Here is a 110,489-nt window from a genome sequence, read left to right on the forward strand (position 1 = left end):
TTTTGTATTATCACTAGCTCATAGCCTGTACAAGGGAAGATAACAGATATTCTCTTCAGGTTGGTCTTTTCCTCAGTTGTCCGAGATGGAACATTTAGATTGTAGATACTTTCTAGATATCATGAGTACTAAACGTAAAATACGTCTGTGAAAACTGTTCCAATCACTTGAAGGAATTGCCAAGGAATACTAAAAAGTATATAAATCAACATAAAGGTAAGTTATTTTAATGAATGCAAGCAATAATGCAAGAAATGGTGAATACAATCGCGAGTCGTATCGATTTGAGGTTTCGTTTTACATTTCCCGCATCTGTACAGAGTAGCGTCCCTTTGTGTTTTGTTGACGTCTCTTGAACGTTTGACGGCAAGCGATGAAATTTTTACCTTTGATGACAAACATAAAGACTCCCAAAGTACAAGTTGTTCCATATGTTATTATAACGGGATGTCTATATCATTTTATTCGGAATTTTTTTCTGCTTTTAAAAATTGCTACTCGCATTTTAAGAGATTACGATTAATGTACAAAATTGGTCTTTTTTTCACGCATTTTAACAACAACGGACCTATTTACAGAAAACATTTTTTATTTTAAACAATACTTGAGGTAGCCGGGTCTGCGAGTATTATTTTTTCTAAAGTGTGTCAATTTCTGAAGAGATGTGTAAAAAGAAATCCCAATTTAATGGTGAGGAACAACTTGTGCTTTTCCGATTTGTAAATGTCACTAGACATACCACAGAAATCACGTGATACGAAATTACAGGTGTGCGTAAACATGAGCCCGTGTTCTCAATTTTTTTATTACATCAGTATGAACATTTTTCATTATAATTGAGGTAACGAAATATGGCAAGATGAAATACAAAAATCTGATTAAATGATTATGGCCGATTTAATGGAAAAAACACCCATAAGTGCCTTAATCTACCTGCGTGGTCGGATTTTTTTTTCAAATGGTACCAGGTTTTGTTTCGCATGAATATGTTGCAAAATATAAACAAACATACTTAACACAAGACATGTTCAAAATCTCTTTTTTCTTACTATGCTTAAAGCTAGATGATGCCAACTGAGGTGTGCTCTACAGGGGCATTATATATAGTTACAAGAATTAAAAACAATATTTATAATTATTTGTTTCAATAATTCGCTTTAAGCTGCAAGTTTGATTCAATTTTGTCAAAATAAACTTCAGAAATATCGCTGATGAAGTATGCACTTGTAAGTCAATAATCGACCTCATTCAATCCGTAGTCATGTGACATTCAATTAAACCCCTTAACTAGAGATTGGTTTTGCACAAACTAGCTATTAAAAGGAAAACGCGGGTAGAAACGATGATTTACATAATGTTTAACCTATAATATGAAATCGAGCAGACCTAGAAAATCCATTTGTACGTGTTCACTATCTTTTTATATTTATGTTATATGCGGGGGTCAATTTAATGGTTAAGAAGACGTTGTCTAGACTAAAATTCACATGACATGCTGATTCATATTATCGAGTACATGCACGCATAACAGCTAATGCCTTTTTCCACTGCATAGTTCAAATGTACTCTTACCTATAGGGTGGATCTGGGACTTTTCAAGAGGTGTGTATAATTCCATAAAAATGAACAATACCGCCGAGTTTTACGATTTTATGCTAAAATAATATATAATTTTAAATCAAATGGGAACGATTTAAAATAAGTTTACTACACGTATTGAATAAAACTGATACAATTGCGAAATAAATAAAAGTAAATGAATTTAATCGATTATAATCATTCTACTGCACAATTAAAACCCGGTCTACTCTTGAAATGAACCAATCCCACCCGACACTCTACCTACCTTGTTTGTGTACATCAACTGGTTTTTTATTTCGTTTTGAAAATTATGTTTTTATTGCATATAGGCATGACAATAAATAGATTACTCTAATAAGGAAAATAAAACTGTAAGGTTCATTCGACGACAAAAATAGTATTATACAGGGCCGTAAATTGCATGGAGGCATGTAGGCAGTTGCCTCCTATTGCGGTCTGACAAAAGAAAGAAAAACTAAAGAAAGAAAAAAAAAGAAAATAAAGAAATTGGTTAAAATCATGCATTATTTTAATCATGTTAATAGCACTGGTTTTTAGTTCAATATTTTTCAGGCGCTTATTTATTGAAATGTAACAAAAATCTTAACAAATGGTGGATTCTGGGGAAGTACATTGCATACAGGAAAATTGTCCGAAAAAAATAACATTTTCTGCATAAAATGGGTCCCAAAAAATTATGTTGCTGAACTTTATTTGTTCAGTGTATACATATATAAAAAAAGAAGATGTGGTTTGATTGAAAAAATCCCGTTTTGCTATTTTAACTTTTTTAAACATTCTAAGATTTTCGAGTGGGGTATTTCGGAAATCTTGCACTGCAAAATTAAGAAAATATTTAAACAGCACAAAAATAAACACAACTAGAAAAGTGGAACAAGATAAATGTATATATGCATTCTCTATTGCTTTTTTAGTCAGGTTTTAATTTTGTTAATTACAGTAATATTACATTGACATTTACATTTATTATCTCAATACATCCCCCCCCCCCCAAAAAAAAAAAAACATCCGTCCCCTTTCTTGTTCCAAATTTTATAGATTGAACGATGAACAAGGCCGTCGTCCCTTATTTGATAGATGGCGTTACACTCGTCCTTCTTTGCGACGTGTAACGTTACTTTTGACAACGTCTGAGATTTTCGGGAGATTATATATTGAGCGAAGACTTGATACACGAACAAGAAAATTTAAAGATGCGGTTTTCATTCATTTTTGTGTGTTTTCTCCTGCAAGCGACAACCGTCCATAAAGACCCATTGATAAGGTATGTAGACACATTTTCTTTTTTATATTTTAATCGAATTTTTTATGGATAAATTCTTAAGAAGGAAATGCATATTTTCAATACTACCTACTGCAATATTGCAGCGATTAAAGTTGAAAATATAAAAACAAAAAACAAAACAATCAAACTGGAGTTCTTGAAATTTTATTTCAGTTATTTTGTATTTGTTTGTTTAATTTATGTAAAAGTACAACAAGTCAAAGACGGCTTCACCCACTAGAGGTCAAAGAGACCACGGAGCCAACTCGAAATCATTTAACAACTTGTTTATATGAATCGTTGGGTTTCAATCTTAAAAATATGTTTTATCTTGAGTCGATTGAAAATATTTATTATTCCGTTTTCACAGTTTAGTTAAACCGAATGATGTTCTTTTCGTGGTATTATTCTACCGCTTGTTGTAAGATAAAAAAAAATATGTTCTGAACTTTTTTTATTCCTGTTGCAGATTTTTGTTTATAGGGAACGACCATTAAACTTCAAGGTTTCTTTTTCTAGTTTTGTTTGTGTCCAAAAATGTTTCACATTAAAGGTATGGGGAAATCTGGATTCAGACCCATTCCCCCTCCCCCTGCAGTTGAATGGTTGTTCCCTTATATATATATATATATATTTAAAAAAAAAAAGACGGTTTTATAATTATTATTCTTTTTTTCAGATCGAAATTCCTGGAAATCGATGGATTGCTAAGTACTGGTAATGATGTCATTAGAAATATTGAGGTAAGTATATGATGATTGATTGATAACTGCTTGCTTAACGTCTAGTGGAAACTTCGAAAACATGTGTTAGCTTCAGATATCTAAAAGTATAGAAAAAAAAAGAAAATAATTTAAAGCAATCGTCAAAACCAAAAGCAACGGAACAATAGTTAATTGCTGTTCCTCATCTCAAAGTCTTATTAAGGCCTTCAACACTAAGCAAAAGATCACAGATCATTTCAAGACGAAGTTTCATAAAGACAAACATTTCATAATTATCTTTTAGATATTGCTGTTTTCAAGAACGTTTAAACAAAAATAATTTACCTCATCAAAAGACAGTAATTGTATATTATTGTACAATGATGTACAACTACTTACAACTGAATCCAAGGCTAGAGACCTTGTCGTGCATATGCATCAAACAAAAATAAAGCAAACAATGTAAAAACACAAAGTTAAAGGTTAATTTAAATGAAAATATAAATCTAAAAGCACATGTTTACAGCCCTCCCTATTGACCTTCAGTCTTGATTTAAACTTCATGTTAATGCTGCTTTATTTTTATCCTGTAGATGTCGCTTTGATCTTTATTTGTTTTATGATAGCCTTTCTTGTCCGCAAACGTCGTCAATTGAAATAGAAGACTAATAAAAGGTAAGTTATATTACCATTCAGCATTTAATATAAAAAAGAAGATGTGGTATGAATGCCAATGAGACAACTGTCCACAAAATGACACAGAAATTAACAACTATAGGCCTTACCAATGAGCAAAGCCCATACCGCATAGTCAGCAATAAAAGGACGCGATGTGACAATGTAAAACCATTCAAACGAGAAAACTAACGGCCTTATTTATATAAAAAAAAATGCTTTAGGAAGTAATATTCTAGTATACTTATTCGTGAATATTCCGACCAAAGTAGGGTGATTTTTTCTTATTTCATTTATTATTGAAATACTTATTTATCTGCTGTAACGGAAAACACACACAAACCTTTTTAATGATCATTTCACCATGTTATACTGCCTGGGATTTAGCAGTACTTGGCGTGTTAAAATGAAGAGAGTGCGGCTAAAAAAAACTAGAAGTGAAGCATCGCTACGCCTTCGTTCAGCATGAACAAGAGTCTGAATAGAGAATGATGAACAAATAGTGCTGAACAAAGGGTTAAAACAGTATAGAATAGAGAAAATGTTCTAAAGAAATTAAATTAGTAATAAAAATTTACCCCCCCCCCACACACACACAAACAAAATAAAAAAAAAACAACCAAACCCTTCTATACCAAGGCGAAGAGACAGGCGTCAATGTGACAGAAAGTCAACAACAAAAGTATGTTAGAATAAAAGTAACACTATAAGTTATAAATGTACAGATCTAAAATGTTAAAAGCCGTTTGTCACTAAAAATGAGTTCAATTTATTAATTGTTTGCAGAACTGGCAATTATAAAAGTAACATCTATTCAAAATGAGAAAGTATTTATCTGCTGTAACGAAAAACACACACAAACCTTTTTAATGATCATTTCACCATGCAATTTCTGGATTACAACCATATCTTGAAGGTAAGACTACATTCAAAAATAGTCTTTCTTTTTAAAGATCGGCGTAGTATGATTTTTTTCTATAAAACCGATAAAATACTACAAGCTTGAAAACACCGTTTAAAGTCCGTTACACAGCTACCTAATTTAAGATCAGGTGATTTTTTGGCTTGTCGTCTTGATCTCTGAAAGAAACTTCTGATACTGATATTCGATTAATTGATTGATAGGTGATAGTTATACAGCTTATAGATATAGGAAGATGTGGTGTGAGTGCCAATGAGACAACTCTCCATACAAATAACAATTTAAAAAGTAAACCATTATAGGTTAAAGTACGGCCTTCAACACGGAGCCTTAGCTCACACCGAACAACAAGCTATAAAGGGCCCCAAAATTACTAGTGTAAAACCATTCAAACGGGAAAACCAACGGTCTAATCTATATAAACAAAACGAGAAACGAGAAACACTTATATATTACATAAACAAACAACAACTACTGTACATCAGATTCCTGACTTAGGACAGGTGCAAACATTTGCAGCGGGATTAAACGTTTTAATGGATCCAAACCTTCTCCCTTTTTCTGAAACAATAGCATAACATCACAACAAAGAAAAACATACTATAAAATATCAATTGGCAGACTTAACTCAATCAAAAAACGTATGATTAAACAATGAACGAATAAATTTGATCTGCGATATCTGAATACAAATGCACAGTTAATTAAATATTAGAGACAAACATTCATGACCAAAAAGCTAACAAACAAATTCAAAAACAGGACATGACTGAGAAATATTTAACCAATCAATGTTCACTTTAGAAAAAAACCGTTTTTTTTATAATCTTGAAGTTTATACAAATGTTGTAAGAATAAGTGAAGATATTACAAATAATCAAAGCTGGTGTACAGACAAGATCCGTATAAATAAAAAATGACAAAAAAAGCATTATAAACAGTATCAACAGGTCGAATTAACAAGAAAATACGATTTGAGAGTACTCGCAGTTACTGACAGCTAGTTAAAAGCCAAAACCAATTAATAATAAAAAATCATGCATCAGAGACTAAAATCGACTAAAACACATCACAGGGATTTAGTATTTTAACGTCATTAATAGTCAAAGAAGACATGACTTGTGCAATGCCAAAAATAAATGTATCGACAGGTAGTAGTATAGTGAAGAGCGACTTCTATAGAAATAAAAGTTAACGTGTCTGTGTCTCTATACATCTCGCCTCAAAAGATGATGAAATTTAGTTATGTTTTAATTTGCTAATGACAATATCAATATTAGTGCCAATGTGAACTATATTCAGAGATCTTATTACAATATCGGTACGATAACCCTTACTTATAAGTTTGTTTAAAGGTTCGATGAGTTTACAAGGATCACATAGTGATTTCCTCGCTTTAAGTACAATATTACCATAAAATTTAGGATGTGAAATACCATTTTTAATAAGCTTTCTACAGGTATAGCCAAATTTACTAATCAAATCTTTGTATCTATGAAAGAATTTAGTAAAAGTTTTAAGTAATTTATGGTATCGAAATCCCTGACACAACAATTTACCAGTGATGCATTGATTACGTTCGTTAAAATCTATGACATCAGAACACACACGGGCAAACCGAACGAGTTGCGATATATAAACACCGTATGATGGAGCCAAAGGCACATCGCCGTCTAAAAAAGGAAAATTAACAATAGGAAATGAAAAATCGTCTCTTTTGTCGTAAATTTTAGTGTGAAGTTTCCCGTTTGAAATTGAAATGTCTAAATCTAGAAAAGGACAACTGCTGCTGTTTATGTTAGATTTAGTTAAAGTAAGTTCGTTTGGGTAAATTTCTGAAGTATATTTAGAGAACTCTGGATTATTCAACGAAAAAATATCATCCAGATAACGGTAGGTATTTTTGAATGTATCAACCAAATGTAACAATGATGGGTCTTTACTGATTTTGGTCATAAACTGAGATTCATAGCAATATAGAAATAAATCTGCTATTAAAGGGGCACAGTTGGTTCCCATAGGAATACCTACTACCTGACGATACACTTTATCGCCGAAACGTACATAAATGTTATCAAGCAGAAAGTTTAAAGCTTCAATCATATCCTCACATTTCCAGTAAGTGTATCTAGCATACTTTCCCTTTTCGTTACAGAAAAAGGCCTTAAACGAGTTACAGCAAATAAAATTACAATGAGATTTTTCGAAAGACCATTTTATCAAATACAAAAACTTTTTCTTTATAAGATTGTGTGGAAGTGTAGTGTACAGAGTAGAAAAATCATAACTGTCAACAGAATTGTAAGGACCATTGAAAGCATGTATTTTATCTAAAACCTCTAAAGAATTTTTAACACTCCAAAAATAATTAATACCATTATTTTCATAAGCTTTATTACAAAAGTTAATAACCAGTTCTTTGATAGTAGTAAGGGAGGTGGTTAGAAGCACTGATAGATTAGTAGTAGAACACTTACTGGAAGCGGAGATGAAACGGAATTTAAATGGTTTTTTGTGTAATTTCGGTAACCAGTACATGGTAGGGACTTTCAAATGTTCGGAAGATGCTTTAAGCTGGGCAGTGGCAGTGGTATGCTTGTTAACGATTTGACTCTCTGTGGTGCGCACTGACCTGAATGTAGAGGAATTGATAATTTCGTTTTGAAGAACTTTCGTGTAGTATATGCGTCACACCACCACTACATTATTTGCTGCCTTGTCTGCCGGTACGAACACAAACCGCTCTGCGAGTACCTTGAGTTTGTTTTTTATTCTAGAAATGGGTATATCATGGTTCCTATTATTAATTTCAGAATTGTTTTCTAAATGAGATATTCGAATATCAACCGTATTCATAATTTTATTCAAATAACTGTCTAAAGATTTTTTATCGGATTTTTCACGTTTGCACCAATTTTTACAATAGGCGGACAGAGCGTCTTTAATGACCTGACGACACTGTTTCCAATCTATTGTAGATGGAGGACGGTATTTCGGTCCTTTCTTTAGAAAAGTTATGACTTCACGGTCATCGACGATGTTTTCTAAATGAGATAATATAATATTTGTATTTTGGGCGGCAACTTTCCTGATATGGAACTTGCGCACTCAGCTTAGTACATCTGTTGTTTCTCTATTTTATACCAAATATAGTTGTAAAACGTTTTCATAATCATTGAAGGATTGAATGATTGATGGATGATGAAAATCAGGCTTGAGACATCTGTCGATAGTTTATATGTTTTATACATGAAAAAGGGTGTCAGATGAAAAGCGTACAAACACATAATTCGTTTTTTGGAAACACTTCCAATGGTATTTTAAGACACAGAGTAAATGAAAACGAACAACTAAGGACATGGTTTTTTTTTTATGTAATATTGATTTTTAGATTCTCGGAGATTATTTTTTGTTTTATTGAGATGCCTCTATGAAGGCTAGACAGATCTTGTGAAAAACCTCCGTAATCTTAAAACATTTCCAAAAGTATTTTTAAATACAGAGAAAATATAAACTAGACCACTTTCGAGTTCATCCGTCACCGGAAAAAACTCGTCAATTAGGCGCGCCTTAGTGACGTCATTTACCAGATAGTGGGGATCGCCTGTATCCCTGCACTATTAACGTTCATCAAGCGTCTTAGTGATCGTCATTGTGCAGGATAAACTAGAAATAATTTTTGTTTTGTAATTACTTAATCACAATTTCCTAATGTCAGCAATGCTTGATTTTCAATTATGAGAATTTAGTTTACCGAATAAATCGTGCAATATAGTATTATAATTTGCCAACCACTCGCTCAACATCGAAGCGGAAATGACGATGCCACTAAACGCACGAATGATGTTCACTAAAACCAGAGTTTTTGACGGAAATGCATCGAACTCGAAAGTTGTCTAATAGATGCATGTTTTTAAAGTAATATTTATATATTTATGTATCTAGATGCTAGAAGTAAAAACTCAACACTTGAGATTCCGTTACGGAAGCTATCAAGATCATGAAAAAAAACTTCATCAAGACATGGATCAAAAGATGGCAGAAATTAAGGGGCTGTCTTCCCAATTTTCTTGTTTCAAGAATAATTGGAATAATGAGGCAGCCCCTTATTATAAAACTCCTTTGTCCACGAAGTTAAGTCATGTTGAAGAGGCAAAAATCCACGCTGAACTAAACAGACTTAAAATGTTTATTTATAGTAAGAATTTATTATTTTGAATAAAACCATTAGTGAGTGTTACTTAAATGATTTACAGATAAACAATCTGAATGTGATGAATGATTGAAGAAACCAAGCAAGAATTGATTGATTGGTTGATTGATTGATTGATTGATTGATTGATTGATTGATTGATCTATGGGTTACAATTTAAGTTTGATTCATCCTGAAATCTTCTGTAAACAACCTGTTTTGCATTTAAAGTGTTCCTATGATGTGCAGTACTGTCCCAGACTGGGGACCATCTGTTTGATGCCTTCAATACATATTGAACCCTGTCCTATTATGTATTTTAGTGCGTATTCTTGGTCGCTCTCTACCAAATTGTGTTTTCGTTGTTTTATTTTTGTTGTGTACATAAATCATGCAGCTTTTTTTTTTTGTCATTTTCGTTTTATCATTTTGTCCTTTCGGAACTGCTTTTCATTATCTGATTTGTTCCTTGTTGAGGGCTTGGCAAGTTGACTTGTATTTGCTGACATCCACGTCATTTTGTTTGTAGTAGATAGTTGTTTTTATACGTTATGAAATTTTCCTATTTTTTTCCCCATACAAATGAGTATAATTTTCAAAACAAATTTTATTTACCAGAAAGTGAGCTAAACTCAGTCAAGTCTGTGATGGAGTATAATAGATATTTGTTAAATCAAGCTGAAGATGATGTATACAGATGGCTCATTGTTGAAGGTAATTATACTCGACTCAACAGACGCTAAATAAGGAATCGTTATGGAAAAATATTTGAAAATTTGTATTTGACGCAACGTTAAATATTGCTATTACCACGAAAAATAGCGATAAGTAAATACTTGATAAGGAAATTTTCTTATAAATGCTGAAATGAATATTTCAAATTATATATGACAATAAAGATTGCTTCTTAAATTTTCACATCATGATAGAGAAAGAATAAAAATATAATATTTATAGGCTTCGGGAGACACAGATTATCAGAAAAAACGTTCATTTGGCGTTGTCCCATGTAACAAACTCGAAACATTAAACTCGAACAATCTGCAAAATGTTCACGCAACTCTTTGAAATTTTGCATGAATGTTCAATGACGTGATATAGTTCAGTACTGGTTTACATGGCCGTCTCAATATAAAATTAGCATAGATATTTTGAAAAGAATATGTATAAATGACTGTCCCAGGGGAAATTTAGTTTGGAATCTTGAAACATTTCAGTTAAAAATATAAAATTTTGACTATAATTTATTAAATTGTAAGCACGATCGTTTTGTACTAAGTATAAGTTCCAAAAGTTCAAATTAATGAATGAACTGAGCTACATATTCAATCCAAAACAATAGGTTTGCAATGTCTTGCGGTAATGTCCGAGTTAAACTGTTTTGCCTTCACAAAACTTTTACTGCCAAAAAACAGAGATTTGATTTCATGAAGATTATGTTTCGGCTTTGATTACTATACCAATAAAAAGTACTTTAAAAGTTGAAATTGTTACACCAAATTGTATTAAGATTACAGGGTTACCTATAAAATTTGAGGATTAATGAAAATGTCTTGCAAGGTTGTCCATTAACATTATTTGACGTCGCCACAAGCGTAATATCAGACGGCATGAACTGCGTTCGAGGGTTCCTTCTTCCTTTTAATGTAAATGACATACTTTCAGCAAAAAGAAATGATGCATATATTACATAAATACACATCTATAAGACGATCAAAAAGTTAAGAAAACTACAGTGGCATAACTATAAGCCATTTAATTGTCTCTTGTTCCACTGCTTGAATAAAATCATATTCGGGTTGTTTATATAATGCAGCAATATCCCCCCGAAAACACATTATTACTAGAAGTAAAATTAAATATCCTATGTAAATTATAAAATCATATTGGATTGGAATCTCTCGGCATTTCTACTTGCGTGTTATACTTTGCATTTACCCAACAAGGAAAGCAGGAAAAACTTGATAGTGCACGTTTCTAATTTAACGTTGCGTCATATGCAAACATATATATTTTCCAATATAAGGGCGATGTATCATGTACATACGCATTCTTAGTTAGTATGCTTTACATTGGCAAATCCAATGGTTGGGGCTACGGGGGAAGCGTTCCCCTCCCCTTTTTCGATTGAAAATAAAATAAAATATGTAAACATTTCATGGTTGTCTCGGGGTTGGAACCCCTCCCCTTTTTCAAAACGGCCAGTTTCATTATTAGTAAAAAGTCATTTCAAATTTAAATTCTTTATTAACTAGAAACAATTATGCTCATAAAATACAATATATACATATGGCATATAATATACATATAAACAATACATATATAAATATCAATAGGTGATGTCAGAAGCTTTGTCAGAAGTTACAAAACATCTTATATAACATTTTAAACTATCTCTTGATTTAAAAGATTAATGTATATATGAAAGTTTTAAATCATATCTTTCTTATTTCAGGTCTGAAAGACGAAGTTAGTTTTCTTATGAGCATAAGAAGTTGTAGTCATGTTACCCGTGGATGTAGTGTGGAAAGAGAAAATGAAGAAACCATATTTTTTTCACCGTTTTTTATTTCTATTTTTTTTTCTTGTTTGAATAAATTATGACCTTTTGTTGTAAAATGATTTATCAATTTTAGCCAATATGAGGACAGCAAAGTGATATATAAATATTTCAAATATGATTTACATTCGTGCAAAAATTTGTAAATTTTCTAAAAGAGTATAGTGAAAACGATTTTATGCATAATTTAAAGAATTTTCAAATAGAATCTGTATGCATGTGTATTCAGTAGTCCTTTGATCATCTGTCTTTTGTAGTGGCATCCATCTTGAATTTCATACTGCATTAAAAATCTTGTATTTTATTTTAGGGTCAATTTTGATTTTGGGAGTTGCAACTTTAACTTTATATAAAATAAGAAGATCTGATATGTTTGCCAATGAGACAACTATTAAGCCACGATCAAATTATATGTTAGCAAGCATAAATCGCCGTATGACGTTCAACAATAAGCAAGTAGGCCCAGAAATTACAAATTGGAAACAAACAAAAAAAAATTACCAGATTTTTTAACACAATAAATCGAGAAACAAATATGATGGACAGCGACAAACAACAATAATAAATCCAGCTTCTAACCTGCATCTATATACAGAAAATGGCGGGGTTGAACATGCATATATGAATGCGGACGTCCGATCCTGCCTTTTTACATATGACAATGATATACTAGTAACAGCAGAACTATACAAATCAGTTGAAAAGGGCTTTACTCATCAGATCGATATAAACAAATACAATAACTACCAAAAGCACTGAAGACACATAGTACTGATCTGAGAGTGTTTACAGTTACTAAAAGTACATGTCAAGCCGATAACAACTACTATTATATATATATATATAGTAAAATTATGTATCCAAGACAGAATACCCAACAGTACACAGGCAATTCATGATTACATTATTTCACGATTCGGAAACCTAATCACAATGCGGTACGTACGAGACCGACCCATCGATAACTCCAGCGGGGCTCTAGCGAGTCTCTACCGCGGGTTGGTACGTCACAATAATTAATTATTGTGTGTATATTTGTCATTCTTCATTTGGTCTTGAGGTTGTTTTTTTTTTGTACGACATCGGTGGTTATACATCTGGAAACATGTCATTTGGTAACTACAAAGATCATTAAAGAAGACGGCTACTCTGAACAATGCCCCCAAAAATATAATTTTAATGGCTACTAGTCAAATATTAAAATGTGACATTTACACAATACACTATTACTCATAACGTAAGTATTCTTCTCAATAACAGTTTACAATGTCTTCTCGTTTATCGTTCAATATGAAAATATACAAGCCTCGTTTAATAATGTAACCATGATAGTTTTCGCATTAGCATTTGCAATCATACCACATCTTTCTATTGCTATGCCAACGGTAAACATAAAAACAACTATAAAAAACTCATCTGTAATAAATGTATGAAATCGTTCCTTCTTTCACTCTTGATCTGAGTTATCTCCCCTTATTTTGCAAAATTGAAAAAAATCTAATCAAACAAAAACAAGGAGTTTTTTTGAGAAATTACATTTATTAATTTATAATAAAACACACAATTTTCTATATTTATATAAAAAGTTGTTTTTTTATATAAATTACATACAACTCTCAAAATTTGCACATTTCATCAAATATCTAGACCAAAGTTATCGGCTTCTTCAAAATCCAAGATGGAAGAAGACACCCGAGCCACCTGAATTGTTTGTACGTAACAACGTGTAAGGGATCCTTCAGGTTTTGTATTGAATTGCATTGGTTTTGCCTTTAAAATTCAATACCGTGTTGTCGGGTTTTTTTAAAACAAACTATTCACTAGGTCACCAACCTTTCACAAGTTTATACAATAACAAGAATGTGTCCTCAGTACACGAATGCCCCACTCGCAATATCATTTTCTATGTTCAGTGAACCGTGAAATTCGGGTAAAATCTCTAATTTGGCATTAAAATTAGAAAGACCATCCATATCATAGGGAACATGTGTACCAAGTTTGGAGTCAATTGGACTTCAACTTCATCAAAAACTACCTTGACCAAAAACTTTACCCTGAAGCGGGACAGACGGGCGGACGAACGGACGGACGAACGGACGCACAGACCAAAAATCATAATACCCCTCTACTATCGTAGGTGGGGCATAAAAATAGTCAGACTTTATAATGGTGCTTTTACAAAAATGACAACAAAATGTCTGTTGGGTAGATACTTGAAATAAGGGTCGAATGGGGGGAAAGACATCGCTAGTGTTAGGGATTTCTATTTGTTGTTGGTTTGTTTGTTTGTTTGGGTTTTTTTGGGGTTTTTTTTTTGGGAGGGGTCCTCTCTGTCTTAATGATGTATACCTTATATCCTTTTTCTAATATAACGAACAATATGTAAAATAAACCTTTGAAAAAGCAACAATTATAATCCAACAGAGAAAGATTGGAAGAAAAGTTTGAATTATTTCATATTAAGTTATCGTGGGAACAAAAGAACATTAATATAATAAAACACTATTGCTGGAAATTATACTAACAGCAGGTCTAGAAGGAAAAGTGTTTTCCAATATGAAGATAAAAAGAGCTCAAATTAAATAATATGGGTTTCTTAATTTGCACAATTTTAAAATCAGAATAAAATTGCCCTCACTGATGAAGCATGGGGACGTTTGATAATGATTAGTGTCCAGTGGCAAATATAACATACATTACCGGATGAAACCATGTTAATGTGATGTAGATATGAACCCTGATGTGTACTAGACCGACACACTAGTTCATAATTAACTGTCCACGGAAAAAAAACATGGAAAACAATATGCACAAGAGTATAAAGCGACTACCATTGCTAAAGGGGTGGGGGATATTTTGTTAGACACATTTTAACATTTGCTGTTTATGACAAGATCTACAATTAACAAACATTCACAAGTACGTTTTATTTAGTTAGTACAAAACTTCATATTCTTCTACAGACTTGTCTCCACAAACAAACAAAACCTTGCCGGACTTATCAAAGCAAAGATCGCGTGGTTCTTTGATTTTGTCAAACTTATCTAACAGAGTTTTCCTTTGCTTTCCATCTTCTGATATCACATGCAATTTACCAGATTGATCACATGCTACTATACATCCTTGATTATTAACGGCAACGGAAACTATAAAATTCATATGCTCGTCCTTGTAGCAAAATATTTCGGAGCCATCAGTTCTTGTTGCTACTACTTCGCCCTTGGCAGACGTATACAGCAAACGTTTGTTTTTTCCATCAGTCGCAAGTCCTTTGGAGGTACTATAGCTCTTTGTTTTTATGTCAAAACACTTCTGTAAACCGCTGACTTGGTTATCAATCTTCATCTTTTTCAGTTCTTCATTTACAATAATATACACGAACCCATCAAAGATACATAGTCCACCATTGTACTGACCGCCGATTTTAATTTCTTTGAATGATTTGAATTCAAGTTCATGTAACCTGCACATATGTATGTGCACATCATAACATGAAGCAAAAATAGAAAGGGTTTCGGTATCGTAAGCCAGTCTTTTTATCCCTTTTTGTGAAGTAATTTTCGCTATGCATGTGCCAGTATCACAATTAACAGCACTTAACTTCCCAAACTCAGCACCGCCACCCAATAAGATAATTTTGTCCATCATACAAATAGCACAAACATTAAACTCAAAAGACATTGTTTTTTTGTGTCTCAATTTTAGTTTAATTTTTGTTAAACAGCTACCCAATTGATTCATGAATTCATTCAAATAAATTGGCATATTTAAAGCAAACTCGATTATCCCGAAACCGTCTGCTTTTTCTACTTGATGCAATTTATTATTGATAGCAAATCCTGCTCCATCAACTGATTTTACATTTAAAGTTGATCTTGTTTCCTCAATTCTAGATTTTAACTCATTTTCAGACCTTTTGAGGTGTATTAGGATGAGGTTCAATGTGCCATACTCTCGAACAGACTTTGTAGTCTTCATCAATGAAATGACGTAGCCTAGCAGATTACCGCCTGCTTTTAATTTATCGTCGAAAACAATTCTTTGTTCATCGCGTGCTATATTTAGCTCCTTCAAAAATGATGACAGTAGAATATCGACTCGGTCTTTTATTGACGTGGCGGATGTTTTAGCGGCTAACTCGATATCTTTGAAAGAACCGCTAAGCTGTTCATACTTGCTTTTCTTTTCTTCAATCAATTCTTCAGCTTTAGCTTTTAATTTTTTCAATATAGATTCAAAAAATTCGATTCCATCCGTATTAAGATTTGTCATTTCTTCAAAAGCTTGGACATTATCACATTTTCTGTGCTGCGCTGTTACACAGAGCAAACAACAAAGTTCTTGATGGTCAAAACAGAAAGCTACCAAGATTTTTGAGGTATGAACTGAACATTTATCAGAAATCAAACTAAATTCAGGCTCGCCTCCGCTGTCACACACTCTGATTTCTTCGATTTTCACAACCTTATGATTTACAGAAATCTTCATACGGTTGTGAATTCGTAAGCAGTCGTCACAAAACGCTTCACTGCAATCCCGACACCAATGTGTTGCTTTATTTTGAATGCTTTCTGTTTTGCATAGATGACACTCTTGTTTCGAAGATTCTGAATGGTCCATTCGTGCTGATATTGTAACATTTTGGGGTAATGCCGATGTCCACTGTGATATCTCATCCTCTGGGTTGGTAGGCGTGACATCAGATCTACAAACTGGGCAAGGGTAACTCGAAAGTTTGTGTCCCGTCCGACGTTCTGTCGATAAAATAAACTCACCGATACATACTTCACAAAAGCTGTGAGAACATGGTAAACTTTTAGGAGATTTAAGTTTCTCTAAACATATCGGGCAAGTGAAAATGTCAAATTCTTGTTCACCTGTTGCAGCCGTTGCCATATCTAACACAGGTAAACAACTTCCTTGTTTTGAATAAACTAAACTCCCCGTATTAATCAACTTAAATGTATCACGGTAGGTATATTGATAAGCTCGGAAAATGTTTTTATCGAGGTAATTAATCGGATCGTGTCTTTCAGAGTGGGACCAGGTTTTTTTTCGCGTAAATATATTGCAAAATATAAACAAACATACTTAACACAAGACATAGGCACCATTTCGTATTTCTTATTGTGCTATAAACTAGATAATGCACAGCTGATGTGTACGTGCTCTATTAAGGGGGCATTAGCGACGAGAAATTAAGAAAATATTTATATGATTTTTGTTTCAATAATAAATGAAAATCAAGTAGTGAAATGATAATTAGCTTTTAGGCCAAATTAAGTATAATAGATACGTTTCCTATTTCCCTTAGATACGTTTCCTATTTCCCTACCTACCTGATAACTAAAGCTTAGAAATAGCTTACCTTAAAGGTTTTTTTTGTCATTTTTTAATAAGCACTGTTTAAGTCAGAATGTTTCTCCGGCCCATAGACTCAATGTAAAAAATGATTGTAAAATAAAAACTATTCCCTATCAACCTAACCTCATTTTTTCAAAGATGTAGAAGGAAACACAATTTTATTTTACGTGGCCTTAGTTTAAGTTTTAGGTACAGGTTTGGTTCAATTTTGTCAAAATAATCTTTAAAAAATACATCGCTGGTGAATTATGCACTTTAATAAATATAAATTGGTAGAGTTTGAAAATATCCCGTTTTGCTATTTTATATTTTTTTACGTTCAAAGATTTCCGAGTGGGGTATTTCGGCAATCTTCCACTGCAAAATGTAGAAAAAAAAATAAACAGCACAAACATAAACACAAATAGAAAAGTGGAATATTAAGATAAAAGTACAGTCATGTTTTAATCATGTTGAATACATTGACATTGACATTTGTTATCTTACTGAAACCCCGCCCTCCCCCTGGCCATAAAAAAAAACCCCACCCCGTCCCCCTTCTTGTTCCAAATAAATTTTAAGATATTACGATGAACAAGGCAGTCAGTTTGTTAGATGGCGTTACATTCGTCTGTCTTTGTGACGTGTGACGTTACTTTTGACAACGTCTGAGATTTTCGGGAGATTATATATTGACTGAGGACGACTAGAGACGTAAAATATACAATCGAGAAAGTTAGAGATGCATTATTCCCTTATCTTTCTATGTTTTCTGCTCCAAGCGACAACCGTTCGTAAAGAGTCATTGCTTAGGTATGTAGAAACATTTTCTTTTTATACTTTTATCGAATTCTTGGTGTATAGATCTTTAAAAGGAATATTGCATTTTTTCGAAACTACCTACTTCAATATTGCAGCGATTATAATTGAAAAATATAACAACAACAAAAAAAACAATCATACTGTAGTTCTTGAAATTTTTATTTCATGTATTTATATAAAGTAAGTAAATTATATTATCATTATTATCATTATTGATCTTATATTTATTATCATTATTATTATTTTTATTATGTAATTTCATGTAAAAGTTCAACAATTCAAAGGATAAAGACCTACGACCTTTCCCATAAGAGGTTAACACTTTACCACGAGACCATGCACCAACTATGCTCAATATCTTAAAGAGAAATATGTTTTGCATTCTGACTTACATCTCCATTCAAATACAAGTAGAATACATCTACCATTGAAAGTTATTCATCTTATTACGGATCACAAATAATATCTCAACCGTTGGGTTTCTATTTTTTTTTTAAACATATGATTTATCTTGTCAATGATTTTTTGTATGAACCAGAAGTTTTTTGACACTATGAGGTGTGTAGAAGATTTGGATTCAGACCCCCTGAAGTTAAATCATTTAATGGTTGTTCCCTTATAAAACGGACGGTTTTAAAATTATTTTTTTTTATTAATTTCGTTTTCTTTATTTTCAGATCGAAATTTCTGGAAATCGATGGATTGCTAAGTACTGGTAATGATGTCATTAGACATATTGAGGTAAGTATATGATTGATTGATTGTTTATTGCTTGCTTAATATCTGGTGGTAATTACGAAGAAATGTATTAACTTCAGATACCTAATAATATGGAAGAAAACGAATAAAACAACTTAAAGCAATTGTCAAAACAAAAGCAAAGAAACGATAGTTAATTGCTGTTCTTCATCTCAAAGTCACACGGAGGCCTTCAACACTAAGCAAAAGTGACACATCATTTCAAGACGAGTTTTGTTGAGGACAGACATTTCATACGCATTTATAATTTCAAATCAATTCATGCGTACATATACATCATATAGATTGAAAGATAACGATATAAAAACACAAAATTAAATTAATAAGATTAAAGAAACTAATTCGAAAGCACATGTTAACAGTCCTCCCTATTGACCTTCAGTCTTGCTTTAAACTTCATGTTTATGCTGCTCTTATTATTTTATAGGATACTATTGATCCTGTAGATGTCGCTTTGGTTTTTATATGTTTTATGATAGCTTATCTTGTCCGCAAACGCCGTCAACTGAATAGAAGGCTAATAAAAGGTTAGTTATATAAACATTCAGCATTTAAATGATTTAAGAAATAATATTTTAGTATACTTATTCATGTACACTGTCCATGAAGTAAGTCGGATAATTTTTCTATTTAAAGTAACGGGAAACCACGGCTTTTTTTAATCACCATTCTGTTGAATTTTTGATAGTTTTGCGAAGCACCATCACCACTGTTTCCGATTTTTTGATTATTAACGATACTTGTAATTTGACGGAGTTTGGGATAAAACGGTACTTGACGAAGTTTGGAATTAAACAATACTTGATTGAGTTAAGGATTAAACGGTACTTTGTTATATAGATTAGACCGTTGGTTTTCCCGTTAGAATAGTTTTACACTAGTATTTTTGGGTCCCTTTATAGCTCTCTGTTCAGTGTGAGCCAAACCTCCGTGTTGAAGACCATACATTGACCTATAATGGTTTACTTTTATAAATTGGAACTTGGATGGATAGTTGTCTTCTTGGCACTCATACCACATCTTTCTATATCTATTTGACGGAGTTTGGGATTAAACGGTATTTGACGGAGTTTGGGATAAAATGGTACTTTAGGATTGAAAGGTTTTTGACGAAGTTTGGGATTTTAAACGTTATTTGACGGAGTTTGGGATTTAACAGTACTTGACGGAGTTTGGGACTAAACAGTATTTGACGGAGTTTGGGATTAAATGGTATTTGGCGAGTTTGGGATTGAACTGTATGTGACGGGATTTGGGATTAAACGGTGTTTGATTGAGTTTGGGATTAAACGGTACCTGACATGTTAAGGAGGGTTAAACACTAGAGCAAGTGAATCATCGCTACTCATCTTTGTCTCAAAGGCATTGTAAATTGTAAGGTATAATTTTGATGTTACCCAACATCAAACCACATCTCGTAATTGTTTATTTTTTAAAAGCGCAAACAACAAAACTGACACTAACTTTCCTGTTGAGATAACTATTGTATTCGTCGATTAGGAAACAATTATGCAAAACAATGGTTCAAAATAATAAAACATAGCGAAAATTAGACCGAAATACAAAGAAAATGGTCTAAAACATTTAAGAAAAGAGAATTGAACGCCCTCTTCCAGACACTGGTTCATTTAACTTCACAGGGGGGATTATGGTGTTGTGTCTGTCGTGAGTCAGAAATGTTTTAGCGCGAAATTATTTTTTTCAGTTTTTCAACGCTATCAATCTACTTTTTTTTAATATTAAGCACTGTATAAGGTATGGGGGTCATCTGATTGGCCAGATTAATAGTATATTTTCCCATCAAATTGGGGATAAAAATATTTCTATTATTAGAGACCCCCCCCTTTTTTTTTGTTAAAGTTGAAGGGTTGTTCACTTAAAGAAAATACACTACATGAATTAAATTGTACAGATCTTAAATGTTTAAAACTCGTTGGTCTCTGAGAAACGTATTTTATGTGTTCATCTTAATTTTTTTTGTAGAACTGGCATTTATGAAAATTACATTTATTCAAAACGATAAAGTTATATCTGGATTACAACCATATCTTGAAGGTAATACTACATTTTAACATATAGTCTTTTGTAAAAGACCGGTTGAGACAGATTTTTTTCTATTAAAAACCGATAAGATACATCAAGCTTAAAAACACCGTTTAAATTCCGTTACACCGCTTCCTGATTTAAGATCAGCGTCTTAATTGCCTGTTTGAAATAAATTTCTGATACTTGACTGAAAGGTGATAGAAATACAGCTTAATGCATCTATAATTTCTCTATTTTATACCAGAATATAGTCTTTAAATTTTATGTCATAACTTGATTAAATGATTGATAGGTGATGAAAAAAAGGCTTAGACAACTGTCGATACTTTATGTATTTTATTCCAGAAAATAGGTACATGTAAGGTATAGAGCGTACAAACACACAATACGTTATCTGAATACACTTGCAATTGTATTTTTAAGCACAGAGTAAATACAAACGAACAACTGGGGACATGTTTTAAAGTAATATGTATTTTAAAAGAGGGACGAAAGATACCAGAGGGACAGTCAAACTCATAAATCGAAAATAAACTGACAACGCCATGGCTAAAAATGAAAAAGACAAACAGACAAACATTAGTACACATGACACAACATAGAAAACTAAAGAATAAGCAACACGAACCCCACCAAAAACTAGAGGTGATCTCGGGTTCTCCGGAAGGGTAAGCAGATCCTGCTCCACATGTGACAGCCGTCGTTTTGCTCATGTTATTAAGATTCTCGGTGATTATTATTTTTTTATTGAGATGCCACTATGAAGGTTTGCTAGATCTGGTGAAAAACCTCCGTAATCTTAAAACACTTTCAAAAGTATTTTTAAATACAGAGGGGAAAAAACGAACAACTGGCATGTTTTTGAAGTAATATTTAATATATATTTATATATCTAGATGCTAGAAGTAAAAACTCAACCCTTGAGATGCCGTTACGGAGGCTAGCAAGATCCTGCAGCAAACTTGATCAAGACGTGGATCAAAAGATGGCAGAAATTGAGGGGCTGTCTGTCCAATTTTCCCGTTTTAAGAAAAATTGGAATAATCAGGCAGCCCCTTATTATGAGACTCCACTGATCACAATGCTTGCTCATGTCGAAGAGGCAAACGTTCACGCTGAACTAAGCAGACTTAAAAAATTTATTGGTAAGAATTTATAATTTTGAATAAAACAATGATTGAGTATTATTTAATTGATTCAAAAATTGACAATTTGAATGTGATTGATAGTTGACGAAACCAAGCAAGAATTGATTGATTGATTGATTGATTGTTTCTTTGTTTGCATGTTAAATTGATTGATCGATTGGTTGATTGATTGATTGATTGATTGATTGATCGATGAATTGATTGATTGGTTGATTCATTGTTTCTTTGTTTGCATGTTGAATTGATTGATAGATTGATTGGTTGATTGATTGATTGATTGATTGATCGATCGATCTAATGGTCACCTTTAAAGGGGAAAAAAGTTGTGGTATGATTGCCAATGAGACAACTCTCCACAAGAGACCAAATGACACAGAAATTAACAACTAGAAGTCACCATACGGACTTCGACAATGAGCAATGTTCATACCGCAAAGTCAGCTATAAAGACCCCGAATGACAATGTAAAACAATTCAAACGAGAAAAACTAACGGCCTAATTTGTGTACAAAAAATGTATTAAAAACAAATATGTAACATATCAACAAACGACAACCACTGAATTACAGGCTCAAGCCATGACTTGGTACAGGATCCCAACCCTCCCATAACCTGGGATGGTGGTTTAAAGGTACAAAATAAGAACGAACAATACAATTCAGTCGAAAAAGGTTTAACTCATCAGATAAACCCTGCTTCATCGTGGAGTGGATGTCGTTGAATACTTTTTATCATATTTGGTTTTCTTTTGATTTATTTTTCTGTACATAAATCACTTTGCTTTTTTGGGGTTTATCTTCTATTGGGGGGGGGGGGAGAGAGGGGGAATGTTTTTGTCATGTCTTGGTGGCTATACATTATAAGATTAGCTCCTTGTTGTCGTGCAAGGTGAACTGTATTTGCTTACATCCACGTCTTTTGGTCTATAGTAGATAGTTAACTCATTAGCTATCATTTCACATAAATATATCCATATTTTATTTACAGCTATACCGTGAATGTTAGTAGATTATTGTGCGTTATGAAATTTGCATGATTTTCCATACAATTAAAATGAATATAATTTTCAGAACTTGTAAAATTTTATTTAACAGAGAGTGAGTTGAAGTCATTGAAATCAGTAAATGAATATAATAGGTACTTATTAGACCAAGCGGAAGATGATGTAGACAGATTACTCATTGTTGAAGGTAATATTACTTGGTTCAATGGAAGCTCAATAAAAAAATCTTATTATTGAGATTTTTGCGCCAACTCTGAATGTCAGACCCAGGACGTATGAAAGGGCGTATTTCAACAAAAGGGAATACAATTTTGGGAGGATCGAATGGGAAAGTGCTTGAACAAGTTTATATTTGAAATGATATATTTTCCAATTGAAAGGGTGTACGTTCGCCTTCCCATCTCTTATTGCAGTGTTTTTGTATTGCTGCACATTGGTTGATCTAGGGAGGTGGATCCGAGGGTAGATTTTGCTTAAATTTTTTTTAATAATTATGTTTACATTTTATGGTGAGCCAGGGTTGAAACCTCTCCCCTTTTACAAAATGACTGAATCTGCTGGTTTCATTACCGATTATGATAAAAAAAAATCATTTCTAATTTAAATTCTTTATTAACTAGAAACTATAGTTCATCAAATACAATATATACATTATGGCATATAATTTACAATATATAAAACAATACATATACAAATAACAAAAGGTGACATCAGAAGTTATATAATTATAAAGTGAAACATCTTAAATTTACAAGAAAACGGTCTTTATTTATAAGAGAAATACATATTATATGAATGCTTTAGTGCAAACTTTTCTCATTTCAGGTCTGTAAGAAGAAGGTACTATTTATAAAAGCGTAGGAAGGTGAAGCCATGTGATCTCAGGCTGTAGTATGGAGAGAGAAGAAGATAAAATTATTTTTCAAAGTTTTTTATTTCATTTTTTTTTTGGTGGAAATTTTGTTTAATTTTGTTTAATGTTTTTTTTTGTTTTGTTTAATAAAATATGATTTTTGTTCTCACATGACTTTTCAATATTTTGCCAATATGACCAGATGATTGACAGTACTGTAGTTAGTCTAGCCAACTGATTTTTATAATTGTTTCAATTCATCTTGGAACATTTGTGCTTAGTTTTGATAAATTTTCTAAGATGTTTCAGTTATGACAGTTATCAAGGTTTTTGCATCAAATGAGTTTTTATGGGAAAGTTTTATGCAGTTACTTTCTGTAGTCCTTTGTATATCTGTCTTGTATAGTGGCAGCTAGCCATCTTGAATTTCAGACCACAAAAAAAAACAAAAACATACTTTTCACAATGTGATCCTTCATACATTATAAATAGCATGAATCAATATAATTTGATTTATGGAAGTTTTTCCTAGACATGTCTCTTTGTTGAAATCTTTAAATTTAATAAATTTAATATAAGTTAGAATACCCATGCTTGTTGGTTGATTGGATGGTTTGGAAACAATGTTGTCCCTTTTGAAGTAAATCTCTTTGGATAGTCATAGATTGATCAGTGTTTAACACCATTTTCATTTTCTGCTATTTCCTGGCGGTAAGTTTTAATTGGTAGAGGAAGCCAGAGTGCCTGAATAGAACCATCAACTTTCAATAGGAAAACCGATAATTCTAGTCAGTCAATTAAGATTGTAGTCCAGTGCACCCATAATAAAAGTTGTTCGATCTACATAGAACAGTTTACCCCTTTTGGTTGGTCTTAGAAAAGTTTTTCCAATCTGAATCATAGGTTTTAGAGAAGACGTTTTTAATGATTCCTTTTGGACAACAAATATTAGAAAACAGATGGTGAAAGAAGCTCCATTTGGTCTTTGGTGTTTGCAGTTGAGATGTATATCAGGAGTCAATCTAACTAAAATATATATAGAACTCTGATATTGTTTTGCCATGTTGACTTACTTGAAGATCTTTTTGCTTTTTCAAATTTCTACTTAAGTTTTTAACCAAAATTTCAATTGACAATTACCACCGTGCTGAGTATATTTACTATTTATAGAGTACAACAAAGGAAGGCTAAGTGATGGCAAAATCTGACATTGCCCTATGATCAAGATATTGGCTTTATTTCGGACAACCTAACCTAAAAAAATAAATGGGGAATGTGTCCCATGGACACAGATGATGCCCCCACTTGCACATCATATAAAGTTATAAAGGGACAAAACTGGATAACATTAATCCAATTCCTTGTAAGCACCGAAGGGTCTGTGTTTTGTTGTTATAAGCATTTTGTATAAGTTTCATAACATTTGGTTGAAGCAAACTAAAGAAAGAGAACAGACACAAAAAAATCAGCACTTTTATAATTTGTGAAGGGCATAACTCTAGAACAGTTAAAATGAAACCACAAAAATTCAAACTTGGTCTGTATTTTGTGGTAATAAACATTGTGTATATTTAAGTTTCATAACATTTGGTTGAAGCACACTAAAGTTAGAGACGCAAGTATAGACATACATAGACGGACAAGGGTAAAACTTAAGGTCCCCTTCACTACGGCAGGGGCAAAATAATAATTGACCTGAAGCTCTGAGGAAACAATTTAACCAATGATAAGTTCTAGTAAAAATAATTTAGGTCAGTAAAAGTGACAAACAGCTGATATGGATGAACTCTGGAGGATGATATCAGAACAGCGGGTGACGGGGTGTGTCAATAATTAAAGTAAACAAACGCATTAATCATTTTTATATCCTTTTATTGCCTCCTTTGAAGGATAAGATTGTAAAAAATATATCAACATTCAGACATACTAACTTTTCATTCACAGCATATATATTCAATCTTTCATTCATCACAACAATAAAATAACTGACACTTTCGAACTCATCATTTAAAACAACAATTTACCTTTAATACCTTGTTTTTATCTTTTAACTGATGAAAACTTACGTTTTATCTTTATAATGAATAAATCTTAAAATCCATAAAGAAATTATCCACAAGAATTTTCATGTTATATAAAAAAAAATGTTTATAGATTATTTTAATCAATCATAATTTTAGTGTTGAAAATGGTGAATCGAGTCAATTATCTACTATTTGTTTAAATTCATTTTTCCAGTGAAAAAGCGTTAAAAAATAGCACCAGAAAATAAATAGAACTCAAAACCAGATTTATACTGGTTCGTAAATATAAATATAAATTTCCTCTGTCAATAAATAGGAGATTTTCCAAACAAATATCTTTGTAATTTTTCAACCATCCAAATACAATTGCCGATTTTAAGAATTCAGTTTAAAACAAAAACAATAAGTATCTAAAAATAATTCATATTCATCCTACATTCATACAATGGAAAAAAAATACATGAAAAAATAAACTCTGAATTTGTGAAAAATAATGGAATTATTGTGACAATTGCTAATGTCTGATTAAAATGAGTTTTCAACTGCAAGTATATGTATAAAAATAAAGTAAAAAATCAACTCATCAAATAACTACGTCCATACTTACATTATTGCACTTTGTGATAATAAACACTTTTAAATGTAAGTCTACTAATTCACACAAAACAATGCTAATTCTGCCTCAACGCAAATTTTATTTTTAATAATCAAATGTTATTTTATGACATAAATTATCAACAATAGCATTTTTTTTTCTTTGTTAGAAATGCTTTGTTAACTTTACCTTTTCTTGAATTTATCAATTTATGAATAGTTTACTAGGAATTTCTTCCCAAATACCCTTTATAAATAATGCACTCTGCAATGCAAATTTTTTCAAATGAATGATTTTATTATTTATAATGAATGATGTCATATTGAACTTGAAAAATGAAGAATTTTTTCTATAAATGAAAGTTTTAAAATTTTCAACTGTTTTCAAACAAACTCAATTTAACATGCATAACAATTATAGCAAAACTGTTTTCAACAAATAAGCCTGATCACAAGAATTTTAATAACCATACCAACATTTATTTGACATGTACTGTAAGTGTTGCAACAATGCATAATGTCCAAAAATAACCCAACATAGTTAAGTATCAGGTAAGAATGCCCCATTCATACACTTATTTTTAGGCCCCAAAAAGTTGTTTTTTTCACAAATAGAAGCAATATAAATTCTGTATCTAGAAACAACAATTCAAAATCAAGACAAATACTTTGTACATTTTTGGGTGAATTTTTCCTCGAAGTAAATTTGCTCCAGGAATATTTCTGAAATATTATCTGCTTGAACAATAATAATTTACAAATCAAAACTTTATACAAATAAATTAATTCATAGCACTTTATATTTCGGAATGATAATGAGAAAATGATAATGAGAAATGAATGTAAATGTGTATATCCTTTTTTCCTGTGTTCCTTACACCATTTTTCAAATCACTTCTGTCATTCTTGTGACCCTTGCCATTATGTGCAACTTCATATGCCATTTTTATGCATTTACTTTTCATTATAAAGGACAATTTTATCACATATCAGGAAAACAACTTCAAAACCACAAAATATACTGGATTTTTAACATGTATAGAAAATGATCATGCAAATGGTGCAATGAAAAGTATGTATTTGAATTGACAAAAAAATCAAATAGCCAATAACATCCCACCTTCATAATATACCTTTCTTTCATATTTTTACAATTTTTTTTTTGTCACAATAAACCTCTCAAATAACCATTTACATGAATAACCAGTAATTTTATAAATTTGTAATAACAAGTTTGTGACACAAATTTAACAAATAATCATTGTTTACAAAATCAAAAGAAACTGATCATAAAAAGAAACGTGTTAACAGTCGATGCTTTCAAAACAAAAATTTCCAATTAACAAAATGAAAAATATCATGTACTATAATACAATATTTTGAGCTGAGACAGTAGAACATCATACTATGACTATTACACTGAAATTTGACCAATATCAAGGCCAGCTGTCATCACTTTAATAGTTTATACTGAAAGGTATGGCTCAGACCACTATACACCTTCAATTCTTTGCTCTAGAGCTAAACGGAACCAGTTTAAAACTGTATCCCTGGTGTCCAAACTGTCTTCCACAGATAACAACCTGATCCATTCAAAGAACCAGCTAGAAAGTCATGTGATCTTCCATGACCTTTAATTGCATTGTAGTTCCTGTTTCCAAGGTCACAAACAAATTTTACTTCCTGCACAATTCATAGAATGCACTAAGAAATCATATAAATTGCCTAGCAATGAAATTTCATCAATCAAATCTTTGAAAGCATTTCAAATCCTTCTCTCTCCAGCAACTCTTTTTCAACATTTTCACAATATCTATAAAAGAGTACACACAAAATCACAGATAAGGAATGACTAGTTTTGTTTTTACAACTCGGGTCATGACGGAGCCATCTCCTCTTTGGTGGTAGTGTCACCTTCCGGTTCAGGTGGTGTATCAGGATTAATATCTTTGGGCGTATGGTCGTGTTGTGAGACCGAGATCACGTTAGCTGCGGGGAATGAGACAACAGTGTCGGCAGGAATCATTCCAAGTTCCTTCTGTATTTGTAACATCATGGGATTGGCGCCAGGATCTTCTTTGGGAGTAGAATTCTGAAAAGAGCAAGAATTGTTAAATAACTTTTATAACATCTTATTTAAAAATTTAAGCCAAGCTGTTATATTTATAACTGCTTTAATTCTTAGCCTACACAACAGCTCATGTTAATTTTGTCTTTCTCTTCTGTATCTCATGGGTGAGCCACTTTCTTTTGTACAAGGTTCAATTTCTATGATGGAAAAGAAATTGCCAAACTTAAGGATCAATGAGGATAGGCACAGGCAACTTTCAAGAAGATTTGAACTCACTGTGCCCACAAAATCTGTATTTATACCTTTTGAAACAAGTGATGTTCTTAAATATATTTGTGATAACCTAAATATTAATATTGTATTAATATTTCTGAGGTACACGAAAATAACTTTGCTTAGAATCGTCAGAGTGCCAACAATATTCAACACAAGAAAGTAAACTGAATTTTTATGAACTTTTGGAAATTTCTTTTCAATGTCGAGACATTTCTCTATCCAAAAATCTACATGTTGTTTTTTTATTTATGTTTTTTTTTTTGTTTTATGTGCTACATGTACCGGCATTGTGTTTTTTATACTGTATCAGCTAGTGCCCAAAAAAAAATGCGAATGAAACTGCCTGTAGAAGCCTTATATATTTCAACTACATAAAATAAATCAAGTATTTTTATTGTATTACTTACTTCTTGAGCATCTTCATAACACACAGGGTGGTAGGTCTGAAATAAGTAAAAAAATATAAATTTAAAATCATTTTTCAAAAACTGTGCAAATAATAAAATAGTGCTGTTCCTTATCTAAAATAAAACAATTAATAGACATTTTTTGCTGACTGTTGTTCAAGTCTACAACATTTTCCTACATGATCTGTTAAAGATTTTTTTTCTAAAATAAAATTACTTCATACAACAGATAATCTTGTTTTGCCTAATACATGTAACTAAATGTATTTTCATATGATACTGATAGACATTCAAATAAACAATGTCATCAAAAAATCTAAATTTAACTTTTTCTCATGATAACAAGTTTTCTCTAAATAACTCTCCAATATCCTCATAAATATTTCTATAAATATATCTTAGTTTCTTTTAACTATTCTATTTGAATTACCTTGCCAGCAGACCGTAATGCATTCTTTAAATGCCATTCTTCAGATTCCTCATCAAAGAACTGTTCAAAAACATCCCCACACACAACACACACCTAAAATATAAAATATGTTTTTATAAAAAATAAATTAAAGAGAAATGAACTTTAATTTATTAATCCAATCAAAACACTTCAAGAAATAATACTGATATATATATGTTTTCAATTTTGGAGCTTATAGACAACATAAAAACTTTATTTTTTGTAATACAATTTACTCTTGTAAAAGATAACCCTTCATTTTTTTAAACAAAAAAAAGAGTTCACTGTAAGAATAATATAAACTTACTCAAAACTCATACCAGTTTAAAATTGGGGTTGACTTATTTGTTACATTTTCTCACTTATGCTTTTTTTTTTACCATAATATGAGGTCCATGTATTCATATTTTTTTTAAAACAAAAAATGAAAATCTCAAAATGCTTCAGCTTATTTTTATAGCTCTGTACTTCCATGAAGAAAAATGGTAAAACAGTCAGCTCTAAACTAAACCAGAGAAAGACAGCTTTTGACACCCATCCCCAAATGGGAAAAAGTGAGAAGTTACCATGGGTGCAGTCAAAACCTGCATGTTGAAAAAGAAAACTAAATGCCAAAAAAGAACACAAATTACATGAAAGATTGAGCAAAAAGAACCTAATTGAAAACCAGATGTGAACTCAGGTGATTAGGTGATTGACTTACATCAGCAGAATCCTCCCCTGTAGCTGCAGGACAATGTAGAATGTCTTCTCCTTGAGGTAGTACTGACTCTTTATCTGGTGTCTCTTGGGCCTGTGCTGCCAGTTGTTCAAACAAGCTTGAATGTGCTGAAAAATAAAACAAATTACATATGTCAAATTGAGAATTCAAAGATTTGCCTTTTTTTTTTTTATTAAAATGGTCTTTTTTTTTTTATCTTAATTCTTTTTTTAAATTCATAGCTTTGGCTTCTTGATATCAATCGTTTTTTAAGTCAATTTTTTAATTACAGGCGTTATAATATTATCTATTTTGACCAATCATTACTTTCAGTTTGTTCATACTCCTCTTGCAATTTACCAAATTAGACCAGGTGCTGTGAAGAGCTGCTTCGTTCATATGGATTTGTGCCCATTTAAGTAAAGCCACTCTTTGTTTATGACTGTAGCTATCAGATTAAATCTATTTTAACACAAATGTAACTGTAAGTTAATGTAAGAATGATTATGTTTAACATAATTTTTTGTTGATACTATAAAGTATGTTTATGCTTAGTAAGAGGTCCCAAATTTGTTTTACGGTGGTACCCAACACTTTCACCAAAATTAATTTGGCTTGTTTGATTTTCATAAAATTTTGTCAAATAATTTACTTTGACCCTTTAACAAAAAAATAAAAAACCAACCGTTCTGTTAGAAAAATTACACTGGTTATAAAGCAGTTTGATAAACACCAACTTTGATCATTGAGAAGCTTAATATTCCTTTTACAACACAATGTTATTAAAGCATTTAGCTGACTTTACAGAGTAATCTCCCTGTAGTGTTAGGTACCACCTTAATACATGAAGAATAACCTACCTCTCTCTTCTGAATCACCAACATCTTCATACTCTAACCAATCCTGTAAAACAAGTAAACAATCAGGAATAAAATTATGTGAGACAGAAATTCAAAAACCAGTCTCATTTATTAAAAAAAAATAATCTTAGATTTAAAGAAAAACCAACAAAAAAGAATAGTTGAGAAAAAAAGACTGATCAAACACATAGCTTATGAAAATATGAACTATTTAATCCTGCTGCAGATGTTTGCACCTGTCTGAAGTCAGAAATCTGATGTACAGTAGTTGTCGTTTGTTTATGTACTTTATACATGTTTCTCGTTTCTAGTTTTTTATATAGATTAGACCGTTGGTTTTCCCGTTTGAATGGTTTTACACTAGTAATGTTGGGGCCCTTTATAGCTTATTGTTCGGTGTGAGCCAATGCTCCATGTTGAAGGCCGTACATTGACCTATAATGGTTTACTTTTATAAATTGTTATTTGGATGGAGAGTTGTCTCATTGGCACTCACACCATATCTTCCTATATCTAATAACTTCATTTTTTATCTAATTTTGTATCAGCTTGTAACAATTATGACTTTATAAAATATGGGTTATTTCATGAATTAAACTTGGTGGTTAAGTATTTGTTTTGTTAGCGCATTAAGCAGCATTTTGTAATGAGGTCAAATACTTATTTGTAAGTTTTTTTCATGTACTTATTTACTTAAGTAAAAATTAAAATAACATACATCCAATTCATAGAACCAGGATCTGTATCTTGAAATCTTAGCTCCCTTCTTTTCCCTCTGATTCTGTCTGAAGTGCCAGTCTAAATGTTCCCTGTATAGTGTTGTCTGCGATGCCATAAACCTGGTACCACATGACGTACACTGGATACCAGAGTACATCCTTTGTATAACACCTATATATTGCCTGAAAAGTAAAAAAAAAAAAAAAAAATTATTAATGAATCATTGTATTGCATTTTAAAACTGCCGGTAGCAGATGCATTTCTTTTTTTATTTTACTGTTATAAGTATTGTGTGTCGGAAGCACTTTTCTGGGTAAAACTTCATCAGGATGACTGAAACCTAAACATGTGAAAGCCACTAATATATATATATACTTAAAAATTTTAGGAGCTATTCAACCAATGGGACCTGAAAAGCTAAGCTCAATTCACTAAGGTTAGCTTTGCTAGAAGAGTTGCAGTGATTTTGCTAGCGCTCCTCACTTTCGTATTTTACGAAAGGGTTTTCTCATTGACGAAAGTATTTCAAATCAATTTCGTCACTTTAATTTTGAAAGTGTAAAAAAAATTTCGCAATAAAAACTATAAATCTACCTGTCCATGTTTTTGACAAGTTTATGGCCTCCAGGTAATTAAACATTTCATAAAGGTATTACAAGTTGTGATTACAACTAATCCGCCTATCGCCATCGGATGGGTCACTAATCCGTTAATTATTAATAAACCCCATAATTGAATGACCATCATAATTATTTCCCCCAGGAAGATCAGTCAGTCAGTCGGCATTTCAACAACCAGGAGTATAGTTTCGTCATTTAATAAAAAATGTAACAACCCGGGCAGTTCGCATTTGAATTTCAATATTTCTCAAACGATCACAATCTGAAGTTCGTTTGTCGTAGATTCGTCATTCGAAGGCATTTTCGTCATATTTGATTTAAATTTTCATCAAAAACTTCCGGCAATTTCCATTTAAAATAAAGAAATTTAATGTGTTTATTCAAAACTTTTACGAGTTAAACAGGTGCTTCCTGTATTGTGTTCTACGCATGCGTGAAAGTATTCCTTTGACTATTTATAGACATTAAAACCGTAAAATACGAAATCATATAGAATCAATTTAACGAGAGAGAAAAATATATATCTCTTACTAAAGGAATTTAAATCGAAAAAATATAATTTTCTGATGAATCCGGACTTGTTTTAAATTTATTATCCACGTGTCACTTCCCGTTTTCGTTTCATTTTAAAACCGAAAGTAGTAAACGTGATCTATTGTTGATTTGTTTACAACCTCCTTTCAGTCATTATAATAGTTCCAAAAAGGATTTTACACATTTCCAACTTGATAGAAATGATTTCCAAATATCGATTTAGACCTTTTATAAGGATAATGATTATGGAGTGAAATAATCATTGCAAGTTAGTTTCTGCTGTGATTCCTTGTTTAAAAAAAAAATAGAATCCAACTTTTGTTGATCAGGAATGACCCCTGGAACAAACTGAAGAGAAATTGTGAACTTAATTTCTGGATTCCATGTCAGAATCTTTCATAATAATGGCCAATACAGTCAAATCATACAATAACTGCCAACCATGCTGGTGCCTCAATCCCTTAAAATCTGACAAAGTCAAAAGATGAAGCTAGTAATATACATCATTGGTCCCTTGCTTTTACACAAAATAAGGTTGATTTTAATAGCGCGCAAAAGTGACTAAAGCCCTCAAAATCCTAGCTTAAACCCTGAAGAGTTGGAATCTGTTTCTTCACAATACCATAATTTATCAACAGGGAAGTTCTATAGAAAATTGCTTTTATGTCTGTTGCAAATCAAGCTTTCTAGCAACACATAACCATAGCAGGGAAATGAATTGTTGAGATTGTGAATTCTGTTGCAGCACATATTCAGTTCTTTACTTGAAACTACGTATACAGAAAGGTTTAAAGAATAAACAAAAAAAATAAATTCAATCAGAATCACATGATCAAAGTACTTGACAGTTTAGGACCACACAGTATTATTGATGTTATACTTACTTTTTTAGGATATTGATTTTCATTTCTGTTAAATCAGGAATCTTCTGAGGTTTGGAAAGTTTTAGTCTCTGAAAATAGTAAATATAGTTATAGTATACAAAGAGTCAATACATGAATAAACACTCTGTAATCAAATCTATAGAGCAAATGTTTAGTTATAAGGTTAATTAATTAGAACTTCATAAAAAATGTCCACGACTGGTATTGCTTACTATTTATAAATTATAAACTGAACCCTATTTATTCTCATTTGAATTATTTTATATTTGTGCTTTCTTAGCTATTAATAGCTTTCTATGTGGTATAGGTTTTTCTCAGTGTTGAAGACCATATATTGATCTATAGTTGTTAAATTCAACATAATTTGATCCGTGGCAGAGTTGTTTCATTAGCAATAAAACTACATCGCCTTTTTTTTTATACATATAAAAAAAATAAGGAGATGTAGTTTTATACTGTGCCTACTCATTTTTATTTTCTTATTTTTATTTATACCACATCTTATTTTTACAGATAATACAACATCTTTTAATTTTTAAATTCACTAACCACTGGCTTCTTTTTCTCTTTTCCATCTGAAGACTCTTCTTCTTTCTTTTGTGGCGATTCACTCTCTGACTTCTTTTCGTCCTTTTCCTTTTCTTTGTCTTGTTCCTCCTTTTCTTTTTCTTGTTCCTCCTTTGCCTTTTCTCCAGATTGTGCAATCAGGCCAACTTTGATAAGTCTTTGTAATAAAGACTCAACATTCAATGGCTCAGGTTGCAATGCTAAAATGTAAACAAACATATGTAGGGATAGTTTAGTTATCTGTGTCATATTTTAAGGACATTTGTTTTTCCCGTTCATGATGCGTTTTCTTTTAAGAAAATGGTTAGGCCATACTTAAAAATATTTTGGTTTGCTCAAACCCTACCCAAAAGTTGAGACAGTGAATAGGTAGGTAGGCATATTCTTTCTTTTTTTTTGACAAAGAGAAATTGAAGTGTCAGATGTTTTTACGTCATGCCCATCTGATTAAAAAAATCAAATCAAGGCAATAAAAGTTTTTGAGTAGGCAGCTATTTTCTTGGTAGGTAGGGTTAGGGCAAACATATATTTTTTTTCATCCATATGCATGAAATATTTGCCACTGGACATTAAGCAACCAACAATCAATCAATCATATTTTTTTTACCCACGAAATCCATGAAAATTGGTATGCAACGTATATTAATATATCTACAGTATTCTATTGACCTGATAAAAACTTAGTCACAAGAAACGAGTGACTGGTGAAAAATAATGTTCATCCAATTCTTGAACCAATGCATGTATATCATAAACTAAGTCCTCTGTGAACGATTTTATCATTTTTAACGCAAATATATCGTATAATCGCCATTTTTTTTTTCTATCTGTCTGTTATGATTTAACAAATATGGCTACTCATTAAATGCCGTGTTTTGAAGCCTTAGTTTACCGATTGTCACCTAATAGTAAATAATCAACAAAAACTTGAAAAAGCATGGGTATTTAGCACGTTTTTAACATATACAATCAGGTAATTATTTATTTTAATGAAAGATTCATGCGTAATGCTATCACCGGATTTTTACGAGGAGGGTCATGCTTAGGTCACTATGCATATGGAAAATATGTCGGCGAATTGCTTTCTGGCAGCAAGCAATTAAAAATCAGTAAACTTCTTCTAAATGTGGACAAATTAGAGAATTTTCCTCAGATAAAAGTATATGTACATAGTTGTATAAAGAAAACTATCCAGTTAGTTTTAAAAAAACATATGCACATTTTTTTTTAATTTGAGGTTTCATATGACTTTAACCAACATGGGCTGATAAGACTTTTGGACAAGCTTGAAGACTGTCTTTATTAAACAACTTTCATATGACTTTAACCAGCATGGGCTGATAAGACTTTTGGACAAGCTTGAAGACTGTCTTTATTAAACAACTTTCATATGACTTTAACCAGCATGGGCTGATAAGACTTTTGGACAAGCTTGAAGACTGTCTTTATTAAACAACTTTCATATGACTTTAACCAGCATGGGCTGATAAGACTTTTGGACAAGCTTGAAGACTGTCTTTATTAAACAACTTTCATATGACTTTAACCAGCATGGGCTGACAAGACTTTTAGACAAGCTTGAAGACTGTCTTTATTAAACAACTTTCATATGACTTTTACCAGCATGGGCTGATAAAACTTTTGGACAAGCTTGAAGACTGTCTTTATTAAACAACTTTCATATAATATTTTCAAATTTGGCTTATACCTAGCATCAATCATATACTGAGTTATTGTATTCATCAGATTTTTAAAAATGCCAATTTAAAATTAATTTTGAAACAATGAATTTAAACTGTAAAACTTACTTGGTGGCTGTTGGGACGGCATTAAATTTGGTGGTCCTCCAAGTGGCTGACTCATTATACCTAAAACATCTAAATTCTTATAATATGCCAGAATTAATTAACAAAACTTGAAATAAACAAACCCAAATTATGACTTACACCCCCATTTGACTATGAATGGGACATGTTTCATACATTATCAAAAGCACTTTATAAATTATGTTCTTTTTCAATAAGTAAAATTACATAAATTACTTGTATACCTAAATTATGAAAAATGAAAGATATGTGACTTTTGTCCGAGTGTTAATTTCAAAATGTAAGAATTTTTGTCAAGAAATGATTTTTCAAATGATATTAAATAGTAAAAATAAAGTTTTCAAAAACTGACATGACTGCAAAGTCTATAAATTGACCTCTACACTTATAGAACTTGCAGTAAAGTGTCAGTTTTTGAAAACTTTATATGGTTTGAGCAGTTTTTTTTCTTATAAGACAATCATTTTTTTAAAGATTTTGTTAGACTATGGATGTAGGAGGGAATGAAATAGCACTAATGTTCACTATCCCTGTTTCCTCCTGTGTCAATATTTTTTTGCATCGCTTCCTTATTAGTTATTTTTAGGATAAATACTGTAAATTCAGAAAATGTGATTGGGTTTTAATCGCAATAATTTAAACTCTCATTTTGAAATATTTTTTATGAATTAAAAAGGATTTATCTCAATATTGCAAAAATTAATATGGCAATTGCAATAATAAATGCACGCAATGATTTCTGAATTTCTTAGACTAACCTGGATTAATTGGCTGATTCATGACACTGATTGGAACAGATCCTGGTGGCATCATTGGTTGACCTGGCAACAGCTGACCTGCAACAGACACCGGTGGACCTTGAATAGGCATTGGCTGACCTGGCATAGGCATAGACTGACTCATATTGGGTGGCATACCAGGCATAGACTGTAATGGCTGGCCTTGAGGACCTTGTTGAAACATTGGATGTGGACCCTGAGAACCCTCATCTTGCATCATAGGTCTTGGGCCCATTTGGAAAGGTGGCATAGCTCCTGGACCTGGCATTTGCTGATTTTGTCCTGGTGGAAATATCTGGTTTGGTCCAGATGGAAATGGCTGATTTGGACCAGGCATAAATGGTGGTTGATTAGGACCTAATGGAAATCTGTTTGGTCCTGATGAAAATGGCGGCTGATTTGGACCTGGAAATTGCTGATTTGGTGGGAATGGTTGATTGGGTCCATGCTGGAATGGCTGATTTGGTCCTCCTTGATTAAATGGTTGACCTGGTATAAAAGGTGGTCTAGGCTGAGGTGGACCAGTTTGATTCATGGAGGGTCCATTAAACTGATCATTAATTTGTGGAGAGCCTCCTCTTCTGTCTGGACTATGTTTCCTATGAGGTGATCGTCTTCTTCTATCTTTATGACTATCTGGACTTCTGGACCTTTCATCATACAGAGGTGATCCCTTTAATCTATCCTTATTCCTAAGTCCTGGAGGTTTTGCAATATCCAAGTCTAATATGGATACAGGCTTCTTTTGTCCAAATGAAGGTGAGTTCCTGTCATCCGATCCATGTCTCTTGTCACGTTTACCTCCACTCTTCTCAACATCAGGTTCTTTGAGGCTCTGATTCTCAATTGGGTCCAAGATTTTCACATCAGGTGGTGGACATGGAAGCCCAACCAGGAGCCGTTGATTTCCTACAGTTATTTCTCTTGGGGGTCCATTAAACTGCAACTCGTACCAATTTCCATCAATAATAATTTCATGAGAGGGACCTCCAAATGCTACCATATGAAATATTCCATCAATGCAGACCTCAACTGCCCTGTCTGTTGGAATTAAAAATTTCTGCCCATTTATTATTACATCTCTAGGGGGTCCATCAAATCGTATACCCCGTGCTACACCATCCATTACAATAAAAGGAATTTTTCTATCAAGTCTTATCTGACATTGCAACCCATCAATAACTATATTTTTAGGCGGAGGAGTAAATCTCATTTCTACCCTTTCGTCATCCAAACGAACAAATCTTGGCTTCCCGCCATATGTTCCATATTCTTTTTTGTCTATTAATAGCATTCCATCTCGCCCATCTATCAAAACTGTATGTTCCTTATCACGAAATCGAATTATTTTAGGTGGTGCATCTATGCGCAAATTGTACAAAAATCCATCAATCCACATATTCCTGGGATTTCCATGATAAAATACTTGAGCTCTTTGATTAGGACCTGGGCCCCAGAAAACTTCCTTCACAGGGTCAGCAACTTTGTACACAGCAGTACCATTTATGAGAAGCGTTCTTCTTGTTTGTTCAATGAAAGCTTCCAACTGATCCCCTTTAAAAGGAATTATACGTTTTGGTCCTCCCATTCTGTAATGATGTGGCTGACCATTTACAACAATTTCTTCCGTGCCATCAGGGAATATATTCAGTACTCCATCTTTTATTCTTACCCCTCCTGGCATCATCCACCTGTCATCTCTGTCAGGGTCATAAATAGGTTTAGGAACTAAACGTGGTACTCTTTCATCTCTAGGAGGTTCTCTACGATTTTCATCTCTGGGAGTATCTTTACGATTTTCGTCTCTTGAAGCATCTTTACGATTTTCGTCTCTAGCAGCATCTCTATCCCTACGTCTATCATCTCTGGGTCTGTCTCTACGCCTTTCATCTCTATGACTTTCATTTCTTCCATGCTCTCTATGGGATTTTGATCTTCTTTCTTCCTTCTGAGATCCCCTATGAGTTTTTTGTTCACGGTTTTCTTTTGCAGGAGCCTTGAGAGCATCGGGAACTACAGGCTTGGGCATAGGCGCATCTTGTGAATTGTCTGGAGAATTTTCCGATCTCAACATTTCCAACATTGCTCCTACAGCCAGTCCAGCACCTTCTTTTTTCTTCTCTTTAGGTTTAAAAACTTTTTCTTTTTTCTCTACATCGCGTTTGACAGGATCCAGTTTAGGTACAATGGGTGGTTCTTTCTCTTTTAAAATAACAGGTCCAGGGCCTAGGAGACTTGGTTTGACCTCTTTGGGTCTATCTACTGGTGATCGTCCTACCTCAACATCAGGTCTCCTATCTATAAGTGGGCCTCTATCCATTTGAGTAGGCTTACGGAGGTCGACATCAAAATTCATAGCAGGGTCAGGACCAGGGATAGGTCTGTCTCTATCAGATCCAGTAACATCCGGCTCTTTATTCAATCTAGGACCAGGTCCAGGTCCAAGTAAGCTTGGTCTTACTGGTTCCTCTCTTGGACCCCTGTCATCTTTTGGTCTATCAGGTCCTCTGAACTGGTCCCTTCTTATATCTGCATCATGCTGGTGACTTCTATCTTTTCGAGGAGAACTGTACTCCATCAACGGTTCATTTTGTCGAGGAATAGGTGCTTTTCCTGGTGAGTTATACTCCATCAAAGGCTCGTTAAGTCTAGGTGGCAGTACTCTTTCATCTCGTCTATGAACTTCAGGTTCTAGAAGAGGCGGTTCATGTCCTGGATGGTGATGTCGTTTTTGTTCTTGCAGAGAATCAAATTCAGATAAACTTCTTAAAACTGTCTGAAGTTCCTGATGACTTAGTTCTCCAGACTTTCTTCTCATTTCCATTTTTCTTAATATTTGTTCTCGATTCTCAATTCTCAATTCTTGTGGTACATCCTCTTCAGAAGGAGGCTGTCCAATCCTTTGCACTGGTTCATTATAACCAGGACTTCGACCTGGAGGTCTACTGAAGGGTGGTGTTCTGAAATCAGTATCCCTTGGAACCTTGGGTGCTTGGTGTCTCTGATCGAGTGGATCTTGTCTCTGATCTATGTCTTCTATACTTGATCTACGACTGTCAAAGTCCTGTGGATGATCAGCCTTGTATCTTGCCCATCCTACCTGCCCACCTCCTCTGGGCGAAATTGTATCAGCATGTCTGTAATCCTGGTCTTCATTTCCAAATAAGGCACTGAAAAAAAATTAACAAATTAAGGAATTGTAAAAATTTAACAATGAATCTTTGCTTATGTTTTGAAGTTGATAATTGCTTTCATCCACTTCAATAGAACTCTGGTTGATAGCTGTCTTATTGGCATTTATACCACATCTTATTTTCTGTACTGGTGCAGATGCAGTTCAGCTGTGGGACAGTCAGTGATTCAAAACGAGAATGTTTATTATGAAATATTTCACATCTTTAAAGTTGCACTTTCAATTTTTTATTTAATTTATATTTACTGAAAGCCCTCTTTGAAAGATATTCATACTTATCTCTTTCTTTGCATTTTTTTTTATGTTCTATTTGATTTGTCTCCACACAAAAAAACAAATCTCTACAGTTTACTTATCTTAAAATTTACCTGATTTTATTTATTGTGTTGTTACAAGCCAATCTGCTATTTACATGATTTATAATCAGTGCTAATTTTTCTAATGCTGCTTTAATCTTTGAAATTGGTGATGTAATATTCCATTTCAAGTTACTCATCTGAGAATGGTTTTTAATATCTTAACACATAGTCAAGTAGAGTGAGAACACTATGACGTCATAAACTAACGCTGTCTAGGAATAAACAAGCTATCTACAGGCTTTTATCTTTGGCTGAGAAACTTTTCCTTTTTTTTTTAACCATATATAATTTATGAGGGTCTAGTTGGGGTTTACAGAATAGATAATAATTAAATTTCTTTTTGTTGAGACTTGGGTTTTCCCCTGTGGTATAGTTATACTATTTATAAGTTCAAGACTGGTCAGTGAGAGTAGTTGTATAACGAGTTCTTGTTTTGGTAATAAATATATATGGGTAAAATATGTACGTGAAATACTTTAGCGGTTTAAAAGGTGGGGTCCCGTTATATCATATAAAGAAAATTTGTGGGTTTGATTTATCGAAAGTGCTCACAGTACCTACGACAGTTTGCAGTTTATTGTGTCATAAGAATGTATATGATTATACTTTGTTTTATTTCAGTCCATTTAAATGTATTGGACAAAAGTGTTTGTACTGATAATATGTTGGTTTATAATGTTATAACCATTGCTTACTAGAAAAGAAAAAGTTACTGCACGCAACTAAACCTATATTTAGAGTTTTGTTTTATTTATTATACCAAGGATTTAGTAAAAAATGTTTTAAATTCGGAAGAGCATGGCGAGAGAGAATTTAATTTACAAAAAAAAATTTAAACAAAAACAAATAAGAAGAGAGTATAAATGTTGTGCTAAAGTATAAATTATAATTGTGGAATACAACAGAAAGTAGGTATAAATATAATACTAATTACAGAAATAATGAATGTATAGCATAAAAAAAATCATCCCATTACAGAAATACCTAAACTGTAATGCTTTTATGAGCATTGTACAGGTTATGTTTAATATTTTTTTTAAATAAATAAAGATGCCATATAACAATGTAGAAATTTGAAGAATATTGAAATTAAGAACCCCCATCAAAGCCCTCATCTATAATGTCCCAATAAAATGTTCTGCTCACCTTAAATCTTCATTTAGCTTGGTATGAATGTGAACTGGTTCCATGGTAGGAAGGCCTCTTTCCTGACTGATTCTTGCTTTTTTACTGTTTCGGCCAGAGTCACGTTCTCTATAATCCTGTCGTTCATCCAGATCCCTTTTATTGGAACCAGAAAGTCGACGATCATCTTGATCTTTATCCTTTCTTCTTTCATCAACATCTGTACCGGTACGCTTAGGTATCCTTGGTAAACTAGATATGGGTTTTCTATGTTCAATCTTATGTGTGTCTTCCATGGGTTCTTCATTCTGAGTTTTGGTGTCCTGTTTTAAATCAGTCTTACTTCTACTTTTACTACTACGTGTCTGAACTTTAGATCCTTTTCCGGTCTCTTTGACAGGAGACCTTGACCTTTCTCTGCTCTTTCTTGGCGACTTACTCCTTCTACTTCGGGTATCTTTCCAACTATTTTCTCGTTCTCTGCTTTCACTTTTTCCATTTCTTTCTTCACTTGTTTTCTGATTGTCACGTTCCGAGTCTCCCCTAGTCCGTTTATTTTTACTATGTTGAGTTTCACTAGGGCTTGATTTACTTTTTACTTTTTCCTCGTCATTAGGGGATTTCCCTTTATCATGAGTATCTTTGTTTCTTGATCTGCCCTTGTCATGATTTTCTTGGCGTGGTTTAGTGTCATTATTTGTGCTTCTAACTTTTTCCTGACTATGACTACTCGTTGATTTTAAATTCTTGACCTCTTGCTCCTTGGATTCTTTGACTCTTGTTTCACTGGCAGCCTTTCTTGGGTCTAATTTCTTTTTTCTAGGTGATGCAACTACACTTTTTTCAACTTTCACTTTAACTGGACTTTCTAATTCTTTTGGGCTAGAATGCACTTTTTCTGGACTTATTTTTTCTTTTTTTACTTCAACATCTGGCTTTTGTTTATATTGTTTTTTCGGACTGAATGTATTTTGTTCCATAGGTTCATGTTTCAAACTTGGTATTGCTTGGTTATTTTGATTACCAAATTCTGACAAAAACGGTGATGCAGTCTGCATTGGGCGTGGCAGTAACGCGCTAGGCATTGGAAATGGCAACATCCCTGGACCAGATGTCATGACAGGTGGCTGATGTATACTTTGAGGTGGCATAATGGATTCACTGGACAATGTCGGAGGCTCTGTTTCTCGTCCACCAAACTGATTCAATGGAACATTAGTGCTAGGACCAAAAAAGGTCAACTGAGGTTGTTCCTCACTACTTGGAAGAAGTTCAGGCTGTGCTGGCTTCAACCTCATTCTTGGATCCCTGCATACTCTTGGATCTCTTAGACGAGGGTCTTTTTGTATTCGAGGGTCTTTTTGTATCCGAGGATCTCTTGATATCGAAGTTGTTGCCTCAGCTGGTGCTTCCACACCAACAAATAAGTCAGTTGAATCTGATGAGTCAGGCTAAAACAGAACAACAGAATATTACAAATAAAAGGAGACATTGATAAATGGTTGTCGTTGGGTTATGTGTCACATTGCTTTTTTTTTACTACTTTGACCAGGTTCACTGTTTTTTCTTAAAATACATTTGTCCTGAATTAACAGTTATAAAACAGGATTTGATTTTCATTTTAATTGCTTCACACTTTTATGTCAGTTTTTTTTAATCCACTATATAGTATGGGTTTGTCTCATTGTTGAAGGGTGTACAGTACACTATAATTACTTATATATCTTAAACTCTGTTGATAGATGTTTCCTTCTCGGTTATCACACCTTATTTTCTATGATATCAATGTTAATGAGACAGCAACTCACCAATATAAACAAAACCTCAGATGAAGAAAAGCAATAAAAGCACTGTTCCTTTGCTTTTGGTGTTTTTGTTGTTGTTGCTATGCATGTATTGATTTTGTGTCTTTGATGGATACCCCATATCCTTTGTTCTTCTGTAATATGAGTTTGTTTGTGTTTAAGAAATGCTTTTTCAGACTCCTTCTCCAAGAAATAAACAAATTGCTGCAATTTCATCATAATTAACAAATTGCAGATGTTTTGTTAATGGATGCATTCAGTTTTGAATACGTACCATTTTTACCTGAGATTTGAGACGTGCTTCAGTTTCTTTCAGTTCTAATTCTAGTCTTTTCTGCTGTAATTTCAATATTTCTGCTTGCTTGGCAATCAGTTGTCTCCTCATTTCAGCTTCATCATCATCATCTGGCTCCTCAGGAAGTGGTAAACCTTGCTCTTCCTTTTGCTAAAAACATAATCAATGATTAAATGATAGAATAGTGCTGGGACCTTTTTTTTTTTTTCGTTCGCCTCGTCAGATTTAAATAATGATTGTACTGAGAGGCTAAAGATCACATTTTATTTCCTTATCCAACAGCACTTGGTTTTTCACAAGAAATTAGAATGGTTGACCCATCAAAAACATTTTAATCCTGCTGCTTTCTTTTGTCGCTGTTTAAAGCATGCAATTTATTTTTTCAATGATTGCTATCTGCCAGAATTATTTCCCTTTCAATAGCTTACAATATTGAATGATTTTTGCTCATTGTTGAAGGCTTTATCATGACCCTTAGTTTATTACATCCTGGTCTTTTGAGCTTTATTGGCAATCATACCATATCTATCTTTAATTTTCTTAGTACCTGTAGAAATTAGCCATGTATCAAATTCTATATATCAGAGATTTTTTTCCCCCGAACAACTCAAAATATATATCAATTTTCCATGACAATTAAGGAAGGCCAAAAATAACTTTATTTCCCAATTAAGCAATGGAAACCATCCGACGTCAATTTTGCCCTAAGAAGGGATTTGCAACCCTATATGATGAAATATAGCAAAATTTTAAAGAACAAGCCTCATTTTTTTCAACTATTTCAACATGGTTTTTAGGTTTTGACACTGCTAGGCAGATCAAGATATTTTTAAAAGGGGGAATTCTGACTGTATGTCCCCATTCAAATGCAGATTGTCAAAATAAAATGGGTGGGGGTCTAACCCCTTGAACCCCCTTCTGGATCCACCACTGGGCTTTAATAAGTCACCCTTCTGTCATTATTTTGCTTTTAAATTTTTGTGCATGGAAAATGTTGTAGAAAATGCTACATGGACCTAAAAAAACAACAGAAAGGATTGGATTACCCAGTTATTGTTGAAAATTATTTTCAATGTTTCAATGAACTAATCAAGGTGACAAACCTTATTTACCAAAGAATTAATTCTGCAAAATACTCGAAATTAAATGGTGTAGAAACGAAGGTAGTAATGCCCTTTACCATTAGGAGTCAGTCAGTTTGGCTACCGTTTGAGTCAAATTGGTTAAAATTTTACCGTGATTCATATAAGGGAGCTACCATTTGATTTTTATGGGGGGGCTAGGATGAAATTTGAAAAAAATAGGCAGGACAGGAGTTTTGAGTAAAAAAAAAAGGCAGGATGAGACACTTGCAAAAAAAAAAAGTCAGGACGACAATTTAGGTAAAAAAAGTCAGGATAAACTAAAAAAAAAAATGCAGGACCGAACAGAGTGAAAAATAAAAAGGCAGGACAGAGATTACAGCTAAAAAAAAAGGCAGGACAAAATTTTTCATCCTAGCCCCCCCATAAAAATCAAATGGTAGCTCCCTAATATACTTATCATGATTTGTCAGAGGTCTCAAATAACTATCATTATATATCATTTATGAAAAAAATCAACGTTATTCATCAAATCAGTCGAATTTTCAACGTCTAAAAGAAAGTGTACACATTATCTTCATGCACCAAAAATTACAGTATTGTCATTTGGCAAGAAATTTTACCGTTATTCATCATGAGGGTACCCCCATTACTACCCTCAGGAACCAATTACACTCGTCAACAATTGCTTTTATACACCAATTAGTCTTATGCATTAAATTGGTAATCTAGATCATTAATGACTTACTCCCTTATTTATTAATACTAATTTTCCACAAGTGTGATCTTTTTCATAATATAGCAGATCTGTTCAAATTGTAGCCTTTTCTTCCATAAGCGTATCATAACGCAAGAGGGGGTCCTGAACCTGAAATCCAGAGGTTCGAATTTAAAAAAAAAATTTAATTCCAGACATTCCGAAAGGATCAATACCAAAATCCAGAGCTTAAAAACACCAGGTCCTGCCCCCCTCCGGTAATGATCTAAATGTATCAAAATTAAATTTAATTTAGATTAGATTAAAATGAGAGAAATGAAAGAGCACATAAAATGAGAAATGAGTGGACAGCATTTGCGACAGAATCCTACCTGTGCTAGAAACCTTGGATTGACATGGATACTACTGGACATACTAGGTGGCGGTGCAGTCAGTGGCCATGCATGGTCAATGTTGTTCACCCTCACATCCAAGGCATACATCCTTCTACTGGAAAAATGTTGATTCCAGGTCTGTCGTACTTTAAACATACACTGTCGAGTCTTTTCATCTACCTATTTTTTTTGGATCAAATTATATGGAGAATTAACGGCAATGTTACCTGCAGGTGAACCTGTTCCCACAATAAACTGGTGAACACAAAGACAATTTTATATACAGCAGTGTATGAAAGTAATATTTCTCACTAGTTAATGCTCACATACAAGCGCTCTTTCCCATGTTATTTCCAAATTAAGAAATTGAAGCCTAATTTTCTTTCAACCAACATCATGAACATATTCAAGATTTAAAATACTGAAAAATCAACACCATATTCATTCAATAATAAACGAATGCTAACATACAACCTTTAATAGAAAAAAACACCTTGATAAATATCCTTCAAATATTCAAAATAGACCAAAACCCTTCCAACATGATTATGGTCAATAAACCCAAAATAGCAGTGCAATACAAGTGAATGAGAACAATTCTTTGAACTCTTAGTAAAATAAGTTGTGGTTTTTCAAAACTTCACATTGTGGGATAATATAAGTGTGGAAGGCATCTTGGCTTTCAAAGGTGAATTTGTGGAAATATGGATGAAAAATCTCGTCATCCTTTATCTAATTCTTCGCTACAAAATCATTTTTTGTATCAGATTATTAAATTTTCTTTCTTGGTCTTAATTGTTCACAAATATGTATGATTGGAATCCACTTATAATACTATTGGCCAAGTTGTGTCAGACATTTTGTTGGTGGAGGACCTAGAAAACCCTAAGAGAGCTATTTGACTTTAGTACAACTGGAAATCTTTATATGATTTTGGAGTCAAACACACTGATGGCATGCTAATGATACAGTAAATCACCTACTAAAACTTACCAGGAGCCCCCCTCCCCACATGATGGAACTATTCTGCCACATAAAGCGAAAACTGTTCTCGGGTGGATTTCAGTGCCCCTAACAAGGCAATGTCCCATTCTCAGTGTTGCCTAGTTTGGCAGACCTCTGGCACCCCTTATATGAAATCATGGATCCGCATCAGGTTTTTTTTATTTTCAATGATCAAGTCTAAGACGTTATATCACTGTGATGAAATTGGATGAAAAATTAACTTAAGTTAATACACACCAGTCATTTGTAGGTATAGACAAGATAATAAAAAGGTGCTAATCATCTAAACTGAAAATAACACATCTTCAATGCAATCAACCAACCCAATTAACAAGAAGTCCTGCCCCATTAAGGCTTTTCCCAGTAGAGCTTAATTTATTGCAAATGCCAGACTTTTGCTACTCCCATGCCAACTTTTGACTTGTCTAGGGTCTCATTAAACACCACACACTTTTCAAAATCCTTGATCCACATTTCATACCTGCCACTATTTGCGGGGGATTTCCCCCATGGAGGCTCTTAAATTGAAATTTTGATGGACCAATTTTGTCCACAATTTAAACAAAACAATTAATTTTACAATGACTTTAGGCTTATAAAAGTATGATGAAGCCAAAAAACAACATTAAAATGTATTTGCAGACCCCCTTGAAGGTTTTTTAGGACTATGACAGCCATCTTGCAAGCAAAACCCCCATGGACATTTTGAAAAGTTGGCAGGTATGACATTTTATAAAAGCCAAAGTAATATACTGGTTAACCAATTGTAAACTGATAAATAGATTGAGACATCAAGTCCTCTCCATTCAAAATTACCATTAAAAATTTTGGGTCCACTGCATCAAGTCCTCTTTATTCACACTTACAATAAAAACTTGATAGGAAGTTATAAAGCAGGACTTTATCCTGGTCATGACAGCATCAAAAGCACTCATTTAAAGCATGGTAAGTTAACAGATGACGACAGATGCCAAAAGCTCACATTGGCCGTTTGAACATCAATTTATCTTACATTTTGCAAATGCTGCTGGTACTAGTGTTATTAAACCAACAATTGCTAAGAAAGACAACCAAGATCAGAAGGGGCCAAGTTGTTGCTCTGCTAGCTATCATCACTAATTGCAACGACAAAATTGAACAAACTGACAATGGCCTCCTTGTAATGCAAAAAGTGACTTTTGTGTCATTAAATGCTCTTCTTTTGAACTCTGAATTGTATAAATATATTAGTGCAAAATTTGTCTCCTTTTCATTTAAAACTAGCATATTTGTCTTGACTGCAGAATCCTATCCAAACTAAAAGCTTAACAAGCCCGTAGCCAGGAATTTCCAAGGGGGGTGACTCATGAACTCGACTTCAACAGTCACAATTTGAACAAAACGTTGACTTTAACAGTGCTTATTTGATTTCAAGGGGGGTTCGTCCGAACCTCCCCTGGCTACGGGTATGCTTAATTCAAAGTTATCATCAAGATCTAGCAGCTTTAAAGCTTCAGGAATAGTTCTTGCATAAAATTAAGTCATAAATGTAACCAACACTAGATAGATTAATCCAACAACAAACTTTACCTAATTTAAACCATCACAGAGAATTTAAGAATGTCTGAAATTAATTTGCCATTTGTTTTTTTAATCTGTTTTAAGCTATTGGCAAGAAAAAGATTGGTCACGGTCTCAATGGCATTATAACATCACCAAAATGAATATTCAAATACTATATATAAAATAGAAAAACAGCTTTGACCATTACCACATATTAACCAAGAAGACAAAATGGTGTCAAGTGAAGCTTTGCTAAATAATGGAAGCACATGATAAGAAATTACAGAAAAACACACACAATTCTTTTCAAATTCGATCTTTATTTCCTAAAATGTTTTTGTGGTTCTGCCAGGTTGTCTTCACAGAAGTTTTTGCACTTGAACTATTTTTAGTGTTGTATTTCCCCAATCAACTGCAGTAGCAATTAACCAAAAGTTTGAAGATACCAAAATAAACTAACTTGAACCTGTTTTTTTAAATACACATTTTAATCTTAAATGTCAGTACAATTGTTTTTCTTTGACGGGATTTTTTTTTGCCGGATCTTTTTTCCTGTTCTCATAAATTATTTTCCTTAATACCACAATCTGACAATTTTGGCAATCTGTCTAAAATGAAAAACATTCTATAGCCTTTAACATGTTTAGCAAATGTCAAGAGCAATTTTTGTTCTGGTACATTGTATCATTAGCAATTTGGACAGTTGTTGGCAAGACAGATAATCTATCATTCATCATTTAAAAGTATTAAACACAACCTTAACCATTGTTGAGGCCTTATGTGCTGACAGGCACGAAGAGGATGAGTGAGTGAGTGAGTGAGTAACCATTGTGAACAGTTAATTTGGCTGAATATTACCATGATAACCAAATTGAACTTCCTTGAACTTTGAGATGAACATGAAAATTTGAGAGATGCAAACTGATGGAAACTGAACCTTTTTCTTTACACTACTTCTGATGTTGTCATCTGAGGAAAATGAAAACAATATAATTCTACTAAATAGCTAACGATGGATGCAAGTGACGCCATGACAACAGATGCAAGTGACGCCATGACAACGGATGCAAGTGATGCCATGACAACAGATGCAAGTGACACAAAAAAATCAATGAAAATGGATAAATTTCCATAGATTATTGGACAGGAAACATAGAGCGCATACGTCGACAACAAAAATCTTTTAGAATAATGTTTGTGAAGACATTTCAAATGTCTCATTTGAATATTAAGCTTGTCGACGCCTGCGCTCTATGTTTCCTGGTCCTCTATTTGGTTGAAATCCCGCTGATTTTGTCAAATTTCACCAAAATCCCTTATGTTGACCTTTTTGGGATGTAAAAATCAACGTGTTAGAATAAAACTTTGACAAAAACAGTTCTGTTCAACTTTCTCTCATGTCTTTACGGCAACTTAAAACATTTATTGTCTTGTAACAATGGACTTTATAATTGGGGCCAAATATGGCCCTTACCGAACTTACTCCTTTACAATCATGCAATTGATACCATAATGATGCTGATCAATCATATCCATAGAATATGCAGTCAGTTTGGTCAGTCTGAACTTGTCAGAAATATCCATTAGTTTTCTGCATTTCTCCTTCAGTTTTTTGTTTGTTCATGATAGATTGTTTTTACCCTGTTCTTGACCAGTTGTATCTTCCTAGTGCTGCAAAGTTTTTTTTGTGCTAAATTTGTGTTTGACATGTGTTGTTCGGTAGATTTATTTTTACACCAGATTCAATTGTAACACTTTAGATATACTGCGTACGATTTTCCATATAGTTGTTGTAAAGCACATAATCAAAATATTTCTGCCAGATGGACTTATATTTCTATTACCGTAAATAGTCCATTTCGTAATGTAATAAGATTGATATCTGATTAAAGCAAAAAACAACTTTATCTGTTTTAATTTTCTTAAATGCATGTACACAACAGCCCGAGTAGATTTTGCTTTTTCCACATGCCCACCGTGGGCAGCCAACCTGTGCCCACTCTAGCTATAATCTATTTTTTTGTAAAAATATTGATTACAAATGCTTATCTGCTTTTTTCAAGTGATTGTACTTTCAAGTCTTTAGATTAAACAAAAGAAATTGCATGCCCACTCCTATGGGTGGGCAGAGTGGACAAGGTAGAAATTTTTGTCCACCCGGTGCCCACTCCCATGGTGGGCCGGTGGACAAAGCAAAATCCACCCGAGCTGTAGTGTAACAAGATCTTACTTGATAACTAAAATTGTGCCTGTGGTATGTATTCAAAGTAAAATGACCAAAATCAAATGCTTTCCCCAGTTCCAAAAGTATTTCAGTCCTTGCTATAATTAATCCAGATTTTTTTGTGTACATTTTTTTCACAATGCATTATATGTAACAGTACAAGAGGCATCACCCTTGAATTGTAATGTTTAGGGACAACATTTGCATGTAGTGTACCAGTTATAATTGAATCTGGTGCAAAAATGGGGGACTTATATGTTTTGTTTTAGTTAGGAAATTCGTGACAATTCATAGTTGTACAATTTTTCATACAGAAGGTTCTACAGGTAAAAGCTGACAAACATTTAGTTTTTTTCAAAAGAAATAGAATATTTAAAAATACAATTGCAAGAATATCATCTGATTACAAACTACATTAGGCTTTTTGTAAAGTTGAAAAATAAATAAAATTAAGTCTTCGCCAAGTTCAACTGCAGCCTTTTTCCAACAGATTCACTTTTTTAAAAGATCTGAATCAGATGCAGTAAACATGTATATACATGAATTAAAAAAACGTTAAACTTTTAGAAAATCTTGCATATTCAGAAATTATTGTACAAAAATTGACATCAAAAAATTATTCAGGCAAAGGCTTAAAACTTAAAAACAATATGTAAGTAAAACAAAGGTAAAGCCATTCATGTATATCTGTAATTAAATAATAAAATTTCAATAGTATTTTTAAAGAATGTGTTTGAAATGAATCTTGCATTATATGTATTCAAGATACTGCTGATTCTGTTGAACAGCAGGTACAACTGTTTGAAAGGTGTTCAAAATTTCTATCTCGTAGACATTTGTTTTGGTATTGTGTAACAAGTATCACTGGCTTTGTTTATGATGTTTCAGAAAAAAAACAGTCTAGACTACTGTAAATTCAGAAATCGTTGCATTTGCTTTTTAGTACTTTTCAGGGACCCCATAAAATACCTTCTACTTGTCATCTTGTGTAATCTGCAGCGAGCACAAATTTATTATAAGTTGTATATTAAAGATGTTTCTTTTTTTCTTTGCAAACATCTTGATCTCATTGCATATTTTTGTAATAGAATAGAAGTGAATGAACATTTCTCCAACATATGCACATGTCATGAGGATCTAGAAAGGACTTGAAGATTAAACATTTCATACCACATTTGGGGATCTTGAAACTGGTAAGACAGTTGTCCCGTGTTATTCATTGAGTAATTAAACTGATAACAGATTTCATGTAGCCTGTGTAGTGCAAGGGAAATAAATGAATCACAAACTGACAAGGGGCAAATGAAAGCAAGAATGTAAGGTTTAACTATTGTGGTTATCAGTAGTTGGGAGTATTGAAAAATAGCAATAATTTCTGAATTTACAGTATATATTTTACGAATAACAATGTAGTACCAAATTTAAGCAAATGTATCATTGTCATGTTAACATAGCAATTTTTTTTAATTTGTTACATTTGATAGAGGTGTCACCAAAAAAAAATGTTTTGGCACACATCAACAGACAATTCGGAGTAGATACTGGTTTTTTTTTGGTGTGTATTTTGTGTAGTGTATCTAAATATAATGGTTCACGCTTTCAAATTAAATATACTTTGTTTCACTATTGTTACAAGATATATATCAACCAAAAGTCCACATAAACTTGTAGCCATCTTCTCAGCAGACATTTTTTTTTATTTCACTGACAAGGCTTTCAACATCATGAAATAAATTCATTTTATTTTCCTTCCTTAGAATTTGTGCACTAGCGTCACACTTCCAACTGATAACAATCTAATAATTTGCACATAGGACATGTAGAAATGATGTGCGATTACGATTTTCTGGTCACTGGTTTAAATGCATTTGGCACTGATCATTTGTTTCTGCCATTTCAAGCATAAAAGCACAAGTGTAGTCCTCTTCTTTTAATATCAGCTTCTCAGAGATGTTCAATATTTGCACTTTAAGCCACTTCTTATCTTGTATTTCCATCCATTTGCTAGCATAGCTATGTATAGTTCTAGTTTCCATATTTCAAAATCTAAAATTAACTTTTAAGTAATGTGTTTGGTCCTTGTTTTAAATTCTTGAAGATCTCTCACAATTGATTTTTATCTGTTAAACACTGATTGCAAGTGTTGTGCAGCCTCCATGAATATATTTGGTTTGCAGTTTAAGACTTCTGTTTTTTCATAACTCCAGAATTAATAAATTAATCGATAAATCCTTTGTCTTTATCTTGAATTTGACTGACGTTTCAATGTATTGATAATATCACCATTGATGAATTTGTGAAGATGATATATGAATTAGGCGAACAGCTTTCAATATTCTGATGGCATCATTTAAAATTTTCACTGATGAAAATCACTTTTAATTACGCACATTTGCATCAGATAAATGAAACTCCTCAAGGATTAATTTTTCTAAAATTTTCCATGTGCACAATATTTCATCCAAATTCCTGTTACACATACATATATGCTTGTAACAATAGTGAAATAAAGTTACCAGCAAAATAATAATCATTTAACATGTTTAACAATGCTGACAATGAATGCCAAGTGAAGTCATTCACACGCCCATTGTTTGTTATTCAAACTGTAAAAACTTTGTAACATATGTCTTCTGTGTAACACTTACATATGTTTTACCTTAATTGAAGGCACATCTGAATTTTAAGTATGAATGTTTATGAGATGTGAACAACTGAATTGGAAATTAAAAAACAATTCAGACTTAATAGTTATGTTATTCATTAATTTCTTTTAATGAATTCTTTTTCCCCCCAATGAAAAAAAATCAACTTGTGTAGACATGGTAGAGACTGTCATCTATATTTTGTCAAAATTACAAAAAATTCAAATAAAAAATATTAAATTTTACAAAAAAATTCTCCAAAAAATAAAAATAAAAATTCTAATATAATAAAACTTCTACAAAAAAATTCAAAGTTTGAGTTTAGAGCTAAATTAGTCATTTCATATCTCACATACATGCAAACTTAAAACTCCACTTTAAAATTCAGACATATAAAATATGACCATCACCATTATACAACAACATAATAATTATCCAGTGTAAATGTAAATGGATTTCAAATATACACACAACCTTTCATAAAAAATTAACAAATCGTCACAATAAAATATAAATTTAAATAATAAGTAATCCTGCTTGAAACTTTATTGGTTATCAAACGGATTGTTTTTCCATAAATATTTTTTTTACTCTTCACCATAAAATTTTTATCGATTAAAACCTGATGCTAACCTGTTCAAACATATTACAAAATATGTTGACTATATTGTGCGAGAAGAAACTGGGATAAGTAGATTTTGGGAGGTTCTTTATAATGGAGTCAATCAAGTATAATGTTGGCAACTTCTTGGTCGCGTCAACCTGTAGCGAGAAAATGAAATATGATTCTCTGTCGAAAGTTGTAAGTGATCTGAAAATAGAAAGCAGAAGAGCAGGCTGTTCCAAATAAAATGTGTGAATATTAGTTTTAATGCAACACTCCTGGAGTAAGTAAACTTATAATTTGCACTTATCTTTATTTCTTTTATTTTTTTTTATCTTAAGACTTGATTAAATTAATAAACTAGAATTTGTTTACCATATTGTTGCATTAAAACATACAGATGCAAAGTAATTGTACAATTGCTAGTGTCAATGGAACTTGAAGTACACAAAAAATATTTCAATATAATTTGTGAACATCAAATCATAGATTGACATGTAGCAAATATTCAATTACATTGCTACACTTCTCAAATTGAAATCTTACAGCACATTTTATGGATCAGCCCATATTGAGTTTCATGTCTTAATGAAAACATACATGACATATATATATATTATTAAAATAATATTAAATGCACACAAATCAATAAATGAGTGAATAAAAAGTTAAGTGCAAAACACATCCTGAAATAAAAATGTAAATTTAAAGCAATTCAAATCAAATCAAATATGTAAACGAAAATTAACAACAAAGCGTATTAGGTGTGTTTTTCATACATACGCGTCTAAATAAGTTGTTGATTTCATGAATTGAAATTTTCTTGATAATTGAATACATAGATTGTTCAGGTTGATGTATTGTCATACTTTTTTGCAAACATATCATTGGCTACACGTCCAGTAACGAAGTGTGTAAATTATTTTGATGCTCTGTAAATTTCTAATTCATTCATTTTTTCCTGATGTACATATAATTATTTCAGACGGTTAGCAGGCTCAACATTTGTTTTTTTTACAAATTGTGACTTGGATCGATGGAGAGTTGTCTCATTGGCACTCATACCTTATCTTCTTTTATCTTTATGATAATATTATCGCACGAGATGACTTTATCATGTCAAGAACTGTATGTGTAAATTGTATTTAATGTACAAATGGCACAGAGTTTTCAAAAAGATATTGTTAACATATAATATAATATATAAATATTCTTTATGAACTATATGAATATATGAATTTTCTTAAGCATAATCCAGTTTAATTTAGTGGTGAAGTCTTCTACATAAATACTTGTTGATAACAGATCAAAACCCACTCACCATTGAATATATATGAGATCAACTCATTATGACGTAAAAGACTTGCCAAAAAAATAAGCTTCAAATGAAACAAACGCTCATTCTGGGTCAAAAGTATGCCAAATAATGCCTTGTTCCAAATTAGGAACAGGAAATGTACAGATCTAAGCCACTAAAATATGAAACACATCAACATGTGCCAGTGTGGGAGACATAACAACCATTCATTACTGACAACAATCAACAACAACAAATGGTCAAATGCAATCTCCATTATCGGCAGACTTAAAGTCGATTTTGATACTACTGATATTAAAGTAATCATATCTACGATGTATATACTATTGTGTATTATATATAATTATGTGCTTGTCAATGAGCTACAACAAACAAAATGGATATGCATATGTACGAACAACATATATTCAAATTGGACAGTAAGACCATGACTTCTTTTAATTTTAAATCCTGTTGAAAATGTCATGGTCATCGCATATTATTGTAATCCAAGAAAGTTGCTGGACAAAGCTGGAATCTGCTGGAAGACATGACGACCTAACTTGACATATTATTCATCCACTCTTAAATGCAGAGTTATTGGCAGATAAGAAAAACATTTCAATCTTAGGTTTGACCAAAATTGGCCATTGAAACAAACTGTCCAATAGTTAAGACCAGGAAATAAAAAAAATCACATAACTTTCTCATTGATTCAACAGCAAGTTTGTGACACAAGATTGATATCATAACCTGTACTGTAGGTGTTTTTAAAACAATTTCAACACTCTTTCCAATTTCATGGCTACTAGTAAATTATTAGTGGAGAGAGAGCTTGAGTGATTGTAAAAAAACATTTAGGTCTGTGTGTGAAAAGCAGTTGATGATAACTTGGTCCGACACTTTAAATATGCATCCACCGCATGAATGAAAAATATCAAAAACAACATCTCTTCTGAGCAAGAGTCTGCATCCAAAGGTTATCTTTCATCTCTTTCAAAATTTGATCACTGATGATTTTTTCTTATCCTTAAATGCGTCTGTTCAAAGCCAGAACAAGCTCAGGAGTCTTTCTGTCTTTTATTTTCCCCATTGCTGTTATATTTTTTCTTACAGTTGGTTTTTGGTAGTGAAGCAACCTGCCATGTTTTCTTGAAACCCCTTCCCATTTTTGTAAAAAAAAAAAAATGGCAGTGTCTTTTTTCCTTTGTATTTTATAACCTGCTGCAGTCCAGTGTATCCCTTTGCACTGAAGAGATCGGAAGTTTTGAAACCAGTCTAAATCTTCATAGAACAAAGCAGCGCTTTTAAACAATTTCAATGGTTTCTTGATGTCTTTTGGTTTCCATATAAAAGTCGTTTAGACATGTTAAAAGTATTGTTGAACAGAAAAAATTAGAACAGTGTCGTTTTTATTGTTTATGTATGTATCCCAATGGCGCCTGCAGTTTACATGGTTTCGTGCATGATGACAGCATATATAGATACTGTAATCTTAATATTTGTTTGTTTTTGATGTTGTCATGTTGCTCAGACTTATCCGTTTACATGTGCTGCCTTCTCAATGATTATAATGATCATACAGTTTGTAATCTTTACACATTTCACCATTTAAGGTTACAAGTATACCCATGTATGGTGTAGTGCTGTTATGTTATTGTCCCTGATAATAAGGATGTACTTAAGTGAGGTTAGGTAAAAATTAAGAAATTAAGAAATTAAAATTGATACTATAAGCTGGTAGAGCATCAATTAAGGATAAAGATAAGCAAAAAATATTGATAAGTTATGGACCTCCTTTTCGAGATATTTGAGATGTAAAATATGGTGGGAAAAGGCTGACTCGGACTTTTACCTTATACTTGCATTGGTATTATTTGGTCTCGAAACAAAAGAAAGAAAATCAAGAATGTTCTAACATTTTGGTAAATGACCTTTCATGAGGATTGAGCTATTAAGTGTTGTATGAAAAAATAAATGGGTGGTATGGGGCAAAATATTTTACATCTTAATTCAATAGAGAAGCGAAGAGATGTTTTTGATTATCTTAAATCAAAAAACTGTAATATATATTGCTTACAGGATACACATTTTTCAGAAAATGATGAAATATCAATAAAAAATCTATGGGGAGGAGAGTGCATATTTAATTCATTTGCTACAAATCAAAGAGGGGTAGCAATTTTATTGACAACAAACTTTGAGTATAAAATACATAAAGTAAAAAAAGATGATCAAGGAAATTTGTTAGGAATTGATATGGAAATCGAAGGAAAGAGAATGACCCTAATAACCTTATATGGTCCAAACAAAGATACACCAGATTTTTATATAAAACTGAGTGGAATGATAGAAACTTTAAACAATCCATCAGTTGTTATAACTGGAGACTATAATTTAGTACAAAACCAAAGTCTTGATACATATAATTATCAAAATATTAATAACCCAAAAGCTAAGGAGAAAGTTCTAGACTTAAAAGATCTTTATAATTTAACAGACCCCTTTAGGGAAATTAATCCAGATTTAAAACAGTTCACATGGAGAAAAGCTAATCCCATAAAACAAGCAAGATTAGACTTCTTTTTAATATCCCAAGACCTTAATCAAAATGTAGTTGATGTACAAAATCACAACAGCTATAGATCAGATCACTCCCCAATAATATTAAATCTGAAGATGAATGATTTCATACTTGGAAAAGGATTATGGAAATTTAACAACTCACTTTTACATGATATTGAATACTCCAAAACTATAAAAGACACTATACTTAAAGTAAAAGACCAATATGCATCATTAGTATATAATAGAGAAACGTTAGAAGAAATTAATGATTTAGACATCCACTTTACAATAAATGACCAACTTTTTTTAGAAATATTACTTACAGAAATCAGAGGAAAAACTATTTCCTATGCATCTTATAAAAAGAAGGAAAGAGATAAAGAGGAAAAAATACTATCAGAAAAAATTCAGAAATTAGAGGAAAGCATCTTAACAGAGGAAATATTAAATGAAATTGAACACCATAAATCTGATCTTAGAATAATAAGGAAAGAAAAAATGAGGGGATACTATATCAGGTCAAAAATGCAATGGATTGAAGAAGGGGAAAAGCCATCTAGTTTTTTTTTGAATATGGAAACTAAACATTTTATAAATAAAACCATCCCCAAACTAGTTAATGAAAAAGGGGAGACAATTTGTAAACAAGATAAAATATTAGAAGAGGCCAAAAATTACTATAAAAAACTGTATACTAAAACAGAAAGCTTGAGTGAAGTAAATCTTAATAGTGAAATACCTGATTCTGATATTAAAAAATTAAATGATACTTTAAAAGAATCTTTAGAGGGGGAGATAACTTATAATGAATTGACAACAGCTATGCGTAGAATGAAAAATGAGAAAAGTCCAGGGTCAGATGGCTTTACAAATGAGTTCTTTAAATTCTTTTGGATAAATGTAGGAAAATTTGTTTTCAGATCTATAATTTATGGTTACAAAAGGGGGGAATTATCAATAACTCAAAAACAGGGTATTATTACTTGTTTACCAAAAGGTGATAAACCTAGACAGTTTATGAAAAATTGGCGACCAATAAGTCTTTTGAATACAACATATAAACTAGCATCAAGTTGTATAGCAGAGCGTATGAAATCTGTTCTACCCATTATTATTAGCAATGATCAGACAGGTTTTATTCCTGGAAGATATATTGGAGAAAACACTCGTCTCATATATGATATCTTATTCTATACAGAGGTAAATGATTTGCCAGGTCTTCTCCTTCTCATAGATTTTGAAAAAGCTTTTGATTCGGTATCATGGAAATTCATAAATGAAGTATTAGACTTTTTCAATTTTGGACCCTCTATAAAACTTTGGATAAAGACTTTTTACACAAATATAAGCTCATCAGTATCCCAAAACTGTTTTTTATCAGATTTCTTTCAGATTCAAAGAGGCTGTAGACAAGGGGATCCTTTATCACCTTATATTTTTCTTTTATGTGCTGAAATTCTAGGAATTTTAATCATAAAAAACAAAGAAATTAAAGGAATTAAAATTGATGACACAGAATATCTTATCTCCCAATACGCAGATGACACATCAATAATACTTGACGGTACACCTGAATCTCTAGATGCATCTCTTCGCTTACTCCAAAAATATGCTGAAATGTCTGGTCTCCATATGAACTTGGACAAAACAAAGGTGGTGTGGATAGGCAAAAAGAAATATAGTCAAGACACAATGTGTGTAAAATGGGGATTGGAATGGGGTTCCAGTAGGTTTACATTACTAGGAATAAACTTTTCTGTCAATTTGCATGAAATGGAACTGTTGAATTATGGTCCAAGAATTAAAGAAATTGAAAATATAATAAAAATTTGGTCTAAACAAACATTAACACCAGTTGGAAAAATAACTATCATTAAGACACTAATTATTTCAAAATTGAACCATCTGTTTTTAACATTACAAGCACCATGCAAAAATACTTTAAAACAACTAACTGACAAAATTTATTCATTTATTTGGGAAAACAAACCTGACAAGATAAAAAGAGAAATATTATGTTCTGAACACAAATTAGGAGGGCTGAAAATGATAGATATTGACAAATATATAAAAGGATTGAAACTAACTTGGATAAGACGGTTGTTGAAAAACAACCCAAAACTAAATAAGCTATTAGAAAGTACTGAAAAAATTAGTATTGAAAACCTTATTTATTTAGGCCCAACAAAAAGATGTAAAAACCCTTTTTGGGAAGAAGTTTTTAAAGCTTGGACAGATTTACAAAATAAATTCATACCAAAAAATGAAGAGGAGTTTTTATCAGATTCGCTCTGGAATAATGAAAACATAAAAATAGGAACAACATCCATTTTCTATAAAGACTGGATAGATAAAGGGATCTTTTTGATAAATGATTTATTAAACGATGAGGGAAAACTAATGACTTTTCAACAATTCCAAAACATTTATAAAATTAAGTCAAACTTTCTTACTTATAATGGGGTCATTTCATCAATAAAATCATATAAAAAGGCTTTAAAAAACTATATATCCATAAACAATTGTTATAAAACACTAGGACCAATTATGCCAAATAATATAAGAATATTTTTTTTATCAAGAAAAGGCTCGAAAGATATGTATAATGTTTTATTTGAAAAAAGCAGTACTAAACTTAGATGTGAAGAAAAATGGTCCTTAACACTCAACAAAAATTTTGATTGGAAAACTGTGCATAATATGTCTTTCTACTCCACAAAAAGCTCAAAACTCCACTGGTTCCAATATAGAATAATACACAGAATATTGGGCACAAATAAATTTTTATTTAAGATAAAAATAAAACAAAGCGATAAATGTACTTTCTGCAGTGAAGTTACTGAAGATATTGAACACATATTTTGGACATGCCATAAAATAGCAGATCTGTGGATAAGACTCATGGACTGGATTTATAACCAAACACAAATAATTATTCCATTTAACATGGATATAATTTTATTTGGAAATTTAGGAAAAACAGAAAATAATAAAATAAAAAACTTAATAATACTTTTATCAAAATTCTTTATCTATAGAACAAAACTGTGTGAAAATCAAGTAAATTTTGCAGGGCTGAAAAACTATCTAAAAGAAAATCTAATACTAGAAAAGAATATATTTTTTAAAACAAAGCCTCTTCAAATTGCCAACCTCTACTGGGACCCCTGGCTTCCATTATTAGAATAATTTACACTTAAGCAACTTAATTAGCATTACCCTATGTAATGTTATTGTGCATTTTATTTTAGCCTTTTCACACCATCATATATGTTTTTATTTAATATACTGTTATATGTTGTTTATTGTTTATTGTCTTTTGTTCTTGTTTTGTGCCTAAAATGCATATACATTCTCTAATATCTATTTTGTGTTTGTATGAATTATTTACAATGGAAAACCAACTTTGCCAAATCTATTTAATGTTGCCAAAAAAAATACTGCTGCCAAATTCCAAATTTCAAGGACTTTCTATTTTTTATTTTTATTTTTTTTTCTCTAGTTTTTATTTTTTGTTTTTTGTTTTGTATTTGTGTTTTAATTATTTATTATTTTCTCTTCTCTTCTCACATTCTCTCTTAAATAAAATTCTCACTTTATTGATCAATATTGAAATAATTGATACACAATAATATACTGTATATATATTTTGTAATTTTGAGTACTAACAATTACTAACAATTTTTCTAAATATACAATCTAATGTTTAACGAGGCCGGGATAAGGTACCGGTACTTTCTGTATCAAACTAACAAATGTGAAAGTTTTCAATAAAGTATGTATAATTTAAAAAAAAAAAAAAAAAAAAATAAAATAAAAAAAAAAAAAAAAAAAAAAAAAAAAAAAAAAATATTTTACATTGTATTGTATGGAAAAACACCAAGGAGTCCGAACATATTTGACACAATTTCCAAAACCTCACCAAGTACATCCATAAATAATAATTGCTTTGTTGTTTACTTTGTTATCCTCTGGTCTCTAGTGGATAGATGTCTCATTGGCAATCATACTATAATATATTATGAAAATTTGTTTTAGCATGTATTCATATGTTAATTTTTCCATGTTTATTAGTATTCTCAACAAATAAGTTGAAGTGTTACAGCAATTTCACGGAATGCATCCAATATTGCCTTACAGCTTACTGATAGTGAAAAAATCAAGAAATTTCAAAACCGTCAAGCTCAAATCCTATCTTGAAGAGTTCGCAGCGTTTTCAAACTTCAAAGAAATGTCTTGATGCAAATCATGGCTTCCAAACGGTCATATATTCCAGACATTTATAAATGTATTACAAATGTTTACAAGTGCATGTATATTCTTTAAAACGAGATGAATGATCACCAATCAATACACGCTTATTTTTGGTATAATGACATGTTCAAGCTGACCATAGCCGTTATAATAAATATCAGACTCAAAGTCATCACAAATTTATTATGGTTGCTCTTTCTTTATTCACTGCTTCCAACATTTACGAATTAAGAAACGCATATAGAATCAACCGCATGTATTTTACATGAGTACAGCTTATATACAGTTGGTCTATTGCTAAGCCTAGTGGTTTCTTTATGACTGACTGAACAGGAAAATAAACCAATGAACTTAGATTTAAGGTCAAGGTCAGATGAATTTTGCCAGACAGACATTGCACCTTACAATCATTTCATGCACCAAATATAGTTAACCTTTTACTATAGTACTACAGATACAAATATATCTTCAAAAAGAACCAAACTAAGAATACATAACAAGTACAGGTACACTAAACAATTATTCTGTACACCAAAAATAGTTTATTTGTGTTTCCCCCGAGGCTATTGGTATTCAGTGCTTTCATACTTCAGCGCTGTGCTATTAGATAGACGGACAGCAGGGCTATTGTAAACTTCATCAATTACATATTGTATTTGAAAACACAGATTCAAAAGGTCTCTCACAATTCAAGCCAATAGGAGTACCCCAAATGTATATGGGACCATTCACAAGGGTGTCTGACACTGGGCAAAGGCAAGTATAAATGTCCTGTTAGTTAGATTCTGGTCCAGTTAAGAGCGGTTAATTGTACCAAATGTCCAGTTGAATTTTCAAAGCGTTTGGAACTACAAATGTAGTACTGCCAGACTTTTACTAACATTGAACCTATAAACAATATAACAACTCAACAACTAAATAGTCAGGTGATACAGTCAAGACAGTTTAATACACAAACAAACATTTATGGAAACAAAAACAATATGACACATGTGCAAATTGCAATGAGTAATTCAAAGTGCTTTATACCAGGATTTGTCAAAAGAATTTTTGAACCTAAGCAATGTTTTTTTCTATCACCTTATTTACCGGTAGTTATCAACTTTTCATTTCATATTCTAAATTTAAATATGACTAAATAAGAAGTGATATGGTTGCCAATGTGAATGTGACAACTGTCTAGCAGAGACTAAAGGATGAGGATATAAACAACTATATGGGTTTGCTCATTGTTGAAGGTCATGAAGACATCCAGACCAAGTTGGTTACATTCACATCATTTGGACTCTGGTTAGTTGTTGTCTCACTGGCGATCATACAATATGAAATATTTGGTCATGTGACAATCGTCTCGCTGGCAATCATACAGAGAATACATGAAAGATGGTAAACTATGCCCGAGTAGGACGATGTCAGAGGAAATCTGTTGGAGGTACGTAGCGATTCCGATGTGAAAATCTTTCGGTGTAGTCACAGTCAATGTTTTCAGAACGTCTTATTTGAAACAAACACAACCACAATTTCTGTGTAAATGATGTGTATAATATTTATCTTCAAAAAAGGAAATCTTTGAGAACCAAAGTAAAAAAAAAAAGGGCTGTATCAGGATTTCTATCTTCATCGATTGATTGCATCATGAAGTATTTTGAACTGTGCTTTTGTATAATATTCAGTTCATGGTTGCATTTCATCATTGATCACAATAAAACAGTAAGACCATCGCTATTTGTTTATCGTGGATGGAGATGATTTTGATAATGGTAAAACATAGGTTTTTCTAGATCATATTAGACATAGCATTTCAAAGACTTGCTTGAAAAAAGTACCAACTATTGCTATTTTATTTTGGTGGGAAAGTAAAGAACTGTCATTACTGTTGGGTAACTGAAAATATACATGTACATGTACATATTTTTTTTTACGTCTAACAATAGACATCATTTTTTAAGAATAATCTTCGTCAGTATTATGGAATGTTTCATTAGCACTCATACCACATCTTCTTACACAAATATTATATGCTGAGTATGGTTTTAATGTGATTGTTTCCATGGTGCTTTTATCTCATTTCAAGCCAACTAGACTTTGCTTTGACTCATTAACCCTTGGAATTGTTTTAGTTCATACATGTAAAAATAGCATTTTATGTCAAAATAAACAGCTGCCCCATGAACGCATAATACGCCCATCACATTTTGAAAGCATAAAATTCAATAACTTCTCAATGTCATATCAAAAACTAATGGGAAAAAGGTATACCAACACCCAGTAAACTGGGACTCATCGCCAGCTGTCTGACGCTTGAATCCTGGTAAAAAGGGATTTTTCTTGAAAGGGTTAAAGCATCATTGTTAGTGGAGAAGCAGCAAATGCCAATTATAAAGATGTGGTTTGACCTAACCCTGGTTCTTATCAATGACCTCAAGCAGTAAAGATTAACAGTCTATTGACATAAGGCCAAACAAGAATGTGTCCAAAGTACACGGATGCTCCACTCCCACTATCATTTTCCATGTTCAATGGACCGTGAAATTGGATAAAAAATATAATTAGGCATTAAAATTAGAAAGATAATATCATAGGGAACATATGTACTAAGTTTCAAGTTGATTGGACTTCAACTTCATCAAAAACTACCTTGACCAAAAACTTTAACCTGAAACATGCACTTTCATTTTCTATGTTCAGTGGACCATGAAATTGGGGTCAAAAGTTTAATTTGGCTTTAAAATTAGAAAGATCATATCATAAGGAACATGTGTACTAAGTTTCAAGTTGATTGGACTTTAACTTCATCTGACAAAAACTACCTTGACCAAAAAATTTGACCTGAAGCGGGACAGACGGACAAACGAACGGACGAACAGACGGACGCACAGACCAGAAAACATAATGCCCCTCTACTATCGTAGGTGGGGCATAAAAAAATATATATGTGTGGTTCCAGTTACATCCTTATCAAAGTAGGATCGAGAGCTAGGTCGACAATTTTTTTTCTTCTAAATTTTTAAATTGGGTTGTCAAAATCCGGGAATAAAATCTGACTGAAATTGATTCCAGCAATACTGTTTTATACACGCCCCTACTGGAAGTTCACCATTTTACAGGAGTTGGGTTGTAAAATAAACATTCATGATAAGTTTTTAGTTACTTTTATTGCATTCTGTTATGAATTGTTGCATTTTAGCCATAACAGATACTTCTGATGGTCAATCAAATTCAGACGACAGAAATCTACATATCTAATTATTGAAATACACAATCCACAAAATTTGAGAGAAATGAAAACAAATTGTTCTTGTAGAGTCGAGGTTTAAACTAAGGTCGGTCGGGTAACTGGAACCACACATATATAATTTTCTTTTGCCGTATTTATGGTATAAATATTCTTTTTTTGACAAAATGGCTTAAAAATATGTTCTTTTCCCTCAGAATCTATGTTGCAGAAAGTATTGTTGAACCATACAAAACTTTTCATATGGATTTCAATTATCTGCATAGAGCATTTAAGGTTGTTCAGAATTTAAATGGTATATATTTGTGTGAGGGCACTAATAAAAAAACAAAATTAAAAGTCAACAAACATTTAATGTAAACATATATATGCTATAAAGTATCTTCCAATCCTGAAATACAAACTTCAATTTTAAATTTTATTACATTTCAATGGCTATGAATAACTGAATCCACTTAAAAACACCTTTGGCCAAGAAAAAAGTATGTGTGTTTACTCTACCCCTACCTACCCTAATTTTTATCCCCTACCCTAATTTTTTTTGCCAATTTTGATTAAGCACTGTTAAAGTTATAATGTTGGGCCAAAATTCAAAATATGTTTGTTTCCCCTCCCCCCACCAGGGTCAAAAATAAGCCCCCGGGTCAAAAAATTACTTTCCACAAAAAAATCAAAATTATTTTTTTCCTGAAAATAATTTGTTTCCAATTTTGGTAAGTGCTTGAAAGGAGAAGGATTGATAATCTAAATAAATACACTCAAATTGACCACAAACAACTGATAAGTGGCCTGGACTGGACAAATCAAACCATTCATGTGACCATGCTATGACAATCACATCCAGTTAACCCTTTCGCCGATGAGTCCCGTTTTACCGGGATTCACGCTTCAGACAGCCGACGACGAGTCCTGTTTTACCGGGATCAGAATACATCTTTTATATTTCCCGCTCAAAACAGTGCAAACATGAGTTATCTTTCTTTGATGAATACCCGGATGAAAGTGTAAACATGGCGCTTCCGTTTGTTGAAAACCGTGTCAAAATCAGAGGAAATTTACGGAATTTACGAGAATTTGAAATGAGGGAACATTTTTTTTGAAAGAATATGGAAGAATTGAAGCCAAACTAGTATACTTTTTTGACATAAAATGTCGTTTTATGTACAAAACATGTACACTTGGAATGGACATCGTTCAGTGTGAGGAATTTGTACAGTCTCATAAAATTTATCAAAATTTTGCCGTTTTGGGTTAAAAAATTACGATTTGGGGTCAAAGAGCAGAATTTTGAGAATTTCACCTATATAACATGTATAATGACGAAAATTTGAAAATTTGAATATTTTATGAAGAAAAAATTATCAAAACATAAACAAAACTGTGAACATGGTGTTAGTGAATGAAATACATGTAAATACACAAATAACTACAAACAAGTTTTTATTGACATTTATTATGAAGATCTCCCACTTGAGTAAAAGTAGCCAGGGAAGCCATCGTCTCAGAGTAGCTTCTGTCTGGGCAGCAATCGGTGAAAGGGTTAAAAAAAAAAAAAAAAAAACCTGCCTTCCTGGTCTGTTTACAAAGGGTAGATCCAGGGGAGGGGAAACAGACATTCTTTTAAATGTGGCCTTGCTCCAAAGACCAACAGACTCAATGTAAAAAAAAATCCTGCCTTACCCTTTTTTTTCTGCATGTGACAGTAAACACACATACATACTTTTTTGTTTGACCATGTTTAGTTTCAAAATAAACTAAAATGGGGTAAAGATTTTTTTTTTAATTTAAAGAATATTTCTTTGAAGCAATGAAATTTGCTTTAGGCTTGGCAAAATTTAGAAATAAATTTATTAGTACTTTTGATGAACGGGAGCATGACACTACAATGAAACTTCCAAAATGATCAGATCATATCAAAATTAGCTCAGGCATGGCACTGTACAACATAACCTCACTTATAACGACATGGGATTTTGGATACATCACTTTTGTGTTAAAATAAATATGGTTTTATTTGTAATGCTGTCAGTGTTGTGCATATGCCATAGTTTAATAATTTTCTGCAAGTGTAGTCTTTGTTTATGATAAATGTACATTCTGGGTAATCAATTGAGTAGATTGGTGTTATATGGACGAGTAAAATGATGTAAAGGACATTGGATACAATGTATATCTGTTTGGGTATGTGTATAACTTTGAAACTTCATGAAGGACAAGCTATAAGGTTACAAGAGCGCAATTATTTGTTTACATTTTACCGGCAAGTTTTAAACCCCAACATGGTACTAAAAATAGAATCCTACGGCTTCTGAATGGGTTGATACAGGATTGGAATTACATTTAATTAAAAGCTTATCCAATTAGGTTTAAAAATTGCCGAAAATCATATTCACATTTTACACAAGAATAGAAAATATCTTCAATTTCTGCATGTCGGAGCCATTAAGAAAATGCCTTTTTCATTTAGCGAAAAAAATAGACAATCTTTTTTAACAGCATTTTAAGTCAATTAGAGCTGCATGACCCTATTTTTGTTTGTGGTTGTAAAATTAATGCAACACTGGCATTTCTAGAAACAGGAACTGCTACCCGTTTTTACGGTACCTAGTTTGTGTAGTCTTCAAGAAAAAAAATACAGAATACTAGTGGTACCCTATGGAAAATGCAGTTCAAATAAATACGCTCTTGTAACCATAAAGGCTAAAGCCCATATCCTGAAACTTTCTCTGGGCAGGTCAAGGTCATAGAGACCATATGGGCAATGATCTCATTTCACATATAACAATGCAGTTATTTTGTTATAATTTATGATAAAATGAATTGTAAACAAAAATAATGAAATGAAAAAACTTAAACCTCTTGTAAATGAGTCTCTATAACTTGAACTATCTTGGCAGCGTGTATTTCGTTGTCTTCCGCCAACATGGTCAACATATTTATCAACGGTTTACTATTTTGCGTGAGATCCGCAAGGGAATTTCTGTATTCTTCAGTAACGTCCTCCATTTTATTCTCTGGAAATGTACAAATAAATGTCTGTCACAATAAATGTTCTAACATATTTTTCATTTTAACTTCTTCATGTTCGTGTATGAGTCTATTTTACAAATGGCGATGGTCAGGTGACTACAACGTAATCGATTTGTTAAACAAATTTTCATTGGATAAAAGGAGGAAGTTCTGAAAGCTAATTGAGTCACGTGTTAATTTATTTACGCTACACTTTTTCAATAAATATTTTTTTAGGAAAAAGGGAATTTATACGGAAATTTTTAATAACAAATTTATTTTGTAATTTGTGTTTCAAGTAGATTCAGGTTTTTATGTCCCTATAATATTAAATGACCAAATACCACAATAACATTATCAAATCAACGACTGATCAAGTTATATAACATTTTTTTTTGTAAATTTGTAAAACAATTACAAGATAACGATTGTCACTTCAAAGATCTTAGCCACAATACTTAGTTTTTATCAAGTTGTCTTTTAAATCAAGAAGATGCATGCATTATTTGTCCAGGAATCATCAAACACTCATCATGAAAATCTTTTCCTGCATTCTCTGACTATAACCGGCGTACGTGACCTTTCCTGTTTTGTTATAACGGGCTTTTTAATTTCTGTTTCTCTTATTCATGTGTGAGTTCGTGGTCTAGTGGTTAAGACCGATGGCTACAGTGCTGAAGGTCCCGAGTTCGATTCTCACTCGGGGTGCTATAAATATCAGTACATCAGAAGGGTAATTTCAGTCTCACCCTCTCACACACATCTCAGGTACCCAGACTGGAGTTTAAACTAGAATGGGTACTTAGGGGGCCTCGGTTGGTCAAAGGTGTCCCCTTCTTTGACCTGGAGACCAATCTTCTGATATCTCTCTGGTTTGTCTGTTTCCATCGAGTGGCCCGGTGGTTCTCTCCGAGTACCTCCACCATAATAACAGACTTCCCGGTGTCCTACACGCGCTCCCTTGGGCGGTGTTGGGTGGGGATTGTTCTGGTGGTGGGATAATATTGTAAAGGACATATCTCCATTAATCCTTAGGGAGTGTACATGGATCCGCTGTACCCTTGCAGTCAATCAAGGGGTGCGTCTAAATTGGAGGAATCTCGAGTACATAAGTTATGATTCTACAGTTGAGAGTTTTTTTTTATCTCACCTGTAAAACATTGCATATTAAAGATTTACTAGTCTAAAAAATATTTAAAAAAAAAAGGCAATATAGTTGTCACCATGGTCAACTTTTGAACTGAACTTAAGAGGGGGAGGGGTATTGCTTATCATTTATCTCTTTTACTAAGTCCACTCCTGTTTTTTTTTGTTTTATGTTAAAATATACTGTTTGGTTAGCAATAACATTCGTTTCATCATTAATGTAAACTATAGACTGAAGTTTATTCTTGGTATTATTTTTGTAATAAGGCTGATCGAGTGGCCGTGGTCGAAACAAACCGTTGAAGCAAGAAATAGTTGATGGTATTTTAGTTCCAGAATCTATAAATTTAGGGATTAGGGGTTGGGGTGTCCGATTCCGAAACCCCGAATATAAAGAAACGAAATTCCGTTGTCCCGAATAAGTAAAGACAAAATCCTGTGTTAAAGGTAGATACCATTCCTCAATAATATCAAATTGGAATATGGGATATTCTTTCAATTTTTTAGGTTAAAGAAACATGGATAAAAACTAATCCATGCATTCATGTTTCATATTATTTATATTTTATTTATCTGTAAAGAGAAAGATTAAAGTTCGTGAAATGAATACACGGACAGGACTCCCCCTTGCGATGCCCAGTACTTGATTTGTCGAAAGTTGGTGAAACGGAGAAATGAATACGCAGACATGACTGTCCCCTTCGGAAGACCAGTACTTGATTTGCCAGCCTCTACTTATCGTTTTTGGATTGTTCCAATCTAATTAAAAACCGATCTCTCATCGCTCCTGTTTCTGATATGTCGCGTGGGAGATCTAACGAAACCGGCTTTGAGGTCACATGTGAGTGAACTAAAAGTCATGAATTTATAAAGATATGCAAATGAGTTGACGACCTATTAATAAGCCAATCAAAAAAGTTATTGAATTATTATGACTGACGATTTCGTCGTAAATAAAATGAGTTACATCCCTTTGCCTTACGTTAAGCTTCCAAGATCGTGGAAGACTCAATTTCATTGGTTGAAAAAGACACACCTACGAGGTCACTCACATGTGACCTCAAAGCGGGTTTCGTTAGATCTCCCACGCGACATATCATAAACAGGAGCGATGAGAGATCGGTTTTTAATTAGATTGGGATTGTTCTAATGAAGTTATATGCAATACTCAGACTATGTTCACACAAAAAAAACTAGGTTACTAGAGTTATTTCTTCTTTACCTTCAGTGTCGCTTTTCCTTTTTCTACAAGAGCTAGCTGTTTTAACTATAAAGATCCATGGTGATTATCGTTACTAGGTTAATGTAATCAAGAAACATCACTCGTTGAGATGCTGAGTTATATCCAGGAAAAATAGTTTAAAAGGAATGATGACAAGTTATAGAAATTAGGTTGAGAGAGAACAACAAATGACTATTATATTGATATATATATGTATTAAAAAAAATAATCAGTGTCGAAGTTTAAGTGCGGCAATTGCCTCACTTACCTCAAGGGTAGCTACGGCCTTGTCATCTGACCAAATGTAGCGTGCTTGGAGCTCTGAAATCTAAGAGAGCTGCTGGAGTTGCGTATCAATTACTTGACATTTTTCTTCCCTTTGGTTCACCCATATCCTCCAAAGTGATAATGGGAGAGAAACACAGATGCTGAATCGGTAGAATCAGAAAGAGGAATATATACAAGGGTGTTGTAGAAGAAGTAAATTTTGGCTATCGTGTAGGGACAATAGCTGGTAAGTTATCAGGAGTCTTAGCACAAACCAAATAGAATAAATTAGTGACTCTTCTTTGTCCGTTACACAAATTCCAGATTTACAATTTTCCCAGATGGAAGCTGTGAAAAAAAATTCAAAAACTGGTGAACAGGGTTATCTCTCTTGCATATCCGAAGGCGGCTGTAACAATTCGAAGTGTAAATGCAAAAAGCAGAATGTATTGTGTAATTCAAGGTGTCATGGTTCGCTCACCTGCTCCAACAAATAAAAGCATTGTATATTATTGTATAGTATTGTAAATAGAGTTGTCAGTGTGTTTCATATATTAATTCGTAAAAATTATAATTTGTACAAAATGATAACTTGTACACAACATATATATTTCTATTCAATGAATTACAAAATACGTTGTACCACAAACGTCAAAATCATTCAATTGCGTAGTGGAATTTACTATTTGTGGATTCTTATAAATTCTATAGAACTTTTGGACTATTTTAAATCTCGGTCTATTTCTGAAATTTATTCTTACATACTTTTGATTTTTTAACCCTGAATGCTAATATTGCCTATGTGAAATTTTAAAATTGTTTGTATGTACATTGAACGACAAATATATGTAACGTATAAAATTTTCTGACGTCAGACACGCAAATCAATGAATGTGTTTGTAGATAGATGTGTTTGTGTTCTGTTTAGTTAATCCTTTTAAAATTGTTACACGATGATGACCGATGTACCCATAGTTTGACTATTTTATTTATTGTGTCATTGTTGTAATTATAACGGATGAGACTGTCAGAGCACCTCAGGGGCGGATCCAGCCATTTTAAAAAGGGGGGTTCCCAACCCAGAGTAAAAAGGGGGGGGGGGTTCCAGCTATATGCTCTCATTCAAATGCATTGATCGGCCAAAAAAAAGGGGGGTTCCAACCCCCGGAACCCCCCCCCCCCCCCCCTCTGGATCCGCGCCTGCACCTATTGACTAGAAATTACTAGGTTGTAAAATTTATTTATTCATAGTGGCCTGAAATCAAAGTGCCGCAATTTGTGATGTACGTGTGCATAATATTATTTTTTTTTAATATCTTTTAATATATTATCAGAGACATTTTAAGCCCTTATTTAATTCACTTTAACTAACTAATTATATTTTTTAATTATATTTTTCATATCGTAAATATAAAAAATATCCGCTTTTTCGGTTAGGTATTTAAGATTTTAATGCTTATGCTTACTTGCTTATTCGACAAGTGGAGTGCTCCAATAAAAGACATAAAACGGAGGTATATACCAGAACAGAACAGAACTACTTTTTGGACATTTTGTTTAGATCTTTGCAACATTAACACTTGTAACTTTAGTTTTACGTAGAGTCGCGTAGATTTTTATTTTGTTCATTTTGACATTGGTTTTCATTTTAACTTTTGACTCATGGTTGTCCTTTTGGGGGTAATTGTTGCATCTCACTTTCTTAAATTATAATTAGGTTATTGGGTAAACCACTGTTATTGGTGAAGAGTGATGTCCCCTTGATGATTAAAAAACCAACATAATGACGGGGAAGATATACAATCAAAACTTTAAATGTGTCTTTTAATGAGTCATTTCTAAATTAATATAGGATGATCAACCCATAAATAGAGCATTTAAAACCCAACAATTTAGTTCTATAATATATGGTTCGATCAATATAATCTACAAAACGTTATAAGGTGAGCATAAATTATTTCTCGTCTGATTGAAAAATGTGAAATAACATTGTTTTTCTTATAGAATAATCATTTATTATTTAATCAAAAGGTATTAAATTTGACCAACTGTGTTATATGACTTCATGTACACGGCACAGAACTTAAGAATCTTGATAAGTCAGGGACCAAAGAGCCTCAACTTCCTCAAGACATGCAAGAGTCTTGTTTAGTCTGTCAGATAGGGTTTTATTGTCCATAGTAGTCGCTATTTTATATAGGATAATGATCACCAATGACAGTTAAATCTTGCCCTTTTATGTCTGAATCGATTAGGGCCCTCTTGAAAAATAAAGAAATATAAATTAAAGAAACCACAATGTAAAGTACACCATTGTTTGTTTTTTTCTCATTCCATGTGGACTAATTTTATCAAAACAAAATCAAATGTTGGTTTTATTATTAATACATCAAAGACCATTTTTACAACAATCAGTGAGAAATATATTATTAACATGATTAAGAACATTTAATTCTAAAAAACACACCATACTAATTGCATTTAAAATGATTAATAATAAATTGTAATATTTGTACTGTTTGTTCTTTGTGAGGGCCTCAAGGTAGATTAGCGAAAGCTAATTGAGTCACCCTCTGTAAATAAAGTCATTACTTACTTACTTACTAAATATTTCCATGAATTTCAAGATTTTATATACCATGTATCCATGTACCATATAAATATCTGATTAAGTTGATCAAACTTTAATACCATAATACAAATATTTTTGAATAAAAGTAGGGAGAAGTAAACCAGGGTGACCAGACTTTATTGGTGAACGGACTGAGGGAGAATGGACCCGATACCAGACTCCTCTATAGTAGAGCTCTGGGGAACTGTAGCTCATAGTTCCTTGATGTTATTTTTTTACTTTTTACAGACGATCTATGGTCCGCAAATAGTTAAAAAATAACATAAGGACCTATAGCTACGGTTAGGCAGCTACATGTACTTCTATCTATAGCACATTAATATGTTTTTAGTCTAAGGACATATACTGGGGACATATATATTTGGTGCAAATTTTTATACATACATTTACAAATTTGTTTAGAAATTTACTATTGACCATATTCATAAAATTAATTGTTGTTCTTAAAGGTTGAAAACTAAAATTATAAATGAAATTCAGAATAATAAAACTGGTTATAATTAGTTGATGGTTGGTTAGTTGTAGTAAATCTGTGATGATGCCCACATCTCTCTTGCAGATGTTTTTGTACCCCCTGCAGGGTGACACAGTATTTTGTTTTACATGTTTTATGTCAAAATGTATTATTATTTATATAATGGATATTTTTATTTAGAAAGCAGCTTTCCTGGTTATGGAACTTGCACCAATGTATTTTTGTATGATACAAGTTTGATTTTTATCTACATGATCTATTTCATATCTATTTTAGCATGGAAGATTACAAGTATTTGTTTAAAGTGGTATTGATTGGTGAAGCAGGTGTTGGGAAGACATGTCTTGTTAGAAGATTTACACAGGTATATTTACATAAAAATATTGTGTGAGACTCTATTTACCTTGGTCATTATTCATTAGATAGTTAGCCTTTGTGTAAACATGATACATGTAAATAGATAAAATATTAAATAAAATTGAGAATGGAAATGGGGAATGCATGAAATATGTCAAAGAGACTACAACAATCATGACAATGACTTAAGTTTTATGAGGTGATAGAAAATCATTTGTTTTTATGCCCCACCTACGATAGTAGAGGGGCATTATGTTTTCTGGCCTGTGACTCCGTTCGTCTGTCCGTCCGTCTGTCTGTGGTTCCGTTCGTCCGTCCAGGTTAAAGTTTTTGGTCAAGGTAGTTTTTGATGAAGCTGAAGTCCAATCAACTTGAAACTTAGTACACTTGTTGCTTATGAGATGATCTTTCTAATTTTTAAGCCAAATTAGACTTTTGACCCCAATTTCACGGTCCACTGAACATAGAAAATGAAAGTGGGAGTTTCAGGTTAAAGTTTTTGGTCAAGGTAGTTTTTGATGAAGCTGAAGTCCAATCAATACTGTTACTACACTTGTTGCTTATGATATGATCTTTCTAATTTTAATGCCAAATTAGATAATTACCCAATTTCACGGTCCATGGAACATGGAAAAGGATAGTGCGAGTGGGGCATCCGTGTACTTTGGACACATTCTTGTTTCATAAATAGATTACCTTACCCATGTTAAAAACTATTGAATATATTTACATAAATAATTGCTGATGTCAAAAGTATTTTGCTAAACAACAAATTTATGTTATTGAAAAATTTGAAAAAATTAAAGGTTACTCACATGACGTACAGGTAAATTTCTCTTATTCTATTGTAAATAAATATTGATGTTCCTCATAAGGAAGACAACTAAAAAAGGATCTTTAATTACAGGGTCAATTATGGGAATTGACAAAAAGACTATTGTCATAGGCATATATGCCTAGTGAACTTCTGACCTCCTTTATACATGTATCCCTATCCATGGAATGGTCTTTAATAGATACTTTATTATAAATGACTGATTTCATGATTATTTGTTTATTTCAGGGACTATTCCCCCCAGGACAGGGGGCTACAATTGGTGTAAATTTCATGATTATTTGTTTATTTCAGGGACTATTCCCTCCAGGACAGGGGGCTACAATTGGTGTAAATTTCATGATTATTTGTTTATTTCAGGGACTATTCCCTCCAGGACAGGGGGCTACAATTGGAGTAGATTTCATGATCAAAACTGTTGAAATAGATGGAGAGAAAGTAAAAGTAAGTAGTTGATTATACCCCCTGCTTTTTGTGCTAACTTATAGGTCATGGGAAAGGGTTGGAGCCTTGGTTATGCTGAAACCAACATGGATGCTTGAATAATCAAATGTTGGTATGAATTATAGTGATTGGACTTAGCTATACACATGTTAGAGAAAGCATGTAATTTTCCATGCTATTTTGATGCTAAAAAAAATATCTCTGCACCCTTAAAATTTTTTTAAAAAATTGACCAATTTATTTTACTAGAGGCAGGAAACAATACATATATTTCTTTTGCCTAAAGCAAAGTTATCAAGTATTAGATATAATATTACAAATTAGAGGTAACAAAGAAATATGTCATGTAGTTTTTCTGCAGAGTAGTCAGGTGAAGGTTGGAGGCAATAGTAAAAATAAAGTTATTGATGCTAACATAAATATTTTAGAATAAATAAAAAAAGACAGGAAATATGTTGGTGAAACAAAAATTTCAAATCTAAATGAAATTTAAAGTGCCCATGAACTCACTGATCATGCACAAGTTAATCTATTCATAAAACGTTTTGATCATCTAAAAAGTGTCTGTAACCATGGTAACACATGTTAAATAATGTTCTGTTTTTCTATAGCTCTGCTAGGGGCAAAGTCGTACAAATACTGTAAAATCATTTAAGGTGAACTCTTCCTGTTTTATTGTTTACACTTACTTTCTATTTTTAGCTACAGATTTGGGACACAGCTGGTCAAGAGAGGTTCCGCTCCATTACTCAAAGTTACTATAGATCTGCAAACTCTCTTATTCTAGTTTATGACGTCTGCTGCCAAGCATCTTTTGATTCATTACCCACATGGATTCAGGAAATAGAAACTTATGCCAGTACAAAGTTTTGTGGTTACTTAGTTGGTAGGTTATAAATTACACAATGTTTAAAAATACCATTGTTAATCAATATCTCATAAGAGATGCACTTTTTTTTTACTTTGTTTATTGTTGAAGGCAGTTTATTGACCTATGACTGCTGAATATCACATCATTTGGACTAAGATGAATGATTGTGTCATTAGAATCATACCACATCTTATATACATTTTACCGATATTATGTTGAATTTGAATTGTATTACAAACTACAATAGAAAATATGTTTATCAATCCTGATTCACTTTATACAAATGTACAAAAAATAACAAGGTAACTACCGGTAACAGACTGATCCATGAACAACACAATAAAAGAAAAACATATACAAATTTATGATATGCCTACTTACTTACATTTTCTGATTTATATTGAAACCAAGCTTTTTAGCTCACCTGGCCCAAAGGGCCAAGTGAGCTTTTCTCAGCACTTGGCGTCCGGCGTCCGTCGTCCGTCGTCTGTCGTCCGTCGTCTGGCGTCGTTAACTTTTACAAAAATCTTCTCCTCTGAAACTACTGGGCCAAATTTAACCAAACTTGGCCACAATCATCATTGGGGTATCTAGTTTAAAAAATGTGTCTGGTGACCCGGTCAACCAACCAAGATGGCCGCCATGGCTAAAAATAGAACATAGGGGTAAAATGCAGTTTTTGGCTTATAACTCAAAAACCAAAGCATTTAGAGCAAATCTGACATGGGGTAAAATTGTTCATCAGGTCAAGATCTATCTGCCCTGAAATTTTCAGATGAATCGGACTACCCGTTGTTGGGTTGCTGCCCCTGAATTGGTAATTTTAAGGAAATTTTACTGTTTTTGGTTATTATCTTGAATATTATTATAGATAGAGATAAACTGTAAACAGCAATAATGTTCAGCAAAGTAAGATTTACAAATAAGTCGACCTGACCCAAATGGTCAGTTGACCCCTTTAGGAGTTATTGCCCTTTATAGTCAATTTTTAACCATTTTTCGTAAATCTTAGTTATCTTTTAGAAAAATCTTCTCCTCTGAAACTACTGGGCCAAATTAAACCAAACTTGGCCACAATCATCATTGGGGTATCTAGTTTAAAAAATGTGTCCGGTGACCCGGCCAACTAACCAAGATGGCCGCCATGGCTAAAAATAGAACATGGGGTAAAATGCAGTTTTTGGCTTATAACTCAAAACCCAAAGCATTTAGAACAAATATGACGGGGTAAAATTGTTTATCAGTTCAAGATCTATCTGCCCTTAAATTTTCAGATGAATCGGACAACCCGTTGTTGGGTTGCTGGCCCTGAATAAGTAATTTTAAGGAAATTTTTCTTTTTTTGGTTATTATCATGAATATCATTATAGACAGAGATAAACTGTAAACAGCAATAATGTTCACCAAAGTAAGATTTAAAAATAAGTCAACATGACTGAAATGGTCAGTTGACCCCTTTAGGAGTTATTGCCCTTTATAGTCAATTTTTAACCATTTTTCGTAAATCTTAGTAATCTTTTACAAAAATCTTCTCCTCTGAAACTACTGGGCCAAATTAATCCAAACTTGGTCACAATCATCTTTTGGGTTAGTAGTTTGAAAAATGTGTCCGGTGACCCGGCCATCCAACCAAGATGGCCGCTTTGGCTAAAAATAGAACATGGGGTAAAATGCAGTTTTTGGCTTATTACTCAAAACCCAAAGCATTTAGAGCAAATCTGACATGGGGTAAAATGTTTATCAGGTCAACATTTATCTGCTCTGAAATTTTTAGATGAATCGGACAACCCGTTGTTGGGTTGCTGACCCTGAATTGTTAGTTTTAAGGAAATTTTGCTGTTTTTGGTCATTATCTTGAATATTATTATTGATAGAGATAAACTGTAAACAACAATAATGTTCAGCAAAGTAAGATTTACAAATTAGTCAACATGACCGAAATGGTCAATTGACCCCCTTAGGAGTTATTGTTCTTTATAGTCAATTTTTAACAATTTTCATAAAATTTGTAAATTTTTACTAACATTTTCCACTGAAACTAATGGGCCAAGTTCATTATAGATAGAGATAATTTTAAGCAGCAAGAATGTTCAGTAAAGTAAGATGTACAAACACATCACCATCACCAAAACACAATTTTGTCATGAATCCATCTGCTTCCTTTAATATTCACAAAGACCAAGGTGAGCGACACAGGCTCTTTAGAGCCTCTAGTTTCAATGTTGAGGTTACTGTTATAAATACTTTTATCCTATTGAATAACTTGCTGTTAATTTTCACTCTTTTTTGGGAATCACAACGATGTCTGTGTATAGCTTCAGATGTATTATAAATGTTTATTTATTTTCAGGAAACAAAACAGATAAAATTAATGACAAAGAAATACCAACACACATTGGACAACAATTTGCAGACAGATACGAAATGGACTTTATTGAAACATCAGCAAAAGAAGCTGATAATGTTGATAAACTTTTCTATACTATCGCCAAAAAATTGTCAAAGGAAGCCAAACAAGGGGAGTTAATTTCAGATGACACTACAAAGTTCAACACAGACAATACAACCAGTATTTCAAACTGTAGTGGGTGTTTGAAATTTTAAAGTATTCCAGTGAAATTGTGAAATGGAATGTTCCTGTGAAGATGTGAAAAGGAATGTTATACATTGTGATTGAATATGTGAAAAATGAATATTTTATTTTGAATGATAAGAATGATAAATTTTGTACATGTTGTAAGGCAATTGAAATATTATTTCGTTTGCCTGAAATTTTTTAATGTCAGATTAGCATGATAAGTTTTGAAGACGAAAAAAAATAAATACAAATTGACTTATGTCCAAAGCTACCAGTTCCAAACCAAATACATTTGTACTTTATAAAAAAATTTCAATTCAAGTTTTTTTTATCAATATTGATTGAAATATTCATGATATTCAGTACCAGAATATTGAATAATTTGTTATGTTTTATTTGTAAAACAAAATCTTTTAAAAATAAAAATGCCCCCAAAAAATATATAATCAAAAGACTATTTTTGACAGATGTAAATTGAATCAGAGAAACAGAGCATTTATTTCAACCACTTTATTATCATAATTAGTTTATTCAAGAAATAATTTGATTGTTTTGAAAGTTCTTCAATCCAGACTTTTCTTTCAAGAGTTCTGTTTGAAAGTCAAAAAGTTTTGTTTGAAAGTCAAACATGTAAACATGTAAAGTTTGTGTAAATTGTTGATGTTTTTTAAGTTAAATTTAAATTAAATAAAACAATATCATGAATATGTCAATCTATGTGTACTACATCACACTTTTTTTGCTGGCTAGTAACCATAATAACTAAAATATATGTGAACTTCACTTAAGACTGATGTTCTAAGTGATTCCTTTGTTAATTTTCACGTTCAGCTTTTCCAAACTGTCATGACTGTGTAAATACAGTCTTTCAGATATTTTATGATGTTTAAAATGTTTACCTGACATTAGGTCTGGATGAAACCAAATTTTATTGGACTTTTTACATTGTGTGATGTACATTGGGAATGCTTAGGTTGAAAATAGTTTTTGCTATTTTTAATATCTATTTAGCTATTTTTAAGTGACATAGTCAGTCACTTAAAGTAGAAAAGACTTATATAAATTCATTTGTGTTGAATGTGTATAATAGACTTACAACTGTGTTGGAGTACTTATTTGTACTTTGTGCAATTTATTACTGGATAGTCTGTGAAAATAAATATTTACATTGTAAAAAGAATTACTTCATGAATGTCTTTCATTGAGTTATATGAATTGATTGGTCAATATGTTGTCACATGGTTCCATATCTCCATCCAATACCAAACCACACAAGATGAATTTTGAACCACATGAATTACATATGATTATTTTGAAAATGAATTATTTTCAAAAATTTATCTATTTTCAGAAAAAAATGTTATTTAATTGAATGAATTTATTGATCAGATTTGTTGCATTTCAATGTACATAGAATGAAATATTTGAAGTTTGAGGCAGAAGACTTACATATTAAAATGGTAAATGTTCAGGCTGTTCCATAAACAAAAGTTGAGCCAAAAGGCACTTTATAATTCATGTCTCTACGCAGAGCTAGATTATTTCATATAATTGCTATTTTTTCCTATAATTGCAATATTTTGTACATCTAAAATAACCTCTTCCAATGAAGTTTTGAAATACAATCAATTCTGGAACAGCCCTCAGTTAAACACACAAAAATTGAGTCAATTTCTTTAAAAAAGGATTAAACTTTTGCTCATGAAAAGTTTAGTTTTTAAATTAAAGATGAAACGGTTGACAACACTAAAATGAGATTGTTTACTGAAATTAAAATAGAAAAATGAATATAAATTTTGAAAAATGTTGATTGTATTTTAATTACATCTGGGTTGGATGTAGTGTACATAAGATGATAATTCTTTCAGCTTTTAATGGGTATTGAAAAATGTAACACAGCTCTGGTATTTTTCAAGCAACATAAGTGAACTTTTTTCTTTTTAGGACAAACTTACAAGGCCACACAAACACTCTGAAAGCATATTTGTTTTTGAATTTTGAATATAGATCTATGTGCAATATTCATAAAGTTCATAACCGACATCTGTATATTTTTTCCATTGTTTACTAATAAATTGGGTATTTATTGTGCCAAGTAGTTTTATTCATTTCATTGTAATAAGCTTTAAACATACTTCATTTGTTGTACAAATTTTCTTGCTCAGCTTAGCTTAGACTTAGTATATGGATGCTAAGATCATAAAAACTTGTGTGTTTTCTGTTGACCTACTTGCCTATAATTTTACAGCTGAACATATATGTAAATTGTGCATACTCCATCTCTGGCATATATACAAGTGTTAGTTTTTACCTCACAGGGTGCAAGATCAATTCTGGTGCTATTTAAGGAGGTAGACCTAGGTTAAGGGAAATAACTCTTAAAATCATCAGTACGTTTGTGTCAGCCATTTTCATAAATATGTTCTAAGCTTCTAGGATACATAGATTATTTCCAATCTGTTTCAGATAAATGCTTAAAACTCATTGACGAAACTTTACTTTTACAAACGCATAACTGATTTAAAGAGTTATCTCCCTGAACCAAGGTCTACTCCCTTAAAAAGTTCTTAGTAATGTAGAAATCATATTCTCTAATTCTAATTAGATTTATATTTTTTTTTTTGTTCTAAGGGCTGTTCCAAAATTCATCAGAAAATCAAGAAATATAGCATTTTTGTGGATTTCCATGGTATATATATATATATATAGTAGAAACATGAATTTCAGTGTTTGACATATTACATATTTTTTAGGCAGACTGCAGACACAAACAACAAGATCAAATATCCACAAAAAAATACTACTTTTCCTTAATTCACGAAAAATGTGTATGTACCTACAAAAATAAATTAATCCACAATATTTCAAAGATTTTAGATTTTGCTTACTGACCATCTTAGGTTTATCCATAGACAGCAGAAAACACACAGGAATAATGGTTGCTAATATAAGATTATTCAAATTTTGTAAATTTGGAATTTTATTTGTTAATAGATTTTTTACCATTCAATTTATACACTTAAAGGTAAACAAAGTTGTATTAATTGTGCCATATTTTTTCCTTACAATGAATGTAGTTACATTTAAAACCATAATTTTTTCAAATTGTTCAAACAAATATTTAAATATATCATTACAAAATGTATTACAAAATGTATCATCATTTTTTTCAGGTTATTTTCAATTTTTTCAATTTATCAATTTTTTATTCTCCATTTTTATAGTATGAATATGATGAACAAGGGATTGTAAGGAAGATAAGCTGTATTTGAATCTTTACAATAATACGGTTATTAAGGTGGTACCTAACACTTTCACTAAAATTAATTTGGCTCGTTTAATTTTCATAGAGTATTTACTTTGAGACTTTAATAAAAATATAAAAATTAAATTTTTTTTGAACCAACCGTTTTGTCAGAAAAATTACACTGGCTATATAGCAATATGACAAACACCAATTTTGATCATTGAGAAGCTTAATATTCCTTTTACAACACAACATAATTAAAACGTTTAGATGACTTCACAGAGTTATCTCCCTGTAATGTTAGGTACCACCTTAATAACTTTACATTGGATCTGAGTTTGAAGCAATTTATACTTAAATGCGGTAAACCTAGGGTATATATTAAAAGTGTTTATAAGTTCAGAAAACAAATGGTTGTATATGTATTTTAAAAAAATTATATAGACAAGTTGCAATATAAATATACCTACATCATATATATATGTATATTACAATAGTTATGTATATTTGAAATCTAAAAATGATGATCATACAAATTGTAGCTATCACATGACAACAAAAATGACACATAGATCCAAACCTTAACCCTGAGCATGTCAAACACAAATATTTGTCCTAGTTATCTAGCAGACTTCACCCAAGCAAATAGGATGATATATGCACCAAGAAGACAACAAATAACATCAACAGTTTTAATAAAAGCATGATAGAATTTTTTATTTTATAGCATAATTCAATTTAACCAATTGAACCTCACTTCTCTGTTCATTATTTTATTTTATATCATTCATTTATCAATTGCTCAGTGTATAGCTAGCGTCTTCATATTTCATATTTTCTGATGAATTTTATCTTCAATTTTATTTTGTATTTTATGGAAAGTTTTACTGATTCCTTGTATATCATTTAAGTATGTTTCATGTTTTTTGTTGAATGATTTTCTCTTTATACATTTTATAGTAAATACACAATTTATAAGAGTTTTATTTAATCTACAATGTAATTCAGAAAGATTCTTGAGAAGCCAAAGAAGGCCTCTAACCAAAATGTCTTATAAATGGTTTATTTACTACAATAAAAGTTCCCTTTTGGAATTTCTTCTCATTGAAGAATGTTTTTATTTAATTTTGTTAGTCCATCCAGAAGTTATTTTGTCTTGGTTATTGACTGTTTGTATGCCTTAGTACATTAGTACTTAGTAGTAAAAGAAAGAAGGAGTTGTAATTTAACACTGTTTTTTGCTAAAGATACTCCTTTAATAAAATTTCTGTAATATAGCAAATTAAAGTGTTTGCCAAACCAAATTTGATGAACCTGAAAGTTATTGTTAACTGAAACAGATTATGCAGCTTAATGTTATTTTTCAGTCAGAAAGAGAACTTACAGTGTTATATTTAAGCAGTTTAATCATGTTAAGAAACATTATTTGATTTTTACAAGGGTTTTATCATGAATTCAACAAACAGTCGGACTTCTTCTTATAATTTTTAGCTATTATTGGTTTTGTGTACCAAATACATATTGTAAACTGTATAGTTGTAAGGGGTACGCTAAATCTTGAGCGAATGTACCCCTTCTTGAAAGAATGTTGCAATATTTGCATTTTTAAAGAATCCTTAAAACCTTATAACCATGTTGTCATGGTAACAAATTTACACCAAAACCTGGTATAAGATACACATAAAATTTATATAAAACCACAGTACAAAGAGGTCACGTGACTGATTTAAGAGGTTTTTTTTAATTATTGACATTTACATAAATCTGTTGATCTGATATTGTTGCAATGTAATTATAGTTTTTACATTAAAAAATTCAAATATTATATTCTTGCATTTTAATTACCTCCCCTTTTGGTGGATAGATAGACAGTTTTGATGTAAAATAGTATTTTCACTGCGTTGATGACACCATGGTGGCCTTCGGCTGTTTTCTGCTCTTTTGGTCGGTTTGTTGTCTCTTTGACATATTCCCCATTACCTTTTCTCAATTTTAATGGTTGATATTCAAGTATATTTAAGGAATAACAGTACTGTAGTTGAAGAGTTGCCACCGTCAATTGTAGATTTGACGGTCGCAAATGCATTTTTTCTGGTGAGGCGTAGCGGAGACAGTAAAACAGAGATTTGCGACTGTCAAATCAAAATTGACGGTGGCAACTCTTCAGCTACAGTACTGTTATTCCGATTCTAATGCATTTCAAAAAGAAATAATAAGATAAAACTTGAAAATGTCTAAATTTGACAAATAAAAAAAAAATCCGCGAAACTTCATGAATGATTTTGGCGCAAAGACGTCATGGATAAACATGATGTCATACATATGAAAACTTACAAACTGGAGGTTATTATGTTACCTGTACGCTTCAAATTTGGATAAAATAACAGTAAAATGGCGAATTCGAGGTAGGTGTTGTTTTATTTTCGATTATATAGTAGTAATCTAACATTTGTTGATTCTATCATTTCAAAGTGGTTGTTCCTCCTTAGTTACGCCTGGTCAACTGTGGATTTGACAGCAACTTTTAGCCAATGAAAAAAATTGTTACATACAAATTGCATTAGAATTAGGAGATAACTGTATTGTATTTTAAGCTCCGACGGCATCAATTGGGGATTTGATGGTCGCAAATTAAGTTTACTGGCGATGCGTTAGCGGAGACAGTAAACGGGTATTTGCGACCATCAAATCTCAAATTAATGCCGTCGGAGCTTAAAATACAATATTGTTATCTCCATTCTAATGAAACTGACAGAAAACAACGTTAAAACATGTATTTGAAATCTGCGTTATGCCGTCTACGCTTGCGCGTACGTCCCATAGCATCAATTGTCAATTGATGCCATGTAAGAAAGTGAAGTTATCCAATCAAAATGAACGTTACAAACGTTGTTGCATTAGAATTAGTATTAACCCTTCAGAGCAAGAATAAATAATTAAATTGCTTGAATTTATCATGAGTAATTGAGACTTGAAATATGTTTACTTCAACAGGTTGGTCCTAGATCATGTTTTTTCTATTCTTAATTTGTCTCTCCCATTATTCACTTTTCTTTATATATATCAGCCATTTTTTTTCTACTCTTTATTATCTCTCTTTAGTATTTTTTATATTGTTTGCCCTCTATTCTCTCTTTAGTATTTTTTATATTGTTTGCCCTCTATTCTTAATTTGTTTTCACATTATATTTTTTTTTCTCTATAGAGGTTATTCTCTATTTGGAAAGTGGTTATTAAACAATCGTAGAGAAAGGATAATACGAATATTTATAAACTATACTTATAACCCTTATCAAAAACTGATAATATACAACACTGGTTACACATCTTGCAGACTGATAATACACAATTACATGTAACCCAAATCAAAGACTGGTAATGCACTATACGAGTCACATTCCTTACAGGGTGGTAAAAAGTAAAATCACAAAAATACTGAACTCAGAGGCGAATCCAATCGGAAAGTTCATAATCACATGGCAAAATCAAATGACAAAACACATCAAAAACGAATGAACAAGAACTGTCATATTCCTGACTTGGTTTTGATGTCATATTTGTTATTCTCATCGGATTTTGTCTAATGCTTAGTCCGTTTCTGTGTGTGTTAAATTTTAATGTTGTGTCGTTGTTCTCCTCTTATATTTAGTGCGTTTCCCTCAGTTTTAGTTTGTTACCCCAATTTTGTTTTTGTCCATAGATTTACGAGTTTTGAACAGCAGTATACTACTGTTGCCTTCATTTGGTACAGGCATGTTCAAATGTAGAAAATGGTGGATTAAACCTGGTTTTAAAGCGCTTAACTTATCACTTTGATGACAGTCTCATCAGATTCTGTTATATTTACAATGATGCGTGTACTAAACAAACATAATAAATAAAATACAGATTGTTACCATCCACACAGATTTTTATGTAGTATTTATACTTTAAACTACTAATATACAACACATCATATGCCACCCTAATTACAGACTAGTTTGGTATATACAGTATTTGTTTCCCTCTTTGTAAACTTTTCTAAAACATCTACCTTATCACAACACTCGTTACTCTATACAGACTAATAGTACATCAATATTATTATCCTTCAGCCAGACTATATATATATATATATATATATATATATATATATGTATATATATGTTAGACTCAGATCGACGTCCGGCCTCTAATCGACGTCCGTTCCTCAAATCGACGTCCGTTTCTCAAATCGATGTCCAAATCTGACGTCACATTCGCAAATCGAAGTCCAATATTTGATACTCTAATTGACGTCCAATGTGACGGCATGTATTGCTAAAACTACACCCGATTGAGTGTAGTCGTCTTTAATCGATGTCCAATATTAATAAATATGAATTCAGTATTTAATTGTTTACACTTATACATGTACATGTTTTGTAGGGTTCAAGCATTTATGCATACTTTCCATATAGATTTCTTTCAACCCGAATTAGGTATCATGCATAAAAAGTTTTGGTCCAAATCTGACGTCACATTCGCAAATCGACGTCCAATATTTTGATATTCTAATCGACGTCCAATGTGACGGCATGTATTGCTAAAACTACGCCCGATTAAATGTAGTCGTCTTTAATTGACGTCCAATATGAATAAATAATGATTTCAGGATTTAATTGTTTACATTTATACATGTACATGTTTTGTAGGGTTCAAGCATTTATGCATACTTTCCATATAGATTTCTTTCAACCCGAGTTAGGTATCATGCATATTAAAGTTTGGGTAACAAGTTAATTGAATCGATCTACATAGTAATGTGTCATTCCTATTCATTTTGATAAATGACATACATGTAAGTGTATGTCAAGGAGAAAACAACATAACGTCAAAGAAAAACAAACGACATCTTGAGGTCATTATTCAATATTCAACAATAGACAAAATAAAGAAGTATAGCCATTATTTTAAATAGTATTATAATTCGGACTTAGCAAGATATATTTTAACACATATTTTAGTTTTACACCTGGAGTGTGAAACATATACGCAAGAAATCAGCATTATGTTTTATGTTGTGCTGTTACACAACAGTATTACTGTTCTCATATACGCAAGTAATTGGTATTATGTTTTATGTTGTGTTGTTACACAACTGTTCTCATATACGCAAGAAATTGGCATTATGTTTTATGGTGTGCCGTTACACAACTATTCTCATATACGCAAGTAATTGGCATTATGTTTTGTGTTGTGTTGTTACACAACTGTTCTCATATACGCAGGTAATTGGCATTATGTTTTATGTTGTGTTGTAACACAACTGTTCTCATATACACAGGTAATTGGCATCATGTTTTATGTTGTGTTGTTACACAACTGTTCTCATATACGCAGGTAATTGGCTTCATGTTTTATGTTGTGTTGTTACACAACTGTTCTCATATACGCAGGTAATTGGCATTATGTTTTATGTTGTGTTGTTACACAACTGTTCTCATATACGCAGGTAATTGGCATTATGTTTTATGTTGTGTTGTTACACAACTGTTCTCATATACGCAGGTAATTGGCATCATGTTTTATGTTGTGTTTTTACACAACTGTTCTCATATACGCAGGTAATTGGCTTTATGTTTTATGTTGTGCTGTTACACAACTGTTCTCATATACGCAGGTAATTGGCATTATGTTTTGTGTTGTGTTGTTACACAACTGTTCTCATATACGCAGATAATTGGCATTATGTTTTGTGTTGTGTTGTGTTGTTTCACAACTGTTCTCATATACGCAGGTAAATGGCATTATGTTTTGTGTTTTGTTGTTACACAATTGTTCTCATATATGCAGGTAATTGGCATTATGTTTTATGTTGTGTTGTTACACAACTGTTCTCATATACGCAGGTAATTGGCATTATGTTTTATATTGTGTTGTTACACAACTGTTCTCATATACGCAGCTAATTGGCATTATGTTTTATGTTGTGTTGTTACACAACTGTTCTCATATACGCAGGTAATTGGCATCATGTTTTATGTTGTGCTGTTACACAACTGTTCTCATATACGCAAGTAATTGGCTTTATGTTTTATGTTGTGCTGTTACACAACTGTTCTCATATACGCAGGTAATTGGCATTATGTTTTGTGTTGTGTTGTTACACAACTAATTTCATATACGCAGGTATTTGGCATTATGTTTTGTGTTGTGTTGTTATACAACTGTTCTCATATACGCAGGTAATTGGCATTATGTTTTATGTTGTGTTGTTACACAACTGTTCTCATATACGCAGGTAATTGGCATTATTTTTTGTGTTGTGTTGTTACACAACTGTTCTCATATACGCAGGTAATTGGCATTATGTTTTATGTTGTGTTGTTACACAACTGTTCTCGTATACGCAGGTAATTGGCATTATGTTTTATGTTGTGTTGTTACACAACTGTTCTCATATACGCAGGTAATTGGCATCATGTTTTATGTTGTGCTGTTACACAACTGTTCTCATATACGCAGGTAATTGGCATTATGTTTTGTGTTGTGTTGTTACACAACTGGTCTCATATACGCAGGTAATTGGCATTATGTTTTATGATGTGTTGTTACACAACTGTTCTCGTATACGCAGGTAATTGGCATTATGTTTTATGTTGTGTTGTTACACAACTGTTCTCATATACGCAGGTAATTGGCATCATGTTTTATGTTGTGCTGTTACACAACTGTTCTCATATACGCAAGTAATTGGCATTATGTTTTATGTTGTGTTGTTACACAACTGTTCTCATATACGCAGGTAATTGGCATTATGTTTTATGTTGTGCTGTTACACAACTGTTCTAGGTTTATGTAATCTCTAAAGTTTAAAAACATGATATCACAACCTGTTTACATATTTAGTGTAGTATTTTATAAATCTTTAAAAAAAAATATTTTTCAAAAATATAAAAGAGGGACGAAAGATACCAAAGGGACAGTCAAACTCATAAATCTAAAACAAACTGACAACGCCATGGCTAAAAATGAAAAAGACAAACAAACAACAGCACACACGACACAACATAGAAAACTAAAGAATAAACAACACGAACCCCACCAAAAAACTAGGGGTGATCTCAGGTGCTCCGGAAGGGTAACCTATTTGTCACACATTATATGTTTAAAGGTCTAAAGGTTTCAGCTGCTGTCGGTACGGGTCAATTGTGTATTCTGTGTCCAAAACGGACGTTGATTAGAGAAGCTAGAAATTGGACGTTGATTAGAGAAGAAAAAAAAAGGACGTCGATTAGATAGGCATTACATTAACCGTCGATTTGGAAGGATATTTTATTATGACGTCATATTTGGACGTCGATATGATGAACGGATGTCGATTAGAGACCGGACGTCGATCTAAGTCTTACATATATACAAAACACTTATCACCCTCTCACAGACTGATATTACAAAGGGCAACACCTGTTACCGTCCTCACAGACTGATCATACACAACGCGTGTATTAAACTTAACACCCATTACAGACACATATAATCCACAACATATTTTACTTTCATCATAGCGTGATGATTCACAACGTTTCCTACCCTCTTAACAGAACTATGAAACACAACATTTGTTACAGTTCTCACAGACTGATTATAAACGGTCAATTATAGACTTGTTATGCATAACACTTGACAATTGTTACCTTTTCCACAGACTTTCTAATATCTTGACTTGATTTCAATCTAACAATTGTCAATTTTCCTTTTATATGTGGCAACATTTCATCGGTTCTGTTAAACCCGCGTTATTTAAGTGTCCCTTACTTTAAATCGAGAAAAGTGCTTCGGACGCACGCGATTCATTAAGTGTTGTTTTCTTTTTATAAGAATTTGGCTCAGCGTTAAGTCTTGTAGAAACCAGGGCGAAACCCTCATTGTGACTTTAAGACGAAAAACAGCGACAAAAGCGCTATTCCTTCGTTTTAAATTGCCGTACATACATGTACCGGTACGTCGACCCGTACAGGGTACTGATTTTATGTCATGGATAATATATCTTTTGTTTTTCTATCCATAAGTATTTATACATTCATTCACTAATCTAGACTAATGTGACATGTTCTCATTCTGAATATGATTTGCTAGGGGACGTTATACAGCCGTCTACCCATCTTTCCGAAACATATTGGAGTTTAAATTAAAACCACATGAACCAGTGGACAATACTTTTACAGCCGTATACGATTTGTTATAATAATTTGACATTGAAATGCTTCAACTAACAAAATTAAGTTAAATGTTCAGTTGTTTTGTGTTAGATTTGCAAGTGCATTGTCAGAGCTTTGACGTAGGAATCACTTGTTTTGGTAGATGCTGCTTTAACAGAATCCATATAAACATGTATACAAGTATGTAACACGATAAAATTGAGAATGGAAATGGGGAATGTGCCAAAGAGACAACAACCCGACCATAGAAAAAAACAACAGCAGAAGGTCACCAACAGGTCTTCAATGTAGCGAGAAATTCCCACACCCGGAGGCGTCCTTCAACTGGCCCCTAAACAAATATATACTAGTTCAGTGATAATGAACGCCATACTAATTTCCAAATTGTACACAAGAAACTAAAATTAAAATAATACAAGACTAACAAAGGCCAGAGGCTCCTGACTTGGGACAGGCGCAAAAATGAGGCGGGGTTAAACATGTTTGTGAGATCTCAACCCTCTCCCTATACCTCTAGCCAATGTAAAAAAGTAAACGCATAACAATACGCACATTAAAATTCAGTTCAAGAGAAGTCCGAGTCTGATGTCAGAAGATGTAACCAAAGAAAATAAACAAAATGACAATAATACATAAATAATAACAGACTACTAGCAGTTAACTGACATGCCAGCTCCAGACTTCAATTAAACTATAGTACATTTGTCAATGGTTTAATTTTAGTATTTTGTTTAAATCACATTATATGTTGTAACTGACGCACGCGGATAATTAACACCTCTTCGGATGTCTTCTAAAGGCGCGACACATTAAACGAAACGTCATACGTTCTGTTTTAAGAATAATTTCTGAGTGTTCGTCATAGAATAAGTGAATTAGTCAAATTGGTATTTGCGATTTATGTATAAAAAATATGATGTGGTATAATTGCTAAGAGACAATTCACAACTAGTGACAAAATGACGTAGAATTTAATGTAGTTTTAAAAAATCTTTATATTCTATGTGGAATTTCCAAGTTGTGCGATGCAATGTAACACCACGTGTTTGTAATGCAGAACATTTTGAAAATGATATCATGCATTGTGGTTTTTCCGGCAAAAGTTCCAATACTTATAAATAAATGTCATTATTTTAATCCTTTTCATCATTTATTGATACAAATGCAAGCGATTGACGGGCATCAACAGTATAATGAAACAAAATATTATTTCTCAATCACTGTAAAGAGTAAATATATAGACAATAATACCGGTTTGATTAATTGGTTCTCATTGTATTTACCTTGAATTAGTTGCTATAGTTACAAGACTTTAATCTTCTGAAATTAATATTGATTTTCATGTTGTGGAATGCTCATCTTATTACTATCACAAATATAATGTCTCTCTGTATAGCGATCTAGATATTGTCCCTTTCAAAATGTGTAACTTCTAACAACAGACATACACAGCTGTATACTAGACCTTTTGGTAGCCTTCTGATGTTTTCTGTCCTTTGTTCGGCTTATTGTCTCTTTTGACCATTTTCCATTTTCATTCTCAATTTTATCATAGTATATGCACAATTGTAATGTAATAATGGGTGAAAATTAATTACAGAATATAATCACATATATAAAGGCAACAGTAGTATACCGCTGTTTGAAATTCATAAATCGATTGAGAAAAAACTAATTCGGGCTACAAACTAACACTGAGGGAAACGCATAAAATATGAGAGTAGAACTACGACGCAACAGAAACACAACATTAAAATGTAACACACACAGAAACGAACTATAATATAACAATGGGCATTTTCATGACTTGGTACAGGACATTTCAAGAAAAAAATGGTGGGTTGAACCCGGTTTTGTAGCATGCCAAACCTCCCGCTTTTATGGCAATGTTAAATATATTTTTTTAAATACATTACCCGGTTTTTGTTTGTTTTTTAAAACTAATATGTGTTATCATTGTAAACGAAACAACTATACACATGAACTAATGTTACTTGAAAATACGTATACGCAATTTTGTATGCATGCTGATCTTTTATTGTCTGAAAACCTCAACACCTCCCAGACTTTCGTGCAGATTCCTCCCCTAAGATAATTACTGACATTGTTAGAACAATTACTAAACCTTAGACATAAATTTGCTTATGCAACACTCTATCGAGACGGGTTATAAGCTTGCGGTCAAACTGGTGATCACTGCTGGTGACAGCTCATTGTTAGGAAAACCAGAGTTGAAAGATATTATACCGTATTTGAGGAGGTGTTTAATGGATCGTCGAGACTAAGTGTCCATACAGATCATTAATCACGACACGAGAACATTAGAATGCTTGCTTAACGAAGAAATTTGATTATCAACACGTTCATGTTATGTGAACAATTAGTTTTTAATGTATTGTCTAGCGCTTTTTTAACAAGAGTTAATTATAAAAAGGAAATAATTATCCTTATTCGGCGATACATAATATTTTTCAATAAGTTTACTGTAAACAGCTGAATTAGTTTGTCAAAGTATTGTGTAATTCCATTCCTTCCATATTTGATTCCATGATTTGGCAAAAGTAAAAATAGTAGGATATTCAAAATCGATTCATTTATTAGTGTTTGAATGCTTAACCTCTAGTAGCAAATATTTCAATATGCAAGAAGCAAAATCCGTTCATATACAACATACCATCATTAAAGTTAGTTGCACCAAGCTACCAAATGACCTCCAAAAAAGATATTTCATGGTTACATTAACATGCTGAGACACCATCTGCATTTGAACTCCAAGATCCCCCAAAGGGTATATAATTTTCATTATTCAATGCTTTCAATCAATTAGCTTTTTGTAAATGTACTGCTGGTCAGTTTTGTTGTTTTTTTCCCATTTTTTTTTTCAGAAAAAAGGCAAAAAAAACACGAAAATTAGTGAGACATAATTTGTTTTGCAATAACTCCAGGAGACTTTTGATAATTTTGTGGGAATATGAAGTGGGTTGATCAATTTGTTCTTAACATTTTTGCCGCTGACTGACCTAATTCATATTTTTTTCAACACGATTAAAGCATTTTACATTCTAGACCATGCACGTTGAAAAATAACACACGTTAAATCCGATCACTTAGGATAATTGGGAGAAGTTTGGTTGATTTGACATTTTGGTTCAGAGTACAAGTTTGTTTTTAAGTTAACGACCACGCCGGAGGCACGACGGAGGCAAAGCAATGACCAAAAGCTCTTACTTTCCTTCTTTTAAGCTTATTGTGGTATCGTTCAAACAGTCATTTTTCCGATATATTGTACCTCAGTAGGTTCTTGTGTACTCTTTTGTAAGACCTTCATTTGGTAAATAAAACAATACTCAGTTTGAATTCACTGGAAACGTTTTATAATTGAAAAAATGACATTCAAAAACATATAAATAGGCTGGCTAAGGTTACAATTAAGGTTTTGATTCTCACTGAAATTCAAACTGACGAAAGTATCATTTCCACAATCATTCTGTTTCAATTCTGTAAACCATAATGTCTTGTCCTTCACAAACGCAAATTGCTTCTCCTCGATCGTCTATCCAAATATCCGTCGGCGTTCTAGTCGTCTTATCGAATTGTAGCAATATTTTATCTTTTTTTCCATCGGATGAAACCGCAATTAACGAACCATTCCCAACTCGGTCTACTACTACAACAACACCAGATGGCGTAACGGTGAGGCAACCCGGACTTTCCAATGAAAACGATTGAAAACTACACAGTTCATTACCTTGAATTTTCAAACATTTGACTTGTTTGTAGCATGATGTATACAACCAGGTACCATCACGTAGTGCTACTCCATTTATCCTGGACGTTGTATTTATATTTGATTCAAGACACAAAGTGAAATGATGTTTCACTTTTGAGTGCAATGATGATTTAAACTTTTGTATTTTTTCACTCGATACAACATATAAATCGTCGTCCCATATACCTACTTTAATCACCTGCCAAACATTTGTGTTAAATGACAGAGTTAGAGGTTGTTCTATTACATTATCATTAACATCCGCCATCAAAAACGTACTACTAAACTTAATAATGCTGGAATCAGCAACTACAAAAAGATGTTTTGATTTTTTATCAAAACATAAACATTTCAAGCTGCTAAGCTGAAGATCCTTGGTAATGACAGTAGTGTTTACCACGTGACCGGTTTTTATGTTTAATGTGTACAGTATTCGTTCATTCTTGCTGTCAGCTCCTACTATGGCGTAATTGTCGCCAATGGAAACCCCGCATTTAATATCAGCATCTTGAATGAATATGTTTCGAAGATGTTTTACTGCAATGCCTTCAAAGTCAACAGTTTTTATGCCAATCTTGCGTGACAGGTTAAATAGGTCCTTTGTTCGATCTTCCGAAGTTGTCGTTTTAACAATCGCTGTTCCAATGTCTTTAATATCAGTAACCTGGGTTAGAACATAATGCTTATTGAAAGAAATGTGTGTGTCAATATCAGGAATAAATCTCTTCCCAAGTTGTGTAATATTTTCGTTGATCTGGCCAATCATAGTTTTCGAATGAATGAAAAATTGAGTTTCTGTACCATATTTTCTTATGATTTCAGTTGCGCTAATCCAGTGAGCTAATGTTCTCTTGAAATCGTTGAGAAATTGTACATCCGCTTGAATATTTAAATCCTGCTTGTCTTGTATAATATGCAATTGTTTGATTAAGTTTCCCAACAGATCATCAATCTTACACTTAATTGTCTGCACGAACTTAACAGCATCCTTTTCTATTATTTCAGTCGTATCTTTTAGTAATTTTAGTTTCGTTTCTTTATCGACAAGAAGGATATCCGTTTCCTGTTTCATTTTCTGTAAGACTTCTTCCAAAGTTTCATTACCTCCTTTCGTTAGAGTAATTTCAGAAAACGTTTTGACATTCTCGCATTTACGATGACTTGAGGTTAAACATAATACACAACACAGTTCTTCGTGATCAGTACAGAATGCTTCAACAATGTTTGAAGGGTGGATGCTACATTTTTCTGATATAACTTCCAGATCGAAACCAGAATCAAAGAATTTTGCATCTTCAATCGGGATGACATTATGCGAAGAAGTCAATTTCACCCAACCGTGCATAGCATTACATTTTTCACAAAAAGCTTCATTGCAATCCTTGCACCAGAAGTTGGCAACGGATGTTTCGTTGTGGTGTTTACAAGTATGACACTCTTGCTTTTCAGCAGTTTCAACAACGTGGTTGTCTTGCAGTATCGAAGCCCATTTTTCAATGTCGACTGTTAGGTTTCTTGGTTTGACAACGGTGTGACATATTGGGCATGTAAATTGTGTTGGTTTCGGTTCTTTGTTTTGGACTGTAGCTAAGATTATTTCATGTATGCATTGTTGACAAAATGAATGAAGACAAGGCAAAATTTTGGGCGATTTCAGTACCTCTAAGCAAACAGGACATTTGAACTTGAGCTTTGATTCGGCCATCTTGGCTTGATGTTTTACTTCCTGATACAAAATGAACTTAAATTCAAAAGTCTATTTAAAGATTTGAACTGCATTATAATATACAATTCAATCTGGTCCAAATTTTGTGTTATTTTTTTGTTATCATTTGGATGTAATTTAGCCAATTTTTACACACCATGCTATTGACATAAATCAAAATAACAATTGATCAATACACATTTAATATTTTACAAAAGATAACTCAAAACCTTTATAACAAAGGGTCAGGAAGGGTTTCGTTTAAATATTTCTTTATTTTTTTTTGTTTAAACAACGTCTCTTTATTTTTATTTTTTATATGGTTACTACTATTATTCTATCTCTTTATTTTCTTGATCCTTTATTCGTTTTGCCCTTTATTCTATTATTTACTGAAACCTTCATTTAACTCTTAGGGTATATTTTTTTCTAATATTTTTTTTCCAAATTTAAAGAAAACACACACACACACAGGGATCATTAGACTATACACATTTTTTTAATGAATAATTGTAAATTTATCTTTGGGGAAAATGATATTTTTTTAACTGTTAAAAAATAGTCTGGTATATTATATCGACCGAAGTCAGCTCTATCTGGGACCACAACTGTGCATGTGCAAATATTCATACTTATTCATGTAACTATAAGAATTGTTTTTTGTGTGCGCACAACTGTTATAACATTGATTTAATGTACATCAACTCTGTTATAAAGTTTTGTATTCTCGTGTATTGGATAGTTTTTTGACGTTTTGGGATTCTTAGAATTCTGGACACGGGAGGTTGGTGAAAACACAGAACTCAGAATGTTCACACGAACCTTGCTACCATATTTTAGGATACTTTGATTTTTTTATTTTTTTTTATAGGTAAATGTAATAGACGCATTGCCGTGAAAAACTTTGGTTTTAGTGAACATTATTTGTGCGTTTAAGAGCGTCGTCACTTCCGTTCAAATGTTGATCGAGTGGTCGGGAAACTGCATACTAGCTATATTGCACGAATTATTTGGCAAATTGAATTTTCATAATTGTCTTTCAGCACTGCTGTCTTTAGGGAATTGTTATTTCTAACGAGCCTGTGTCGCTCATTTTGGTCTATGTGCCTATTAAACAAAGGACACAGATGGATTCATGACAAAGTTGTGTTTTGGTGTTGATGATGTGTTTGTAGATCTTACTTTCTTAAACAATCTTACTACTTACAATTATCTCTATGTATAATGAAATTGACCAAGAAGTGACAGTGGAAAATATTTTGTAAAAATTGTTAAAAATTTACAAAATTTATGAACTTTGTTAAAAATTTACAAAATTTATGAACATTGTTAAAAATTTACAAAATATATCACGGAACATTGTTAAAAATTGACTAAATCTTTAACTGAATTTTAATGTGCGTATTGGTATGCGTTTACTTTTCTACATTGGTTAGAGGTATAGGGGGAGGGTTGAGATCTCACAAACATGTTTAACCCCGCCGCATTTTTGCGCCTGTCCCAAGTCAGGAGCCTCTGGCCTTTGTTAGTCTTGTATTATTTTAATTTTAGTTTCTTGTGTACAATTTGGAAATTAGTATGGCGTTCATTATCACTGGACTAGTATATATTTGTTTAGGGGCCAGCTGAAGGACGACTCCGGGTGCGGGAATTTCTCGCTACATTGAAGACCTGTTGGTGACCCTCTGCTGTTGTTTTTTATTTGGTCGGGTTGTTGTCTCTTTGACACATTCCCCATTTCCATTCTCAATTTTATAAAGGACAATAACTCCTTAAGGGGTCAATTGACCACTTTGGTCAAGTGAACTTATTTGAAGCTCTTACTTTCCTGTACGTTATTGCTATCTGGGCGTTTTGCAATGAAAACGTACTTTCTTGTCCAAGCCACTTTAAAAAAAGATGTGTTTGATCTTTACAAGTAATTTTTTGTGCAGTCAGTACATTGCATTAGATTTAACAATTTTAAGCAAAGAAACAGTTTATTTTTTAGAAGGATTGATAAGATATTTGATTCCTGAATGGTCCAAAACAACCAAAATGTCATGTCCCTAGACCTCCTGTTCAACATTCATACTCTAAAATATCGTAAAAAATGTAGAAATAAATGTTATTTTTAATTAATATAAGTTCTTTAATAATTCAAAAGTATGTTTGGAGCCAATATATTTTAATAAACAGATTTTAACATAGGAATTTTAATTTCAGAAGGTGTGTCCCTGACAAAATGTCCACTACAAAACGAAGTCATTAAAATTTGCTAATAAACAGTTTTATAAAATCAATGTAAGTTTTGTTTGCAAGAGATATAAACATTAGGGTCTTACAAAAGAAGTGATGCGTTTATAACGGCAATTGAATTGTTGGTAAGAGAAATTGAGCACATCAAATGGACCAGAGTGATACCGTATTTTTGTTAATATCCACTACGAAACGGGTCAAATCTTCTTCAGTATCTGGTTTTAAAATCATGAAAAAATATCAGTGTACAGCTTAATACATGCTTTAATGAATACAATCAGTCTTGTTACTATTGCAATATAGGGATTGTGGGAAAAAAATAAAACATGTGAATATGTCCCCTACGAAACAAGTATGGGAGAAAAACGTTTCGTAGTGAAAATTACCACTACCATGCAATCTTTTTTTTACTCTTTTTTCAATTATATTCGTTCAAAACAAATAACAAGGGTTAGTTTCATGTAATTTTATTATGTTTTTATTAACATAGAATAGGGTTGATGTCAACTACGAAATTTTTTGTCCACTACGAAACGGTTTTGTCAACTACGAAACGCATCAAAATGTCCACTACGTAACATGAGTTGTACCTTCATATGTTAAATACTGTCTAATCTTTATCGATAAAAAATGGTTGTCCAATTCAGAAAAAAATTAGATTTTTCTAGTATATAAGGTAAACAAACTGGAATGTCTATAGGAAACATTTAAAATTGCAAAAATATGGGTGTTTAGAGGCAGTTTCGTAGGTGACAAAAGTCCCCTACGAAATAGTACACAAATTATGAAAATAATATCATTTTTAAAGAGTATTTAAGACTGCACGTTTTGTTTACAAACAGGTCTATAATAGAGGTATTCAAAATAACTCTTGAAATTAAATTTTAGACAAGTTGATTTTCCATTTTTTTAGGTCTGAAAGTTACGCTTTTATTGAAAAACGCCCATCAGTTTATCTCTATCTAAAATAATATTCAAGATAGTAACCAAAAGCTGCAAGATTTTCGTAAAATTACCTATCCAGGGGCAGCAAGTTCGACGATAGGTCTGAAAATTTCAGGGCAGATAGATCTTGACCTAATGAACAATTTTATCCACAGCAGATTTTCTCTAAATGCTTTGGTTTTAGAGATATAAGCCAAAAACTGCATTTTATCCTATGTACTATATTTTAGCCAGGCGGCCATCTTGGTTCACGGGCGGGGTCATCGAACACATATTAAAACTAGGTACCCTAATGATGTTTGTGGACAAGTTTGGTTAAATTCAGAGAAGATTTTTATAAAAGATTACAAAAAATTGTTAAAAATTGAGTATAAAGGGCAAATACTCCTTCAGGGGTCAATTGACCATTATGGTCATGTTGACTTATTTGTAGATCTTACTTTGCTAGACATTATTGCTGTTTTTACAGTTCATCTCTATCTATAATAATATTCAAGATAATAACCAAAAACGGCAAAATTTCCTTAAAATTATCAATTTAGGGGCAGTAACCCACCAACGGGTTCTTGGGTTCATCTGAAAATATCAGGTCAGATTCATGACAGATAGATCTTTACCTGATAATAGTTATCAAAGGTACCAGGATTATAATTTAGTACGCCAGACGCGCGTTTCGTCTACATCAGACTCATCAGTGAGGCTCATATCAAAATATTTATAAAACAATTTTACCTCGTGTCAGATTTGCTCTAATTGCTTTGGTTTCAAAGATATAAGCCACAATCTACATTTTACCCCTATGTTCTATGTTTAGCCATGGAAGCCATCTTGGTAGGTTGGCCGGGTCACAGGACACATTTTTTAAACTAGATACCCCAATAATGATTGTGGCCAAGTTTGATTTAATTTGGCCCAGTAGTTTTAGAGGAGAAGATTTTTGTAAAAGTTTACGACGACGGACGACGGACGCAAAGTGATGAGTAAAGCTCACTTGGCTCTTCGGGCCAGGTGAGCTAAAAAGCACGGCAAATAGACTAAGAAACAAGACGAATTTACGATGAAAAAGACACAATACCGATATCTCTCACATCAATCAACATAATTGCATAATCATCACTCCTTATATCAGTTTTTAATAACTGGTACTATTTTCCCATTCTTCATCATAAAAAAAAAATATTGAACTCCTGAGAAAATTCAAATCGTTAATTTCCAAATGTCAAAATCAAGAGCTCAATCATATCAAACGAATGGAAGACATAATGTCAAAAATAGGGATAAAGCAGTGAATATTGTGTTTCAATCCCCATCTCTATAAAAACAAACAAATATATCTTCAAGAAAACACCAAAAAAATCTACAATAAGTACACATGTATTGCATAATAAATTTCATATAACTGAGCATCACTGAAAATGTTCAGCATGTTATGATTAACATAAAAAATATATAATTTCTTATAAATATAGCTGTTTAGCTAACGACACGAATAACATAAAAAAAAACACACTGACAATGATCCTGTCTGCGTTGGGTTCCCAAACTAGACCTAATCACTACTATAAAGCTAACAAATTTTGGTTTAGTTCCATTTAATAATTTCAGAGCAGATAACTTTTATGGAAAAGTTTATGTACGATGAATGCAAAGTTGTGGCAATAACTATTACCACACTTCGGGGAAATTTTTATATTTTAACAGAGCAGAAAAAGTAACTCTTAAACAAAATTAAAATTAATTTATACTATATTACAAAATAATAAAATGAAGCTCGAAGTTCTTACAAGGTGATTCACACCACTACAGGGAGATAACTCTGTAAAAATTAGCTGAACGTTTTAGTCATGTTCTATTGTTAATTTTTCAGATAAAGTGTGTGGTTTAAGTTTGATAATTTTGTTAAAGTGTCAAAGGAAATATTTTGTCAAAATTTCATGAAAATTAAACGAGCCAAATTAATTTTAATCAATGTGTTTGGAACCACCTTAATGACATGTTGATCAACAATTATATTTTGTCTTACAGCTACAATTGATTGCTTTCGTGTTTTGAAGATTTTATTCAGCAACTTCACAAACAGTACATTACTTTTCCTGTGCAATTTCAATAACAAAATAATCATTTTGCTCACGATTATTGATAGATTGTAATAAGCGAATTGACATTCATTATCAAAAATATGAAAAGCAATGTGTTTTTTTATATTGAAAACAGATAGTAAGTTTCAAAGTTCAATATATAGCATGGAATTTGTTATCAGTAGAAGTGTCGTATGGTGACCTTTAATTGTTTACAATTGTTATGTCTTTTATTGGAAATATGTCACTTTTCAAGCAAATCCAGACTGTCAAAATATGACATAATTAAGATGAAGTTGTGCACGATCATATCTAATTGGTGCCCACATTTTCAGAAAAAAAGAAAAAGATACACATGACCTTAAAAAAAAAGAACACAGAAATGAAGGTCTCCTTATCTAGACCCTACTAAATACTAGTATACGTAACACTATTGTTCAGAATCAATTATATAAACCTCGATGTACTGTCCTCAACAAATACAAATCGTTTCTCCTCGGTCGTCGGTCCAAACATCCATGGGCGGCTTTTTGATTTCTACGAATTTCCCTAGCAGTATTTTTCTTTCTTTCCCATCTGACGACAATGCATGCAACGATCCACTTCCAGCACGATCTACTACCAGACTTATGTCTGATGGCGTGACTGCAAGACACTCTGGAGTTTTAAGTGAAGCAGATTTGTGACAAAACTTTTCCTGGCCGTGAATTGTGCTACATTTCACTTCTCTCTCTCTAGAAGAATAAAATAATTTGCCATCTCGTACTGCTAATCCGTTCAGCCTGAAGAAGTTATTGTCTCAAAACACAAAATTAATTTCTCTTTTACTAATGGCTGTATTGATGTTCTGAATTTCTGTATTTTGCCGTTCATTACGACATACACAAAGTCTTCCAAGACATTCACTGCACCTACTAAAATGTCAAAGGACAGTTTTTGTGGTTCTTCAAGAATATGTTAACGAACATTGGCCACCATAAGTACTTCACCAGATGAGGAAATGAATAGACGCTTTAGTCTTTTGTCAAAACACAGACGTTTAAAATCTGGATAATTCTCAGCTATGACGATTATGTTAACAATACCACCAGTTTTAATATTTATCATATAGAGCCTTCGTTCTTTAGACAGGTAGTCCCTCCAACAAGAACATGATTTTTATCAATGAAAACCCCACATGTAATATTAGCATTTTAAATGAATATGTTTCGAACATTTTTGACAGATAAGTTTTGAAAGTTAGCTGATGGTTTTATTACAATATCTTTGCACAGGTTATATAGTGTCTTTGTTTATAGTATTAAGGGTCTCGTTATAACAGTTGTTGTTCCAAGGTCATGCAATCCAGTGTCGATCTCTGTAAGACCCTTGTTTTTGATAAAAGCAAGAGTGATATCAAAGTCTGGACAAAATCTGATCGCAAATTGTGTAATACTTTCTTTAATATGGCTAGTCATAGTTTTCGAATGAATAAACAATTGTGTTTCTGTGCCAAACATTCTAACGATTTCGGTTACTTCAATCCAGTGCTGTAATGTTCTCCCGGAATTGTACGTCTTCTTGAAGGGTAGAATCCTGCTCATCTTGTATAATACGCAACTGTTTAATAAAGTTTCCAAACATGTCATCGAGCCTGCACTTAATTGTCTGCACGAATTTCAAAGCATCCTCTTCGAATGTTTCAGCCGTTGGTTTTAGTTTTTCCGTCTTCTTTTCTCTTTCTACTAGAAGCTTTTCCATTTCAAATTTAATTTTCTGTAAGACCGCTTCTAATGTTGTATTACTTCGTTTTGTCTCCGGTATTTCGTTAACTGTTTTGACATTTTCGCATTCTCGGTGGCGTGAGGTCAAACACAATATGCAACACAGTTCGTTATGATCGTAACAAAAAGCTTCGATTGAACGGGAACAGTGAATACAGCATTTTTCTGATATAACGTCAAGATCGATACCAGAATCAATATACTTTGAATCTTCAATTATGATGACATCGTGCGTTGAAGTTAGTTTCACCCAACCGTGCATAGTGTTGCATTTTTTTACAAAAAGCTTCATGGCAAACTTTGCAACAGAAGCTGGCAACGGATGTTTCGTTGTGATATTTACAAGTATGACACTCCTGTCATTCAACAGTAGCCATGGCGGTGTTGTCTTGTAGTAGCAAAGCCCATTTTTCAATGTCAATCGTTGAATCTTTTGGTTTAACAACAGTGTGACATACCGGACATGCAAATTGTTTTGGTTTCGGTTCCTTGTTCTTTACCGTCGACAAAATGATTTAATGTATGCATTGTTGGCAGAATGAATGAAGACAAGGCAAAATTGTAGGCGATTTCAATACCTCTAAGCAAACGTGACATCTAAAATGTTGTGACTTCGATTCGGCCATATTGCATTGATATTTTTTATCTACATACTTCCTACTGCAAATAACCACGTAACCAATAAATAAATGTGAATTCGATCCAGTTTAAACTTTCCAAAATCAATACCCAGTATCAATTTAAAAGGTAAAATTTTGATTAACCTGTGTTAAATATACTATTTTCTGATCTTCATTAATATCTTTATTTAATGTTCGTTGGTATTTGTGGTCAAGTTCATATAAATAGAATGCCTTCTAGTTACAATAAATTTCATTTTAATTAAGTATTGTCGATGATAAAAATCTTCTTAATATCATTGCACTATCGTTTTTTTAATAACTGATTCAATAGGTTCAGTCCATAATTCGTGCGATAAAAAGTTAGAAAAATTCGTGCGATAAAAAGTTAGAAAATTCGGAATTTTTAGTTCTTTATTACAGATCCAAGTATAATTTTTATTGTTTAGTTTTACATCATATGTTCAGTTGTATATACAAAGTGTTAATGTTACATAAAGTATGTACGTTCTGCATGCTAGGTCTATGTATGTCGACGATTTTTGGTAAATTATTTAAGATTAGTGTATAGAATACTTTCAGCTTCATGTGTTATTGATCATCATTTAGAAACAAATTAATAAACGGTATTGATTTATCATATCAGTTGGTGCACGTCCAAATGATTAAGAATAAGTTTAGTTTAAGAATCAATTTAACTTATTTTAAACAAGAGTGCACACACTGAAATGTCTCACCTTCTTTACTAATCATTGATATTATGTTGATAGTCCTAAGTATAAAGCTTTATTACAACGGTCACATAAACTTAACATTAACCAAGATAGCTAAACAAAGACCAATGAACCATGAAAATGAGGTCAAGGTCAGATGAACCATGCCAGCTAGGCAGACATGTACAGCTAACAAAGCTTCCATACAACATATATAGTTGACCTATTACTTATAATTTAAGAAAAATAGACCAAAACACAAAACTTCACACTGTGCAATGAACCGTGCAATTTGAGGTCATGGTCAAATAAAACCTGCGGTACTGACATATAGATCATAATATATTTTCATACTACAAATATAGTTGACCTTTGGCATATAATATTAGATAAAAAGATCAAAACTTAAAAACTTAACTTTGACCACTGAACCATGAAAATGAAGTCAAGGTCAGATGACATCTGCCCGCTAGACATGTACACCTTACAATCATTCCATACAACAAATATAGTAGACCTATTGCATAAAGTATGAGAAAAACAGACCAAAACACAAAAACTTAACTATAACCACTGCACTATGCAAATGAGGTCAAGGTCAGATGACACCTGCCAGTCGGACATGTACACCTTCCAGTCCTTCCATACACCAAATATACTAGCCCTATTGCTTATAGTATCTGAGATATGGACTTGACCACCAAAACTTAACCTTGTAAACTGATCCATGAAATGAGGTCGAGGTCAAGTGAAAACTGTCTGACGGGCATGAGGACCTTGCAAGGTACGCACATACCAAATATAGTTATCCTATTACTTATAATAAGAGAGAATTCAACATTAAAAAAATTCTGAACTTTTTTTTCAAGTGGTCACTGAACAACTGTGACTGACGGAAACTTCGTAACATGAAGCATCCAGGTCTTTCATCTTCTAAAATATAAACCTTTTAAGAAGTTAGCTAACGCCGCCGCCGCCGTCGGATCACTATCCCTATGTCGAGCTTTCTGCAACAAAAGTTGCAGGCTTGACAATATACTAAAAGATGAAAAAAGACCGTGCTTTAAAAATATGTCAGAAGAAAAGTTACAACATATTGATACGAATTCATGAATAATCTACAAAAAAATTTCCAGTATTGTTATGATCAAGGATGTAATGTACAATAAGTTTGTATGAGAATGTCATCATTGCTTCATCTATTAACTTATCCCGTCATAAAACATATCGAGCTCCGAATGACACTTATGAATTTAAAGTGTTTTAGTGGAGTATTTTCTTTAAACATGTTTAAATGATAGTTGATATTTGACTTGATATGCATGGTAAGTTGGTATTTCATTTATCATATATTCTTTTTCTGTACTTTAAACATTTATAAATAAGCAAGCGTATTGCTAAACTTAAAACCCAACGAAATCCTAATATTAGTAGAAATATCCACAAAAGGGACATAGGTACGATACTGTTGACAGGTCATTAAAGATGGCATATTTTGGTATTAAAATTGATTCACTCACATGGTCTTTGCATCGGAAATAAGCAAATGTATACTAAAACTAGTTGTTGGTATGTTACGGGTTATGCCTTTCTCATAGATTGAGGATATGATACATTAGACTAAACCCCAAACAGGAGGGATTGTGCTGGATTGTCATATGGTAAGACATCATCTTTCAATCATTTTAATCGAGGTCAGGAGCTTGCATATCAGTAACAGCTAGTAGTCCTTTGTTAAATTATGTTTCATTGTCATTTTGATAAGTTTCTTTTGTTACCTATTCGGAGCCTCTGGCCTTTGTAACAAGTAGTCTTGTGTTTTTTTTTTTTTTTAAATTTTAGTTCAGTTATATGCGTGTCCATTTCCACTGAACTAGTACACTTTTTGTGTCGAGACCAGCTGAAGCCCGCCTTCGGGTGCGGGAAATTCTCGCTGCGTTTAAGACCCATTACTGGCCTTCGGTTGTTTATTTTACTCTTTTGTCAGGTTGTTGTCTCTTAAACTTATTCCACATTTCAATTCCCTAGTTAACACATTCAGAGATGCACATTATCCTGTTGACGGAGGTTATCTTATTGTAAAGCCGATTAGACAATTATCCGTAATAATATATCTGAAAGAAAAACATTATCGTATTAAAGAATCGGCTTACATTTTCACTATATCAACGCAAAGTACGGTAGTTGTGTGTAAATTACCTTGTCAAATTCGTTGTTTGTTTGCATCATACCGTCATGCAATAACGCATTGATTTAGGCATTTAAAGACCTTGTTAAGAAGTTCGTTAGATAATTCTGTAATTGCTGTCCGAAAATAGATAAGTAAAGTGTCTACAATCTATCTTAAGCCTGATAATGTTCTGGTATTTCTATGTCCCATTCACTACCGCATTGCAGAGACAGCAAGCACTCAACCCTCTTTGACAGCGAATACCTGTATAATTTAAGTTCATTTATTTTTCACAACATGCATGACGTTTTTGAGTTTATTATATTTTATGTTTTTTTAATATGTTGTTATATTCTCCAAGTTACACATAGTCATTGTTTGGTTAGAGAGCTGCGCATATATGCCAATATGAAGAAATGTAATATGATTTTCCATCAGGTTAATTCTTAAGTAGTGCTTCTCAGAAATGGTAGTTTATATGTGCATACATCATAGTAGTGTTATATAGATTTGATTTGAACTGAAAATATATATGCGTTAAAGTACCAGGTATATAATCTGGTTTCCATACACGGTTCTTCTGCATAAATGCTAGTTAAAGGCGCCCAAATAAAAGCAGTCCAATCAAATATAAAGTTGCAGGGTTTACCAACCAAAACTTTCTGATTATTCTAGTAGAGTGCCAAACAATTGCTCTTCAGGTAAATTATAGGAATCTCATTGAACAGGAGGTCTAATAAGTCTTTTGACACCCACAGTTGTCAGCTATTTCGGTACCTTTTAAGACATTAGAGGTTTAATTGATTTTACAATCAGGAAACAAGATGACATCGTACAAAAATTATATATTTTTTGTATTCTTGATATTCTTGATATTTTTGGTGTTTTTTCTTTTAATTTCAAAATGTTGTCTCCTATATACCTACGAGTATAAGTATCCAATATATTTCATAACTATTGTTCCAGTATTCACAAACCATGCACAAGTGGACTCTAAAATGACACTAACTCATAAAGAAAAGGACACAGAATATAGTTGGTATAGATTTAATAAGCAATAACAAACATACATCTAAACCAGCATTAACAATGATATATATACAATTTCTCATTTGGCAAGGGAGTTTTATGTACAGTAGCAATACTCTGGCTCTACAATAGGTACATGGATTATACATGGATTTATTGATATGATTTCAGTTTGGCTAGAAGTATGCAACAGGGGTCTGTGATTGCAATTTTCATGATTGATACTTTTATTGATTTAAAAATTATAACTAGCATTTTTTTAACAGATACTACTACTGATTGATGGATGATTCATGTCCACAAATTTAAGTGTCTCTCAATTTAAAAATGAAAATTCAAATTTATGCAGTTTGCAATGTCGCGAAAAAGTTTGTAATGAGTATGAAAAAATAACATGTTTCACTTTCTCCTTAGGTTATTTGTGTAATATTTATCACCCTTCTTCAAACCCATATCAAACTCATTGAATTCCAACATAAAAATAAATCCATGTACATGTACAGAAAAAAACATAAAACCAGAGTGAAAATCTAGGTATGAAGGTGAGGTATCCACACACATATACACTGGGCTGTGGAGAACATTGTTCACTACATAATACAATGTAGATAGCCATAACTAAAAATATAAATGCCACTTGCAATTTCAAAGGTCTTTTATTTTAATTTTGAGAGTAGTCAAGGACTAATTCATAGAAAATAACTTTCTAATAATTTTGTAAGTCAGCTGGCATTTAGTCTAAATGACTCATAAGTGGCATTGAAATCAGTACAGTCAGAATAAAGATTTAAACATTCTCATGAATACCTGCAAAATGTTACATTCAGCTTTTTTCTGATACAAATATTTTTTCTATCACTGTTTTTTTGGGACACAAGGGCATAACAGGTACAGCCAAAATTTGTTCTTATCATAATTATGCATAATTAAGATAGATTTCCAGGATTTCGAAAATTATGATTAAATTTTTGGTCATGACTATCTACCATTTGTTAATATATTAAAATAACATTAATACAATATTCTTTTCAATACCGGTATTTTATCTACAGAATGTCATATTCATCACTACTTATAAAAGACTTTAACAACTGGTACTTTTTTAAAAGTCATAATGATAATAAGTCATTCTACTATAAGTACGCATGTATTACTGTAAATTCAGAAGTTATTGCAAGGTTTTATTAATGTGAATAATGTGACTGGGTGAGAATTGCAATAATGATATCTGGTATACATGTACTGGTATGCAGATTTTCAATAATTGCAGTAATTGATCTCACATTTTTGTCTGTTCTTCAAAATTCGCAATAATAATAAATGCATACAATAATTTCAGAATTTACAGTAACTCAACTCATCATTAATAATAAAGCTACTTAAACTGATGCTGTTAAAGAAAAAATCAATTTATAAAACATGATCTAGAACATCAAAATACCCTTTTTCATTATCAATCTGTGTATGTTGCAGTATACATATAAAAATTACTAATCTGAAATGAGTTATAAACTTTTGGCAAGTTCTTTAAAATTACATACTGTGGATTCATTTATTTTCTCGGGTAGCAATTTCTCGTAGAATATTAAAAATTTAGCATTTTAAATTGGTACCTAACACTACAGGGAGATAACTCTGTAAAATCAGCAGAACGTTTTAATGACCTTGTGTTCATATGGGAATATTAAGCTTCTCAATGATCAAAATAAGTGTTTGTCAAACTGCTATATAAACAGTGTAATTTTTTTGATTAAACGGTTGGTTCAAATTTTTTGAAATTTTTATATTTTTGTCAAAGGGTCAAAGTAAATACTTTGTCAAAATTTTAAGAAAAGTAAACGAGCCAAATTAATTTTAGTTAAAGTGTTAGGTACCACCTAAATGGATAATTGATTTTTGAGGTTTTTCCTAAGTCTTTTTACAACCCTATATAAAATTTGTATTTCCTTTAACATCTTTATTCATGAGGGGGGATAGGAGGGGTCTTGATCCCGAAATCCCGGACTTGAAAAAACGAAATCCAGAGGTCCCGAATTTAAATAAAGCAAATTCCGACATCCTAAAAACACCCGATCCCGGAGTCCCGATAAATGTCCTATCCCCCCTAATTCATACTCTACTTTCCATATAAATCAATGAAAGATGTTACCCAACGAATAATCATGATTCCACAGTACCTGTTTATGCTAAGACCAGATGGGTGAAATTTCTACAGTAATACTATTGAAAAACTTTCAATATCCCTCAGAAAATGACGTTTAATTAAAAACAATTACATATTATTATCATTATGTGTTTTTCTGCCTTACTGACATACAATTTCTCTATATCAAATGTGAAATCATAAATATAGCACATTTTTTTACTTCAGAAAATCAAGAACATTTACAATAATGAGTTACTGATGAAATTATGGGTCTTGCATTTATTCTTGAAAGCAAATTGCAAGCATGCTTGTAGCATCCATTTAAATAAACTTGTCTCATCACCAAGTAGCTTTTATACTTTTTTTACTACTAGGCCTGAAGGTTGTTTTCAAGAATAAACAAACAACCCATAAATAATTTGATGAGCTAGCATGTTGCAATCACACTGAAATAAAGGCAACACAACTTTCTTTTATAAATAAAATGATTTCTTTTTTCATAAATGACATGATTGG

The 110,489-nt window shown here is 32.4% G+C and overlaps 4 protein-coding genes across 5 annotated transcripts; 2 read left to right on the forward strand and 2 right to left on the reverse strand.

The window, feature by feature from the left end:
• Positions 1-14,827: 14,827 nt before the first annotated feature.
• On the reverse strand, positions 14,828-16,820 carry LOC143043652 (uncharacterized). Its single transcript, XM_076215856.1, has one exon. The coding sequence runs from the start codon at positions 16,813-16,815 to the stop codon at positions 14,854-14,856; it is 1,962 nt and encodes a 653-aa protein (XP_076071971.1). The 5' UTR covers positions 16,816-16,820; the 3' UTR covers positions 14,828-14,853.
• Positions 16,821-17,936: 1,116 nt separating this feature from the next.
• Positions 17,937-23,963, forward strand: LOC143043653 (uncharacterized). The gene is made up of 7 exons (XM_076215858.1): positions 17,937-18,075; positions 18,762-18,825; positions 19,271-19,370; positions 20,827-20,898; positions 21,786-22,034; positions 23,132-23,227; positions 23,866-23,963. The coding sequence occupies exons 1-7, from the start codon at positions 18,005-18,007 to the stop codon at positions 23,871-23,873; spliced, it is 660 nt and encodes a 219-aa protein (XP_076071973.1). The 5' UTR covers positions 17,937-18,004; the 3' UTR covers positions 23,874-23,963.
• A 1,785-nt stretch (positions 23,964-25,748) lies between these two features.
• On the reverse strand, positions 25,749-68,672 carry LOC143042788 (uncharacterized). 2 transcript variants are annotated; one of them, XM_076215245.1, is made up of 15 exons: positions 68,388-68,672; positions 54,207-54,335; positions 46,155-46,337; positions 43,972-44,133; positions 41,905-43,334; positions 37,186-40,376; positions 36,410-36,469; positions 34,584-34,801; positions 34,035-34,102; positions 31,995-32,178; positions 31,277-31,319; positions 30,420-30,544; positions 29,696-29,788; positions 29,266-29,301; positions 25,749-28,603 (listed from the first exon to the last, which is right to left on the reverse strand). In XM_076215245.1, exons 1-15 carry the CDS (start codon positions 68,535-68,537, stop codon positions 28,388-28,390), a joined length of 6,288 nt encoding a protein of 2,095 aa, XP_076071360.1. In that variant the 5' UTR covers positions 68,538-68,672; the 3' UTR covers positions 25,749-28,387. The 2 variants fall into 2 exon arrangements, with proteins under 2 accessions (XP_076071360.1, XP_076071359.1); XM_076215244.1 differs by having other exon boundaries at positions 43,963-44,133.
• Positions 68,673-72,911: 4,239 nt separating this feature from the next.
• LOC143042789 (ras-related protein Rab-30-like) lies at positions 72,912-81,458 on the forward strand. Its single transcript, XM_076215246.1, has 5 exons — positions 72,912-73,118; positions 74,559-74,646; positions 75,835-75,918; positions 76,621-76,804; positions 79,140-81,458. The coding sequence occupies exons 2-5, from the start codon at positions 74,560-74,562 to the stop codon at positions 79,391-79,393; spliced, it is 609 nt and encodes a 202-aa protein (XP_076071361.1). The 5' UTR covers positions 72,912-73,118; position 74,559; the 3' UTR covers positions 79,394-81,458.
• The last annotated feature ends 29,031 nt before the right edge of the window (positions 81,459-110,489 follow it).

This window comes from Mytilus galloprovincialis, chromosome 8 (genome assembly GCF_965363235.1).
Source record: "Mytilus galloprovincialis chromosome 8, xbMytGall1.hap1.1, whole genome shotgun sequence".
NCBI lineage: Eukaryota > Metazoa > Mollusca > Bivalvia > Mytilida > Mytilidae > Mytilus > Mytilus galloprovincialis.

Coding starts and splice junctions, on each gene's coding strand:
- LOC143043652 (XM_076215856.1), bottom strand. CDS start 16,815: ATGGCAACGGCTGCAACAGGTGAACAAGAATTTGACATTTTCACTTGC.
- LOC143043653 (XM_076215858.1), top strand. CDS start 18,005: ATGCATTATTCCCTTATCTTTCTATGTTTTCTGCTCCAAGCGACAACC. Junction 18,076..18,761: donor CGTAAAGAGTCATTGCTTAG/GTATGTAGAAAC, acceptor CTTTATTTTCAG/ATCGAAATTTCTGGAAATCG. Junction 18,826..19,270: donor ATGTCATTAGACATATTGAG/GTAAGTATATGA, acceptor ATTATTTTATAG/GATACTATTGATCCTGTAGA.
- LOC143042788 (XM_076215244.1), bottom strand. CDS start 68,537: ATGGAGGACGTTACTGAAGAATACAGAAATTCCCTTGCGGATCTCACG. Junction 44,134..46,154: donor ATCCAAGGTTTCTAGCACAG/GTAGGATTCTGT, acceptor TTATGTTTTTAG/CAAAAGGAAGAGCAAGGTTT. Junction 29,302..29,695: donor CATTACGGTCTGCTGGCAAG/GTAATTCAAATA, acceptor TACTTATTTCAG/ACCTACCACCCTGTGTGTTA.
- LOC143042789 (XM_076215246.1), top strand. CDS start 74,560: ATGGAAGATTACAAGTATTTGTTTAAAGTGGTATTGATTGGTGAAGCA. Junction 74,647..75,834: donor TTGTTAGAAGATTTACACAG/GTATATTTACAT, acceptor TGTTTATTTCAG/GGACTATTCCCTCCAGGACA. Junction 75,919..76,620: donor TAGATGGAGAGAAAGTAAAA/GTAAGTAGTTGA, acceptor TTCTATTTTTAG/CTACAGATTTGGGACACAGC.